General features: G+C 39.2%; 7 protein-coding genes and 1 long non-coding RNA gene across 12 annotated transcripts; 5 read left to right on the top strand and 3 right to left on the bottom strand.

Annotated features, from left to right (window-relative positions):
• Positions 1-45,268: 45,268 nt before the first annotated feature.
• On the top strand, positions 45,269-63,378 carry rap1b (RAP1B, member of RAS oncogene family; the record flags this gene model as incomplete). Its single annotated transcript, NM_001200585.1, is given in 7 exon segments — positions 45,269-45,348; positions 53,234-53,302; positions 54,406-54,462; positions 56,632-56,772; positions 59,221-59,364; positions 62,914-63,029; positions 63,266-63,378. Coding segments are annotated over 6 exon segments (558 nt in total). The 3' UTR covers positions 63,001-63,029; positions 63,266-63,378.
• Positions 63,379-71,660: 8,282 nt separating this feature from the next.
• mcat (malonyl CoA:ACP acyltransferase (mitochondrial)) lies at positions 71,661-76,119 on the top strand. The gene is made up of 4 exons (XM_017494758.3): positions 71,661-72,263; positions 74,994-75,081; positions 75,173-75,390; positions 75,495-76,119. Exons 1-4 carry the CDS (start codon positions 71,850-71,852, stop codon positions 75,906-75,908), a joined length of 1,134 nt encoding a protein of 377 aa, XP_017350247.1. The 5' UTR covers positions 71,661-71,849; the 3' UTR covers positions 75,909-76,119.
• Positions 76,120-76,160: 41 nt separating this feature from the next.
• Positions 76,161-79,682, bottom strand: bik (BCL2 interacting killer). Its single transcript, XM_047162235.2, has 6 exons — positions 79,578-79,682; positions 79,453-79,481; positions 77,341-77,443; positions 77,041-77,178; positions 76,802-76,916; positions 76,161-76,583 (listed from the first exon to the last, which is right to left on the bottom strand). The coding sequence occupies exons 3-6, from the start codon at positions 77,433-77,435 to the stop codon at positions 76,482-76,484; spliced, it is 450 nt and encodes a 149-aa protein (XP_047018191.1). The 5' UTR covers positions 77,436-77,443; positions 79,453-79,481; positions 79,578-79,682; the 3' UTR covers positions 76,161-76,481.
• A 2,561-nt stretch (positions 79,683-82,243) lies between these two features.
• Positions 82,244-85,161, bottom strand: LOC124629218 (uncharacterized). Its single transcript, XR_006984146.2, has 3 exons — positions 85,100-85,161; positions 82,602-82,654; positions 82,244-82,496 (listed from the first exon to the last, which is right to left on the bottom strand). It is a non-coding gene; the product is annotated as an uncharacterized LOC124629218 (long non-coding RNA).
• On the top strand, positions 85,001-87,931 carry LOC108280021 (uncharacterized). 2 transcript variants are annotated; one of them, XM_017494761.3, is made up of 3 exons: positions 85,001-85,342; positions 86,497-87,072; positions 87,170-87,931. In XM_017494761.3, the coding sequence occupies exons 1-2, from the start codon at positions 85,252-85,254 to the stop codon at positions 87,069-87,071; spliced, it is 666 nt and encodes a 221-aa protein (XP_017350250.1). In that variant the 5' UTR covers positions 85,001-85,251; the 3' UTR covers position 87,072; positions 87,170-87,931. The 2 variants fall into 2 exon arrangements, with proteins under 2 accessions (XP_017350250.1, XP_017350249.1); XM_017494760.3 differs by having other exon boundaries at positions 85,002-85,342; positions 86,497-87,931.
• A 1,501-nt stretch (positions 87,932-89,432) lies between these two features.
• LOC128635393 (cilia- and flagella-associated protein 54) lies at positions 89,433-98,090 on the top strand. Its single transcript, XM_053688234.1, has 17 exons — positions 89,433-89,697; positions 89,836-89,941; positions 91,595-91,738; positions 91,851-92,019; positions 92,109-92,167; positions 92,257-92,400; positions 93,542-93,655; positions 94,051-94,152; positions 94,319-94,511; positions 94,597-94,695; positions 94,783-94,895; positions 94,984-95,110; positions 95,926-96,017; positions 96,115-96,252; positions 97,381-97,531; positions 97,700-97,752; positions 97,880-98,090. Exons 1-17 carry the CDS (start codon positions 89,549-89,551, stop codon positions 98,039-98,041), a joined length of 2,115 nt encoding a protein of 704 aa, XP_053544209.1. The 5' UTR covers positions 89,433-89,548; the 3' UTR covers positions 98,042-98,090.
• Positions 98,091-98,495: 405 nt separating this feature from the next.
• On the top strand, positions 98,496-126,239 carry cfap54 (cilia and flagella associated protein 54). Of its 4 annotated transcripts, none has more exons than XM_053688230.1 (52): positions 98,496-98,642; positions 98,730-98,813; positions 98,928-99,049; positions 99,132-99,314; positions 100,092-100,184; positions 100,487-100,672; positions 100,744-100,889; positions 100,990-101,137; positions 101,309-101,464; positions 102,043-102,165; positions 103,851-103,952; positions 104,712-104,850; positions 105,222-105,317; positions 105,413-105,539; positions 105,620-105,716; positions 105,850-105,920; positions 106,006-106,200; positions 107,315-107,445; positions 107,778-107,962; positions 108,059-108,268; positions 108,371-108,549; positions 109,155-109,290; positions 109,389-109,497; positions 109,910-110,065; positions 111,297-111,497; positions 111,584-111,671; positions 111,793-111,963; positions 112,051-112,117; positions 112,853-113,041; positions 113,570-113,656; positions 114,109-114,228; positions 114,364-114,417; positions 114,506-114,653; positions 114,773-114,927; positions 115,360-115,511; positions 115,648-115,783; positions 116,203-116,359; positions 117,970-118,130; positions 118,247-118,393; positions 118,474-118,600; positions 119,020-119,184; positions 120,024-120,132; positions 120,309-120,423; positions 120,560-120,631; positions 120,723-120,849; positions 120,977-121,129; positions 121,714-121,883; positions 121,962-122,066; positions 122,204-122,298; positions 123,099-123,267; positions 124,065-124,148; positions 124,253-126,239. In XM_053688230.1, exons 1-52 carry the CDS (start codon positions 98,531-98,533, stop codon positions 124,370-124,372), a joined length of 6,930 nt encoding a protein of 2,309 aa, XP_053544205.1. In that variant the 5' UTR covers positions 98,496-98,530; the 3' UTR covers positions 124,373-126,239. The 4 variants fall into 4 exon arrangements, with proteins under 4 accessions (XP_053544205.1, XP_053544207.1, XP_053544206.1 ...); XM_053688232.1 differs by having other exon boundaries at positions 105,219-105,317; positions 121,720-121,883; XM_053688231.1 differs by having other exon boundaries at positions 105,219-105,317; positions 121,965-122,066.
• Positions 124,320-134,192, bottom strand: rint1 (RAD50 interactor 1). Its single transcript, XM_017494694.3, has 13 exons — positions 133,791-134,192; positions 132,900-133,141; positions 132,568-132,741; positions 130,557-130,697; positions 130,001-130,157; positions 129,398-129,508; positions 129,082-129,307; positions 128,827-128,964; positions 127,963-128,162; positions 127,643-127,860; positions 126,432-126,612; positions 125,420-125,538; positions 124,320-125,169 (listed from the first exon to the last, which is right to left on the bottom strand). The coding sequence occupies exons 1-13, from the start codon at positions 134,046-134,048 to the stop codon at positions 124,953-124,955; spliced, it is 2,382 nt and encodes a 793-aa protein (XP_017350183.1). The 5' UTR covers positions 134,049-134,192; the 3' UTR covers positions 124,320-124,952.
• Between the last annotated feature and the right edge of the window lie 9,987 nt (positions 134,193-144,179).

Below are 144,179 nucleotides of genomic sequence, written 5' to 3'. Positions count from 1 at the left end.
AATTCTCTGACACAACTGAACCTGGATAAATATGGACAACATAGAGCTGGGGTTAAAAAGTATTTATTTATTTTTTTTATCATGAGCATCAACAATGTGGGACCAGTGCTATTTCATGCATGTTATTATATGATTTCTTAAAGGAAAGCTATGGTAATGTGAGTAGGACAGTGGATCAGGTTTGCTTTCATAATCACAGAGTAAGTCAGAGCAACACTGAGCAGTTAGTACTCACTCCTGTTCGTGTGTGTGTGTGTGTGTGTGTGTGTGTGTGTGTGTGTGTGTGTGTGTGTGTGTACTGGGGTGTTGACTGATGTTTGTGCAGTAGGAGATTAAACAGCAGGGCTGTTACACCTGTTAAGCATGTTACTGTATGTTGTTCAGGGACTGTGTTTTCTCCAAACTGTAGTGGTCTAGATGGCAGGCGGTCATTGCTGGTGTAGTTACAATTGTGTTTAATAGGAGAAATAAATCCAACACATCGCAAAACATAAGGGCTAATGGTCAAATTTTGCTGTTAGCTCTTGAAACAAAAGCGCACAAGTTTTTTTTTCCTCACTTACAATTTTTCCATTATAAGAAACAATTTACGGCTAGTTAGTGTTATACGAGATGATGAACGTGATGCAGTTGACGATGATCTAATCTGTTTGAGAAGAGTGTACTGATTAAGGAGGTGAGAGAGCTGGACAGATTACAGGGCTAAAGCTCTGCTGCATCGCGCTCTTTAAGGTCCGTCTGGCACTGCTATCAGCAGATAGGTTTAGGGTTAGGGGAGACTGTGAACCAAAGTGAAAACAGACAAACATGTTAATGAAAAGTCTCAATTCTCAATTCAAATTTCCTTACAAAATAAACCTTAGATATCATTATAGATTCCTATGACAAAAGTGGGGGGCACAGTGTAGTTAACACGAGTAGTTAACACGTTTACCTCCAGAGGCAGGAATCGAACCCACAACCCTGGAGGCACTCTTCAGTTTACTGGATGACTATTCACGCTTGTTATTTATCTTCTTAATGGTGTGACATGATATTACAGAGCCGATTATTTGAAATGTCAACATGTGACAAAATAACATTTGAACAGTCAGTTGCCCACGTCTTTTGGGTAAGGAAGTAAAGTCAACTCCAGAATCAACACCCTTCAAGCAAATGGCAAAAATGGAAGTATATAATAAAGAAACTATTACGATGAACTGTAATAAAAACAATTGTCATAAGAATATCTAATTACCATGAAATGCTTTTGGACCTCAAGTCCACATGAGCATTCTTGCTGTGGTTGCTGGGACTACGGTTGCTTCTGTGGCCTTAGGACTGCAATCACCACATACAATTTTGCACTCAAGTCTCCTTTAGTGAACAGTGGACTAGTTCAACCAGACTTCATATAAAAACCATAATGAACTTTGCTTTACTTTCACACTATCCGTGCTTTACTTTCACACTATTCCTCAAAAGGTTTCTTCCTCATATCATCTTAAGGAGTTTTTCCTCGCCACTGGCTTGCTCAATATTGATAAATTCACACACTTAAAATCTGTATCCTGTGTTTATATGTTTCTGTAAAGCAGCTTTGAGACAATGTACATTGTTAAAAGCACTATACAAATAAAATTTGAATAAAACAATTTAATTGAATCAATTAATGGTATTTTCTCACAACATTGCAAGCATTGCAAAATTATTGACACTCATAAAGTTTCTAATGACTGCAAATTCATTCAAATTTTCGTTCATTCATTCATCTTCAGTAAACGATTGCAAGTACATACAACTCAAAGCAAAATTTATCAAAATTCTATCGTGTTTCTTTTTTTAGGATGCCTAAATAAGGTCTCTTGATGAAAACAGCATTTTACCTATTCAAAGGGACAGGGTGCAAACCCATCACAGGGCACAATCTCACATGCTATGGACAATTTGGAAATGTAGTGTCCATGGACTAGGGGAGGAAACCGGAGTACACGGAGGTACTCCACGCACACAGGAGGGAGGCAGGTTTTGAACCCCCAACCATGGGGTTGTGAGGCAAACATGATAACCACTAAGCCACCATGTCCCCCTTTGGACAACTTCTATTGATGATACAACTGTATACAATTATATTAGGTCATTTTATGGGTTGTGGCAGTGGGGGTGTAGTCAGGTGATGCTTGGAGAATCTATATTTTATATAGAACTTATAAAAGTACCTTCTATAAATAGAGGAATAAAAGTTAGAGAAACCTGAAGGACAGGTTGCTGTCTGACTACGCTGATGAATGGAAACAACTATTTCAAAACGGAAATCCGTCATAGCACTGAATGCATGAAGCGCATTTAATGAATGAGTGTACACTTGTGTGTGATTAACGGTGCTCTGTGTGTATGCTGTGTGTGTGTTTCAATGAGGAGGGACAGAACTGAATGGCAGAAAAAGAGCCGTGCATGTCAAAAGCCGACAACGTTGTGCCTTATAATTTTGTTTGAAACACCTGTGTTGAAATGCAAGGTGGGGAAAAAGAGAAAAAAATCATAGCACCGCTCTCTCTCTCTCTCTCTCTCTCTCTCACTCACACACACACACACACACACACACACACACACACACACACTCTCTCTCTCTCTCTCAATTCTGTCTCCAGCATCCTCACTTCTTTCGCATACACCAGGGTGTCACATTTATGTGTTCAATTATGACTGTGTGCCAAAAAAAAATGCCTCAAACTGGAACCAGTGCACCTGGAATTTTTTGGTAATGCAGCAACAGATGTTTTGCTCTGGATGTTATATTGTCACTAACACCTACAGTATGTATTCATGCATTGTGCAAGTAAATTAATGGATGGTTATAGTAAGTCCTGTTTTATTAGTACCTTATACCACAGTGCTGTTGAATTCTCAAATCTGATTGGTCAGAAGGTGTGGATTCATTTTCTATTACAGCAGCTTTGACATTTATTTAATTTTTATGGAAGGAGTCTCCAATGCCCAGCTTTGTTTTTACACCAGAGGAAGGTGTTTGAGTAACATGACAATCTGTGTTATTTGTGTATTCTTCAAGCGAGAGAAAAAAATCAAGGCTGGTGAGAGAACGACTGTTTATCGCTGCTATAAAGTAATATAAAAGAGGCACTAACTTTCCACAATATTAAATGTTCAATTATAAATTAAAAATTGCAATTGAATGTAAATTGTTGTGGTATAGGAGGAGTAAATACTTCTGGAAAATAGGAAGTGGCAATAGGAAATAATCACCGTTGGGGTGGTAACTGTAATGGGGCATATTTATTCCTTACTTATTGCAGAGCTAATGAAACATGCTGTACTGATTGACAAATGACACTGAGTGTGTGTGCATACATATACATTCCTCCATCCATCCATCCATCTATTTTCTATACCGCTTATCCTACAGAGTCACAGGAAGCCTGAAGCCTATCCCATATATGATATATACAATATATATAATATATACACACACAGACACACATTATATATAATATAGTAGATACATAGTATACAATATATAGAGAGTATAGTAGATTTTTACAATTGTCTCATACTGTAGTGTATTGCATTTTATGTAGTGTGCACAAGTTATAACGGTCAACTTCCAGATAATTTTTCTGCACCATGGCCTAAAGAAGTGACGTTTTTGTTTTACAGTGTATTCAAAACTGTATAGAGGAACAACAATAAAACCAGCTAGACCTAAAAAATTAAATAAATAATTCTCTTAAGTAAACAGATCATTTTGTGAACCAGAGACAACTACTAATTGATTTCTGCTGTTTCCCTTCAGTGGTTTCATGTACAGATTTTGGTGTTGTGTCAGTACTTTGGATGATGGAGTCTTCATCATATGGAAGATATTGCTTTCAGTTCAGCCAGCATAAGATGACAGACAATATGCACTCCCTCTCAAACCTACACTGACACAACCTGTAACCTTTCATTCTCTGAACAATACCTTAGCTATCATTTCCACTCCCTTCATCTATCCCACAGCTCTCTGCGTCACAAGGGTTTTGATATGGTAATTTATCAGGAAATGGTAATGTGAGCAGGACAATAGATCAGGTTTGCATTTATAATCACAGAATAAGTAAGTGCAGCAGGGGTGTTCACTGATGATTATACAGTGGGGGATTTAATAGCAGGGCCGAGTTAACAAAGCCTAAAGACACCTGTTAAGGGACTGTGTCTTCACATCTAAATGTGAGAGGTCCAAGGTTTTTTCATTCTCTATTATAGTGTTTCTGAATCGTTTATGTTCTTGTACTGGGTTATATCTTTAACGTAAAACTCCACCATGAAAGACATTAAATATGAAGATGTTAAATACATTTATACCGAAATGCTTCTTGATGTGCTTAGCGATTCTGTTGGTAATTTGTTGTTATTTTTGTTATTGCTGTAAGAAGTTGTAAGAAAGCTATTGTCAAAGATGGAAATGTTAGCTCAGTTACAATGGCATTTACTAAGGAAACATTTCCAGAGAATTATGTGATACCAATCAGGTTTCACTGACTGACCTAAAAACAAATGAGCAGAACTTCCTTTCTCACTCATCATTTCCCAATGACATTCAAAGTCATATTAATAAGAAATCCAACATGGAAGATGTGGAGACAGCAAACATCTTCCTCATGATCATGTCTGTGATACAATCACTCTGTTCTCTTCTGTTTAGTCATTCAACTAGAAATGACTAAAAGTTCCAAAAAGCAGACTAAAGGACTAAAGCAGTGCTGCATCGGTTTCTTTGCTGGTGATTCAGCGATCCATGTCCTGTGTAGAAAGCATTTTTGTGTATCTTTTAGCTATTCAAATTCTCACTATAACCACAGGATTATCTCTGTGTATGATCACTGTTAGCTGTAGATTTACATCTACAGGATGATAATGTTAATTATAAAGATTAATACGCAAGTAATTTTGTGTGGATTTCTCCTTTAACTTATCACACAGCAAGAATAGAGTCTGTGTGATTTGTCATCCATAGTCATTGCTTTTGTTAGCGTTACTAAAGCAGTTGTGCTGCTTGAGGATAATGTTACTATTAACTCGTATAAGCTTGGATCATGAATGGAGACTCAGGAAATGGAGAGGCATTGTTGTTGTTGTTGTTGTTGTTGTTGTTGTTGTTGTTATTGTTGTTGATGTTAAAAGCATATGAATTTTCAGTTTGGCTTTCAGAGCCTTTCAATGACAGATTTGCCCTCTGGTGCATTATTCTATTCTGCTGTTGCTGTGTCCTGCTAGCGGATATAATCCAAGGCAGATTTTAGCATGACCTTTACTTTTCTATGAGCTCTTGCTTTTTCATATAGACTATTCACTTTTACACAGGTTTTTTTTTTTTTTTAATTCTCTATAATGTGTATGATTTGTTTCATTTTCTTGCTACTACAATGCTTCTTACTGAAGCGTACCATCAGATCTGGATTGCATTTTGAATAGGGCACATCAAGCCAATGCATACGTAAACCAGTGTTTTTTCTTGTGATTCAGTGATTCATGTACTGTGTAGAAAGCATGTTTGTATGTCTTTTAGCTACTATTCTCACTATAACAACAGGATTATCTCTGTGTATGATCACTGTTAGCAGTAGATTTACATTACAGTATGACATTACTTGTTTACGTAAATTGTTCATTTACACAGCTGCTTTAGTGTTGGAAGATTAATGAAGAAAACTTTATATGGGTGGTACGATTCATTATCATTTGACCCTGTCATACTCTGTCTTCCTCATGATCATGTGTGTGATAAAATCACTCTGTTCTCTTCTGCTTAGTCATTCAACTAGAAATTAATATGAGCTCCTTTGTTTTCTTTACATGAATGACTTATCTAGAATTAGTCCCAAAAGTCTCCATACACAGGGGGAAATGAAGACTTTTCAGCAAAATGTCTTCCAAAATCTTAGTTATATTATTATTATTATTATTATTATTATTATTATTATTATTATTTTCCAAATAGCCTTTAAGAATGCCTTTGACAAAAGAAGAACGTGTTGAAATCATTTTCATAGCTGGATCAGGAAGCTTTCGCAAGATTGTGATGGACTTTAACAGGAAGCGTGGCAAGCATGTCACACACACGACACTGTTGCCAAACTTCTTAACAAATTCAAAAAGACTGAACATGTCGCAGACCAACCAATAGGGGACGTCCACGAACATCCACTGACGAAGCCACAACCGACGTGGTGCTGGCAAACGTGTATGTATGGAGACTTTTGGGACGCCCTGTAGGGTAGCCAAACCACATACTAGCATGTATTTAAGAGGTGGGAGGAAACTGAAGAACCCAGGGGGAGACCCAAGCAAACATGGGTAGAGCATGTAAAAAACTCCACACAGATAAAAAATAACCACAGTGCAGCACTTTTAATTCTCAACTTAAATAAATTCTATTCATCTTCTTCACCCCTGCTTCTCTTGCTCTTGCTTGCATGGGTTTGTGGGTGTGTGGATGTGTGTGTGTGTGTGTGTGTGTGTGTGTGTGTGTGTGTGTGTGTGTTGTGGGGGGGGGGGGGGGGGGGGGGTGAGAAGGTCCCTGACTCCCTGGAATTACGCCACACACTGTGTTTTTGAAGACAGAAACAAACTCTCTGTCATTTTATGAGTGTAATTAGTGCATGCCTCTCTCCAATCTGTCTATTAGAAGTATAACAATAATAGCCTTGTTGTCTCAGGTGCCTTCCTTTTTTCCTTGTGTTTAGCATTTAACTAAACTGTGTTTAAACTTAAACTTTTGGAAGAAGCCTTTCCCAATCTACAGGTACGGTAAATGTAGATTAAATGTGTTACTAGGCCTTCCTGCCATGTGTGAACATGTTGAAATGTGTGTGTAGAAACCTTGAATATATCCCTGAGACAAACAGCTCATGTGTCATCTTGTGTTTTTGCTGTTGGTTGGCAAAGTGGGCCGTATGATAATTCTTCATAAATACCATATGATAGATTAAACAGTCTATGACCCTGAATTCTCAAGCTTGCTTTTCTCTGATTTTTTTTCTGTTAAACATGGTTTAGGCCTTCGTGTACTATATATATTATTATTTTTTTGCTTTGTTCTATTTTTACAGGGGAAAACCCATGAGTCTAGAGGATTGTGCACAAACAAAACAAAAACACGATGACCTCTAACCACGTTTTTCTTATGAAATTCTACATAGTCATAATCATACTTTATGGAAAGATTTAATCTCTGCTTTGGTTGCCATGGAAGCTTGACTCCAGAAGCATTTGGCAGATGATTTTGGCAATGAGCTCTCCTCATTCATGAACTGCGCAAGTGGGTCAGTTGCAGTAGCTAATTAAACCAAGTGATCATTGCCCTGTATACGGCCCAGTAATGTATATGTGTGTGTGTGTGTGTCTGTGTATGCATGTATGTGTAAAAGTGAGAGCACTCCCAAAGCAGGTTCAGATCCTCCCATTAACCTAAATTATCTCTCGATTCATATGAGACGAGTGCTATCATGGAGAGCACTACAATCTATTTCTGTTGTTCCATGGTTAAAGACATGAAGATAAGGCTAATGTGCTCAAGTTACAACACACTTACCTGACACATTTGACAGGCTATTTCTGCCTAATAATGGGTTGGACCTGTAAATGAATCACTCTTGCTTTCCACTGGCTCTGCATCAGCAGTAAGATTCATTGTTAGTTTACCTCTGTGAAGGGTTCCCAAACTGTCATCTTTCTTTTGGCCTTTTTTGGTTGTGTTGACCCCATGTGAAATCTTGTGTGGGGAAACAATTGCTGGTGCGCAATCGTCATGAAGAAACTGTGAAACCCCACCCAGGCAGGAAAACATAGCTAAGAATAGCCCATGACTTTCCAGCCACCCTCACACACGGGAGTTCCTGTAGGCTCTATCTGATCAGGAGAAATAATGTAGCTTTCCTGGATTGGGACATAGAAATATGACACAGGCATCAGGAAGCATACAGTGTGCAATATTGAAAGTAGATTCTGGTGAAGGCTCTGGATAAATCAAAATTGTCTTAACTAACATAACACCTAAACACTATAAACACAGTTTAAAGGTGTGTGTCTTTGCTATGAACGTGGAGGTCTCTTTTAGAGTTGTACCCAGGCCCAGCATGGATATTGCTCAGGCCTGGGACAATGCACTTAAGAAAGCTCCCACACACTTACTATCCATGTGAGGACCTTCCATTGACATTAATGGGGCTAATTAATGCTTTGCCTACACCTAAATCTAACTCTAAACTTAACATCAGTAAGGGTGGGCATACACGGTGCGGGTTGTAAGCCCCCTGCACACGTTATGAGTCAGTTTATTTTAAAATCATACAGATACACCACAAGATTTTACGACCGAATTCTAATGCATTTGCCTGACTTTTGGCGCCATTTATCAATAGAGTGCTGCAGGGATGATGTATTGCTGTAGGCCAACCCGGAAGTTAGCATCACCCTGGTTCACTCGACAAAAATCCAATAAGATTTTTCTGTTGGCTTTTAGATTATTACAGAAAATAAGCTCTGTGACCAACAAAAGTCTATGATTCTTACACGACACTACAATTGGAAAATGCTATAAATTGATAAATCTACAAGTTGGAACGTTCCAGTTGGAATAGTTTGCAAGAGCGCGAGTAAAAACACAACGAGACTGTAGTAGATGTGTTTTCCTTTTTGGCATGATGGCGTTTAATAACCCCAACAACCTCTGTAGTACCATTTAGTCACTTTTTCAAGACATGTAAAAGCTTAACAAAATCATGAGTGGGGTATTACTGATGTATTTTATCTCTTAGAATAAAAACGTGAAAATATCTTGAGCTTGTGTTAGCCACAGACCTTATGTCAATCATTTTCTTTGCCTTGTCATTGGTCAACTTGATCACATGAGCACCAACGATTTCTCCTGACAGGAAATAATTTGGTCGGGAGCTCGCATGACAGGCAAAAATAACACCGTATACGCCCACCCTAACCAAAAGGAAATCTTTTGGTTCTTTTTTTTTTTAATAAAAAAATAGAGTTTTTATGTCTGTATTTAGCCACAAAAGTTTCAGCAGGTATGTAAGTTTTTGCCACAAAAAAACTGGAAGTAGTAACTTATGAGGGCGCACGGTGGCTTAGTGGTCAGCATATTCGCCTCAGACCGTGTATGGGTGTGTATGAATGTGTGTGTGAATGTGTATGTGATTGTGCCCTGCGATGGATTGGCACCCTGTCCAGGGTGTACCCTGCCCCGTACCCAATGCTCCCTGGGATAAGCTCCAGGTTTCCCCCTGAAAATGATAAGCGGTATAGAAGATGGACGGATGGTATTAACTTATGAGTTGCCAAAAAAAGAAAAAGCGTAAGTCTAGACCATCAGAGTTTTATCAAACAGACATGTTTCAGACAGTCCTATTCTGCATTTTAGTGGATTACTAAACCCTCCCTCCCCTCACCCAGCCAGCTTCCCCGTTTTTTTCAGTGGGGCTGGCTATACCTAGCATTTCTATGTTGAAAAGTCCTGTCAATATTTCTTGTCAATAACTTGTCTTGTTAACTTTGCTGTCATGGATAAACAATTATATATGGTGATGCTAAATGGCTGGATGGCGCTGTCTTTGCACAAAGTAATATATACTAGTTCCTAAAGATATGAAAATCAGTTAAATCAGCAATCTCAATGTTTTATACATTTGTGGTTGTGTGAATTCGATTCACAGGTTATGTCAGTTTTATGCTGAACATCAACTGGCATTTAAATAGGAATGTGCCATGGTTTGTGTAGCTATTGCCCAGTAAGTAAATCTTTTACTCAGTGAAGTAGCAGAAAAACACATTGGTGTAACTTACACCAATACTCCCATACATCTGAGTGTGCACAGCTGAGTGCCACATGATTGCTGAGAGCTGCGAGTGATGGTGGCCTACAGAAGGGAGCGGACTCACATTCCTGATGCTAAAGAGCATATTTGGCATTCTTGACTGCTTGCAGACCCTCTCAATGAGCTGCTTGATTTCTTCACTTGTTTTCCTCTAAGCCTGTAAGAGATGAGTAATGCGATCATCTAAGAACAGGAGACCATTCACACAGAAAACACAGCCAAAAAATGCCTTGCTTGAAACTATGTTTTGTAGTAGTTAGTGTTTTATGGGTTGCTATAAGTTAGATGTAATTTTTAAAGTAGAGTTCCTCAGCCCAGGTCCTTCACACATGTCTGAGCCACTCACAATGGACTTAGTAATTAGATGAGCTGATGAGCTGTGGTTAGCAGATTAGGTGTGTTGGGACTTGTGAGGCCTTGAAACTGTGCACGGCAGTTAGTTCCCTGGACTAGGGTTGAGAAACACTATACAGTAACTTGTATGGTATAGCCTGCACTTCAGTGTTTCTTTAACATTGTCTCATTATCCACTACATCTGTAGCATTCTGGCACAATTTCTCTCACACAGAAAACAGTAAGAATCCTGTTTATCTCAAACTTGTTTGCAAGAGAAGTCTTGGGGCAACTGTTAAATTCACTTAATAAATATTTAAAACATGCAAAAACAGAATTACAACTGTCTATTTTTGTATTAACATTTACTGTTTACTTTAACAACTGCACTTAGACTTCCATTAGTTGGAATCATTGGATTTCTGTTCTTTTTCCAGGGTAAAGGGACATGTATTAATTTTTCTTCATGTAACACTAAACATAAGGAGAATTCCTTTAAACTGTAATTAAGTTACTTTTTAAATGATGTAAAAAATAGGGGTCGCGTTTCCTTTCTGTATTCAAAAAATATTCTTAAAAGGTCATATATTAAATAGCAAAGGGTTACGCTGGGGGTTAGGAGGTACTACTTTCACTGCCAGCAATGTGGGAAAAGTTTGGTTTATGTGTTATTATAAAAGCAAATATTCATTCTAACTTTGTGCCCTAAGGGTTAATTAAAGCATACTTGGGCAGTTTAAATAACTTGTGTTCAGGATTCCTTGTTTTGTGTTTTTCACATTAAAATGACTCTTTTGTAGCATAAATCCATGATATTAATCAAGCCTCGTGATCTGAGGTAGGCTGCATACTCAGCAGTTATCTACTGCCGTGGTTCAAAGAAGACATTTTGCAATTTTGAAATGAAAACTTGAAATTATTCTTCATCATCTTCTTCTTATTATTATTAATAGGGCAGCATGGTGGTGCAGCAGGTAGATTTGCAGCCTCACAGCTCCAGTGGCCTGAGCTCTTGAACTCTGGTTACTGTCTGTGTGGATTTGTGCATGTTCTCCACATGTCCTTGTGTGTTTTCTCTCGGTTCTCGGGTTTCCTCCCACCTCCACTCACACCGCTTTGCGCCTAGTGATCCCGTTGTTAGTGGTTACTCAGAGCTGTTAATGAAGATGACTTATTTTTGAGAGCTGTGAGGAATCAGGGAGACCATGCTAAATAATAATAATAATAATAAGATGAAGAAGAAGAAGATGAAGCGGAATGTGCAAATACTAAGCTTTCTGTTTACATATACCAAATTTAATCACCGCGCAAATAAATAGCCAACGTTTTGTTCTGCTGTTGTGACATAAGATTAAGATTTTGAGACACCATTTAGTACACAATGTATTTAGTACCGTTAGTGCGCTTTTGTACTGAGTCCTAATTTCCCGCCACGCATCCAATAGCAGGCAAAGTGCGCGCGCGCGCGGGTGGGGGGACTAGACTCGAGAGGGACTGTGACGTCACGTCGAACTCCAACCCGTCAGACGGCTGAGTGAGCGAGAGAGCAAGAGAAAGAGAGAGAGAGAGAGAGAGACTGGCTTGGCTTGGCTGGCTGACTGACTGAGAGAGCGCAAACGGATTGGAGCTAATCTGTGAGTACCGGATTCGTCGGCTTTTCTAATGTGTCACTTTGTATTTTACCTAGAGGACCCGAACCGGGTCATTTTGTAGCGAGAGACGCGGATGTACCGAGTGGCCTTTTGTTTTCACTGCGTGCGTTAGAGGCTCGCGAGCTCGCAGCGCGAGACCGGCTCAGCAGCGCGCGGTTTGCGGAAGAGCAGGTCAAACGGCGAGAACATGGCGGAGCCTGAGTGAAACAATTCAACTCCTAACGCTTTCCTACACGCCGTTGTGTCAGTGTGGTGGATAAACCAGGGCGTTTAATCCCGTGAAGCGGTAGAGTTTAAACAGCGAGGCTGTGCTGGGGGAAGAAACAGGCTTTTTATTGTTTACGGTATTTTTCTCCGCCTCTGTGTGGAAGTTACAGCGGAAATGGAAAAGTTGTCCGAATGAGTACCGTGAGGGGAAACTGGGCGTGTGACGGCTCCCAGCGTTTAAATGTCAGCAAGCGAAATATCCTGTGTTAAACTACAGAAGCGTGTTTATTAACATTATAACCGTCTTTCTATCGCCGTGGCGTTAAAAGCGGGTTTATTTCATGCTTTGTGTCCTGTTCTGAGTGTGTCTGATTAGCGGCCCCACCTAGTTCAGCTCTCTCTCTCAGGCCAAGTCCAGTTTATTTTACACAGAAGAGAAAGAGAAATCGCGCAGTTCTGCTCCACAACTACGCATTAATACTGCTGGCTTTTACACTAAATGAATACGGCGTTTTAAGGTTTATTGCTTTCCAGGAATGCCTCAGATATACTGTAGTCGTTGTGAGTGAATTATGATGTTGCAGTCCACCCTAAAGGCAGCACAGTTTCTTTGCATGGCTGCTTGACAAATTAGATAAAAGGGTACTAAACAGTACCTTACCTTATTGCTGGGGTTGGACCTTTATCTTGTGTACGTTTTAATATGTATCTTCTACCACGTGGATATAATGTACCTTTTAAAATAAATAAAGGTTTAATCTAGGCTACATAATTGGCCCTTGATTACCTTCCAAGCTTTAAAGGTACACTACATACACTTTTTTTGGTAAAGGGTCAACCCTTGAAAGTACCACCTCGGTTACAAGGCATTGTACCTTTTCAAAGCTATTTTATACGCATTTGAACGTATCAGAGAAGCATTAAAAGTGTTTAAGGTGGTCAGGCGGATCCTGTTGCCTCCTCGTTTATTTTTAATGCCACCCTGCTTTATGGTGGCATTCTGTGAGTCTGTCAGGGTTGAAATTAAGTCTTTAGAGGTTGCAGGTCTCCTTTCTTTGAGATTTGACATGTTCGGTTTTTGTTTAATGTGTGCTAATATAGTACGGTAAAAAAAAAAAAAAAAATCAGCAACAATAGAGTGCTACTAATGTTACTTCTGCTGTTCATCATGGAACATGTCCTCATTTTTAACCAAGGAAGTATGAGAGATAATGTTATGTTCAGCATTCTAGTTAGATAGTTTCACACGAAACCCTTCCATTTCCTGAGATCTTGCGTACAGCTCACAGACTCGCCCTTTTTGTGCTTTTGATATCATGCTCTGTTTACGCAGCAGTGTCTAAAAGAGCTGTAGTATTCGATTCAGTATGGCCAATTAATCTATACACATGTCTTAAAGACCAACCCATGTTAGTGACGTGCTGATCATTGAGTAGTAGGGCCGGTGGGCCAGCCTCGCCCTGCCGTAGTTCGACCACAGTGCTGTCCCCCTTGGAGCGAGAGGAAGGAAATCCCTGTGATAGTAGGCCCTCTTGGGTACAGAGGAATGCCGCTTTAGAGGCTCCTTTGTAAAAACAAATTGAAGCATCGCTGACTTCCTTTTGGAAAGGGACAACCTTGATTTATGCACAAGGTGGATCCTGTGTCAGAGCTCAAAAGTTATTCTCTTTAGTTATGCTTGTCGATGTTGTCAGTCGTTTAGGGTTGAGGTATGGTGGAATGTAATTAATGTTTTCATCTTAATCAGTATTCAGATTTGTATGAGGAACATTACATGTTAACACATACCCAGTATATATGTTTGAAATTTTCCCAACTATAGACTTTGTCACACCAAAGATTAGACCAGCACAATGTCTGTGGCTTTTAAGACACACCTCACTGTATTCACGACATTCACTAAGAGTTGCTTGATGAGGACGTTTAGGAAAACCGAAGGAGGAAAGAAGACACTCAGGAGGAAAAGAGGGAAAATGGTGATTGTGGTGGGGGTTGGCTCACTTCCCCTTCAGGCCAAAGGGCCTTGTGAAACCTGGTGGCCTTGTCATTCTTTCCTTCCTTTATTTGGTCATGTTGCTTGCACTAAAGGGAGCCAGACATGTTTGAAGAGATGACTGACCTGTGATCCAGAGTTTAGTGTTTCATTCAGTAGCTTACATGTAGGCGACTAGGTGGCATCAGCTCTACAGTTTGTATCTGTTGCGTGCAAAAACACTACCATTTAAATAGCTAAGCAGTTCACACCCATCATTGTCTGCATTAATGCATGTATGCTGTGGCTGAGACAGAATGTGTAGCATTTACAAAAAAAGTAGTTATGAGGATTAGACTTGTTTATATGTTGCGTTACTTTTTCCCCATAGAGTAACAGCCTGTAGACTGTCATGTGCACTTGACTCCTTTACATTTCCAAGCCATAAGGCTTATTATTCAATAACTACACAGACAGCAATGCATGATCATGATGAGGAGTGTGGAAGCATTCATTTTTTTTTTCTCACCCCCTTTTTCTGAAAAAAAAAATGCCTGGGGTTATAGTTAAATCTTGTGAATTGCCCAATTATCAATTAGAATTCAAAATGATAATTGCTCCACTTAGCTGAGTTTGTTTTGTGGCTTGTTTTCTTTTACAGAGGGACATAAACTCATAAACACAGTTTTCTACATTATGCACAGTGGATTTGTGTTTTCAGCAGCCATTTTTTTTCTCCAGAAGTCTTCCAAACAAAACAGCCTGGAGAATTTCACTGGAGAAAAAATACTTTGTAAGAAAGCAGACAGTTCAGTTTAAAAAAATTTGTATCGTTCTCATATCGACATTTTTAGGTGAGTTTGTTCATGCTTGAGAGCACATTAAATGTCACACTTGTTTGCTGAAGTTGATGTGACTAAGGGCTCGATGCATTGGTGTGTGAAAAGGGGTACCTACAGCTTAAATTCTAGTTATGAAGCGAATATTTGTACAATGATAAAGCAAGTTACTTGACCAATAGATGGAGATGAATCATGGATTATATGCTGCCTTCGTGGAGGTTATGCATGTAGAAACTAATTTGTGCGATCCGTCTGTAGTAGGAGCTCGGATGCCCTGCCAGTTGACACACCGCGTAGTTTGTATTGATCCAATTCCCCGCTGCCCATTTTCCTCTTGTATTCTGCAGCCCAACCAGCTGTTTGTCACCAGGATTTTCACAGCGTCCAGTGCTGGACACCACGGCATTGTCTCAGCCTTGTACCTGGGAAATGCTGTGTAGCTGTGCGCTGATTGTGGTGGGGGTTGGTCAGTTTCAACAAGTTATATAATTGTCTTGGACATCACCAACCTGTAGGCGAGGAGAAGCAGGTCTGCTGTGGGTGGTGAGTAGGCGATGCGCTGTCACCATTACCGTGCCCTCATAATATATACGTTATCTCCTCCTTTATTTTTACTTCATATTTGACCTGTTTTCTGATATGAAAACAAGCAGCTGTGAAGAGTGTAAATAGCTTTCTGTTAACAGAAAACCAAAAAATATCTGGGATGGAAAAACATTTTCAGACATATGTGTGTTTAGTAACATTGCCAGAGGACGTCTGTAGTAATTATGATCGATTTGCATGAGATAAGCAGTCTCTATATAAATCAGAGATGGTTGCGTATTCACAAAATACATGGTTGTTACGCTTAAATATCTATGCGCAGTACAGACCTCATTTTAATACAATGTTGTTGTTTTTTTATCTTTATTCTAAGTGCTTGTTGGATTCTCTTAATGATCTGCGCAGTAGGTGACATGACCGAAACATATGTAGGCTGTACCTGTGCTAGGAAGTCAGAAGTGTTGCTTCGCTGACATCCTCTTTATTTTATTGTTCTGCTTTGTTAAACTGCTTTGGTTTCGGTGGGAGATGCTACAAAAGAGTGAACACTTCCTGGAGTGTCCTGAATGTGCTGAAGAAAAAGCACAAAAGCTCTTTTCCCCCCAGGATATAATGGAATCTTTGCTAACATGTCATTTCAGACAGGGCATTACCTGGAGTGTTTCTATGGGTCATTTTGTAGAAGGTAAAATATGGTGTAATCCTTCCACACACCGTCCATATAAATTACTGACATGACTGATTTGAACTGGATTAAAATCTCCAAACTGCTCAAGTAATAATTACCACACGCCTTCATGTAATACTAGTCCAATCCAGATAGGACTTTAGATGTGGGATGATTAAAAATGTGACTTTTTCCATTCAGCATGTGCATTTCATCTTACCGTGTCCTTTTAAAAGATACACATCAGCGGTAATACAAATTTAAATCTTACCCCAAATGAATGGCAGAGATTAACTCATCAGTTCCTCTAATCTAATTCTCAGTAAGAGATGACTAAATAGTATGTTTTCTCTTCCTATTAAAAAAAAATAAAAAAAATATTCTGGGTAATTCATGCACAGATTTTCATGCAGGTTTGGTATAAGATTCCTGCTGCAGAGGCTAAATCGATTCATTTTGATCATTTGCATTGTTTTGTGCCTAAACAGTTTGGGTGGAAATGTGAAACTAACTCACATTGCACCCTGAGCGTTGCTTTTATACGTGTTTTTCCATTTTCCATGAAACTTGTGACCTAGGTGAGGTGATTGACTTGCAAATGACATGCTGAGTTTGTGTTCTTTTGACCAGTTGGAAAAGTTTAAAGCATGTAATTTCAAAAAAGTTGGCTTTTTTTTCCCCAAGTTGGACTGGATGATGGACTTGGTCTTTTTGAAATTAATTAATAAATTATTATTATTATTATTATTATTATTATTATTATTATTATTATTATTATTTTAAGTGTACCAAATGGCATGCAACATCCCACAATTCAGCTTCCCAGTCTAGTTCATTTACATTTACGCCATTTGGCAAACGCCCTTATCCAGAGCGAGTTACATTTATCTCATGTATATACAGCTGAACAGTTGAGAGTTGAGGGCCTTGCTTAAGGGCCCAGCAGTGGCAGCTTGGTGCTGCTAGGATTTGAAATCGCAAGCTTCCAATCAGAAGTCCAACATTTTAAAATTTTACATATGTAATCGTAACGTGATATTTGCCAGTAAAATACATTAACTCCTATTGCTTGTATAACTTCTGCATCCTTTGTGATGATTATTCTCTGATGCATTTATTAATTTCCCTTGCAATAAATGTGTGTTTTGGCACTGGTGGTTTTTAAATGGGAGCTAATGAGTGTTGAGTGTTAAGAGGGGTATCTATATCTACGAGTGCGTTGACACAGAGCTGGAGTGGTCAAGGTGGGGCTGATGTCACTCCTACAGCTGCTCCAGTTGGCCTCTTTGTAGACATGTATATAAGACCCGGGTACATTAAATACATTATCTTGGAGAAAAGCAAATGATCTTCTAATGCTACTATTTAGTATACATGGTATCACAGTAGCTCTGTTTCCATCCACACGTTTTTATCTGAATCTCATTAAAAAAAAAAAAAAAACCCTGTATGGAAAAACTAGATGCGAATGAAATCTCCAAAATGTGCATTAAAAACTTGTGCTCAATCGTTGTGTAATTATTATTATTATTATTATTATTATTATTTTTATTTTTATTCGATAAGAAGACCTGCAGGTAAAATCTCATATTTTGTGTTAAAGTGACACTAAATATGATATTAAACTTTTTTCTGCAATGCTTGCTGTTTAAACACAAACGTTGGTCCTTTTCAAATCAAATTTGCATCACTTTGATATGTGCTTATATGGACCATGATAACACGCTTATCAGAAATGAGGTAATGAAGTCGGGCAGATTGGAATTCCCCACCCCCTCTTCAAATCATATTACCATAAATACAAATATCATTGCTGGTTCCTCTCATGTTTCTCTGTACAGTAATGCTAGTAATAGCTACACATCTGGTCTTTTTCCCCTTCTCGCCCTAATCATGACCAGCTGACATGTTGTCAGCCGCCCTCCAGAGAAAATAATCATTCGTTTCATTGCTCCTCCACGGACCTGGTTGTTTCGAGATGTGATGTTTGTTCTTCTTCATGACCCATGTAGCAAGCTGTCGTGATGTTACTGAGTTTCAAAATGTGCGTAAGTGACATTTTGCATCATACTTAAGGCAAATAAGTGTCCCTTGTACATACAAACCGCCACAAGGCAGACGGACCGGATGGGTTCAATAAGGCTTGTAATATGAACAGAGTCTCAGTTTTCACCTGGAGTCAAAAGAACTCTAAGCATACAAATGTTTTGTGACAGCTGCAGAATATAACCACTAAGAGTTCACAAGAGGAGTGAAAAACAAGTTCTGATAGGTGATAGACATGTCATTGTGCCTCTTATGAACAGTCTGCCTTTGATGTAATGGCGCTGGCATGTGTTACCTTGACATGATTGCATGGTCTCTTCTACACCTGAGCTAGAAATTGGCTCCAGAAAAGGCTTTTTTTTGGCAGTAAACCAGCTGTAGTTGTATTAAAAACAGGCAAATGCCATGTTTTATGCACTCATTACCACTAGTTTTCTTTGTCATGTAACTGTAAAGCTGGTAAAATGACCAGAATCACTGTGATGCCTGTAGTTGATTTGCTACACATTACTTCTTTCTTTTTTGGTTTCACAGGGTCAGTAGTTCCTCTTATTTATTATTCAGCACATTTCTTCTAAAATGTCTTGCCATTCAATGATTTAGTTTCATATACGCAATTTTAACCAAATGGCCTTTGGATGTATAGTGCCAGATCTGAAGTTTTTAAAATTGGTAGCCATCTCATTTTCCATGTTTAGATTGATCTTTCAGTGAAAATGCAGTGATTCAGGCCAATCGCCTCACTGACCCATTCATCAAAATTACTGTGTTCCCAAGTAGCCTAACAGAAAAGTGTTCTCCCTATCGTCTGGAGGTCGAGTACAAACCCTGACAATGCCAGAGCCATAACTGTAAGCCAAGGGAGCAGAATTGGCCATGCTGTCTTGTTGGGAGGGAGGGTATACTCTCTCTCTCCCCTGTCAATCATGGGCATCTGTGAGCTCATGCAAGCAGAAGAGGGTAGATCATGCTTTACACTGTCCTGGGATGCAGCACGGTCAACAATTCAGAAAGATGCAGTTGGCTGCCTTCACATGTCTTGGAGGAGGAATGTGTTAGCCCTCGCCCTCCCCAGTTGCTAGCTGTCGTATGATAGTAGAGAACTGGTTCCCGGGTGGGAATTGGCATGTGACAGAATCAGGGAGAAATTAACAAATACAAAGACCATATTCACCACTAAATGGCAAGGAAACGTCAGTGCTTCTAATTTGTCATAGATGGCTTGATGAGACGAGTGTCCGCTGCGGAGAAAAGGTGGTCTGGTATCATTTACATGAGGGAAGCTTCTGAAACAGTTTCCTGGGTATATGGGGTTCATGGTGATGTTTTTGGTTTCGTTCAGTTATTTTCTTCTCTCTTCATCCTTTCTGCTGTACTTACAATTCGCTGCAGTCTGGTCTTCAAGCAGAGGGAGGCTTAGCTTAACCATGAGGTTATTGATTGCTATCTGTAGAACTGGGGCAGAACTGGTTGAGAGATTGTTGCCACAACCTCATTAGAAAAAATATTCACTGACAAACTTTAAAAAAAAAAAAATAATTATGGTCATTGTGTTTCCCATTTAAGAGCTTTAGAGATTTGGAGGAATTTGAATGACTCCACCTTACTCACTGCAGTGTTGTTCCTAGGTGGAGATGATTGACTTACAAAAGCCACTCATCATCTCTGTAATGGTTTCTTGTGATTTACTAGCCAGATCATGTGCTTCTAATGTTGATATTTCTGCTTTTGGAATGTTTAACTTACTTTCTCTGACAGATTACGCAGAATCCGTGGTATTTATGGCTCTGTGGCAAGAGCTCTGCCATCCAACGAAAGATAAACACACTGTAATACTTGGTTCATACTTTTCATCTGGCCAGAGGTCTTTGGGAACATGTTTAACCGTGGGTCTCTAGGATTCCACGGTTAAAATATTAATCTTGACGTCTGGGAGGTCTCTCTGCTGAAGGTTTAGAAAAAGAGCATCTGGAATGAGGAGCTAAGCTGGTGTCGGAGAGCCAGGTACGAGTGAAAACCGACGACCCTGGGGACTTGTATACCGTGTCGTAGAAGCGTAGTCAGTTATCCTGTGAGGAAATCCAAAATGAAGAGATACGTATTTATACTACGAAGATACTTTTCATTAACCATTTTCTTGGTTGGTTTTTCATGCAATTTGAGAAATTGTCATTTGTACAAGCATTCTAAAAATATCCCACCAAGCTTCATGTCCTTTTATCGAGCCATACCATTGTGGCAAACAGTGTGTGCTTTTGCTGGCTGGCTTTATCGAGGTCTTTGTGTAATTGCCGCTGCTGTGTTTCCACTCTGCTAGAGAGGTATTCACTGTGACCTAAGGGATATGTAAACTTGAATATGAATGCTATTGATTCCACAGGATTGTAGTTTTCCATTGGATTTGTTGCTTCGGTGTCTCAGGTAGTCTAAGGTGTAAACCAGGTAAGATGTTCAGCATAGTTGTTAAATTGGCACTCAAAGGCACTTGAAGTTCCTAGATTTTATTTTTCCTTGTGGTTGTGCATGTTTTCTTATGTATCTTCCTCTTCCCAACTCTGAGAACATGGCCAATTTTTGCTTTCTTGGACACGGGCCACGGATGGCTTTGGCATCGTCTGGATATGAACTCGCAATCTCCAGACGATAGGGCGAACGCTTTACTGTTGTGACACTCCAGGAACCTTCTCCGCATTCTCTTAAAGGAGAAATCCATCGTTAGCAACTTGCATAGCACTATTTATAATCAGTGGTGCAAAAGATGTATTTAACATTTTAGATTCTGAGTTGACTTTTTGGTTTAAACATCTTTTGTGAACGGTTTGTCTATTTTCATTTCCTCCGTTACCCACAATGCTGTTCAACTGCCCGCTTATTGTGGGCACAGTCAGACTGCACCTTTTACCTAAAGGGAGCGATACAGCAGTGCTTTAATGTTTTAGTCTGTCTAGTTCTCTTACCTCTCACATCTATACACTCTACTCAAACACACATGCTTCCAAAGCTTTCATGCTAATCCTGCAAACAGTGCCATTATTGTGTAGCTGCATTGCATTCTGGGACTTTGAGTCCTGTGCTTGCTATCTCCACTACTTCTGCTTTTGATTTCTCCTTAATAGGATATTAACCATCATTGGAAAATAGTGAATGAGAACAGAAACTCTTGGTGTTTTTTTTATTTTTTATTTTTATTTTTTTTTTTTAAACCTGACCATTATTCCTTATCTTTGAAGATGTTCTTTCATGAGCCACTCTTGAAACTGCACTAGCAATGTCCCAATGAATAATGCAGGAATAATGAAAATACAGCACCAACTGACAAGTTTGTGCCAGAATCGCTAAGAACAAAACTTTTCAATATAAACTTGCATATATTGTGTTTCATGATGTTTTCCTTTAACAGCAGTTACTTTAAGGCTTGTGGGAGTTTTACTAGCTCCTAAGGCACACTATCCATTGGGGGGATTAACATGTCTGCTCACATTACACTGTGCGCCTATGTTTTAGCTCAAACGTCGTCTGACCTGTCGAAACATTTTGTCGAAACATTCAGTGACGTGTAGAGACTCCCACTGCTCACTCGGGAGAGATTGGAGGTTTACGAGAAGCTCTTCCAAGCAGTGAGCTAATCATTCCTCTATTCATGGGCGGGGGGCGGCATGCTGTATCTCCTCATTCAGGCACATTTATACAACTATCGTCACTGTTTGTTGTTGCTGATTTATTCAAATGCAAGGCAGTTTGCTGCTTAATTGCCTTATATTCTCCTAGATGTATAAATGGAATATGTTTGGAGTGGAATATATTTCTGCAATTTGCAAAAATATTGTTTTTTTTAATTACTTTTCTTTTAAACATGGTGAACCCGATTACAGCTCTCCCTTGCTATGGCTATTGCCCCTTAGTGTTTGGTAGGTTGCTGTTTTCTTAGTATTTCTTACTACTTCAGTGAACCTGCTTCTCTGTACTCCCACATTTAAATGTTGGCATTGTTTGGTCTAGAGTCAGGTCTGACTTTCAAAGTGTACCAGATGCTCAGTGTACTATTCTAATGGTTGTGCTGTTTCCAAAGTAAATAACGGCATATGCTTTATATTGGAACCAATAGCTTCAACATTGCCACCTATTCATGTTTGAAATCTTTTGGTTTCTCAGAAGCACATCACCATATAATTACACTTGGAAAGATCCACCAAATGTCAGTGCAGTGTTGTAGGTCTAATAGTTGTATCTGGGCCATACCCCTGCGTAGGCTTTTAGTTTTAGTGTATAAAGCAGGCTTAAATAAGGAATGAAATAAAGTTCTACACCTGTCTTCAGTTAACTCTCAACATCCACATTTCACTGTTTGGGAGTCTTTATAAGTGTTTGCTTTATGCTCACTATGCCAGGTTATGTAGTTTATATACATTTTCTGTTACCTGACTACTTATAAGCACTGTTCAGGAATATCTGGAACTACTTCGGGTGCCCTGTTTTTCAAAAACCTAAAAATGTGTGTTGAACCCAGTCCTCTAGTATGCAAAGAGTAAGGAGCTCCTTAGGTATTAAGATTTAATCAGCCCCTGCTGATTAAATCGGCTCCTCCTCATTTGTTTGTTTGCCAATTGATCTCCTCCTGATCACACTACCAATACCAACTGGGCAGGGTGAAGGCTAGCGAGTAATGTGCTTCCTCTGAAACACGTGAAGCCAGACACTGCTTCTTTTCAAACTGCTGCTACGTTACAGGGCAGCTGAACACTCACAACAAATAGCTAAATGCCCTCTTCCATGTACGTAAGCTCACATATTCCCATGATTGGCTATTTCCCTCTGATTGGCAGTAGCACTATCCCTCCACACCCAGAGATCATGGCTAAAATTATTTTCTTGCTCTCCTAGCTATAGAAGTCTGAAGCATCTATAGCAGTCTGGATTCAAAAGGCTGAATGCTTTCCCACTGTGCTGCTCAGGAGACCCGATTTTAGGATTTCAGCAGTGTTCAAGTATGATGCCATAGTTAGTTATTTCTGGAAGAGTAGATACACGTGCGACCATGTACAAGAGGATCCTCTGTGACCGCTATTTTAAAGTTTCAATATGGCTGCCCTTTAAGCAGAGTTGTACATTATTAATCCCAAGACCTCTCTAATGGCTTCAAACAGAATCTTTTCATTATCTTGCTCAGCAGAAGTCTAATGTAATCAGGGTGTGTGTGTAAATGCCACTCTAGAATGTCACTGTGAAGATGAGGTCCTCAAATCCCCCATTTAGTCAGACCAGATAACTGCAGCCGTTTCCCATAAGATATAACGTGCTTGCGGTGTAGTATCACTATTCACAGCTGTACATACTTTGTGCTATACTAATACTGCTCAAGCCGTGTTCCTCACCTGAGGACTTGGGGAGGAATAATACAATGCTTAATTAATTTAAAGTGGAATAAATGTTTCTCTATCTATCTATCCATCCATCTATCTATCTATCTATAATGTGTGTGTGTGTGTGTGTGTGTGTGTGTATTTATTTATTTATTTTGAGGACACAAAGACAATGAAGTGCTGGGATATGAGGTGAAATTAAACACTGCTAATGATATGTGTTGATGTATAAAGAAGTCCATGTAAAACACTGCATAATGAGTCTGGAACCCTTCATTACCTTGGGCACCACATTTTGAATTTTAAAGAGTCTAATTTAAATTCGCACTCATTAATGTGCCTTGGTTATTTTACCTCCTTTACCTCTTTACTCCTCTGTCCTTATCATGGTGTCTTCCTTTTCACAGTGATGCAGCGCACTGTAGGGCTATCGATTACCCAGCTCATCGCTTGTCTGAGTGGATTTGAGTTTCAGGGTTGGTGGGTGTGGGGGTGTGTGTGCGCGCTCTAACTTGGATCTGAAGCAGGATTAGCTTTTGAGCGAGGCACCCTGTGTCACTCATGTATGATCACGTTCCCTCTGATGACCTCATCTTAGAGATTTGTGTGTACATGCTCTGCTATGTTTGGAATGCTCTCACATGTGTGCGTGCACACACTCACACACGCGTACACACACACAGAGGTGTCAGCAGGATGCAGCAAGACAGAACAAAGTACACATAGACATGAGCTGTCCTGTTCTTCATTCTCCATCTCTCTGTTCCTTTTTCTTTCATTCATCTATGCTTCCCTCTCTCCTGCTCTCTGCCTGCCACACTCTTCAGGTCAGTGTGTCATGTGGCATGGCTAAGAGCCAGAGGTTTCTAGTGAGGTAAGGCCTGAGAGATTTCCCCTGCATACTCGGGTGAGGGGAGAAATAAACTGTACGGCTCTCCTGCTTTCACTTGCACTTTTTTGGGGCCTGAAGCCATTTGCATTGAAGGTTTGATATATTCGGTCGAGTAAGTAAATTGTTCACAGGAGTATTTACATGAGGAATGTGGTATGCGTGAAAGTCCAGTTAGTTCGGGGAAAAATCATATCTTACAAGAGCTTACGCATAAATTTACACATAAGGAGATTTACTGATATGAGCCTCGATTGATCATGTAATTGGATCAAGTTAGTGCAGTGCTATATATGGATTACTATAGCAAGACGAGCTGTTCAATTAGGACAAAAGAAATGGCGTCCCATAAAAGGAGGAGGAGTTAGCGTGTTTCTAGTGGTAGCTGATGGACTGCAATGGCTGAGCTGCATTACTGGAAGATTTAGCACACACCGCACCTAGACAGTGCTCTTTCAACCTTTTAATCGCCGTTTTGAACTCTGCGAGCACTGGCTTTTACGGGAGTCACTGAAAGCAAATCAGCTGTGCCGTGAACATGATTAGTAATTCATGGCTGCTTTAAGTACGAAGAAGAAAATTAGTGAAACTTGTGTAAATGTGACGGGAATTGCACGTTCGGTTTTCGTTGCTAAAATATTGATAAATGAAGGCCAGTGAGTGAGGTAATCCCAGAGCCAGGTGTCAAACTTGTATACTGTATTAAATATTGTGCTGTAAACGGTAGCCTTTCTCATGAGAACTAAAAATGCTGATAGTTCCTCTGAACCATATGTTTCGTTTTTCACAAAACTTCAAAGTAAAAAATAATAACCCAATTATCAAAATGTACACTAAGAGTAATATGCGGGTGTACCCGCCTATCTTCTCAAACCTTGCATAATATTTAAAAAGAAAAATTAGAGTTAGCATTGCACAATTGATCTGCGGTGAACTTTACGCGATGATGACGCCCTTCCTCGAATTTCAAGTATTTAAACCACATGTGAAAACGCCCTTAATGTATTTCTCTGTATTTCAGTGCTCACACATGGTAAGATCAGCCACACGAACACACTGTTCTGTAGAGTCCATTCCTTGTTTTCTGTGGTGTTTTGATAGAACTTATCTTTTTCCTTTTCCTTGAGTCAGCATAATTTTGAGACCAGGGAGCTGCCTGCTGGTTGCTGAGATGTCCCTGTGTTTGCTGTTTCCTCTGAAAGAGAGTAAAGGACTACATGCACACTCGCCATCAACTCCCTGCTGCATTACAGAGATGTAAACCGCCCGTATGACACTGGAGCTGATGTGTCAGAGGCGTTGGTTGAAGATTATTAGGCAGGCCTGTGTAGTTTCCGTTTCTGCAGGGTGGCCTAAGTCATGGAGAGTGCCTCAGGCCCTAATCTCTACCAGAACAAGCTTCCTGTGTCCGTGTGAGAAACAGACAGCAGATCCTTGTGTCAGAAGGCAGACCAGGCCCGGCCCCTCCACATGCCATGCATACATCATTTATCATCATGTTGGATGTAGTCTTAATATCCTGCCAAGTTTTTTAAGTTATTGATAATATTGTGATATTTTATTTTCTGGTGCAACTTTAATTCATCCGTCAAGCACAGGCGCCATTCAGTTTGCTGACTTTTTTTCATTTAAGAAAAAAAAAAAGAATAATAAGACATTGTCTAGAAGACACAGGTCAATCAAATTGAAGTAATGTTATTGTTGTTGTTGTTATTAATTAATTAATTAATTAATTAAATAATTAATTAAAAACATATTTTAATCTAAACAAAAGCCAAACTATTTTTAAATTACAGTGCAATCGAGAAAAAGACCATCCAAATTAACCTTAATGTAGTGCCTCTCCTCAGTTGTAAAATATTAAGAGGCTATATTCCTTCATGTCTTCTGATTGGAAATGAGCAAGCATTTTCACTAACAAGTATTTAGCTATTTTGTGATCGCAGAAATGAATGCAAAATCAAGCAAACTCTGCAATATTCTGAGGTTTTCCGCAGATTTGGGCCAAGATGTGCCACCTGACGTTATCACAACGCGCATTCAGCCAAAGCACTCTTCAGTTCACGTGCGTCAAATACGAGTACAGCTCATTTACCAACAGACATCATATCATAATTATATGGAATCTTATCTGATAGTTTGTAGAAATTGACATTAGTAGACTCTTACCTGACTCAGCATTGCTCAAAGTCATGATCCAGTGGTGGAGTAGCAGGTTTCCTGTATTAGATTTTCTTATTCATAGTTGCCTGCCCAGAGGACAAGTAGATTCAACCACCAGAAAAAGAAAAAAAAAAATCCTACTCCTTATTTTGTTTATACTTAATGTGTGATGCTGTAATGCACAGTGCTCCTCTTGAAGCCTGTTGCCTGCTACCCTACACACGGGATTAATTGGCATGCACAAATTGTATGTTGAAGCACTGATAAACCTGAGCAAAATAAAGTCCAGTGCAAACCTGTCACATAACTATAAGTCTCCTGCTATGAATAAATCAAGAGAAAATGACTATGCTAGCCAGTCTCAGGTAATACCTTTTAACATGCTGTTTGTAGAAGGAATACCAAATCCCATTGCCAAAACATTGTCAAAAATTATGCTAATTTTTTGTCAAGGAGGCAAACACAATGTTGTACGTGATCACGTTCGTTTCTCTTCGTCTGTATTAATGGATTTAACTAGCTACCTAGCTCACCTTTTTATTATTATTATTACTTTATTTTTGCAACCCTAAAATAAAGTAGTGTGACCTGACATCCTTTCTCTACATCTTTTCTCATTAATGTTTCATTTTGGTGATTTGTTTTAAGGAATGAGAACATGTTCACCAGTTCCCCCCATAACACGGTTATTCTACTGCATTTTCCTCATTGATTGAATATCGAAATAAACACACAGCAGAAAGACGTTCAACAATAGGTTATTGAAAATAAGGTTTGTTGCACAGCCCCAATGTTGTCCTCACCGTTGATGTTCCTATGAACACACACTGTTTGTGGTGTGCGTTATCTTGTCCCTGACCACAGCCTTCTATTGTGTCTTCCTGCACCTGGTTGTCACAAGACTGAGCTGATGTATGCTGTAAAAGAGGTGTGTGTGTGTGTGTGTGCGCACATGCATGTGTTGGCTAGTTCTCACATCTGGTCAACCCCTGCTTTACTTTTGAGGGATTGAAGTCTTAAAGTTGGGGCTGGGAGTTTGATTGCGCAAGTTCCTGTAGAGGGAAATCTGTGCTTTGTCAAGTCTGTAGGTTTTTAAAAAATGTATTATATAATGTTTTCCAAGTATTTCGGCTGTTCAAGTCCCATTGTAAAACCACACGCCTCATGTTGAAACCCAGTGTAGGATGATGTATTCCTTTCACTGTCTCTTTCTATGTCTCCTAGACAGCTGCTTGCTGGAGGCTAGAAAAGGTCAGTAAGGCTGGAGTTTGTGCAAAACTATAGTAGCAAAGAGTTCAATACATTTTGCTGCTGTGTTGAGTTTGCAGAAGTTTTTCTCTGTGCCCTGTACTCCTCGTTTGCCCAAACAAGTCAGTAGGTATCTGTTTTCACGAGCCTTGAACCGGGCGTGGCTTCAGATCCTAAAGCTTTCTCTCTGCAGGCTGTGATTTGTGCAGGAGGATGATTCTCCATCAGCGTGTAGAGACATGCATGTGGCCCCAAGCTGCTGCTGAAATATGAGCTATCAGCAACCTTTCCCGTTCATTTTCTCTCTTCTTACATGTACATGCATATTACTCGCATCTCTCTAAATCAAGCCAGTGTCATAATGGAAACATAGGCAGTGTCACTGGATGTCAGACGTGATGGAATATGACTTAATACTTATGCCCTTTTGTGGCTCTCTCAATGTAATTTCCCTGAAGTTAAAGTTCCCTGGATTTTCCAAAGCGGAAGACAGACAGAACTTTGTAAAGAAGAAGAAGAAGCCTGTCACAAATACATTACAGCACTGTGAAATGCTTTTCTTCGCATATCCCAGCCTGTTAGGAAGTTGGGGTCAGAGCACAGGGTTGACCATCATACAGCACCCCTGGAGCAGAGAGGGTTAAGGGCCTTGCTCAAGGGCCCAACAGCAGCAGCTCGGCTGTGCTGGTGCAACACAGGGCCTTAACCGTTGAGCCTCAACTGCCCTTAAATAAACCATGAATGTGAGGGAAACATCAGTGTTGCACTTGCAGGTATCCACAACGCATGCCACACCACCTGAGGATCAATAATCCCAATTCTTTATTATATAATATGCAGTATCTGCTAATGCTGGTATGGCTGCAATATTCCTACTTAGCAAGGCAATATTACTGGCCTGCATTTTCTGCTGTGAGTGGATTGATCTCATTTGCTTGAGGGTGTTATAATTTTGACATACAGGGACCCAGGACTTTTTCCAGGCAAAAGACTCCAACCTTAAAATAACCATGACCCCTATATGAACTATCCATGTATTGGTATTCTAGTCAGGCCAATGATTAGGTGTGCAGTTGTGAATTCTCCCATCATTTGACTGCTAACTGAATTTTACTGCTCAGGCAGAATTTCTTTGCCTGGCGTTGCTGTTCTCAAGCTAAAAAAAAGAAAAGAAAACGGTCACCTCCATAGTGTTGTCTGTGTGGGCTCGTCATTCTGGTTATACGCCCCAAGGTATTGGTTTGTAAAGACATGGATGTTTTGCTGTCAAAATGTCATTAAGTGGATCGCAGCCTACTGGTGACATGAGTTTTGAGTCAGGTGGAAAAGGAGTGAGAGAGGTAGAGGTGCTGATGGAAAAGGAAGGCAGAGAGCAGTTTTCCCCATTTATTAGTGCAATAAACTGTTTTTAATGTAGTCATGCAACACATTTCGAAGCGATAGATAAAGGCAATTCAGATGTTTCATGTTGCCAATAATGCGACGTGGCACTGTGAACGCTCTTTCAGCAGCCGCAGGCTGTTTATACGCAAGCTGTTTATACCTAGTGCCTGAGCACTTCGTGAGGAGCAGCTTGCTCTCGTCTTTATCAGGAACTGAAAACATTTGAAAAAGTGTTACTGATAAATCTGCAGTTTTGTTTCATCAGCAATTTTCACTCTTCTGTATAAATGCTTCCACCCCCACACACTTCTCAAAGTACATTTTCTTGCATGCATGTTAAGGATTTGACGGTGAGGAAATTTTCTTACCTTTTAATGGACATGTGACAACACTGGTAATACTGGTGTCACTGGGGGGTGCTTCCCCCCCTCGCCTCTGATTGCCTGTGCGGTAGTGCGCATTTCACGTTCGCCTTCGAGTTGGCGGCAGTTCGTGGGCAGCAGTTGCTTGAACGGTGAGTTCATAAATATTTTTACTGAAAAACACAACTACAAAACAGTACAATGACAAACTCGCTTATATTAAACGTAGAACTTTTGAAACCAAATCTTCCGCCATTGTCTTGTCAGTCAGCTCGCCTCGCTCTCGTCACGTGAGAAATGAAGTCTGACTCCTGCTGATCTGTGCTGAATTGAGTAGACTCGTTCAGTTTTTAATTGTAGCGTACGTTCTCTAACTGAACTCAACTATCGCAGCAAGCCTAATGCATGTTCATCAAGACCATTCAGAGCAAACCACCTGTAAGTGTGTAGAAGCTGCCTAGAGAAACATGGAGCATGGTTAACATATTAAACTGGAATAAACTCGATTATAGCAGAATAGCTTAGTAGTGATGATATTTCTCGAGTTGGTCATTAATAAACATAGTGCTTGTGTAGTGTGAGTTGTTTGAGACTGTTATGCATATAAGCAGCATCCTCTCAGCCAGGAAGATAAGCTCATTAATATTGGTGAGTGGATTCCTCTCATATTCTCTTCTCTTTTGCCTGTTCTTATTGTCCAAAGATGATCTAAGGCCAGACAATCTCAGGGCTAATACTGTTAAACATTGGGGGGGAAAAAAATGTTTCAAGCATGTCGTCATTCAGATTTCCTCTCGCCAAAGCGTGACCAACGCCCATGTTCTCATTCATGGAAGACCCTAAAGACAGCTCTATAGTAACATATTTTTCTTTTTGCAGTTCATGCATTAATAACTGGACAAAAGGAAATAAAAGAGGATGACTTCATTCCTTCAGCACAATACCATCCTCTCTGACACAAGAGCTAACCGGCCTAAGAAAAACAAAAGCATAGCCGGTATTGTTGATCTCCACTTCAGCGAATGTGTATTTTAGTGCATAGGAGGATATTGAGAAGCAGAGCTGGGATTTAAATCTCCATTGTACAAAAGTTTCTCAGTTCAGTGCAGACAAGTATTGGTGAGAAGTGCTTAGTTCCTAGCCGAAAGTGTGAATTTGACTTGTGCTGCTTGTCTCATGGGCATCTTTATTTGCATTTTTAACACTGTGTGGGAGAACTGCAACTGAGCTATTACATTCACACTAATATGGATAAGTGTAAATCCTGTACAAATGATATGTTGCCTTTTCCGAAGTTAAAATAATCCAACACAAGTCATAAAAATGTATTCAAACAGGTGGACTTGTGGGATCAGGGAATATGTATACGGGGAAACAAATGACTTTAGATAAATGAAAGTCTGTGTTATGAAGTGAACCTAAACAGCTCATGTTCAGATGTATAGTGGCATTTCATGTTGTGCCTCTGCTAGCTGCTTTGACGGGAGCTCGGAGGCCAGGCCCCATGTGCTTTCTTTGTGGGTGATGAAGTCAGGCCTCCGAGTGTCTGTCGAAAAGAAAATTTAGCTGCCCAGTGACTGTGAAATTCAAAGGTTTGCTATGGTGTGGGCTGGGCATACTCGGTCACCACCATTTTACCCATTTGTCATTACCAGTGTCCCAAATGCAACACAGTGAATCATTCAAAATCTGTTTCATTGTTTAAAGGTGACTTTTTTTTCTCTCCCCCTTATTGTGCATATTCTCTGATCAGGATGCATAAAAAAAAACATGCTGATTTGTAATAGTATATTTATCCGTGACAGCTATACTTTGTCTTACATTTATAATTGGAGAATGATAAATTGAGGTGTGGTGAACTGTGACCCAGGCCAGCATGCAGTCTTAGCCCTAATGTCACACTATTATAGAGTTGGATCCTGGGCTGTAATGGTTCTCCATTCCTGGTCTAAAATCATGACCTTTTGTAATGTCACACAATTTCTTTGGCTATTATCCATTTTCAAAAGCTGAAATGATAACTGAAAGCATGCCTTTTTTTTCTCCCACACTGTTCAGTATACATTTTCACAATTTGTTACAAATGTTCTCATTATCTGACATTGAGACTGCCTTGCCATGGGTGTTGGTATTCAGTGAATATGAATAATGCTGAATTATCATTATCTAATAATGATGATTATGATGTCAGTGTGATCATGTAGCTTATGAGCTATCTTGGTATCATTGCTCACAAACAGTTAAGTGCCGGGACTCGCATCCAGCTATTATGGTCTTAAAAGTCTTATTAATGGAAAATATGTTAAGGAACACTACTTTTTCGTATAGTTTACGTAATAAGTGGCAGGCTTGTCATTATCTAATTACTTTTTCTGCTGACTGCCATTTGTGTTTCCTGATCCAGTGTTTGTTTGCCTTGTCGTTGTTGGCCTAACTTGTGTATTACTTGAAATGGTATGTCTGCATTTTTTTCTTTTTTTTTTTTTTTTCTTTCATTTACTTGGAGCTAGACAACCCCTGTCTCTATGGACATGACAAATGGTTATGGGGTTAGGGAGCATCATTTCTCATTTGTGGCATGAGACTGAGCCCCTGGATAATGTGCATCATCTTTGCCCTTCTTTTATGGGCATTATATAGTGTTGCAATTGCAAAAGAAGAGTGTAGTAGAAGATACTGGATGCATTTCGGATGCAACTACTGCAAGTGGGTAATCATGGCGCATGTAAAAAGGAGACCGTGACACCGATGATAATGGTGGTAGGGAGAGTGCAATCCAGTTTGAGACATCCATCAGATTTGCCAAGCCCAAGGTGCATTGTGGAAAGCTCAGCTTTAAACACTCTTTTAATAGGTAGCGCATGAAGAGGAGCTAAGACAGAGGCTGGCAGCCTGGAGAGAACTTGATCTGTAGTCAGTGACTAAGGCATAACTTCAAACCCCCTTCCCTGCTGTGAGGTTACTACTTCTACTTTCCAGCCTCATCTCTGTCAAAACAGCTTACTGATCAGCTTCCTCCAATCCTGTTGCTCTTCCTGTTGCCTAGTGACCATGATCGTCTTGCATATTTATTACCACCCCACCTGGGCTGAGGCGGTGGTGGTTTAACAGCTGGCCCTCCCCATCCCTTATTTAAGAGGTGTTCTGCGACTCTGGCACTGTGAGTGAGAGGGTCAATAGCGCCAGAAAACACCACGGGGGTCTTTAAGACCATGTGGGATTTGGCCTCTGTTGACTTCCTAGCAGCAGGGTCCGCTCTCATCTCCCTGTGCCTGAAGCTTCCATCCTGGTGAGCATCCGCTTGTCTAATTGCTGCCTGGGATCCAGCAAGGACTGCGGGAATAGAGGCTGCTGGATGATAAAAATGTAATGGGCTCAGCTGTTGGCCAGTGTGAGAGTGACAGGGCATTATCGATTTGGAATTGGGCCTGTCTTGGATTTGTCGGTTGGCTAGAGCGAGGGCAGATTATGCAAAATGCTGTATGGATCCCTCTTTATTTTAGTCAGAGATGCACCAATATATCCAATCTCTATAAACGTATAGTAATGTCTAGTGGAGAGTATACTCAGTTTATTGTCACTAGTTATGTGGGAGGGAAGGAGGGGGAGGGAGGGAGAGAGAGAGCCTGCCATGTAGTTGAAGTTGTTCAGCACATTTTAGAGTTTTCCCTGCTCGAAGACATAAACTTCAACTCAGGAAGGGCTGTGAATTAACTGATTAGTTTAATCAGGTGTGTTGTAGCAGAGAAAACAATAAAAATGTGCACGATGGGATATTCCAGGACCAAGGTTGGTAACCTGTGCATTAGACTATTGCCTTTCCGTGTGCGAGCCCAAAACCGTTTATTCTTGTCTTCTACTTGCATCCTTAGATGAATTGGGCTCATAAAGGGAATAGTTTAAGGTCTGAAATGAGAATGGACCCCACCCTCCTTTCCCCCCCCCCGCAACAGCCTTCATTTCCTATCCTCTCCCAACAGCCCAATCCATCAATGACAGCTACTATCAGCTTCTTACAGCTTTAATATAACATGGTTGAATGAGGTCTCTGGTGTCAATTGACTTCCTGCACCACTCCTTGGTTGAGTTGAATTTCTAACCAAGCCTCTTTTGTGCAACAGAGATGATCTTTGCAAAATGTTGCAAATACAATCGCAGTAACAGACGTTTCTGCCTGTCTTATGTTGCACAGGGATGGACAAATCTGAAGTAGCTAGCCCACTGGGGAAGTGCAGTAAAGCCCAGTGCCATGACATGCTTGCCCGGAGGCCTAATTAACTATGACAAGCTAATTATGTACATTAATACACACTATGGAAAATAAGCGAGTACTTGAGTCACTGAAAGGGACGACTTTATGTAGCCATAGTATTTATCTTCTCCTGATAACGTCTGTAGTGATAAAGCGTATCGTGTTTTCACCCTTGACAACAAGGCAGAAAGTCTTCAGCTAACGTTATGCCTATGTGCTGCAGCATTATTTCGTTGCACGTCCACACATTATACGAGTCTGGCTCGTTTTCTTTTGAGAAAGTCAGTTGAAAGTAGAGTTTTTACGTTCAACGGTGTGCTGAACCTGCTTGTCCACCATGCGATTTGCGAATGAAAATCCGGAAATATAGTCTGTTTGGCCTGGACCCCCAGGTTAGAGATTTGTCCACCCCTGGTTGGACAACTAAGTCTGAGTCTTATGACCCAAATGTGGCTGTAGTTCCTCTCTAATACCAAAGTGACGATGAACCTCTCCCAGGTGAGTTCTCTCTCCCAGTAGCCAAGTATCATTAAGGAGAGGGCAAAGACCCAGGCAATCAGTTGAAAATTCAATTTAAGGCATCGTAAAATGTCAGGGCCAGAAGAGGTTGCAGACTTATCCACCTTATCTAATGTCTCAACCCGTCTAATTTGCATTCTCTCTCGCTCTTGCTTTGTGTCTGATGCCTGCCTGCATGTGGTCTTACAGCTGAGCTGCAGTCTGCTTTTAACTCTCTCGGCCTCTTCCCCGGAGCTCAGCTGACTACTGGCACGGTCAGCTGAGCAGCTTGCTTTGTGATCGCTCCATCTGAGGCTGCTGCTCTCTGGTTTTCAGTCAAATTTCAGGCTGGAATTATTTGCTGTCAGTTAGGTTGCCTGAGCTCTGCTTGTTCTGTTGCCTTATCAAGTGGGTGAGATTAGTCACACCGTGTCCTTCAGCCATTAAGAGTAATCAGTTATGTTCTTGATTGGGGGGGTTGTGGTAAGGTGATCATTCTTTCTTACACTTGTGTTAACTACTGAGAGAGTATAAATGTGTGTGCAGAGCAAATTCTAAATACTTTCATGTACACCACCCACTAAAATGTTCCCATTCTTTTAGTAGGTCATAAACATGAATGTAGCACAGCTGTTTAATTTACAGTTTTTGGTGCCTTGGGGCCCAAACAGCTGGGAGCGTTTTGTAAAAGGTTGAGAACACTTAAAATCTGTTTCTCAGTGATATAACCTGAAAATTAGTGTCAGCAGATCAATCATTTTAGTTTGAAGTGTTTCATAGGGACATCAATGTTTTTAAAAATTAGGCCTACCTAGAGAATTTTTCAAACTGTTACTACAGTATAGAAAGCAGCCCAGGTTTTACATCTTGGTCTTCTGAACATTTTGCAATCACTTTTAAAAAAAAAAAAAAAAAATGCTTTTCATGCATGACACTACTCAAGATTGGATTTTAGGTTGAAAATTAGGTTGCATTTTCCAATATATTACCACCGAGTCCACCCTATTACTTATACAAGCCATCAGTAGTCTCTAGTCCTTGAGTTTGAATGCTTACAGATAGCAAACATATGTTGCATCACTGCACCTTTTAGCTGTTTGCACATTTTAAGTTGTTCTCACATAAGAGCATCTGTAATGTGTCAAAATGCTTAATCTACGGTGACCATTTGCTCAAAGGTGCCAAAGTCTATGGTTTAGCCGTCGCATTTTTGACTCATTGCTATGGTTATACAGGAGACGTGAAAACTGTGCTTTTCTATTTTCTCAGCTAAAGCAGTGGTCGGACTACATGTGAATAGAACTTGACAGAGAAGCCAGTTTACTGAAGGCGTAAAGATGTAGGAAGTGTAAAACTTGCATGTTGCTCGTGTTAGAGGTCACTTTCACTTCATGATGACTACATGTAGGTCAACATTGACCTTTGACTTCAATAGAAAATAAGTGGGTGGAACTGTGGTCACTTTGGTCGGTAAAAAAATGGAGGAGCTGCTTTTTATTAAGTAGTAGTATTAGGTAGAAGTCACACCAGACGTTTGCTTTGCTGTTTTCTTAATATTGCTTGACGGCACATTTGAGAAAAACATACCCACATTCCACTGACATACACTAAAATTTTTTCTTTTTTTTTTTTATTTCTCTCTGCCTTCTTGGATTTTCCTGTTAGTAATGTTGTCGGTTGATGGTACCGCTTGAAGTACCATGGAAATGGTTTTGGACCTCAATTCCACATGGACATTCTTACTGTGGTTGCTGGGACTACGGTTGTAACTATATCCTTAGGACTGCAATCACCACATGCAGTTTTGCACTCAGGTCTCCTTTAGTGAACAGTGGACTAGTTCAACAAACAGACTTCTTATAAAAACCATAATGAACTTTCCTTTACTTTCACACTATCCGTTACCCAGATGAGGACTGGTTCCCTTCTGAGTCTGGTTCCTCTCAAGGATTCTTCCTCATATCATCTTAGGGAGTTTTTTCTTGACACCGTTTATATTTTAGGCTTTAATATTGCATTTCATTATTAGAAATAGTATTACTCAATGTGGGAAGCACAGTGGCACGGAAGGTCGTGTTGGTGCTGCATTGTTCCAGTACCCAGGATTCATTCCTGAGCTCAGATTACTGTCTGTGTGGAGTTTTGTATGTTCTCTTCAGTGGGACATGGTTTCCTTCCACCTACCAAAACTATGCCTGTTTGTCTGCTCTGAATGGCACCTAGTTGTGAATGAGTGTGAAACTATGCGTGTCCCATTGAGCCTGTATTCCTGCCTCACTCCCAGTTTTCCCAAGTTAGGCTCTCAATCCGCCTCATTCCTGAGCAGGATAAAGTGGTTACAGGACATGACTAACATGAATGTTGTTTAGCACTTGAAGACACTTTGGCACCGCATGACTGTAGATGTGATTATACTGTGAGTTTTCCACCTTCAAAAGATGGGTTTATTGTTTTCCTGAAGCAGCTTTTAAATGATTAGAGCCAAACGTTGTAGGTTGAGCTTTTAATGTGAAATTATGTTGAGAATATGTTGAAAAATTTCTGTATATCATCATCCAAGTTAAAGCTCTCATGGCTGTAGCCAAGCTTCTCTTTTCCATTATAAGCCTTCAGAGTATGCAGTAGCAAGAAACGTGCAGTAATGGACCACTCCACCTGGGTTTGGTAGCTTTTTGACCTGTTCAGTGTTTGACATGAATCAGTGTACAACACGAATCAAGTGCAACTACTTGAACAGACTGTAATGATAGCTGATCTACAGGATGCTCCTGCTTTCCAGATAACACACCTGAGACACTCTGGTCTCTTATGTCTATTGACCTACACTCTTCACTGAAGAAATGCTGTGGGCCATACAAGTGTTAATATAACTATTGAAGCTGTGTGAGCTTATGTCTCCTTTGTGTGCGTGCGTGTGTGTGTGGAGAAAAAGCTAGTTGGGGCTCAGTGACGTTTCCTGTAGCACTTAAGCTTAAATCATTTCCGAAGGATTTCCATCATTATCTTTTCATTCCCCTGTGGCTCCCTCAGAAATGTGATGGAAGGATAACGATGAGAGATCTTTGCCTGAGCTCTAGTCATATACTCTGTAATCAGCAGAGAAAATCATGGTATCAGGACAGAAAACAGTTCACTGGTTGAAATATGAACGGTACAGCATGTAACCCTCAATGTGACAATTGTACTGTGGGAAGTCCTGCTGGTCATAAAAAGTGGTGTAGCAAACTGGCCAGATCTATCATTTTCTTAATGATGCAGCAACTTTGGATTTTTGATTAATGCTGCAAAAGTTTTCGCGTCAGATTTTTAGATCAGATTGGATTGTGTCTGTGCCTAAGGCAGAAGGCCAACCTCATGGCAACATAATACACAGGAGATGTGGTTTATTGTGGAGTAACTACAAGGAAGTACAAGTGAAAACAGAGCAGCCAAGACGTCCAGCACAAGCTATTATATGTAGCTAATGCATTATCAGGGTTTTCCTTACCATAGAAAGGCTTGGGTGCAGCACCTAAGTGTTTTTGCGCAGCACCTTAAGCCGAACGAACGTAAAAAGGCGTTTTTAATTCAATCTCAAACGTATTATATGGTGAAATGAAATAGACTTTTGATTACAAGTATAACCGTGCCCCCGGAACCCAGACAGCACCTAAGCCCTTTTGAAAACCTAGAAAAACCCTGATTCTCTAATAAATAGGCTTATCAATAGCTGAACTAGCTATCTCTACAGTTAGCAAACATAGCTGCAGAGCTAATTCTAAATGGCTTTCCATTTTCTGTATAGTGCCGTATGAAGCATGTAGAATTCATAATGTTATATTCCATGCAGTGCACGTATGTATTTTGGAAGCCATTTTGGATTCTGCCGACCCTTTATATTGACGAGTATGTTACCATAGAAACAGGTAGAAGGTCAGTGTCCTCAACCCTCTTGTTATTCGTGTGTGTCTGTGAGAGAGGTAGTGCCTGGAACAAATTTTGGAAAGGGTAACGAAATCATTTATGCCATTTTTGTTTTGATTTTAACAGTGATTTTGACAGTAGACAAGAGTCATAATCAAGCCACGGATGATGGTGACAAGGAAAAGATGACCTTAGGAGGTAACCCATCGTCTTCTAGACGATACCACAAGGTTCAATTATAAATCATTAGAGGACACCGGTGTAAAGAGGAAAGGCAAGCAGTACTTGGTGTGTTGATGATGTCAGATTGGTTTGTTAAAACATTGGGGTGTTTTTTCTGATTGGTTTCAGGTTTCCTGGACTTTCCCCTTTCTACTAGACAACAGCCTGGTGTTGTAATTTTGGTAATGACAGTCTTGTGTGTAAGGACTTTGTATCGATTCCCATATGGATGCCTCTTCATTTGACCTTTACAAAACATGGAGTTATTAACAGGTCCTACTGCCCTGCTTTTTAGACGTTTGCAAATCTGCCTTTCGCATAGAAATGTCAAAATATTCAATAAAATCATTTGATTAATTTGAGTATAGCTCATCATCTTCCCGACGTAACCCTTGCCCCTGGATCTTGTGTTGTCCGTGCTGTTCTGGACATGTGGCCAGTGATAACAAGCGTGAGCGCTCTCACTCAGTGTGCCACGTGAGTTCCGAGGTTACCAAGGTGCAGTTCCTTTCTGAGTACATGACTCAAGCAAAATGTTGACAGAATGGAAACTTTAAGTGCAAAGGTTAATCAAGAAATGACAAATTCCTGTCAGAAAAAGTTATGTGCAACATAAGTTTGTGGTAATTTATTTATTTATTTATTTTTGCTATTATTCCAGCATTTTGTATAAGGTGCTGTAAAATAATCTGCGTGACAGTGAGCTGGAAAATAATCAAAGAAAAGGTGATGTGGCAGTCCGTTGTCCTCGACCTACCTGTGACTCAAAACCTGAAGATAGATTACGAGACGCATCCACCATGCAAGTCCCTGTATGTATTAGAACATTTAACATAAGATTTGAATTCAAACTGAAATTACTGCCAGAGCTGCTGTTTAAAAAATGAATCAGCAACTTCTGGTTCAAGAACTCAGCAGCTCTGTGTTATACACAAAGAGATGGGCGTTGAAAACAAACCCTTCCTCACTGCTCAAGCAAGAGTTTGTGCATGTGCCCACACCCACCCCTACATACTTCTTGCTTCTGCATAAACAAACTTTCCTTGATGCGCAAAACCACGTGTGACCGAGTGTTGTGTGTAACTTTAGCTCCAGTTCCCATAACCTGGGGCTGACCTGTATGAACGTACTGTAAATAAAATCTGATAAGCAGAGCTGTCAGAAGTGTACCCCAAACTTCCAGCATAAGATTATTATTATTATATTATTATTATTATTATTATTATTATTATTATTATTATTATTGTTGTTGGATTATTTGGGGTAATTACTTGATAAACAATATCGCAAGTGGTATATCATTCTCGGCTCATGCACAGTCTAAATTGTGCTCATGAATTTTTCAGTGAATAGAATGCACATTCGAGAGTGCTGATGATTTTCCAAATTGACTAAAACCTTCAGAGCCATCAGAGTTGTCTGTTGCAGCCCAAATAAGATAAGTCATGAGTGGTGTACAATTTATTTATTTATTTTTTTAATCTATGCACAGCCAACACCCCAGTGTCTCCGTTCTGAAGAATAGTCAGATTAAGGCTGTCTGGAAGGGTGTTTCAAGTGCTGACTAGCCCTAGATGCAGATCTTGTCTCATCAGTACTCTGTGACTTTGCTTGGGTCAGGAGGAGGGCATATAACATTTCATGTGTTATAAACTGCACACACTTGTTACTTGCTGGATTAGTCAGTGCAGTGTGCATGTTTCTGACTAAATCTTTCGATGATGAGTGATCTTTACTGCAGAGCCTGATACTGCTCACTTTATAGCCCACAAAAAAGTGGCGGTTTCGTACCACTTCCTGTCATAATCCGACCTATCGTCATTCGTAAGGTAAAATAGGCACAATTACTCAAAAATGAGAAATTCTCATTGCATTCTCATTACGTTTGCCAAAATTATTTGTAAGTTGGTTATGCAGCAAGACCATAAAGCCTTTGTGGGAGAAATATGTTCATTATTCAATGAACAGATTCTTATAATTAGAGGTACTTGAGAGCCTGGTTGGTGATTAAGAAAAACAACAAAAAAAAAAAAACCCCACTCAGTACCATGTAGTAACGCTCACTGCAGTTATGCCACTTTTACAATAAAAATTCTTTAAGCTGATTTCATGTCGTTCTGCATTCATCTCACAGCTGCAATAGAAAAACAGTCCCTTACCTGTGACAACTGTGTATAATATACACTGACTAAGCACTTTATTAGGAGCACTATACTAATTCTGGTAGGGCTTTGCTTTGCTCTGAAACCAGCCTCAATTCTTCATGGCATGGATTCCGCAAGATTTTGGAAACATTCTTTTGAGATTCTGGTCCTTGTTGACATGATTACATCATGCAGTTCCTGCAGATTTCGTGATGTGAATCTCCAGCTCTACCACATCCCAAAGGTGTACTATTGGCTTTAGAGCCAGTGCCTTGGAAGACCTCTGAAGAACAAGTTTCAGATGACACTTGCTTTGTGACATGGTGCATTATCATGCTGGAAGTAGCCATTAGAAGATGGTGAATTGTGGCTTTGAAGGGTTGCACATGGTCAGCAACAATAATCAAATAGGCCGTAGCATTCAAACGATGATTGATTGGTATTAACGGGCCAAAGGTGTGCCATGAAAACATTCCCCACACTATTACACCACCTCCACCAGCCTGGACTGTTGACACAAGGCAGGTCGGGTCCATGGATTTATGCTGTTGGTGCCATGTTCTGACCCTAACATCTGTGTGCCGCAGCAGAAATTGAGACTCTTCAGACAAAGCTATGTCTTCAATTGTCTAGTTTTGGTGAGCTTTGTTCTTGGCTGATAGAAGTGGAGCCTGACATGGTCTTCTGCTGTTGTAGCCCATCTGCCATGAGGTTTGTCATGTTGTGCATTCTGAGATGATTTTCTGCTCACCACAATTTTATAGAGTGGTTAACTGAGGTACTGTAGCCTTTCTGTCAGCTCGAACCAGTCTGGCCATTCTCCGTTGACCTCTCTCATCAACGAGGAGTTTCTGTCCAGAGAACCGCTGCTTACTGGATGCTTGTTCTTTACTGCACCATTCTGAGTAAACTCTGACTGTTGTATGTGAAGATTAGCAGTTGAAGAAATACTCAAACCAGTCCATCTGGCACCAATAGTCCCCCCATTCTCATGGTTGATGTGAAGATTAACTGAAGCTGCTGGCTTGTATCTGCATGATTTTATGTGTTGTACTGCTGCCACATGGTTGGCTGATTAGATAATTGAATGAATATGTTGGTGTACAGGTGTTCCCAATAAAGTGTGAATTGAGTGTATTCGCCAGTTAAACTGTCCGTGGCGTTGAATTCTCGATTCTGATTGGTCAGAAAGAATTGATGAACTTGCACAGGGACTTGTAAGGCTGGCGCTTCACATAACAGATTTAAGAAAATATGTCCTTGTTGATGGTGTGAAGTTTTCTGTCCTGACCTGTGTAAATTTTTTTGAAGGAGTCAGCATTTTAACATTCAGAAGTAATACTGTTCCTTTCAGTTTTCAGTCAAAGGAAAGTCTACAGGGCAGAGGGCTTTGCAGTTTCTCAGTAATAAGACATGCAGCATTTGTAACTTGCTGGTTATCCAAACAAAATAAACGTAGAGAGTCAGGTGAGGGAATGACTGTTTATTCCTGTTAAGTACTTTGTCTCCATCCACACTGTTAGTGTCTGAATCCAGGACCTTGTTTAATAAGAGTTTCTGCAGATTTCTGTGAATTAGTGTCACAGCTTTCATATGACCTGCCATATGGCTCTATCTAAAAGTATAGCACTATGCACAAACTTTGATATTGTTTAAATATAGTTTAAAGTAGTGTTTAAAGTAGTTTAACTTGATGGCAACTCTTTGTGCTTGAAATAATAACTTGTGTATAAAAAGTTGGGTATACGTATAGAAGTATATTGGTCTGAATGTGTTCTGCGTCACTTTGGATAAAGTTTCTTCTAAACACTGTTGTATTTGAAGCACTAGCGTAACAGAACTGAGCGCTATTGCGGTACTAAATGAGGTAATGAACAATAACCGCTTCGAACACTTGTTAAAGTCTATGCATTTAATGTAACAGACAAGCAGCACTTGCCAGCATTGCTCTGAATCTACAGGGAGTCTTGGAAGAAGTGGAATTATGTCCATCTCTCTCTCTCTCTGTCTCTCTCTCTCTCTCCATAAATATTTTAAAAGTAAATGTGTGAACAATAAAACTCTTAAACATTGTCAATTTAAGAACGTACCTTGATTTTGTCAACTACTTTATTTTATTTTTTTTGGTCAACTAGTGGTTTATATTTTTATGTATGTACTATACACCACATGGACTATTTCTCTCACAGTTACAGCCTCTAGCTTGTTACAGGACCATTTTGTTTTCCAGCGTTTTTATTGAGCTTGTCACAACAGAGGTTTTGTTCTTGTTCTCATTCTCTTTAACTCCCATTTTTCTCCCACTCCCATCTCTCACTTGCTGCCTTCCTCATGCCTATGTAAATGGAAAGCAGAACATTAGATGACAGCAGAAGATTTGTTTTTTTAGTAGGGAGCTATTTATGCTCAGCTTAAAGGGACTGGTCTCAGATGGAAGGGGGACTTACACAAATTGAATGTAATAGTAACGAGGCCATTTGAGTGCTGTGTGCATCCCTTTAATCACTCCTGTCTGAGTGTACTGTATCAGGCAATCTGGCACCAGACACCACACTGATGCCCACTAAAGACCACTCGTATCTGATGCAGGCCTCCTCTCATCTGATTCTCCTCTTACCCTCATGCACAATCAGCTGTGGAGTGGTTCAGACAAGCGGCAGGAGTTGAAGTTGTATTTGTTGCATTTATTCATGACGCCCAGTGCATCGTCAGCATAACCACAGCTGTTGCTAAATGGGGAATAACAGAAAGGAAGTAAGAACTAAGAACACAGCTGAGCACCAGATAGTCTGCATGTGGTTGTGTGTGTGTGTGTGTGTGTGTGTGTGTGTGTGTGTAAGCTAAGCTATTCTGTGCTCTAGCACACCATTATCAGAGGTGGTTGTGTTCCTCACGTGAAGTATTTAAGATCGGTTAGGTAAGTTGGTGCTGCCTTCCCATCTGATCAGTAACCCCAGAAGCCCTTACTTGAATTTCTGCAAGATCGGTGACCTGTAGAGCGAGGCCTGTCACGCCTTTTGCTAGCGAGCCCGCACGCTTGTAATGAAAGTCAGGAACCACCCAGTGTTAGCGGAAACTTCACACATCAGCTCTAGATGCGAGTAGATAAGTTAACACTTCAGCAAAAAAAAAAAAAGAAACCGAAGAATCCTCACGCCTATCTGATAGTTTTACATAATCAGTCATACCTGATACTTCTAACTGCAGCTTTAAGGGTAGCATTCTGTTCAAGAAACTTAAATAGGCTTATCAAATTGCGTGAAGGCTTTGATATATTTTAATGCATTGACGCTTATATTCATATTTGTATTCATCTATACATACGTTGAGATGTTCATAGTGTACATATTACCATTATTTTTCACTGCTATTTTTATTTTTCTATTCCTATAGAATATATAGATTTTTTAGACTTTTTAAAAAAAATTCTTTTCCTATTTAATGAGTTTTCTTTCCTATCTGTTTATTTTTGTGTGTGTAATTGAGCTGCTATAATGAGGGAATTTCCCCAGTGTGATCAATAAAGTTTTTCTTATCTCCATTTATTAATCTGTTAACACCTGGTCACGTCATGACTGTATCCTGATCTAAACTGACCTTTAAAACGTGTCTCCGGTAACGCCGACTGAAATCTGTTTTGCTGTATTCCTAATAATCAAATCGGCTAATAAGGCGCGACCGCCAACTTTGTATTGTTGTCAGTTTCCACTGTTATGCAAAAGATGGTTGCCGTGTCAATAATTCCTTTGGTTACCATGTGTTTTCTTGATTCGTGTTGGAACGTAAGAGAACGTAGATGCGTAGAAGTTGTGAAAACTGTTTACAGGCGCATTAGAGTTAATGCGGTTTTAAAGAACACAAAACAGACTGAAAATAAAATAGGTTTAATGTTGTGTCACACCGAGTAACATGGTGTTAAATGTTATGATGTTCCTCAGTATTTTGTTGTGCGTTATTTTAGGGGGGGTAACAAAATGATATATAAAATAATTGTTATACCCATTCTCATTTATATGCCATGTCTAAGCTGGTTAATCAATTGTAAACGAATTCACATGAGTAATGGAGTATTAAAATATTCATGTTCTGCAGCCTCAGTTATGGCATAATGAATTCAGAGGGGTTTTGTTTGCCATGTTATTTGGAGATGTTGTAGTCATCATCAATCAAAAATATGTCTCAGACCCTGTTTGCACCTGGTTGTTTCATGCAATTTGGGTAATATGATTATATTGGGATTGTATTGGGGTTTTCCCCATATTTACTTTTAGAAGCCTATTTAAACCCTTTCACTTCAACACCCACAACCCATAACTGCTGACTTTGACACTTTTATACAAAATTAAAACTGCCATGCAAAATCACACATTTTTGCATCTAACGACTTGAAATGGAAAAACGATCCAGTGTGTTGATGGCGAAATCTTCTTTGCGTAGTATGTGTGCTACCGCAATTGATTTATAAGTGTAAATGCTTGTGATGTTCAGTTTTCGATCCAGCTAGGGGAAGGATAAAATGACCAGGTGTAAACAGGGTGTGGAACTCCTTGCATTTGAATTGATGATCCATTAATAAGTACAGTCTGGATATAATCCTGATACTAAATGATAGATAATCATATCTCTATCTCCTATCTATCTATCTATCTATCTATCTATCTATCTATCTATTTATTTATTTATTTATTTATTTATTTATTTATTCATTTTAGGTGATTGACAGACACACTGCATGATGCGTGAATACAAGTTAGTAGTCCTCGGCTCTGGAGGTGTCGGCAAGTCTGCACTGGTAAGTGTGCCTTTTCTTGCTTTTTCAGGTATAGAATATAACATCAGGTATATAATTGGGTATATACCATACAAAAACCAGGCAAGACACGTCTTTAATGCATACGCACCGATGTAACCTGTTTCTATATCTAATAAGTCACTGTTATCTATCTAATATCTAATAAGTCACGTACACTGTTGTATTTTACCGGCAAATGTATTTTCCAATTTGTTTGTTAAATGCTATGCGTCACCTTCCACAAACAGAAGCTGCTTCGGATGTGACTGCATTCAGCTGGTCACTTAGCAGTTAGATTAGTATGAAATCAGTGCCATGGTGCAATTCTGTACCTTTCACATGAGATCCCAATTAAGAGCTGCATTCAGTGTCGAGTGCTGAGGAAATTTGACGGTCGCATAGAAATCAGCGTGTCCCTGGAGGACGCAAGTCCTCAGCCGGGTCACTAGTGGGCTGTGAGAACCGAGCTGGCTGATGTCTGGGTTCACCACGCTGAGCCAGAGATGCAGCAGAATGACTCTGCAAACACCTTATTGTAGACTTCATGAGTTATAGTAACAGCACAGCAGGCAGATATAGTACACTATCCTTCACTGAAATGCCAAAGCCAGCGTCTTCTCAGAGTCGTTTCAAAGAAGCACAACTAAAAAGGAAAAAATCCCGCACACTAACAGCACTTGCACACGTATCAAAGTAGCTTTATTCACAACGTTTCGGTCCCATGACCTTCATCATGCATGTAGAATCAATCTATTCAACATAATCTCATTTAAAATCAATACATAACTAATCACTGCAATGATCCATCATTACCAATCACGATCAGTGGCATAGCACATCATTGTAACCACAACATCACATAAAAGGGTTACATCAAAAATGTACAAATGGACATAAACAAATAAACATAACTCTATAGCATCACGTTAAACAATGTTTCATCATTCATGCCCATAGGTGATCAAGTCTGAAGAGTAACAATCCCAAATAACTCGTGTCCCTGTAACAGCATTACTGTATCACCCCCTCTCACAACTAAAAAGTGTTTCAGTGAAACGCAAACTTTTGACTGGAGACCACGCAGTACTAAAACACAGCTTTTTGCCAAAGCAACATTTGTACTCGGTGTTCTGGACGATATATGCAGGTGTCTCGTTCTATTGATCCTCATTTCCAAGCTGTGAGTCTTCCTTCACACTATTCCCTTTCCCAGCCATCCCTTGGTTGACTTAAAAATGGCTGGAGTTTCTTCATTTCAAAGAAGTTGGAATTAGTTCAAGTTCCCTATGCTGGAGTTTAGTCTGCTGTTCGGTCTTCTGTCTGCTGTTCTGTCTCAGACTGATCGAGAGCACGATTGCATCTTTCTAGACCATCAGGGCTTCTCCATTATAGATGCATCACATGACTCCAAAATTACACAGGTCAATTCAGTTCTAGTTTTATTTGTATAGCGCTTATAACAGCGGACGTTGTCACAAAGCAGCTTTACAGAAATGTATCGATTCCGGATATAAATTTTGCATTTATAAATTTATCCTAATGATTAAGCCAGTGGCGAAGGTGGTAAAGAAAAACTCTTAAGATGCTATGAAGAAGGAACCTCGAGAGGAACCAGACTCAGAAGGGAGCCCGTCCTCATCTGGGTGACACTTCATAGTGCAATTGTAAATAATTTCCCTTTAACAACTTCATATATACTTTATAATTTAATATCAACTTTATAATCAAAAAGTCCAATCATGTAACCAGGAACCAATGAGTGTACGAGCAACTTATGAATATAACCATCAGTTATTTCTGAACTCATTATAGTTTTAACTTGAAGTCATCAGCTGTTCAAAGATGGAGATTTGAGTCTAAAACTGTTCATAGCAGTTGCGGTCATAAGCCATCTTTTTGGTTTCCAAGTGGTAGCATCCATAGTATTGTCAGTGTCCAAGTTTACATGCACATCAATATTCCGATATTAATCAGAATTTGTCAATATTTTAATTAGTACTGAGTCATGTAAACACCGCAATCCCATTGCCCGATTCAGACTATATTCTGATTTCCCAAATTCTGATTCCCTCCCCTGGAATATGGCTGTTTTAAACGCAGATTTGTTGCATGTAAATACCTTATTCAGAAAATCCACTGACGGGAGATGTATGCGCATGCTCAGTCCACAAGGAATTGTGGGTGCTAACAGACGCTTAGTTGTAGGCTAGGTATTTAAGAATGGCCACTTGGGCATACTTACAACAATCATGTATACAGGAATATTCTGATTCCTGTATACACATAAACATCGTATTCGGAATACGTCTGCAACCCGAATATAGACCTTAAACAGAATTTAATGTGCATGTAAACGTAGTCATTGATGCACAGCATCCCGTCATCCAGGATATCGTCTTTGTTGACGTGGTCAGGTGAGGAGGAAGGCGGCGGTGAGAACTCAACAGTCTTTTGCTAAACTCTTTGCAGTTCCTCTTATTTAAGCAAGTCCAATAAACTAGCATCAACTTTGTATAGATTCAGCCGTGATATAGCGTACCTCGAGCACTATTGGTTGTTGTGTAAATCACTCAAGCATTGCAACACAGTCACTCTAACTTCCTGTTTCAAAAGGAAATGGGTCTGACTATAGCTCTCAAGCTTCATGCGGACTTTATCCTCTTCAAGCACTTTACCCAGTTATTTTTCTGACAAGCTGATTTTAAATAGAAGATTCCTGGAAAACTGCCACAGTGACTCAACCCAGTCACCTCCACCGAGAAGCGTGTGCGCATGTTAGTGTGTGTGTGTGCAGGGAGTGTTAATGACCATCCCTCTCTCCAGCGAAGGCAGAGCTCTCTCTGTGCACAGCACACAGACTTTTATTGTCCATTAGCTCTATTTGGAGCTCTGTGCAGCTCTGCGTGAAAAGCACTCACATTAATCCCCTTTCTGCTTCATGCTCAGTGGCTGAAGGCCGTCTGTAAAATTGGATTGTTACGTTGTCAAGTTAACCTCATGTCCTGTAACAGTGTAATGGTGCACTCTGGTGTGTGTGTGTGTGTGTGTGTGTGTGTGTAGCTTGACACTCTTCATGCTGGTTGTGTAAATGGAACAGCAGCATGTGGGTCTCAGTTAGGAGTGAGATGCTCCGGTGCTGTGTGGTGTACGGTGTGGATGTCTAGGATGCATCCCCTATAACCCCCACTAGCCAGTGCGAGTCCACATTTAGGGGGTGTGTATGTGTGTGAGAGAGAGAGATGCAGTTAGTGTGTGCAAGTGTGTGTGTATGTACTGTTTGTATGTATGTGTGATAGTTAGTGTGGAGTGCTGTGCGAGTGTGTGTGCACACGCTGTGATGGGTTGCGCTCTTGCTCTCTCAGTGAAACTTGTCTAGAATCACTTGGTTTATGGCTGAAGTGTTAACTGAAGTATTTCCTATGGACAGCTGAGAATGATGTCAATGTCATGTCAAAGTCTCGCTCCTCAGTGCTGAGACACACACACACACACACACACCGAGGCAATCAAAGAAAAGTGGCACAGAAAAGAATGTAGAGAGGCTTTGGGAGTTGGGAGCTATTATCCATTTCAATGAAACCTTTTTTCCAGTCCATGTTAGACGTTTGAGGACATTCGCCTTTTCTGCTTCATACGGCTCTGCCTCTGTGACTCAGTTTCAGTGGCTAGAGTTATAAATTAGATCAGTACTAACTGACAGTGTAAGGGCTTTAAACTGCAGAAGATTAAATTGATTTGTCTTAATTGTCACATAGGCGTTTGTAGATTAAAAGTCTGATTTCCTGTGACTCTGGTCTACGTGTGTGTGTGTGTGTGTGTGTGTGTGTGTGTGTGTGTGAGAGAGAGAGAGACACTGCCCATTGATGGATGTTGATACAGCAGGATTCTACAAGTTTTCCCGTTATGCTTTATGTAGTTCAGCATTTTTCATTTCACAAATAAACCTGACTCGAGTGCATGCAGCACGAATAATTACTAGGCTGCATATTAGAATATGGTGCTACGCCAGTCATAAGGCTTGAATGCAGAGGGTTTTGCGAGAGAGATATGTGTGCGTAAAAATCTGTTCTAATCTGTTTCCAGTTCACTGAGCTGTGAGAAAGGGTACGGTGCATTTTAAATGTGTCACCTGAATTCAATTGTAAAACCTGTCCATCTTTACACACTGTGTGGACGGAGAGGAACAGGATTCCCTTTTTAGCGTGGAATAGATTTAATGTGATCGCTGAGAGCTGAGCAATGTCCGTCACTAACACACACACAGCTTTCTTACTCAGTCTCCTTTATATTTCACATGCTGGTCGGTGTGTCTGTGTCTCTCTCTCTCTCTCTCTCTCTCTCTCTCTCTCTCTCTCTCTCTCTCTCTCTCTCTCTCTCTCTCTCTCTTTTTCTCTCTCTTTCTCTCTCTCTCTCTCACACTCACTCACTCACACACACATGCTGGCCATATATGGCACACTTTGACAGCTTGTCACTGTTTGTTTATTTAACAATTGTTGACCTTGGCTAAGTAGGTGATGACAGACTAGGGTGCTTGTGTGTGTGTGGCAGGTTGTGTAGTACAGTAAGGCACAAGTCACTCATGCACAGAGTATGGTCTTTCTCTGTTGGCCCCTTTTCATGCATCCATCAGCTAGATCCTGCTGCATCAGCATATCACCTCCATACACACACGCGCACACAAGCTGTGGATCAGGCAGACACACTACGTGATTTAAAACATATATATATACACACACATACATATACACACACACACACACACACACACACACACACACACAGTAGGACAATGTGTGTGTGTGTGTCCTGATTTCTTCCCTTTTTGTGTATATCTCTTACTAAATTGTTTCAGGAATTAAAACAAAATCGAAGATAAAACAAAGGCAACGTGAGTCAACACAAAATACAGTTTTTAAATGATAACTTTTTTGCTTCAATAAATAACATTATCAAATACCAATTGGGCCTGTGTGAAAATGTATTTGCCCCTGTATTTACTAATTCAGCAAATCTATGAAACTGCATTCATAATAGGGTTCGGCTGGACTAGACGCAACCAGGCCTGATTACTGCAAACCCTGTTCAATCAAATCAACACTTACATAGAACTTTTTCAACAGCATGAAGTAAAAAGGTCTTACCCAGTAACACACTATGCCAAAGTTGATAGAAATTCCAGAAATGATGAGGAAGGAGGTGACTGAAATACATCAGTCTGGGAAGGGTTACAAAGCTATTTCAAAGGCTCTGGGACTCCAAATAACCACAGTGAGAGCCATTATCTCCAAATGGAAAAACCCGGCACAGTAGTGAACTTCCCCGGAAGTGGCTTCCAAAATTCCTCGCAAGAGCACAGCACCTACTCATCCAGCAAGTCACAAAAGAGCCGAGGACAACATCAAAGGACCTACAGGCCTCTCTGCATCAATAAAGGTTCATGACTCCACTATCAGATCCATGGAAGAGTGGTGAGGTGAAAACCACTTCTAACCCAGAAGAAGATTAAAGCTCTGAATTTTGCCAAAACTCACCTTGATGATCCTCAACCCTTTTGAGAATGTTCTGTGGATTGATGAGTTGACAGTCGAACTGTTTGGAAGAGAGGGGTCCCGTTACATCTGGCGTAAACCAAACACAGAATTCCACAAAAAGAACATCATAAGGTCAAGCATGGTGGTGGAGGTGTGGTGATGTGGGGATACTTTGCTGCTTCATGGCCTGGGCAACTTGCAATAATTGAGGGAAACATGAATTCTGCTCTCTACCCGAAAATCCCAAAGGAGAATGTCCAGTCTTCGTTCTGTAACTTGAAACTTAAGCGAAACTGGATTGATGCAGCTAGACAATGATCCAATGCATAGGAGTAAGTCCTAGTGCTAGAAGTAAGTGAAAGACTGATCTCCAGTTATCAGAAGCGTTTGGTTGTAGTTATTGCTGATAAGGTGGCACAGCCAGATTTAAATTTAATATGGCAATTCTTTTTAGGTGTTGGGTAACTTTTTTTGCTTCAATAAAAAAACGGTATTGTGTGTTTACTCAGGTTGCCTTGGTTTTGTATTGTATTTCGTTTTAAGATGTAAAACTATTTAGCATGAGACACAAAAACGGACAATCAGGAAATCACTTTTTCACAGCACTGTATACTGTGTGTGGGTCGGTGGCTGTCTGGGTTTATACAGATTGGGCTCTGATAGAAAGACTAGAAAAGTGTGCTGTGAGCTGATGTAGCAGGTGGAACCACACTGACCTGAAGGTCCTGTGGTCATGTGGACACTGTGAGTTAGTGCAGCATTGATCAGATCAGTTGGAGGATTATGCTGGCAGTTGTGATTGTTTCATTAGGATTTCATTAGAGCATTGCATGTGACAGTGCTTCATAACACACATTTCTACTGGTAATCTGGACATCTGAAGGGTCTGTGTTCCCATCTGATACAGTACATATGTAATTTACACATTTTTGCCTAATCTTGGGATGTTTTGATTATTATCCGACATTTAAGGATGCCTTCACCCTGAAGCACATGATTATATTAGAATATGTATGATGTGCCTGGCTGTTTTGCTGGTAATTTTATTTATTTTTTTGTTGCTGTGTTAATGTTGCTTCTATATGTAGAAGTAGTGGAGACAACAAACGAGATTCAAAGATCCAGAATGCAATGCAGCTACACGACACAGAGTTGCGTCAGAGACTCAGTTTGGCTTGTTGGTGATCTATGAGATGTTTATACAAGTGTAGTCAAAAATAGTCACCTCAGAATTGCATTACTAAATACATCTTGAAGATCACGTTAATTATAAAGATTAATATGCAAGTCGCTCAGGGGGAGTTTCCTTTTAAATTTTCTTAGAATAGCAATTGCATATCTGTGTCTGTCTGTCTGTGTTTTGGCCTCCCACTAATTATCAGCATCTTAATTACTTTTCTATTATGTAAGCTTTAAATGTGTGAGTGGGGGAAGCTACTTATCAACGCACTGCAGTCATTAACAAGGCACTGCTGAGGTCTTCTGGGGCCGTTACGTGTTTGAGGGAATGATCAAAGGTCTCCCACGTCATCTCTGATCCTTCAGTCTGGAAGCTTCTGTGGAAACATTGAAGTACTCAGGCCTCATGTCACTGTATGTCGGTTATCAACACGTAAATTTGCGACAATATTTGTCCACCTACATTCTCCGTTTATCAACATTGGGGAAAATAAATGTTTTTTCATGCTATGCGAGTGATGCAGGTAACAACAATAATACATCAATATGGATTTGCTTCATAGCTGTGGTTTGCACATTGTGGTGAATTGTTCTCTCTTCTTTCATTCTTTGGCATTTAAAAAAAGTCAAAACAAAGGATCTTTCCTCATCAGAGCACACATTCTAGCTTTGACATGTCCAAATCCAAGTGCTTACCCCCTGCTATGTTATCAACTGTCCTCGCCCTCTGATTTGTAACAGTGGGTTTGTGCTGACTCCCCCTCCAGCTGTTTTGTCTGCATGTATTATACAAAAATCTAAAATTAGATTTTTAAAATCTAAACCCCCACCCCCCCGCCCTTATGTTGTTTGAGCAACAACGTTTAGTCGTTTAGGAACGTTTAGTCTTCTCGCACTTGATGTGCTTTTGCTGGCTGATGAATTATTACATGTCCCGATTATTGATTGAAGGAAATAAATGGGACCTACCTACCCTAAAATTTTATTCGTGGTTTGCCTAGCTAAGTAATGTTACAAGTGAAGTTCCCGGTGGGACGAGTGGAAAACCTGTGTTTTCGATGTCCCTTTTCTTGTGCAGCTCTATTCTAATTCATAGTAGTGTTGTGCCCCAAGTAATCTGAAATAATTCAATACTAACTTTCTCTCTCCCTCTTACTTTTCTGGCTTTACAGACTGTTCAGTTTGTTCAGGGGATCTTTGTGGAGAAGTATGACCCCACAATAGAAGACTCGTATAGAAAGGTGAGTAAACGTCTTTGTGTTTTAAGATTATTGATGTAATGCTGATCTAGTTTATAATGGGATGGCTCGCCAGTCATTTCTGATTGAAGTGAATTCTCTCTAAATATCACACTTTGCTGTGTTACTCTTGCACTCTGGGTGGTCACTTTTTTTCTTAACAAATGATTGACTGAATGTCTTCCTGGTTCTGCTTTAGGATTCACCTCTAGGGCAATTATATTATCAATGAACTCCCCAGCTGTCGGTCTGTTTTCTCCCCAGTGCTGCACAGACTTCCTTTTGTCCCTTTTGAATGTCTGCATGCACATGAACGTATCACCAGGCATTGTACTTGTAACGTGTCAGAAAGTGTGTGTGTATCTGTGTGCACATGCATCATGGGTCACATTCAGTGGACTGCAGTCGCATTTCCTGTGCAGTGATTTACCTGGGCTGCATGAGTAACGAGACCAAAGGAAAGACTGTGGCCATGCATGAATCTGCTGCCTGTCATGTTCACTGCCATTCGTGTTTATTAATGGTCATACCACAAGGACATGTGACGACAGCTGTGACTAAAAATGCAGCTTCTCTCAAATGCTAACAGGAAGTCCCATGTGGGTCACCACCCTTCTTCCTCACTGCGCTTCTCGCTGGTGCCTCAGGGGCACTTCCTGTGGGTGAGGTTTACCGGTGCTGACAGAATGCCGTACAGCGCTGGATATACACCAGTGTAGTACTGTCATCCGTCCAAGCTAAGAGGACATGGAAACCCCCAAACCAGAGCCAGGAATTTCCTTCATGCTTATATAATACATGCTATATAGTATGAGGTTTATCTCGATCCTCATGCGTGTGGATTGATAAAGCCAGATTACCCATCTGAACAATGCTGTGAGAGAATTAGTGGCCCCCCTGCAGGCTTTCTTTAAATTAGCAGTTAGCAGAGCCAGCTTGTTGCTCTGTGCATCACTTGTGTGCCAGCAGGAAGTTAGATAAGTGTTGCTGTGTTTTATGATAAGCATCATTATATAGTCTAAACAATCTGTCGAGAAATACATTGCCTATTTTGCATGTACTTGAGTCATTTCTTTCTGTTTTTGTTTTCTTCTTGTTCTTTGCAGCAAGTAGAGGTGGATGGCCAGCAGTGTATGTTGGAGATCCTGGACACTGCAGGAACGGTAAAGTACATGATACTGAAATTCTTACTCACCACTTCAGTCGTGTTGTCTAACACTCTAAATGCTGCATGATATTGCTTTACTGTAGATGGATTCCTGTCTGCCATGAGTTACTCCCACATTATTCATACTGTAATGCAGACACGCATTATTTATCTATCTATCTATCTATCTATCTATTTATTTATTTATTTATTTATTTATTTATTTATTTATCCTCCATAAGACAAATCATCATATTTGGATTAATATAAAAAGGTTCATCTTGTAAGGCGTTTGCTTCATTTATCCATTATGATGCTCTGAGGCAAATCACATGCGTGTTTTAGTATTTTTGTTGTTAACTCTGGTGGTCTGTAACACATCAATAAAGCAAAAATGCAAGCACAAATCCGAAAACGCAACAGCAAAACCAAAAACACAGTCAACATGTAGCATGTGCAAAAGAGGAAGGGGTAGGTCCTTATTTAACATCACTTGCTGATTGAATATAGTGTATGACTATCACATCGAAGAAGAATTGCCCTTTTCAGTGCGCTTTTATGCACAGCTGTGTTATTAATATGAGGAGTAATTCTTTCCTCTTAATAACCCGGCTTCCTTTAGGCAGGTTTTTGACCTTTGTACGCTCATTATTAATGCCATGCAAATTTGATAGCATTTCTAAAATAACATTTATTCTGATGATAAATATAAGCCTGAATAAAAGCATCAGTTGATTCATTTAGGCTCATATTTCCTACTGTAAACATCCTCCAGCTGTTGCTGTTGCGTTTTTGGTTTGTTATTGCATTTTTCACCTATGGGCCACCGTAGGTAACAGAGAATTCCTCCTTTCCTCACTCGGGTGCAGAAGTGTAGCTAGAGTAGAAAGGGCCTCTTCCCCTGAGGAAAGCAAGGCATGTATGCTGCTTACCACTCTTAGCATGCTTTAAAGCCCTAAAGCCCTGCTAACAGATGGCCAACACTGTCCTTGGGCTTTCTGCTCCAGAAAAGCTTCACAGTCAAACAGGGAAGAGCCAGAATGACTCAGAAGGCACCTGATGGAAGGCCCACATAGAGAGTCTCTGTCATGAGAACAGTGCAGCTCTCGCATTCAATTCAGTTTTACTTGAATAGTGCTTTTAACAATAGACATTGTCACAGAGCAGCTTTTAGAAATCCTGAAGTAGATTTACATCCCTTATGTGCAAGTGAGGGCGAAGGTGACAAAGAACAACTCCCTAAGACGACATCAGGAAGAAACCTAGAGAGAAACCAGACTTGTAAGAGAACCCATCGTTTTCTGGGTGACGTTCGGCAGTGGAATTATAAATCCATGAAATATACAGCTGGAGAACGGAAGGCAAACAGTACTAAGCGTGTTGAAATGATGTTCACTATCAGCAAACGTGAATAGGTCCTGGGAGGAGTTAGTTAGTTGATCATTACCAAGCTATGTGAGACCTATGCGATCACTTCGACTTGCAGACAGGTTTCCTCTATAATCCTTGTAAGAATAAACAAAGGTTATAATGGCAAAGAGGAGTTTTTGTGTATATAGTATTCTTTTATAACACACAACAAAGCTAGCGGAAGCATTACGAGTGTCACATTCGACCAGGATGGAGAGCTGGCTGTTTACCATGCAGTCTCAGTGATGTTTATATGTCAGGGCATGTGCACATATTATTTCTTCAGAGTAAATCACAAGGCACATTCAAGTACAATCCTGTCCTGTGGGCAAACAAGTAATTATATCCTCTGCGGCCTTCTCATACTTCATATTTTGTCCTTCGCAACCACCTACTGAGCATGAGAGGAATAGGACAATAGCTCAGTATGCAGGCAGAAGTAAACTTCAGTCTTGATGAAGGCTAAAGCCAAACTTGAGCTTTCTACTTGTCAGGACGTTAATAAATGGTGGCTACTCCCTGTTGTCCTTTTGAACTGACTCCCTTGCAGCATTCTGACCTAAAGAATTCATGTTAATTATTGTAATTCAGCCACGATTTTTGCCATTCAGATAGACAATAGTTTGAATGATTAGTGTGCAAAAAATTGTTACCAGAAGTTTTGAAACTTCACATTGTTTATTCCGCTTTGAAAATTGACCACAGTAGATATGCACCACTAGTGTCACTGTCTTTAAGATATTTCCATTCACACAATTTCTTTCCTTCTCAACAGGAACAATTCACAGCCATGAGGGACCTTTACATGAAGAACGGCCAGGGCTTCGCACTAGTATACTCCATAACTGCACAGTCCACATTCAATGACCTGCAGGACTTGAGAGAACAGATCCTGCGAGTTAAAGACACCGATGATGTGAGTTTTCTTGTCTTCCCCCATTCATCCAGCCATTCATTCATCATTTATAAAGCCCTGCTTTCTATCAGGAGCCCATCATGTTCTCCTCTTCCAGACAGTGTTCCTTTCTTGCTTTAATCCCACAGTGTTGTTTGATAGATTCAATCATTTGATACTCTTTTTATAGGCCATAGAGCCACCATCAAATCCAAAACGCCATTGTCCAAATGTGTTTTTTCTATTTTATTATCCATTTCAATTCAGCTTGATCTGTTTAGTGCTTTTAACAATAGATGAACATCCATAACCAGTGTTACAATCCACATGACTTTTTTTAATTGTCCATATTATCACTGTAGGTGGGGTTAGGGTTATAGCTTTGCTAACTTGCAGTCATATTCGGTCAAAGTCCAGTTTTGAGGTGTGTATACAAGGATGTGTGCATTCAGGAAACGAATCCCAGTGAAAGAGGCTTGTGCGTATGTGCATATCAGGCTTGCTCAGAATGTTTCCGAGAAGGAAGGCGGTGTCATGGCCCCCTCTGGCATGTGCTATTTCAGTCCTCTTCCTGCTTGTAGATGAATTAGAAAAAGCGCTTTGTACAGCCAGGTCTAAGTGCATCTTATAGTTTCACTTCTCCACAGAGTTTTGGTCGAGGCCGGGTTTCATCTAAGGTTTTTCATCTAAATTTTTCAGGCTTCCTCTTCCATTTCAACCCAGTCTGGCTCAGCACGGGGTTTCTAATCGCTTTCTCAGGCTTCCCAGCAGCTGTTTTGAATGACACAAATGAGACAGGAAATCTTACTGTCTCGTAAAAAAGTTTTTTGTTTTGTTTTGTTTGTTTTTTGAGACGTCTAGCTAATCAAAAATCCCTACATAATGTGCATGTATAAAGGTTTTAAGCAATACTCAGTAGGACAGGTTTTTTTTAGATCCTGTTTTATGTGTTAAAATATATTTTTGTTTCTAGTTCTATTCTCTTTATCTTTTGACCATGATCATACCAGCAACCATATTAGTACAATTACTAATAATTGTACTAATCTTAAAAGGCTATACTTGGTGTCATTCTAACCATGGGTTTGATCTGTTATGTTCAGTTTGACACTTGCTAACCCTGCTGTCAGAATTAAAATTAATGCCAGTTACCTTCTTAATACTGTGTTCAAAGTATTGGCCCCTGTCAGTCAGGGTGACCTTTTAAGGTGGTTCCAATATTTACAAATTTTGCATATATATGAATCACAAACTATGCACTACAAGTTACCACCATGACAATGGTGGCTGCTGGGTTCCCTTTTTTTTTTTTTTTTTTTTTTCTTTTTTTTTTTCTTTTTCCCCTTTCCTTAGATAGGGGAAGCACAGTTGTCTTGTCAGCAGATAAGGATGCCACCACATGAGCTTGGTCACAGCACTTACCAGTCAAGCCAACCAACTTGACTGTACCAAGAGAGATTAAAAGACCTATTATTGCTTCAGTTTTGGGTGTTGGTCTGCCCGCCTGTTTAATTCTCTTCATGAGTAAAAGAGCATGAAACGAGTTTACAAAAATCAAGTTCACAGCATGAGCGGTGTCTGACAAGTCACTGTAAAACGCAGCGAGGCTAGGTGAATTTCACTGAAGAACTTGGTGACTGTTAGCTAGCTAGAAATTTCCAAAATGACCACAAATAATCAAACTTTATACTTAAAATGTATTTATAAAATAAAATAACGGACTGTGTAAAAACTGTAAAAGTTGTGTATTTGTGTAGATGTGCTATGGATTAGGCTAATAAACTGACCGCTGCTGCAGCTCTGAGCCCTCTGGGTTGCTGATTGAATTACTGGCGCTGGTATGTTTAAATTTGAAATGCTGTCATGTTCATTATTGTTTCAATGATTGTCAGTTGGTTACGAAGTTCAGACCGTTTGAGAGATCTCCCAGTCATCCGGGTGGGACAAAAAAGCATTTAAGAAGACCATGTACTTGTCCAGTAGCCTTTGAGATTTTTTTTTCCCTGTGCAAAGCCACCTGTGATGCAATCATTGTTTCTTAGTTAAACCAATGCATTTGAGAGGGACCTAAAATGATGTATTAAAAGCACAGCGACCAATGAACCCTAATCTTTGGTCCATTACGGTACAGTGTACTCGGATCTGTCATAGTGTCCCATTTTCTCACAGGCAGTTCATTGAGTACAGTTTGTGTTCATTGACAGCACAATATTTCAATTAGATGTACATGATATTTTGATTCGATCAAGTATTGAATTTCACCAAGAGTGATGCGTGATGTCAGAAAATTGGTAAACTTTTCATTGCAGAATTTTAGTGAAACTTTAGGGGCAGCCTTGCTTCCTATGTAGTGTTAAATCAGTTGTCAGTTGACCATGCATACAACATGCATTTGGTTTTTAGTTTCATGAGTAAGACAGTAGGAGAAAGGCTTGGACTTTTTTTCCATTAACCACCACTTTCCTGCAGGTGCCGATGATCCTGGTGGGGAATAAGTGTGATCTGGAGGATGAGAGAGTGGTGGGAAAGGAGCAGGGACAGAACCTGGCCCGCCAGTGGAACAGCTGTGCCTTCCTCGAGTCCTCCGCAAAGTCCAAGATTAACGTCAATGAGGTGAGCCTTGTGCTCTTTTCAATTAGCACATTTTAACCTGCCTCTGACAAGCAGAGTATAAACAACACGGTGGACAAACATGTCTGTCCTTTGCCATGGCTACTGTATCTGTTGCTTTAGAATTAGTCTGAACAATGCAGCACACCCACTAAACAAGCTCTGTTTTACTTTTTGATATACTTTTGAATAAATGATAGATAATAGTAGATGTTGGATCAACCAAATAAAATCCTTGTGCTGGAGTGTCCCATGTTCTGCTGATCAGCTGATGGTGTTGAGGGTCGACCTGTGCCATCACTTGACGTATCCATAGTCACACAGCCACCATGTCAGGCAGTCAGCTGCAGTACACGAACACAGAGGAAGCTCTGTGCACGAGGGCCCTGGCTCTGCTGCTGCTGACTCGACAGCATAGTGCTGTTTTGTGTTCTGTCAGCATGAAGCCTTCATTTTGTCTGATCAGTCAGACAGTGCTGGTAGCCTTCATTTCCAGTACTAGATGATATGAAATCCCAACATTGCCCTAGAGTAGGTTTTACGCTTCATGGTGTTGGCTGAAAGAAATCATCTATAATCAGTTTTGGCATCTGTACTGTGAGCTTCATTTATTTTCGTCAAAGCAGCAGCATTAAAAAAAATAAAATAAATAAAGTCACCTGTCGCTTTTCGGAATTGAAATCCAGACACCGATTCCGTAAAGCTACATCTCAATCATGACTGCATTGAGGTCGTATTCTGAGCCACTTGCTGTCTTAGGAATGCAGAGCCATCAATCAAAGTCTGTAAGACTTTCAGCCAGGCTGCTTTTAATTAGAAGTAGAAAGGCGATGTGTACCTTTTCCCCAGCCTGAGAATTTGCACCAAACTGCTAAAGTATTTCTTTGGCCATGATCAACTGAAAACACACCTCTGTGCTTTTCTCTGGTGGTGTGTTATCATCATTTAGTCTCTTAAGCCAGAGGTGCACAACTGAGGCCCAGGATGGCAGATGTTCAGCAAGGATTAGTCACTTTTTTTCATTTACACAGACTTACTAAAGCTGGTAATTAGCTGGTGAATTGAATGAGGTGTGTTTGGGCAGGACATCGCCAAACGCTTAAGTCTGGTGTTCAGGTTGACAGTTGGTCTCTCTCTTGCTCTCTCTCTCTCTCTCTCTCTCTCTCTTTCAAAATTATACAAAAATATAATTGTGCCAACATATTAATTTCTTTCTGAAGAAAACTAACATTTTATTTACAAAGAATATTTTTTTTAAACGGATGACTTGGAGCGAAATATTTGCAGTAGCTGCATTACTGAGTGGATGATTTCTCTTTACTGTGAGTGTATGCATTTTGGTTACCTGGTCATGCTAGTCACACTGTCTGAGCAAATTCAGTCCCGTGACAATGACAGACTTATCTGATGCTGCTCGTTCACTTGCACTCCACTGCAGGGCTGGAGGGATAAAGATTTAGGAGATGTTGCGTTGTAAATGTGAACTGAAAGACGTTTTGAAGCTACATTTATTCATTTGGCATTCGATCACTTTAAAAAAAAATTTTTTTAAATAAAAATTTTATGTATATATGTGTGTGTGTGTGTGTGTGTGTGTGTGTGTATATAATATAATATAATATAATATAATATAATAAATTTTTTTTTTTTTTTTTTTTTTGTCCAAAGCGACTTGGAACTGAACTGAGAAAATGGGGGTTAAGGTTTTTGCTCAAGGGCCAACAGTGAACTCTTGGTGGCTTCTGATCAGTGGTCCAGAGCACTAACAGCTAAGCTACCACTGCACCTTTGTTTGTGGTGATCTGAAATGGTGTTCAGCTTAAAATTACTGAAAAGCCCATGAATTATATATTTGCAAAATCATTAGGGCTGCAACTAACGATTGTTTTCCTAATCGATTAATTTGCTGATTACTTTTTCAATTAATCAGATGGGGGGTAACTTTCAGTACCATTTTTTTCGTTTATTTAAAATAAAATCCACAAACTGAGTTACAAATATAAACTTTAGATTAAAACTTTACACAACTGTGTGTCCAATTATATAAGGCTGAAAAGAACCCAATACACACACACACACACACACACACACACACACACACACACACACACACACACACACACACACACACACACACACACACACACCAGAATATATATTATTAATTTAGGACTGTAGTTTAATTCAGTGCTTTTTGTGCATCCATAAAAATATTGCATAAATACTTTTATCTAATATAAACTAAAATATAAGTTTATATTATTATATAATAGTATTTATGCATTACCTTTTATAAAAGGTAACATTGCCATAAACAGTAAACTGAAGAAAGTAATTGTCGTTGACTCTGCGTATCTGCTAAAGCTAGCAGTAAAAAAGTGAAACAAACCCGCTAGTGTTCTATTTGAGACAATCTTACCTTTCTAAAATTTCTACACTAGACGGGAGAGTACATAGTGAATAGGGTAAGTGTAGAGTACGTCATTTGGGACACAACTTTAGTATTTACTCTCCGATGCGTGTTTTCGGAACGGAAGTAACGTAATGAGTAAATATACCCCTTGCCGCGCACGGATTAATTAATCGATAATGAGATTCGTTGGCCATGATTTTCAAAATCGATTATTATTGATTTAGTTGTTGCAGGTCTAAAAATTATTTATAAATAAAGCATCATAAAAAGTTGTGATTGTACAAGTATTCACCCGGTTTCTGTGGAAACCATTAAATTAATGCAATCATTTGCCATCAGAATTAGTTGCTCAACACATAATTAATTGAAAGAAGTTCGCCAGTGTGCAGTGTCGCATTCTGGAAGATCCCAGAGTTTGTTAGACAACATACCTAAAAGAGTGGTATGAAGATGAAGGAGCTACCAAAACGAGAGCGGGAAAAAGTTCTGGAAAAGGTTTAGTTATTAGGAAAAAAACATCCCTTGCACCATTAAATTAAAACACTGTTCATCAAAAGTCAATGACTGGGTAGAGAGGGGATTAGTCAGAGAAGAAGCCAAAACCCCCAGGGTAACTCTGAAGGGGCTGCAGAGATCCACAGCTCAGATGAGAGAAGCTGCTCACAGGACAGCCATAGACTGGATAACTTCACAAAGCTGGGCTTTATTGAAGGAAATATAACCTGGTCTACTTCCAATCTTCAACTGTCCAGTTTCAGTGAGCTTCTGTGCACTGTAGTCTGAGTTTCCTGTTCTTGGATGGAAAGAAGTGTGGTCAGTTGCTGTTGTAACTCATTCACCTCAAGGTTTGACATGTTGTGTGTTCCGAGTTGCTTTTCTGCTCAACACGATTGCAAAAAGCGGTTATTTTAGTTACCTATCAGCTTAAACCAGTCTGGCCATTCTCCTCTGCCTTCTTTAATCAATTTTTCTGACTGAGAAATCAACATTTCTGTCCACAGAGCTAGGGGTGAATACTAATGCTGTAACCGAATAGTAAATGCGAAATGAGCGCAAAATGAATCCAGTTTAGAGTGCATGTTGTTTTCAACCCGTTTAAGTGTTTGTGGCGTAATGGCCTGTGCTCTCTGCTTTTGTAGATCTTCTATGACCTGGTCCGGCAAATCAACAGGAAAACCCCGGTACCTGGGAAGGCACGCAAAAAGTCCAACTGTCAGCTGCTCTAATACACAGCTGTTCTGTTGCTCTGAGCCAGGTGAGAACTAGAGAACAGATTGTACTGAGTGGGTGTGTGAATTCATGCCCGATTCAGGATCAGTTCTGTCCGTCTATCGTTAAAATAAACCAAGTAATCAAGAGAGTACACATGATTAGGATATGTAAAGGCTTAGGTCTGATTATACTTTAATTCTCAGATGTGTTTTTCTGTTTGTGCTGTCTGTTTGCACTTTCTCTCTTTTTCCTCCTTTCCTTTTCCTCCTCTGTCTCTAGGTCTGATTTGCTGCTGTGTCTGTCAGCAGTGCCAGCATTCCGACGTTACTAAAACCTAACATCGAATGGACTTTCCTGTGTGGTGATGCCCCTTTAAAAACAAAAAAAAAAAATCAACAAAAAAAAAAAAACAACCGACAGATTCAAGGCTACAGTATAATATTTTTTGCACATAGATAACCATCAACACTTTCCAGAGTTGCAAGAAAGATTTTTACTTATAAATATATAAATATATATTCTAACTGTATGCAACTAAAATAGACCAATAATTGTGTGGATACATGAATAAAGTCCTAAAAGAATTTTAAAAACGCAGAGCCTACACACAGTGTTATTGCTAACGGAGTCAGCCACCGTTGGAAAAGTAAGGAGCGTGTGTTGAACCTGACTGTGCACGTTGCCATGGCAATTACAATGATGCGATATTTATAAGCACCACTATTTTAGCCAGAGATGAGAGGAAGTCCAAAGACACCTATATAGTCCATTTCGTACAGCTAACTTTGCTCCTTGATTTCTGTGCATTTCTTTCTGTAGATTTTGTCTTTTTGTAACATTTTTTTGTTTTGTTTTGGTTTTTTCATCCTAATTTTCCTCCTTCCTGCATTTTCTCTTTTTAAAAGTTATTAGTTTTTGCTCTGCCAAAATGGTATATCACATGAACTATTGATATGAGTTTTACTTTAGGAAAAACCTGTGGATACATGTATGTGTAAAAATTAAAAAATATAATGATTTCTGTCACTATTATGTTGTTCTTAGCCTCAAATGCCTTCAAATATGTATTTAGATCTTTTTTTTTTCTTTTCTTTTCTTTTCTTTTCCAGGTTAATCCAAGTTAAAAAACAACAAAAAAAATGTAATCCATTTCTCATACCAGGTTTCTTGTCTTGTTTACAGAGACATTTGTACAGCTTGGGGTGCTCACAAGGGGGCACTGTCGAAAGGGACATTCATGCTTCACCTTCAAAGTGTGAAATGTAATAAATCAGTTTCGCATCATGTGATGTCTCATTGATAGAATATAAACTGTCCAATCCCTTTCACAGAATTCCCCTTAACTGCTACAGGAAGTGTATTTTAAAGAATCAAGGGTAACACTTTCTCTGAAGCCCATATTCATAAATTATTATAACAGTGTTTTTAGTTCATTGTAAGATGATAATGATTTCTTGTAAGCCTTTTTTTTATAAACACTAACAATGCCTTATAAAGCTCTAATAATGTGCAATAAATAATTTCTTGATAACTTCTAAACATGTTGTAATGCAAGTGCCGCTATTCTTTTTAATGCCATGTGTTGTACTGCACAACCTTTATAACTAAAGATTCTCTGAATATTTAAAGCAACTGTAACATTTATTAACAACTTTTTTTGTTGTTGTTTTAACTGTCTTACAACTTATGAGGAATAATTTAACATCCAATTTATTGAAGCACTGAGTAATGGCATTTTTAAAATGTTTATAATGTTTTTATAATTGTTAATAAATATTAGTTATTCACAGGTCATTACCAGTTAAAAAGGTTGTGCGGAACACCACATGGTATTATAATTCTCAAGGAAGTACTTACAGAACATTATTAGAGCTTTATTGGGCGTTATTAGAGTTTATACAAATGCTTACAAGGCATCATTACCAACTTACAAGGATATAAGTACTGTTATAATTTATAAAAATGGGCTTTATCATGAATTGAGTTTATAATTAATAAAAAATAAAAAGTCCAGTAATTTCAGTGTCTGCACTGCGTTTACTGATGATCTCTAAATCCCTGACCTCCCTCTTGCCTGCGAATGCAACCGATCATGTTGGTTCCTGTCCGTACAGATTAAAAAAAGAAAAGAAAAAAAAAAAAAACTTGCCTGTTAGTAACACTTTCACTTTTGTAAAACTTGGTTTGAACTGTTTTTTCTGTCTGCGTTCCTGTGGGAATTACTGTAGTGAATGTTGGGGTGGGGACGCTATGTTTCTGAGCAGAGAGAAAAGGGAACTATAATTGAAAAAAAAAAAAATTTTTCTTAAAAAGACCATATTGTAATGAGGCATCCATAAAGCATTCATGAGATTTGTATGAACTGTGCAGACGTTTCTTTTAGTCTGCAGGAAACGTCCGTGTCTTTCCCAGCATTAAAATTCATGTTTTTTGACTTGGTATACTATAACGTGCACCATGGATGCTTTATGCATGCATTACGGAGGTTCACTCAGTAACATGATGATTAAAAAAAAAAACAACAACTATTAAGCAATCCTGAACCAGTGATGAAGGCTAACATTTGAGGTTCTGTTCTGCTGATTCTGTCAACAAATGTCTTGTTGGAATTCTGTTTAAAAAAAACAAACAAACCTCTGTTAGGATGAATCTGTGAGAGAGCGGCAGTATTTGAAATGAAACCTTGAATAACAGAGTTTGGGAAGAGGGTGGGTGGATGGGTGGCAAAATGTAAACTTAAAAGCCTTAATAGAAGTGGTGCAATTTTGTATAATCGAGCATCTGTAGTTCAATAAATTGGATTGCCATGCAAGGGCTCGCAAGAAGCCAGTTCTGCCACTTGATTGTGTATTGTTTCACAGTTCTTCTGTCAATAAAATCAGTTTAACATTTGCTTTAACGATATTTGTTTTAAGATTGTTTCTAGATATGCATGAACATGAAAATGACGAGTTCATTAAAGAACTAAGAAATTTAAGTGTTTTAATGAAGAAGTAATGTAGTGGGTTCTTCACAGCGATGGCTTCTTCACTATAATTTGCTGTGTGCACGAACATTCCCAATATTTGCCTATTAAGGCCACTTAAGCATGAAGGTAGTTCAACTCAGATTGTTGTTAATGCTACTTCATGCATGAATAACAGTCTGACTTATTGAATATAAATTTATGATTTAGCTTAATACATAATCATATATTCTGAGGAAAAAGAAATGCAATAGATGTTAAAGTGGTATTACAGGCTTCTCTGAATAGATAAACCAATGAAAGTAACAGGAAGGCAAGAACAGTTGTGGATAACGACAGTCATCCTGTAGCAGGATTTATTGGTTAGCTAGCTAGCTTTACACTAATGATGTTCTAGCCATGAATGACCTGAGAGTTCACATTTCACTGGGGCAGGGTACATAATCGGGGTACTTTCTGTGGATATAGGAGCACAAAAATCATGGTCAGCTCACAGAGCAGTCAGATGTATGGAATTTCTACAGAGGTAATTATATTTTCTCAGCTTTTAGTGATCTTTAAAACTATATTTATATGGAGTTTGCATGAATGTGTGTGTGTGTGTATATATATTATATTATATTATATTATATTATATTATATCTAGAACCATTAAGCTTTGTTTGGTAGGTCTCTTTGGAGGAACCTATATAAGTTCCATGTAGAAGAGAGTATCACTTTCTTAAAGCTAAGAACCTTTTAAGATTTTTTCCCCCCTAAGTGTGTATTGCTCTGTTTTTGTTTAATACGTAATAGATAATCCACAGCTAGGTACACTACGATGCAGAGTGTTAAAATCGTGTAATGCACACCTAGCCGTGGATGATCTCACTTATATCATGGTCACTTGCCAGCATTGACAAGTTCAAGCTGTCATTGATGTTCGCAGTGCAAAATTTGACTTAAAGGATAAAAGTAATGCTTAATTTTTTGTTAATTATTTTCTATACTGGTCGTTAGATCTAGAATTCTGCCCGCTCTGAATCATACACAGAGACACAATAGTGTGATAAGATTACATTTATTTGAATGAATTATAATCAATTATAAAAACATTTGAGACAGAGATTGTGTGTGTGACATAAGTGTGTCTGTGCCACGTCTCTACTACTAATGAAGCTGAGAGTATAACTACTGTATGAACCTGTATGTTACTATGGTTGCAGTTGTTTATAGGCAGCACATTCAGTTATAACGGTAATTAAACTGACTGGAACGACCTGTGCGTCATACAGTTTGAACACACACCTTCCAGCCAATCAGAATCAAGTATTCAGACAGACCATGTTATAAACATTTACATATACTCAGCAAAAAAAAGAAACATCCCGTTTTCAGGAGACTGTATTTTAAAGATAATTTTGTAAAATCCAAATAATCTTTACAGATCCTTATTGGAAAAGGTTTAAACATTGTTTTTCATGCTTGTTCAGTGAACCATAAACAATTATTGCACATCTACCTGTGGAACAGTCCTTAAGACACTAACAGTTTACAGATGGTAGGCAATTAAGGTCACAGTTACAATAAGTTATGACTCTAGAGAGACCTTTCTACTGATTCTGAAAAACAAGAGAGGAAAGATGCCTAGGGTTCCTGCTCACCTGCGCGAACATTCCATAGGCCTGCTGCAGGGAGGCATGAGGACTACAGACGTGGCCAGAGCAATAACCTGCCATGTCTGTAATGTAAAACGCCTAAGACAGTGCTACAGGAATCTGTTCCTCAAATGTCTGTGAAACCTGTTCAGTTTATGTCTCAGTTGTTGAATCTTTGTTAATACAATGATTTACACATGTTAAGAAATTTGCTGGAAATAAAATCAGTTGAATGAGAGAGGACGTTTCTATTTTTTGCTGAGTATACAATAGTATATGTTCTTCTGGGAAAGCTATTAACAAGGAAGTCATCAAACTCCTAAAATATTCTGGCACATCTGTTGTGTTTGACTGCAGGACACTCAAGTTCTTCCACTCCAACCTTGACAAACCATATATTCATGGAGCTCGCTTTGTGCACAGGGGCACTGTCATTCTGGAACAGGAAATGTGCGATTCCAACTTTGTAGCAATGGTTTGGGGAAGAACCACATACAGATATGATAGTCTGGTGTCCACAAACGTTTGGCCATATCTCCCAATACAATACATGACTTGGATCTCCTTCTGTCTGTTTCAGGGATAATTAAGTGGATCGTACTGAAACTCGCACCTGTATCTCAAACCATTTTCTATTCCAGAAGTTACATTTTACTTAAAGAGAAATCCTTTTTCTTGATAAAGTCCATAGCAATCAAAGCAGGAGATTCTGTCTGGCCACAGTATAATGTTAACACACCCAATTACCAATTAATGTCTTTAACAGAAACAAACTGATTCCATGATATTACTTTGTGATTAACATTAACATCAATTTTAAGGAAATATAAGTTCTTCTGTTGTTGCTTACTTCTTATCTCTCAAACATTGTCTGAAGCACAACCCTATGTAATGATTACAGGGTTCCCACAGGTCATGGAATTTCTGTAATGTCATGGAAAGTTAATAAAGTATATTCCAGTCATGGAAAGTCAGGGAATTTTATCATTTTGGGGTTGAAGTCAAGGAATGTCGGAATTTTGTTTGTAAATTTTTCAAATGTATTAGCTAAAATGTGATCTATATCTCTCAGCGTCAGACGAGTGCATCCCTAAAGAAAAGAGTGCGGAATATCATCAGACGTTCACTGTACAATATTTTGAATATTGTCACGTTAGTTTTGGTCAGAAGGTGTTGATTATTTTTAATATAACGGCAGCTCAGACATCATCACAGGTTTCATTCTACCTATTGTGCCTTTAATTCTACCCACTGTACACTTAATTGTACCCATTGTACCCTTCCTGCAGACAACCAAAATCTAACACACATGTTTTAGTTGATTAAGAGCTTCTTGAGGCAATGATTAGTACATCTCCAGGTACATCTCCAGAAACAGGGTTGGTGACTGCTGGCTTAAGAGAAGAAAGTTGACCCTAGCTGGAAGCTGATGACATGGGAATTAAAGGATTTAGAATCATTTTAGTGTGTACCCATGTTATCAGCCATAACATTAAACCCCCGACAGGTGAAGTCAATAACATTGATTATCTTGTTACAGTGACACCTGTCAAGGGGTGGGATATATTAGGCAGCAATTGAACAGCCAGTACTTGAAGTTATTGACAGCCCCTGCAAAACTTGTTCAGGAATGATTTGAGGAACATGACAAAGAGTTCAAGGTGTTGACTTGGCCTCCAAATTCCCCAGATCTCAATCCAATCGAGCATCTGTGGGATGTGCTGGACAAACAAGTCCGATCCATGGAGGCCCCACCTCGCTACTTACAGTACTTAAAGGATCTGCTGGTAATGTCTTGGTGCCAAATACCACACAGCACTTTTTCAGAGGTCTTGTGGAGTCCATACCTATACAGGTCAGAGCCGTTTTGATGGCACAAGGGGAACCTACACCATTTTAGGCAGGTGGTTTTAATGTTATGGATAATCGGTGTACAGCACCTTCCTGTTGTTCAGTTCTCTCATGGCCTTCATGGCTATCGCTGAAGACAAGAAGCACATGAACCCCTGAAGTGGCCATTCAACATTATCACCTAGCAGATAAATACCATCAGGAAAAACTAGCACTGAGTGTACAGTATTTTGTTAGCGTCACGCACTTGTTTTGTAGCTTCCCATAGTGTTTTTTTTTTTTTTTTTTATGGCAATGACAAGTTAACAATACCTGAAAAATGCAGTAGTTGAAAATCAACCTACCCCATTACACAGTCTATCTACACACTGGTTCAGTGTAGTACGCCAGTACGGGGATGTGGACACAGGTTATTAGAAAATGAATAAGATAGTAGTTGTAAATGACATTTGCACTGATGATGCAATGACACTTTACACAGGTGCTCATCCCACACAGAGATGTCCAGGTTCTCCACATACAGGTTCACACACTACAGAAAAGAATGCAAAGTCAACATCTACTGTGTATGTGTACATCTGCTTGAACTTATGTTCGAGTTTGGTCTGTCATTCAGGTTTTTGCTATAGACAGTGGTGAAGCCTTCGGGGTGGGAATCTGGCTCTGCCTCACTTTCCTGACAGGACTTAAGGTGTGCAATAATCCTATAACACAACTGAGACACTATTATTAGGGTCAAAAATGAAGTAGGTGTGGTATCAGTATCAGTCTCAATAAAGGAGGTGCTGTATTTTTCCTGTTAAATTCTAACTGTTTGCACCATACAGAATCATACTGTATCACAGATTGTTGGCTGCTTTAATGTATCCAACGATTTTGTTGTGTTTATAATGATCTTGTATTATGTATAACATACACTGGATAGGCACCAAAATGACAACGTCATGTTGACTGACACAAACCAAAAAACCAAAAGGTCAACATTCAATAGAACCCTAACCAGCTGGTAAATCGAAGTAATATGCACCTGGCTTACACACTGTGGCTTTCAGCAGCATGCCATTCAGCTTCTTGATGGATTTCTCTATGGCCTCGGGAGTCTGAAAGTACACATAACTGTGTCGTTTAGATCTATTTTCATCCCACACCACCTTCAGGAGAGGCACATCTGTCAATACACAGAATTCATGTCAACAAGGGTGAATAAAGACATGCTACACACATGCTATTTAGATTCAAGTAGCACAGAGCTCAAACCTTGCATCTTTCCAAAGTTGGAGAAGGTGTCATAAATGTATATGTTGTCGATGGACTTGTCCAAGTTCCTGATAAAAGTACTGTATTTGCCACACCAGTTCCTCAGGGATGGGTCCCTCTGGGACTACATAATGAGCATGGGTCATCCCATAAAGATGTCAAAGGTAAGCGTCTCCAAAGCTTGCTCAGCTAATGGAACAAAGTTAATACATCTTCTTAACAGTGAAGTTAAAGTTAATTTCTGTTAAGCTGTCGAGACAGTGAGATAGCATCCAGCAATCTTTTGACACTGTGTGAGAGCCAGTGAGATTCTGACTATGTATCATAGAGTAAGTGAATCTCTGAATCACAGAATCAGTGAATCTTTGAATCTGAATCATAGAGCAAATGAGCATCTGAATCTGTATTATACAGTCAGTGAGTCTCTAAATCTGAATCTGAGTCACACTGCCAACGAGTCTCTAAATCTGAATCTGAATCACAAAGAAAGTGAGTCTCTGAATCCCGATCATAGAGCCAACTGAATCTGAATCGTAGAGGCAATGAACTTGGAAATGCAAACCATAGAGCCAATCTGAACGTGTGGGGTTTTCTTGTATTCCTGTATCTTGCATCAACAATGTTTTTACCTGTATGGATGGGGTTTTTCTTAGTAAGCTGTAAATATTATAATTTGACCAATAGGGGGTGGCAGTATGCAGGTTTATACGCTTCACATCATCCACACACAACGCTTATTTTTATTTTATTTTATTTTTTATTTAGGTTTTGCAAACTGGGTGAAGTTACTGGTTTGACCTAACATCATACAAAATTAATCCAGGTATAATTTTATTAGGAATAAATATTAACGCTCAACACGGTTAAGCTAAGAACAAGAAGCAGCTCCAGGCCAGAAGAGGGCGCTATATGTGGTGTTTAGCGCACGCTGCTTACTATAGAATAAGAAATCAGACACATGGTGTGTAAATAATCCAAAAATGATACTTCTAGGCACAAGTACTTATCTCTAGTTTACAGTATGCATTAAAATATAGCATTTCTTTCTTTTTCTTAATAAATTATGACGCTTGATTTCTTGCCAAGAGAATAAAATTTAAAGGAAAGATAACCTCCAGAGATGACGTTTATCTGATGTACCAGGCGTGCTGACATGAGTTTGATGGCTCTAGTTAACTGTAGGAGGGCAGCAGCAGTCCGGTGTTTCTGCAGCAAGGCTGCTGTTCTTCACTACAGGACACTCAGTGATCATGTTCAGAAACCGGAGCAAACTCCAGAAGAGAAGCCGGTGGAGGAGAGACAAAGGGCGAGGAAACCCCCAGGTGAAGTGTCCGTGCTGCTGTTCCCCGGGCAGGGCAGTCAGTTTGTGGGCATGGGCAGAGGATTGCTCAAGTACGGCACCGTGAAGGACATGTTTACTGTGGCTGAGAAAGTGCTGGGCTATGACCTTCTCTCACTGTGCTTAAACGGACCCGAGGAGGATCTGGTGAAGACTGTACATTGCCAGCCCGCGGTGTTCGTCACTTCTTTAGCCGCTGTGGAAAGATTGAATCATGAAAACCCTGCTGTAAGTGTTCAAACACACCGCTGTAGCCAAAATGAACTGTTATATTTCCCCACCTGGCCTCCGTGCATCTGAAATCATAGTAGTCTATTATTCTCTTAGTTTACGTTCATTTTCCGGAAGTGACGGACTACAAAATACAGCGAGAATATCTCCAAAAACAAAGGGACAGGTACAAAAAGCACTGAATGGCCGGTTTTGATTGCAGGGGCACTTTAAGGAAGTCTGGAATTATTTTCATATAAACTTTGAACTTTAACTAGAACCTTTTATAAAGAGTGCTGAGAGCTAAAACGTTTATTATTATTATTATTATTATTATTATTATTATTATTATGTTCTGATAGTTATCCAAATTTCTCGTCTGTATAAAGTAAGCCAGACATAATGTGTAATAATCACGTGCTTTTGCTTACCACCCGACTGAAACATAACAAGCCACGCCCCTCTGGAATACGTAATAGTAGTATGACATCCGGGTACTTTACATTAGGGGTGGGCGATACTGCAAAATTTACTAAGTAAATACTCTTCCAGTATCACCGATACCGATACTTCCTACAAGCATGCACTTGAACTTACATGTACTTTCCTGTAGGGGAGAGCAGTGTGTCATGATGTATGAGGTGAATGCATCGTTAATATGCTAAATCTGAATACATTTTCATGACCATGAAAACATTTTGTGATTTGTGCTCTCAGTGTTCCTGTGTAAAGTCATGTGTATGTTAAAACCAGGACAGATTTTAAGCACTTTTTAAGCAAAAATAAAAATATTTTTATTACTGTAATGAACTGATGTAAATCTTTTCTGGGTGATTAAAATGCTTCAGCTTCAGCAGAAGTAAGATGTTTAGAGCATCAGGAGACCAAGAGCCAGGGTATAGTCAAAGAGATGGTTTACTATGCACGCAGAGACACCCTGGGAACTACAGCGTTTCGTAGTCTCAGTCTTAGTCCAAACATAAGTGGGATACAGTTGTCTTTTATACTCAGCTGTACGTGCAAGCAGCATACCTAAGGCTAGTTAAGGAAAACATAAGACAAAAAACATAATCATGGACAGAAACCCAAAAACTTAATAAGACCACGAGTAAGCAAAAATCACATTGAACTGATCTTAAATGATTGAATCATAATAATGGAAAATAAGGAAAACTATTTCACAGAACTGAATTTGCAAACATGAAATTTGCAGAAAATTATTACTGGAGAACAACGAATGTTTTAAAACTTAAATTTGTATTTTCTTCAGTCTGAGGTTTGTGTTCAGAAGCAATAAAATAATAATGAAACATAATTTAATATCTCTCACTCACGTGCAGCCAAAAGTGTCTGCCCTTGTGAAGTGCTTGGTTTGCGCTTGCTTGGTGCAGCTGAGTCACGTGATGGCAGCAACAAAACACAGCAGAGTAGGGGAGGCGGAGCAATGTGTGCTGTGCATGCGAGATAGGAAGGAGCGGTGTATTATTAGTTTCAAAGCTTATTTTAAACATTAAATTTCATGCTAAATTATTAAAATCACTGGGGGGAAAAACACGTTAGTATCGATATTTTTATGTGAGAATCGATCCTTTTGACACAACATCAGATACATCAGGATCGATCCACCCTCCCCTACTTTACATTGATGACACAGGTTCCTAACCTTCATGCTTGAGTACGCTCTGTCCTGTACTGTTTAGTGTTTCCCCTGCTCACAACATGCCTGAATCATCAGCTAATTCACATGTCGAGGTGTGTGTTTAAGAGCAGGGAAAAGACTTAAAACGTGCAGGACACGGGGTGCTTGCGGTTTGGGAACCTGTGATCTATAAATTGATGAAGACTGTGTTTGAAATGATGTGCATTTCTACTCAGTAATGCATACTGTGTACTATACCAGAGGCATCTATTATAAATGGACTGCCAGGACTCTCTCCAGCACACACACCCTTTTCTGTATTTTAAAGATAAAGATAAAACAATCATCAATATAAGGCATTTGTTTTAAACGAACTGATTATTTGCTGTTAGCAAATGTTTAAAAGTGGATTATTTTTGCAACAGCACAGCGAATGGTTTTAAGAAAAAAACACACACACAATAGTATGAAGAAGTGAGGCTGGGGCTGATTTCTTTCTAGCCCAGACTGTAGTTTAATGTAGCTAGGTGATTACACAGAGCAAAACCCCTTAGATTTGATCTTTCGTTGGGCTGATATATTTCAACCCGTGCTGACACACCCATAACACGTTAACACGAACCAGCAGTGAGAAGGCACATGAAATACAGTCCTGGGTGTGATTTTTGTGAACGAGGTGTCTTATTTACTTTTTGACTGAATCAAAAGTTGAATGTTTTTAGCTTTGAATGAAAGGGTTACAGTAGATATACGATACCACATTGTGGTAAGTAAAGCTCAGAGAAGAGTTTAAAGCAGTCAAAAACATTTGACTTAATGTTAGAGCAAGGTGCAATGTAAATACACCATTGGCACAGCTAATAAAAGAATTGCATTTTCTCTATCAGATCAAGAATTAATGAGCTTTTGGTGGAAAATATTCAAATGAAATATAGAATGAACTGCTAGAATAAAATGATGTGATTTTGGATGAAGTTCACTGTTGAATTGGTGGAAATTTTGGGAGTATGAATTAGGCCACTAGTCAGTCTTTTCTGAGGAGGTTGGGTTTATCTGAATACAGACAGAGAAAATGGCAGTCAGGTGTAACCACGTCTGTCCTTCCTCAGGCGATAGAGAACTGTGTTGCTGCTGCTGGTTTCAGTGTTGGGGAGTTTGCTGCTTTGGTATTCTCTGGTGCGATGGACTTTGCTGAAGGTAAGACACCATATGCTTGTTTATTCTCTAGATCCAGGAAAATAAAATCTTAATGTTAAATGTAAATCTGACCTGCATAAATTTTGTGTAGCCCTTTTTGCAGTGAAAGTTAGGGCAGAAGCCATGCAGAAAGCCTCTGATGCCACCCCGAGTGGAATGTTATCTGTAATCGGTAGACCTCAAACCAATTACAAATACGCCTGCCTTCAAGCTAGAGAGCACTGTCTCTCTCTGGGTATACAGAATCCTGTTTGCTCCATCGCAAATTACCTGTTTCCAGATGGGAGGGTTATCGCTGGACATCTTGCGGTAAGATCTAGTCCTTTATGAGCTGGAACAACTTTAGGTGGAGCATTACAATGCAATGGGATTCAAGTGTCTTCCACACAACTGACTGTTCCTGCTTTCCCCAGGCGCTGGACTTCCTCCAGAAAAACTCGAAGCAGCTGCAATTTGCTCGGACGAGGCTGCTGCCAGTAAGCGGGGCTTTCCATACTGAGTTGATGGAGCCGGCTGTGCAGCCTCTGCGCGACGTGCTGCTCCAGATAGAGGTGCGCCGGCCTGAGGTTGCTGTCCACTCCAACGTTGATGGGAAGCGTTACATGCAAGAAAAACACGTGCAGCGGCAGCTGGCCAAGCAGCTGGTGTCACCGGTGAAGTGGGAGCAGACGCTGCATGAGATATATGAGCGGACTCGGGGACAGGGGTTTCCTAACACTTATGAGGTGGGACCTGGGAGACAACTGGGTGCTACGCTGCACAAGTGCAACATGAAGGCATTTAAGAACTACACACACGTTGACGTGGCATTGCCACAAGACGATTGAGAAACATTTGGCAGTGTCTGTATTTTTCCAAATTACCACACTGTCTTAACGAGATATGATACTCAAGCTCCTACTGCTAGTTAGTTACACTTCTTGTAGTCTTATCAGATTACATTATGACATTAAATTTGATGGTTCTGCATTTGTGGCAAAATGGTGTGAAATGTTTAACATGGAGAACAACAAGAATAAATGGCAAGACATTGTTTTACATCCTGTTTTCCAAATGATGATAAAAAAAAACAGTGAATGTTCCATCCAACAGCTTTTATTATTATTTGCATTGAGGTGAAAACATCAAATTGAAAGTCCAGCTTCCTATAATAGTATAGCAATTTTTTTTTAGAGGAAGAGGTAAGAGAATGAATATGGCCCAATTAACCAGCAACAGACCTTACTGTAAACCAACAACGGCATCAAACAACTTACAAAAATCGTGTGAACCAGCACTCAAGTTGCAGTCAGGTAGAAAACAATCATATAAAATTATTAATAAAAAATGAACACAAATCCTTCTTGACCCACTCGAAGACCCGCCAAAGACCCGCTCTTGACCCTTTTCTGGATGGTGGCTTAAATCTTGGTTGCAGTAAAGACAGTTACAGCTACCAGCAGGGCAGCAGAAACTAGAAAACATTTTGTCTTGCAGGACCAATCCGGAAAGTGTGGCTTTACCTGGGTGAAGAGAAAATAAAATTCCAGTATTTACGAATCAGCAAAAAGCTGATGATGGAGTCTTGCACTCATTCTTAGGTATCCTATCTATGGTTTAGATGGAACTTATTTTCTTAAGATGTCATATTTAAAATTCATGTGCAGTACATTGACTTTAGACTATACATTCTTCCTTATCCCATTATTCTCTAAATAATTCGGAAATAATAATTTTTTACCCAGTTGATCCACTTCATAGTTGCTTGGAAAGCTTGTGTGTGCAGCTCTGGAACCAGCCTGGATCCTCTTATCATCGGCATGAACTTGGACCACTGAAGGATGCCAATAAGCCTCCTGTATGACATATTTAACACAAGAGTCAGTCTTATTTTTCTTCTCAATAGATGCACCACAAATATATTGCTTTGTGTTTCTCTTTCCTCACTAGGTAATGTATGTCTAAAAAAATGTCACTTACCTATTGACTCTCCAGATCAATATGTTTGGATAAACCTGCCAGTCTAGGTGTCGTTGCTGTGGGAGCTTCTCCTTCCACCTGCTGTTCAGTTCATCTCCGATCTGAGCCAGTTGACGGCCAATCAGTTGAGTAGCTCTCCTAGAACAAACATTTTTTTAAAAATCATAATAAGTGTGTAATTTCAATCTACACAATAATCTGCTCACTAAGATAATGCATCTGTTGAATTAAAGAAAGCACAATATTATCATGTTGGAATAACTGTGTAAAAGCTGGAGAAATGTGTTTTTTCCCCCCTACCTCATGTTGATATCGGAGAGAATGTGGTTTTCCACCTCGCCAGGTCCAGCCTGAGGGGAAATGGCACTGCTCGCTTCTAGTGCTTGTTCCACCATTTTGTATTCTGAACAAAAAGAGAATATTTTCTATTTTATTTGTATTTTAACATCATGCATGTATCCTACATCTACATCTCAGTCCAATAACTTTCCCTTGTTTTCTTTTTAACCTGCTTTAAGTGGTTATTTGATTAAGAGCCATGTTGTGTTTTACTGTGCCCTTTGTGGTTGCCTTTTTTATGGCTTTCAACGAACTCGTACTGCCATGTAAACACAGTCACATGACTCATCAGCATACTGGGTGTGTTCCATTGTGTTGCTAGTGGAGAGTGAAAAGATGAGCTCATCCACTGAAGGTTCCCCTTCCACACCTTATTAACTGTTGTTGTTATTATTATTACTTTCCCTTTTCCGATAAATAACTTTTCATGCTGTCTCATAACAGATCAGAAATACACCATTTATAAATAGTCAGATTTAGTCTGTCTACATGAGAATGGAATGATGAGGAGGTGGAACTAATACAAAACTCTACATTAAAAATAAATAAATAAATAAATAAATAAAATTCTGTTAATTTATAGTTCTAGGCAATATACACTCCCTGAGTTGTTTATTAGGAACACATCTAAACCTACTTATTCATGCAACTATCTCATCACTCCTTTAGAATGTGAAGCAAATGTGATCTTGGTCATTTTGCCTTTGACGTGATTGTTGGTGCCAGACGGGCTGGTTTGAGTATTGAGTATGAGTGCTGTTTTCTTGGAATTTTCACGCACAAAAGTCACAAGAGTTTAATCAGAATGGTGCAATTAAGAAAAAACATTCAGTGAGTGGCAGTTCTGTGCACAGAAACGTCTTGCTGTTGATGAGGTCAACAGAGAATACCCAGACTGGTTTGAGCTGACAGAAAGGCTACAATAACCAAGTTAACCACTCAATTGTAGTGAGTGGAAAAGCATCCCAGAATGCACAACACATCAAATCTTGAGACAGCTGGGTCTGATGAATCTCGATTTCTGCTGCAGCTGATGTTAGGGTCAGAATTTTAGCACCAACGGCATAAATCCATGGATCAAACCTGCCTTGTGTCAACAGTCCAGGCTGGTGGAGTTGGTGTAGGGAATATTTTCTTGGCACATTTTCACCCATTAATGCCAAATCAATCATAGCCTGAATGCCACATACTATTTGAGTATTGTTGCTGACCATGTCCATCACTTAATGGCAATTTACCATCTTCTAATGGCTACTTCCAGTATAATAATGCACCATGTCACAAAGCAAACGTCGTCTCAAAAAAGTTTCATAAACATGACGATGAGGTCAGTGTTCTTCAGTGGCCTTCACAGTCACCGGCTCTGAATCCAATAGAACACCTTTGAGATTCACAGCTTGAAAATGCAGATGAAAAATCTACAGGAATTGCATGATGCAATCATGTGAACATGGACCAGAATCATAAAGGAATTTTTCCAACATCTTGTAGATTCCATGCCACGAAGAACTGAGGCTGTTTTGAGCGCAAGGGGAGGCCCAACCCAGTATTAATATAGTATTCCTAATAATGTGTTCAGTGAGTGTAAATGCATTGAGGAATTATGTGTATGCAACCCCATTGTTCGTGTGTGTTCCTAGATAAAAGATTAATGCAAATATACATGCAAATCAGCCAAACTGCTCAGAGCTGAGCAAATGAAATAAACACATTTGTACAATACATGTTGTTTTTGCCACCTAATAGAGTAATGTGAAAATTGTCAAAATATGCCTTGTCCCATACACACTGTAATTTACAACTGGAATCGGTTTTCTGTTCGATTTACTTGTTTACCTACACACACAAGCTGCTGTAAACACTAAACAAAGACCATTTTAAAAATCTTCAAACAGTATTCAAAACTTTATATTGGTATTCCAGCTTCAAATTAAATACACAAATGTTATTCCAGCCTCATATTAAACATTCATTTTATGAATAGAATGTTTTAAATGGATGTGTGACAGCAGCCATGTTTGTCTTGTCTGACAAAGAACAGGTTACAAAGGCAGAAACAACATAAACACGTACCTCAATTGTAGATTAAAATGGACGCCGCCCTGTAACACAAGTATCCATTACAAAATGGAAGAGAAACTTTTATATTCATTTTAACATATTTCACAAAAAAAGTTAATATTTACGGAGTCACTTACAGCAGCGTCCTTTAATGGCTTTCGGGTACAGGTGTGTGTCTCAACAATGATAAAGCCACACCTTTAGGTGTTTTTCTTCCTGGAGGGACATGCAGTCATTTTGAACTGCATCCACTAGAGGACACTCTCCGTGTCCTCGCTGTGAACTTCTCCTGACGTACATAAACAAACACAGTGCATTCCTGACTCATGCTTATCTGTCCTTTCAGTAAAGCCAAAGTCTGGACAGTTTCTGTTTAGCAAAGCAGGCACTAACTCTTCATCTCACATTCATCTCGAAACATCAACCCTTCCATCTCACATTCTGGTTGATGATAAAACATGCAACATAATTGTTCCAATATATTTAGAGAAAATGTCTGAACTGACTATAGAATGTTCAACATACACTTTTAGATTAAAAAAAAAAGCTTTCCTAAACAGTCAATAGGTTTCCACATAGAGCCTCTTTAGAAAACAAGAACCATAACCCATCCAAAGAAATGTGGAGCCTATAAAGTGTGTGTATATATATATATATATATATATATATATATATATATATATATATATATATGTATATGCTTTATAAGTAAAAGAAACTTTCAAAGTTTGGTTGATTCTCAATAACTATTTTATATTTTGAATTTCTGCCATCGTAGCCTAGTTGGTTTTTAGGGTTTTACAGCTACACTGTTTGAGTTTTTTGCATTGGAGAGCCAGCAGCTTGTGTTTCCTGAACCTATTCACCTGCACTGAACTTCTAGGTACAGAAAAACAAAGCATGACTTTGTGTTATGTTTATGTCGTGCTGAAGACAATAAACCATCTGTCCTCAGTCTTCCCATGAGAGAGGGTCACCTGCCCTGCTGCAGGCAATCAGCAAGACCACGGATGTTTGACCACAAGGTTTTGGTAGGTAACCAGCATGGCAATACTGATTTACCAATTAAACCGACACTACACCAGCATTTTAACTTGACACTTTTGAATAGTTGCACAATTCAATTTCAAACGTCAAACCAATATATTATACCACTGATTAACACTAACGGAAGTTCAAATTACAGGCTCATATTAATGCTCTCATTCTAATACGTTACCATTTCTATATTAACAACTCATTCACAGGGATGTGTATGGCAGACACTCCACATAATCTAAGGCTAAAATAGATGGATTTCATTGATATGATGAAGGTTATGTTCAACAGAGGAGGTGGTGGTAGCTCAGTGGATAAGATATTGGACTTCTGTCTGGAGGCTCATGAGTTCAAATCCTAGCACCACCAAGCTGCCACCACTAAGTCCTTGCTCCCTTCAACTGCTCAGTTATATAAATAATCCTGCCCGTAGTCCTGACCTGTCTTTGATTGAGAATATGTGGTGCATTATGAAGCGCAAAATAAGGCAATGAAGGACCTGTCCAGTTGCGCAGCTGAAGGAATGCATAATGGATGAATGGGGTAAAATTCCGCTTGCTAAACTTAACCAGCTGGTGTCTTCACTCAATGCCCAAAGGCTTAATAAGTGTTATTAAAAGAAAAGGTAATGTTACACAGTGGTGAAAAGTCAACGGTCCCAACTTTTTTGGAGTGAACAGAATTTGCAAATGACTCTTTTTGGGTTTTTTTTCCATACTGTCCCAACTTTTTCAGAATTGGGGCTGTACTACATTATGGGCATGAATTAGCTATCTTGTTTGCAGGGGTGTCAAATTTAGTAGGGACTCTAGGGACCAATATTTAGCGACTACTGAACTGATCCTAGCAATAATTTTGATCAAGCAATTAAAATACATTTATATATAGCCAATGTTGTCCGTCAGTGTCTTGTGGTTTTTATTTATTTATTTTTTATTTAAGTTTTATTTAACCAGGAAAAGTTTCATTAAGATGAAGAATCTCTTTTACAAGAGCGTCCTGGCCAAGACAGGCAGCAGCACAATTTGTGGTACACAAACGTGGATGTTGTCTTTAAGAACTTCTATGTGGATGACTGTCTTGTGTCTGTTCCTGCAGATTCCGATGCAGGCCAGCTGTACCAAAGGCTCACAAAAATTTGTGCCAGAAGTGGATTTTGTTTAACAAAATGGATAAGTAACAGCCATGCTGTGTTGAGCACTACACTTGAGACTGACAGAGAAAGGAAGATCAAGGATCTAGACTTGGAGTGTAACACTTTACCATTGAAAAGAGCATTGGGTGCACAGTGGTGTGCTGAATCTGATGTCTTCAATTTCAAAGTGGCAGTCAAGGACAGACCCCTTACTAGAAGAGGAATTCTCTCGGTTGTCAGTTCCATGCCGGTGTACAGCCTAATAAAGTAGGCGGTGAGTGTAAGTGCGTGTATATGAGTGTGTCACCTGTATTATGTGTGTGATCCATTAACAGTGTCGTCTTGATCAAAAGTTCTCATGCTTGGTGTGTAAACTGCAGCATAATGGAACAGTGTGTGTACTTACAGACTCCAGATGTGTGCGTGTGCATCCACTTGGACGAAGCCCTGTGTCTTCAGCATCACACACACTTCATCCATACTGTGGAGTCACAAAGTGTGCATACATACATACACAACTTTTATATGTATGATGTCCAGACAGTATAGAAGAGAGAGTGTGTGTGTGTGTGTGTGTGTGTGTGTGTGTGTGTGTGTGTGTGTGTGTGTGTGTTGCTCTTGAGTGTGTTCACCAAGGCACAGGTGGGTAGTTTGTGTTTTTTCTGGTGTTTTTCCTTCACACTTTTCACACAAACACACACACACACGCACACACACACACGTGGTATTTGAGGAAAAAGCTACAAATAAATAATAAACTTAGGTAACACATTTTTGAATACTTTTTTGCATAAACCTGAAAAGGCTTTTTCTCCACCAGCATCATGTCATCAGGCTCCTCCCTTTCTCCTGTCATTGTCTCGCTGGGCTGGAACTTCCTGTCCTGCAAGCCATATAGCATGACCATCACCAGGGCCATGAGGTCATCAGGCTAAACATATAAACATATGATGATTATTAGCATTGTCCAAGAAAATTGCAAACTTACCAGTTGTTGAGCGGCCTGGAACCAGCTGTCAATCAGCACGTCCTCCAACAGCACTGGGATTGGGATCAGATAAAAAGTGTCATTAAGTATTCAATAAAATTAGAATACAGTAAAATACTGGCAGTTGAGTTGCCAGACACTTATTCTATTTTTACAGGACTACTTCTGTAATCAACGTTTACAGTATAGTACTGTTATTACCAAATGCAGAATCTTACTGTATTATCACATCATTTTACAATATTAAACTGTGTTGTCTACAGCTATACATTGTATTTTTACAGGGGAATACTCTAATTACTGCTTTTCATACTGTACTACTAGATTGACTTACTTTGTCATTAAATAATTACAAAAATACTTTTGCCATTTCCCATAACAGTAGTGGCAATAGGATGACAAACAACATATTCTGCATTTTAAAACATTTCTTTTTAAGAGCAGAAAATGTTTCTGAACACAAGGACTATAACACCTAAGCATGTAAATAAATGCCATCACAGTGTAGATGATAGATGGCGTGGACAGGAAGGTCAATACAGTTATGCGCTTTTACAAATGAAAGGACAATAACATTTCTTTCTGTGGTGCATTAGTGTTGATGTGCAGAATGATTTGATCAGACAATCAGTGCTGTAGAATTTCAGACTGTAGAAGGAAAAAATAGTCCAGACCTGCAATAGTACATTTTAGTATTTTTATATAAGGTTATAACTTAATGCTAGTTGCTAGATGCTAGTAATGGAAATGTTTTGGGATCAAACCCCAGGACTGAGAGAAAGCCACACTTGCACCCTGTCAGCTAACAAACGTAGGTTAGCAGAATATTTTCTGAGTGTTACAGTTCTAGTCACTTTTCTTGAAACCGTTTAATCTGTCGAGTTTCCTGGGCATCTCGTTTACAAACATTTATACTATATTGCTGCAACATTATTAGTTAGGTGTATAGGGACATTTTCGTGTGAATGTTGTGTGAGAAATGTTCCAAGAACATTTATGTTTGTAACGTTACAGTCTAACGCTACAAGGAAATTAAAACACTTTGGGATGTGCCATCGCACCACCTCATCTTTGATTATTTTCCTATAAAAGTGAGCTTTGTTCCTTACATAATCACATTCTCTGATATCTGATAGTTGGGTTTGAACTCAGCTTCAGCTTGGATTCTTTCTAATTAAGTCACGTTGCATAAAAGTAACCACCAAATCCACTAATGAGGGCTGAGAGAAAAATTAAAAAATGTCAAAGAAACAGGAATGAATCAGGCAGCAGCTTCCCAAATGTATCAATAATGCAGAAGGATGTGATGGAGAAGAGCAGGATGAAAGGATGAAGGAAGAGGAGAGGATGAAGTATTATTGAAAGATATGGCTTTGGAAAAGGGCGAACTCTAACCTGACACAAAACCCAGACTCCCAGAGTTCCTGTCTTTTTTCGAGGGCAGTTTGTTAAATTACAATAAAAACAACATGGACATGACAATGTTGCACACCGACAAAAGGCTCATGTGGTTTCACATTATATTATATTATATTATATTATATTATATCATATTATATTGCACTAAGACAGAAACTAACTGCTTGTAGATCAAGGATGTAGGCTAGTACTTCCTGTTTATGATGGATGCTGATGGTGAAATTCGTCCCTCTGCACGACAAAGTTTACGATCATGTTATTTAGGCATTGCTAATTACAAAGGTCTTTAAGAGACAGTGGTATGAAAATATTAAAAGATATTTAAAAAGCTAGTTTTAAACTAACTCCTCTCAATATATGGTTTAGGATCAACTTCACACCCTGATTTTGTATCAAAATAAAGTTGGGTTCAGCGTGTACAAACTTTTTATGTTTAACTGAACAAGTTATGATTACATAACCACATTATATAAACACATTGGATTATACTGATAACAAATATTGATGAGTATATGAAAAAAACAAAAAACAAAAACATTTGCATAAAAACAAGAAGAAAAAATCTCAAAAATTATTTATAAACATAACATTGTATATCTTGATCATAATTGTATATATATATTTTGCACTTTAATTAATAATTTAAATATATACACGTGTGTGATTAATTAAAGTACAAAAAACAATTTTTTTATTAATATTAATACAAATGAATATTAGTTTTTATTAGTTTGTTATAAATGGAAAACCAAAATATCACTACACACTGTTTATATGCATACATACAGTACTTATATATATGATTTACTATTGATATATTATTGAAATATAAATATTTAAATATACTATATTATGTGAATGAATTATGTATTTAAATATTAAACAAATGCAACAATACTCGAGGAAGCCATTCATAATACAAAATAATATCTATAAGAGCGCGTGTCACTATTGGATGTGACGTCACAGGCCAGTGCTTTTAGAGGGCTCGTCTTGCAATGCTTGTTTATATTCAAATGTTTAGAATGTTTATATTCAACGGTTTGCAATGTTTATTTTCAAAGGGTTAGGAAGTTTACCTAAAGCCAGTCAGAGCAGTCCGAGTTCTAAAGCTCTCAAATTCTGAATTCGCACGTGCGATTTTTACTCTGAGACCATTTTCTACACTACGATCATCTCCAAAACCGAGTCTTTCGACCATCATGCCTGCACCACTTGTGCCTTCTCAGTGATGATCTTTAGTTGGGACGAAGCGCCGCAGCTCCAGGAGGACGAGCCTGAGACCGGAGTGAACGGACTGCCTGATCTGCCTGACAGCAACGGTAAGTTACCCAGTTTCCCTTCAGCATCACACACACTTCATTTCGGTGTTCAGTTAAGCACAAGTGCTTTAAACACCGCGTTATCAAAACAAAACTAAACAGGACTCGCAATCAGTAATAGCGTTAAGAGGTTTTGATAAAAGCGATCAGCTCGTTGTTATTTAGCTAATGGCTCTACACGCGTGAACATAGCTATTACTGTAAGTAAGGGCGTGGCACTTCCTGTTACACATGCGCATTTGTGTTTTTCTATTTATCGACCGATCTGTCTGACATAAATTTTCATCTGGCTACAACACTGCAAACAGACACGAAAATATGAACGATGTTAAAACAGGCAGCTTAACGCGGCGATGCCACCTGCGCTCACACTACGCTTGGAGCATGCGGGTTTTTGTCGGACGCCGCTGCCAATATGGGCGGGAAGCGGATATGATATCATCATACTTAATTATGTCTTATAGCAGTAATATGTGAGATAATATTTTACGCGATTTTAAAGGTTTTTTTGTTTGTTTTTTGTTTTACAATCTTTCAAAGCTGTGTTGTAAAGTACAGGAGAGCTACAACCCGCTAACATTAGCGCTTCCGTTTATAAATTTCTTTCTTTCTTTAACTACACAGGTCACGCAGTCACATCGCGATCATCTATCACACGCGATCACACGTGTTCACGTGATATGATCACGTAGGTCAGAGTTAACCAAATTTGAATTTCATCACGCAGTAGCGTAGTACGGAAATTTCCGGTTAGCCGTTTCCGGTTAGCCGTTTCCGGTTAGCCGTTTCCGGTTAGCCGTTTCCGGTTAGCCGTTTCCGGTTAGCCGTTTCCGGTTAGCCGTTTCCGGTTAGCCGTTTCCGGTTAGCCGTTTCCGGTTAGCCGTTTCCGGTTATTTGAATGGTGGCGAGCTTGGTGTGACCGCGGTTACGTGTTAAACGTGTTAAACTCTTAACATACCAGCTGGCAGTGACAGGAGAAAATAGCGGACAGAAATGAAGCACTTGGCTAATGGTTTAAGATAGTGATAATTAGCCTAATGTTAGCTAACTTGTTAAAAAAAAGTTACATAGTTCACTAAAAGTTTGCTAATTTCTGATTCCTTTTTACTAAATGTGCAGATTTATCTCATTATCTCTTCACTCCTGTGACACAGGCACATGGAGGGAGGAAACTGTGGAGGATGAGCATGGGGAGAGGAGGAGACGGGGGGAGCAGGTGACTGATGAAGAGGATGACATTGAAGAGTCCCCTCCCAGAAGAAGACAGTGTGTGGAGCATGAGGATGCTGACGATGAGCCAATTGATTTCGCTAGTTTGGAGAGGAACTCGTCCCCTTTGTGGCGCTTATCCCCTACTTTGGTGTTCGTTCCATCTGCAGATGCTCCCTCCAGCAGTGAGCATTTCTGGTGGATGATGATGATGAGGGAGCAGATGAACGATGAAGAGGACAGTGATGAAGAGGCCCCTCCTAGAAGAAGGCAGCATGTGGAGCAGGAAGATGACGACTATGAGGTGTCTGAGCTCAGTAATTCGGAGAGTAGCTCACCCCCTTTGTGGAGCTTATTCCCAGCTTTGGAGTGTATCCACAACATGCAAGAGCACTCCAGCAGTGAGCATTTCTGTGGGAGGAGGAGACGGAGGGAGCAGATGACTGAAGAAGATGACAGTGATGAAGAGGCCCCTCCCAAAAGAAGACTGCGTGCGGAACGAGAGTATGATGAAGATTGAGGTGTCTGAGCACACTTATTTGGAGAGGAGCTCATAGTAAGCCATAACATTAAAACCACTGACAGTTGAAGTGAATAACATTGATTATCTTATTACAGTGGCAACTGTCAAGGGGTTCACTGATGCTCACATGCCCATTGTAGGCATTTTCGGTAGGTGACAGGGGTCAGCATGGACACGCTGACCGGTCTGCGGCTATATAGCTCTTCTGTGAATTTGGACCGGACGGCCTAGCCTTCGCTCCACAAGCATCCGTGAGCCTTGTCGATGGTTCACTAATTGTCTTTCCATGGACCACTTAACCACTGCATAACAGGAGCACCTGAGAAGACCTGCCATTTTGGAGATGCTCTGACCCAATCGTCTAGCCATTACAAGTTGGCCCTTTTCCTGCTTCCAACACATCAACTTGCTGTCTAATATATCCCATTGAATATCTCATTACAAAGTCAAACCACTGTAATGAGATATTCAATGTCCGTCCTGTCCCGTCCCGTCAACCAGTCTGTATGTTTGTATACACCTGATTTCAAATCCCAATTGTAAAATATAAAATCTGTAATGTCAAAATCTACATCATCAATTGCTACATAGGCTAAAGACTTAGCTCATACCTGTGTTAAATGCATAGGCTTTGTACAGTAGGATTTGTATTGTGTATTCAGAGTATATGCATTACTATAATGTATAGTTATTAAATGTATATATATTAAATGTGTAGGCTAGACATATTAGTGCTAAAGTGTGTGATGTATATTTTATGTTTATTAAATACAATACTTTTTATCAATTAATTGCTTTCTTGCATTTTGTTTAAATAAACATCCCAATAATCAGAAATAATCAATAAATGACAATTATTTTTTAGTGCAAAACAAATGTCTCAAGTGTCTCTTACTTATAACACTATAAGCACTTCTCATTGGTTTCTCATATAATTACAAGGTACAAATACATCTTCAGCTGAAAAAAATGGTGTTCAGAAGTAATTGCACTGTTTTCTCCCACAAGTATTTAACAGCATGGACACTGCTTAAATTCTAACAAGCAAAAAATATTCCAACCTGTCAAATCTACATAAATAATAAACTGGTATTATAACACAGAATAAACTGATAAAACCCAAGGTGCAAATTTTCTGTATAAACAACTGATTGTAGCATATTGGCCAATTTACTAGTTTACAGGTGAAACAGCAGATATCAGAGAGATGCAGATAGATCGGAGTGTGTGAATAACCAGGTTCCATTTGATTTCTACAATACCTAATAGGCTGTGAATATTATTTAACAGATACTGCAGGAAATCTGACTTTAAAAATTTTACTCTGAAATGAAATAAAGAAACAATTTCTGTCTATTCTGTCATACAGACCCAAACCTTTAACAGTTTGCCTTCCTAGATTTAAGCAATAAATAATAAGAAATTATATTTTCATGCCAGTGGTGCATTAGTTGATCAATTACTGGTTGATTTAAGGTGAAAAATTTGTGTGGGTCTTTCAATTAGAAAGGTATTTGATCTGTATAGCTCTTTTAACAATGGACATTTTCACAAAGCAGAAATCCAGGTATAGGTTTATATTTAGATCCCTAATCAACAACCTAATGTAAAGGTGTAAAGCACAGTTGAGTCTTTGAATGAGTCTTTATGATTATAGCAGCAAGGTGGCGACCTGGTCATGAACTATTTTTTGGTAGTGCAATACCTAGGGTATCTATGTAGGAACATCCATAAAACCTGTAGAAGTATTTTACTTAATATTTTGGGAAACATGCTTAAGTAAGTTCAAAAACTCAATCTATAGGCTGATAAACAAACAAACCAACAAATAGATGTAAAAAGTGTAATAGTACGCCCCGCCCCCAGCATCAAAATTGTACTAACACCCCGCCCCCAGCATCAAAAGTGTACTAGTACACCCCGCCCCCAGCATCAAAAGTGTAATTGTACGCCCTGCCCCCAGCATCAAAAGTATGATCGTACGCCCCGCCCCGTCAACAAAAGTGTACTAGTACGCTCCGCCCCCAGCATCAAAAGTGTAATAGCACTTAATTAGAGCATGAGAAAATGAAAGGTCTCCAGGCTACAGCGATACATAGTAAAACCGAAGTTAGCCATAATGTATCGTAGTAAAACCATGAAAAACCATAATGGTTTAAGGGTCACTCAGCCAACACATATAACCCTGCTAAAACACAGAGCTTTAACCTGTAAAAATGGAGTGATTCAGTGTTATCTTGTTTAGAATTTTTTTTATATATACTAGAATTTTTTTGTAGAACGTTAGCTATCCCTCCAAGTCAACCAAATTCTCTCTCAACCTGGAAGGTTGCCCCTCTAAGATGGCGGCGCGGTTGACGTATCTATCTACTTCTTTTGCCGGTGCTTTGCCACAGCACCGCGCCTCCTCGTCTCTATAGCAACATTAATAAACTTTTGCTCCTCGGTTAACTCGATGCTTACTCGGATACAAAATGGAGCCTTTAACAGCTTCATATTATGGAGCCTTAGATAAGACTAACCCTGTCATTTCTGCTTTTGAGAAGGATTTGAGAGAGTTTAAATCGTATATGAAAAGAATTGGTGATTCACTAACCTTCGACCACTTCTCTTATTCAAGAGGGTAAAAACATGGCGTCTAATTTCATGTAGTGTTTGTATAAAATATACACGTGTTAATGTTATCCTGATTTACCTTCGTTTAAACCTAACGTCATGACTTTAATTTAAATGTAATGTTCGTGAGCTTGGTTTTTGACAGGTCTTTGAAACTGTTTGACATCTGGAAGAAATATGAACCTCGTCTCCCGAGCCCTTATTACCAGGAGCATGTGTTGGACATCGCGGATTTTCTTTTCGAGAATAAAGTAAGAACATTTATTTTCTGTTTTCCATCATTTTATAGAGCACATATGCCTAATAAGGTAAACAACCGACAGTCTGATAACTGACTGTTTGACATCTGGAAGATGTACCTATTAGCAGGGAGGTTTACTTTAATAATGTATTCCGTTACAGTTACAAAGTACTTCATAGAAATATCATAAGTAATTTAATCCAAGTATCATAATGTGAAAGCAATGATTACTTTTTATTACTTCAAAGCCACCTATGTAAATAAAGTCAAGAGAAAAGCAATATGATCTAAAATACTTTCATTTAGAGCTTATATTAGCGCTTAAAAACATGTCCAATGTTTGGATTTGTTTTTAAATAAATAAATAAATGCATAAATGAAAGATCACTGTCACTGTTGGGGGTAACATTACATCACAAAATTTAGGGTGACCATATTCTGGTTTTCCAAAAAAGAGGACACCTCCCCCGCCACCCCCCACCTGCCGTCTTTATAGCGTTCAAAACAGTGTTACTATGAATTCAGACTTTAACACACTGAAAAAGACACACACTATATATATATATATATATATATATATATATATATATATATATATATATATATATATATATATATATATATATCCATCCATCTATACCACTTATCCTACTGGGTCGCGGGGGACGTGGAGCCTACTCCAGGGAGCATCGGGCACAAGGCGGGGTACCTGTACACCCTGTACAGGGTGCCAGTCCATCACAGGGCACAACATATGTGGGTATATACAGACGTAACTTATTGTTTACTGTTTGCTTACTGTAATCGATGCACATTGTCCATCAGTGGGAAGTGACCACTAAATTACCAATGCTGACCAAATATGAGTAGATGGTGGACCATTCTCATTCTTAACGCATTAATTGCACTAACAGTAGTGTGTGTGGTGCTGATAAGAGACTATCAAGATTAGCAACATTACTGGATTTTTAAAAGAATAGTTAGTGAGCATAAGGAAGGAATATATAGAATACCAGTCCATCACAGGGCACCATGTGCACACATTTACACACTCATTCACACCTTGGGGCAATTTAGAGTCAATAGTCCACTTATTGTCATGTTTTTGGGAAGTCTGAGGAAATCCACGCAGACATGAACAGAACATGCAGAGAAACAGTTACAGACAGTTACACTAGGTCCGGCTTAGAAGATAGAGGATGCTCAGTGCAAATTTTTTATACATTTTGATTTGCCTTACAAGTTGCATCAGTAGTGTACAGTGTTTAAAAATATTGGCAAAGCTCCTATATCTCATGCAGTGCACTCTACCATGTCAATGCTCTGTTGAAAATGGTCCTTCAGGAAAACAATATCTGGTTAGTGTGGGTCTCATGGTGGTGCCTTTCCATTCATAAACAAGGTAGAAGGGACTGATTTACTATTCCTATCAATAGATGGACTAGAGTCAATAACTGTGTATATAATGTAGATGTGCTTAGTAAAATGGCCAATTATATTAATATATATATTTTATATACTTATTTATGCAATATGTTGTTGATATATCTAATAAAGTGACCAGTGAGTGTATATTGTAAATATACGAGCGATGATGTGCATTCTTTATTAAGTATGTTTGGAATATAAAGGTCACTCCCTGTGTTGTAATTGTTGTGTGTAGTTTTACAGATTGGCACTGTGGCAGGGATACACACGCTACCTACACCGATTCTCTCCTGCTACCTTGGAGAACATCAGAGATGTGGAGCAGTTCAAGCAGACCTTCTTCTCACATGGCTTTCATGCTGCAGGCGCAAAGCTTACAGTTAGGCATATTTGAACTAGCCACGTGTTTGTAAAAGCTAGTCAGTAGCTTCTACTGCACCAAAGAGATGTGGTCTGTTAAGTCTGTTAACTTGTTGACTGTGTATTTTTAGCTCCGGGCTCTGTATGGGGAATGCTTGTGTGCTTTTTACTTGGTACGCGAGAGGTGCAAGCAGCCAGATTGCATCGGGGTGCAGAAACTGCTAAGCATTCTAGCGTTTTTGCGAATCATGATGCAGGCCATCCTGCCTCACGAGAGCCTGTCCTGGATGGTGTACAATGGTACGTAATGCAGAAGCAGTTCTCACTGAAGTTTAGTGATGTAAAATATTTCCATAATGTGGTTGTAAGTATTTCAGTTCTCTCCACAGGTTCTTTATACATCTACAACATATGTAGGTTCTTGATGTCCATGAGTCACTCTGCACAGGTAACCAACCATGCATGCTTTCAATCATAGTGCATGTCCTGCAGCATTGTGGATTCAAAACTGTTTTAAACAATCCATTGTGTTGCCAGGCTCTGGAGTATTTACTGTGGGCATGTATGTGTCTGGAGACATCCATCCCACTGCTAATTCCCAGTTTCCTGCCCTGGAGAGCAACACTGTACTGTAGTGTTTGTGAATGTTACTATGATGGCCAGGCTGCTGTGCAGGCAGAGGTCAGTTTTCCACATCAATGATTAAAACTTCTCTCTCTGTAAGGCTAAAATACTGAGGATTCTTTCCTGATTATGTTCTAAAGCTGATGGAAGGGCATGGTGCTATGGTTCCCCTCTTAACGTTTTCAATCCCTTATATTTTTATATAACTTATATTTCTCAGTTTCATATCTACATAACTTTTTTTATTCACTGTAGTTTTACTGTAGCTACTGAATATTTTATAGCAGTTAATAAGTCAAATGCCTTCACACAAATATGTGAATCCATGATTAGGTTGGCATTTGTGTCCCACTGATAATACATACACAAATAAGTATGTAAAGCAAAGGGAAATACATTTTAAACATAGGTAAAATGTACTTCACAATAAACTGTGTACTTTTTCAGATACATAACTTAAAATCATTAATAAAACTTGTCAATAGCCCCTTTTACCTGTTCCAGCCCGCTATAATTACACTTTACCCTCAAATATAATAATTAAAATGCTGTTATATTTTGTGTTATTGTGTGAATCTTAATTGTGTCCAATAACATTGATTCAACACATTCACTCCTATGATATATCTGAAATATTCCACAAGTCACATGTTTAACAGGAAGGTATGTCATTCAGATTTCATAAAGATCATAGGAAGGAGAAAAAAAGTCTAATTCTGTTAGTCTAATTATAGATTAAAAATATTAATTAAAAATAAAGTTTAAGTAAATAATTTGAATGTTTAATGTTGTCTTTCTATTTGCATGCTCATTAACCACTTTTTGTATTTGCTAATTCCATGCTAAAAACAACAGTAACAAAAAACCTTGTTACTGATTTAAGAGCAAAATGCAGCCACAGTCAGCAAAGAAAAATGGAAAAATGTTGCCCGAGAGGGTTTTTTTTCCCTTCATATTTTGTAAATGGTTAAATGAATGCTTTCTTAGATTCAATGTTGAAAAATGATTAAAAAAATGCTTAATTTTTAAGAGATGTTAGAGCTAAATGACCCCAATCATGGAATCACCCAAGTAACTGGATAATATAGCTACAAAGAGATATATGAGGTATCAGGATGTGTAACCATCATAATCTAATAGATATAGGCTTAGTTTCGAATTTTCCCTTATTCGCTGCATTGTGTCTTTTCTTGGCCAGATGTTTGCTAGGCGAGCTCTTGGTAAAATAGATGAACTAGGGAAGCTGGAGAAGTTGAGTGGGTTCCCATCATCACCGGAGACAAAGCGAGCCTTTAAAGATGCCACCATCAAAGTATGGATGAAATTCATATTTGAAAAATATTTCTGTTAAAAACAGGATCAGCCATTTCAACCCAACCCCCGCCCCCCCTTTTTTGTCGTAAATGTCAGTAATCTGGTCTCTGTAATGCCCTAGTCTCTATACATGGAAGAAAAATCAACAGTCAGTCATAACAAAGAGGCATTTGCTTGTCAGTTCTGTAAGGCCCCCATCGTATACCAATATGTATCACTTATTACCTCATGTTTTTAGGGAATTCTGAAGGGAGGAACTAAATTTGTTTGAGTTCAGCTAACTTCCACCAATATGGCTGACTATACTTTAAGATATAAAACTGGATTCTTTATGGTGCCTGTTTTATTGCTATGTTATGGAGAGTGTGTGTTTGCTGCTGTGTTGGTGTGCAGGTTGCAGTCATGGTGTTTAAACGCTCAGTGTATGAATCTCGGAGGAAACGTAAAGGATTAATCAGGTTAAAACAGAAGGGCAATGTCAGGGATGGCCAGAATGTGAGTGTCTTTTTTTTCTGCCATGCGTTCACCCTCTAATGTGTATGTATGACAAGGACTCTATACTTATTTAAATACTAATTGATACTACAAACTGCTGACAGGAAGGTTTTTACCTAACTCCAGTTTTTTATTTTTTATTTTAATTATTCATGTTTCACGCCAGAATCCATGGCCACGTACAACAACTGAGCGCATCCTGATGGAGCTATTTGAAGGAAATGCTGCTCAGTTCCTGGCAGTGTTGGAGGCTCTGTGGGACAGTTCCCGCAGACCCCTGCAGACTGGCACACCGGATGACCCTGATTTACAGGAGGTGGCATTTGAGCTTATGTCAGCTGGCATGAGCATACTATCCGGTATCCCTCCTGTCCGATCTACCTTGTATACAAATAAACCACTGTTTGATTTAGCTTGTGGTTTTAACTTTCTTTTGTGGTTTAGGAAATGGTGGCTCCTCCGATCGAGTCCGCAATGACAGCTTGCCTTTATCTTTGAATGCCCTCACTCCTACTTGCACCCTCATGGAGATGGCAATAGCTGGTGAATCTTAAACTCTTTATTTCTTTATGTTGTATGTTTTAACAAGATATGATGCTTAGGTCATGGTTACTATGACTTTTACCACAGGGGAGAATCAGATTTCAGTGGATGCTGCAGTGAAGTTTGTGAAGCTGTTGTTTAGATATGAACAGTGGGATCTGTTTTGCAGCCTTTCAGACAACCTTGTGACAGTACTCTCTGTAAGTCACCTTATGAAATGATAAACATATGTTTCAAAATGAATTGCTTTGCATTTAGCAGTGTATTAAGTGTATACATTTTTGGTAGAGCCTGGAGGGACGTCTCTTCCGGAAGGCTGAGCTGGAGCTTACTCTGCTGGAGGCCATGGAGCGTCTTGTGTCCACTCAAAGACTCCGGCTGGGGACCAGAGACCATATGTCTGAGATTCAAACTGGTATCAACAACTATTAAAGTGTTTAAATTTTCTGTGAGGAGGCCATTATTTAACATTTATGGTATCAGTCTCCAGTGACAGCACTTTATAACAGATATTAGGTTTTCTGAGTCTTCAGGAAGGAAGGCTTTGGTTTTGCAGTTTCTTGGAAACATGACAAGCTGCATTTTTTGTCTTATTAACATAAAAAAAGAGAGAAAAAATAGAGTTTGCTGAGGGGATGACAGTTTATACTTTAGCTTCTACACTATATGAGCAAAAGGTTGTGGACACCTTACCAGCATACCCATATGTTTGTCTTCCCTTCTTCCATCACATATGAGATGAGTTTTTTGCTCAGGTGTCCACAAACCTTTACTCATATAGTGTGTAATGCAAGTGATAACAGGAAGTATCTTGTTTCACGGATGTTAAACTATATTAAATGCAACTGAAATCTGATAAAAGTATGACTTCTTGTTCTTTAAGAACTTTAAATTGTTCTTATTGGTAAGAAGAGGAATACAATATAATGGGAAATGCTGATTTAGCCAAATAATCAACCGCTTCATGTCAGGCTGCATCATGCTACCTGGTTGCTGATTAATTTTGTGTACCAGCACAGTTTGTTGAGTTTTTATCCTTATGTTTTATATATACATAAAGTAAAACTATGCTGTGATCATAAGAGTGTTCATGGGAATGTTTATACACTTTAAGACTACAGTTAGCAAGTTTTAATTACAATCTTTTCATATTTTACTGTGGATGTTTTCTACATTCTTTTGTGCTACCATTTTCCAACCAAAGCCACTTTCTGTATTTTTCACCCACAGATAAAGACCAATCTTTGGGGCTAATTAGCATGACAGATGAGCTCCTAAATCTGGTCCAGACTCTGCATGTATGTGTGTGTGAGGCAGCTCAGGTCAGCTCTCTTATACACACATCTCTGCCATTTTGTGTAACTTGTAATTCCAGACTGCTCACTGTGCTCGTGTATACTATATGCATCTGTCTTTCAGGACATCAGACCGGATGAGGATCTGGTGCTGGATTTTGTACTGTTCCTCTGGGCGAAATGTAAGATTGTGTTTCAGAGAGCTCAGACCAGACACTATGACCCAGTATGCTACATGGCCAAAATGGCCTTTCCGGACAAGGTAGTTATATGTCAGATTGATGTGCAGTTTTGACTTAATGACAGTATCTTTTAAGTAAACTTTCTCACCTTTCAGTCTTGTTGCCTAGTCAGAATTAGACTAAAATTGCCTGAGAACATCCTGAACTTTTCATTCATTGGTCGGAAATATGTTGATGTAAGAAACCAAATGCAACTAGAAATCACAGAAATAAGCATTAGTATATTATTGTGAACTTTATCTAGTTTTTTTGTGTTCTTTGGTCCAGATATCCAGAATACATCATACTGTACATTGTACCCTGCTGTAGTTGATCAGTCGAATCAGGGTTGAACTGTACTCTCTCTAATTGAATCATAAGTTTGAACTAGGGTTCATATGGAAGGGACACAAAACTAACAATTACGATCTTAGACTGGTCATTTTGGTGCTCATTTAAGTGGGCTGTTTTAGAACCTGCTTAAGCAAACAGGACTAAGGGAGTTAACACACCAGCGTTCAATTCAAACACATTGAATACTGCATATGTGGAAATGTGTTATTGTAAATGGTAAAATGGAAATAGGATCAAAACACTAGTCTAAGCTTAACAATAAGAAACAGCTCTTTTGTCTCCCAAAAATAGTTCAGTGAATTCAGCTTCCTTTCCATTCATCCTGATATATAGCTCTCCCATACATTACACTACATATATTATTCTTGCAAGCAGTTGCACAGGGATGAAAGCCGAGCAAATCACGCATTGATACGTCACTGTCTGTAAATCACAGGTGCACTTTAAATGGTAAAATCCTCACATATAATAGAGCCACAGTTAACTCATGCAAGGTGCTAGCTTGCCATCTTGGGGTTCAGTGTCTTGTCCAAGGACACTTCAGCATGTGGATTAATAGACAACCTGCTCTACCACCTGAGCCACAGCCACCCCTTTGTACTGTATATAAAGCTATTAGATAATTGTGAATACAGAAAGTTGATACATTTTCAACAAGAGATCTATTTGTCTTATCTTCATATAAAATGCACCTCTTCAGAAATAAAGTTTGCTGCCAATATTCACCTAAATCCAAAGAGAACTCGTTTGTTCTCAGTAATGACCCATCCCTAGTGTTATTAATGAATGCGGTTAATTGTGGCTCTATTATGCAGTGGGTCCAGACTCTGTTCCTTCTGTGTGAGGTGGCCTATACGTGTCAGCTGGCTGATATAGACCCGGTGGCAGTGGCTGAGATGACTCTTAGACTGGCCTCAGTGCTGGAGGGCCTTGAAGACTTGCCTCCACTGACCATTCTAACTAAAGGTGTGCACTTACAATAGTTTGCTTGTTTAATTGACACTTGTATATCAATTAAATTGACATACTTGTATTGACACTTTCTAAATTTCTGACCAAATCATTTGCATTGTTTATACATAAACTATGTGTAATTACATTATGCTGCTTTTGTCTGTGTGGACTCAAATGAAGCCAGCAGTCTACGGTCCACCCCTGTAAAGAAATCTACAGCCACACCTAGTATGGTACGCTCATGCACCACTCATTTATGTGTTAATTAAATGCATGTAAAGGTGCTAATTGAATGGTCTGATATTGTGTAATATGATTTAGTATGACTTAATTACAATTAGTATCTGTACATGCTTCCAGAACTCTCAAGCAGAGCATCTTGAGGTGGTGTGGACTGTGCTGGAGAAAGGCCTGGAGTGTGTGTCAAGAGGCAGGACTGTATGTCTCCCTCGTGATGCGTCTGCCATCTGTGACACTGTTTACTTACAGGTAGTACTGAACCACACAGTCCACTGTAGCTAGCATCTCCAATTAGTGTAGAGTTCACATGAGAACAAGAACGAAATAAATAGCTGTCACATGTATCCAACAATGCAGTAAACAACTTGCTTTGAAGTTAAATTTTTTTAAAGAAATAATAAATTGTTCAACATGGTGGTTCCTAAAAATAAATAATCAACAAGAAACCTACAGAAATGCCTACACTTCATCACCCTCATAAAGATCATATGAGGATGCAGATTAACACTTAAAACTTACTCACGCAATGCTTTCCCCATATTTTGAATTTTATGATGCAATAACTGTTACATATCTGTTACATGTTCAACTCTGATTTTCCAATACCTGTGGCAATTTTAAACTGCAGTTAAGAGCAATCTGTGCACTGTAATGAAGTCCCCAAAAAGGCATGTTTTGTAAAATAAAGTGTGTATACTAATCGTTTAACTGCGTATTTTGATTTTTACTCAGTTTAGTGGAGAACATTTGAGATCTTCTGGGGATGGACAGATGGAGAGTACTAGCAGTTCATCATGCATGAGATCTCTCTTAATGGATATGCATATGGAACTACTGGCTTTCCAGCACAGAGTATCCCTCAAACTCCTAGATACCTACTCAGGTGTGTGACACCCCATCACTACAAAAAACCCCAATAATGATGTTTATATGTTGAATATCACTTGACAGCTGTGTTTCTCCAACTCAGATGATGAGAAGCCTGAGAGGAGAAAGAAGCCACTTACGCAAAGTGCACAGTCTACTGCTGTAAATTTAAAGCGAGCCAGAGCAGGTAAACTCATCTAGCTCTCACTCACTGTCATTTAAACATATTTGAGAGGCAACTGTCTTTTCCCGAAAAGTCTTAAAGGTATCTTGCTGCAATGTCCTTGGTTATTTGTAACAGAATGTGCACTGCAAGAAAAGATTAAGAAGAATAAAGTCTCCAAAGTTTTGTTTCTGGAGCAGAAAGCCTTACTTTCCTACAAGAAAGATGCTACTAACAGAGGCACCAAAAAGCTTCTTGAGGTCAGTATGTAAAATTACTATTTAAATCCTTTACAAGTAAAAAACATTGTAAAAGTTGACTTGTTGTGCTGTCCTTGTTCAGGAGGCTTTGGCATTACTGGAGAAAGCAGGTGTTGATGAGAAGCGGCTGGTCAGTGCTGCTACTTCTGCAGAGATGGGATCAGGAGTGGAAAAAGAGTGTAGACCTCCTCCGCCTCCTGTGCTGCTGTCACGTAGCAACCGATCTTTATCTTTCACACCAGCGCCATATGTGCTAGAGGAGCAGGTGATCTCACCACACCACTACTCTGTGAATTTTTTCCTTTGCTTTTACTTAAGTACAGTGTCATGCAAAACTATTCCCCCCTTACACTTTTCCATATTTTATAGTGTTACAACTGGATTTAATCAGGATTTTTACTGTTCGAGTTACCCCGTATGTCTTTGTGACAAAATTGCTCAAGCTCTGTCAGATTGGATGGAGACCATTGTTGAATAGCGATTTTCAAGTCTTGTCACAGATTCTTGGTTGGATTGAGGCCTGAGCTTTGACTGGGCCATTAGAACACATTTGTGTTCTTGGTTTTGAACCACTTCAGTGTAGCTTTGGCAGTTGTTGGCCTTAGAACGTGAACCCCCTTTCTTGGTCACAAGTCTCTTGCAGACTGAAACATGTTTTCTTCTATGATTTGGTTTAATCCATTTTACTCTCCACCCTGACCAGTTTACTAGTCCTTTGCTGATAAAAAAAAGCAGGTTAATTTTAGTGTACAAACACTCCTCACTGGGACAGTACTCTCAACTATATGCCTTTTTATCTTCTGCATGTATTGTTTGAAAGTAAATGTAGTTTACTTTCAAAAGTCATTTGAAGTATGTATTTTGATGTTAGGTACAACAGGAGCACTATTGTGCATGTGTATGTTTACATGTTTGCACCTTGGAAAACAAATTTACTTTTATTCCGACAATTTTTGTTGCATTAGGGTAGTAGAGTCAACGGTTGCAAAATATCTAAAAAAAAAAAAAAAAAAAAAAAAAAAAAGATTTTGGTTTGGCGCAGGTTTGCTGGTATCGTATTTATGGACGAGAAGTCAAAGGTGTCAACCTGAAAGTGAGGATTGGAGACTGCCACCTGGTTGGCACTGGTGAAACGGTAGGCTGTATGCTCCTCTATGAAAAATATTGTAAATTCAAAACATACCCACTGAACCAATTTATAAAATGTAAATATAAAATAATCAAATAAGTAAAAAAAAACAAAATGCTGATGTACATGAAACTATTTTTTTGTTGTTGTTGCTGCAGTAACTATAGTATTTGTACCAGGCTGTTTGGATTGCACTGCACTTCAACTCTGTTTTGAGTCATTCATGTACAACATATCAGAATGCACTTGTGATTCTCTTCTATGCAGAATAGTACAGAGTAATGTAGTCAATCTGCTAATCCAATTAGATTCCTTCTAGAGGAGAACGCTTGTTTTGCATAAGTGGCCTGGAGCCCAACCAGAAGTATATCTTTGCTGTGGCAGCCTACGATGCTCAGGGCAACCTGATTGGAAGCAGTATTGGAGATACCACCAGGCCAGTGCTGGCCTCCCTCCCCCTGCCTCTGTTGACAGCCTGGACACATCTGGCTCGGGTAAGTGCATATAGACCTGAGGTATCAGGCAGAAGGCTTACACCAATAATATTTCAATCTCTCTGCTCCAGGTGGCCTACCAAACAGGCCAATATGCACTAGCCAAGAAAGCCTGCAGTGAGATTTGGAGCCACTTTACCCTGCCGTCAGTCACAGATTCTGGAGCCTCTCAGGAACCAGTGGATGAGGAAGCTCCTCAGGGGCTTGTCCAAACAAAGTTAGACAACCATATCAATGGATATTATCTACCTAATGTTGTTCCGAATACACCCTTGGAGACCTTACATGTGTTATTTGTTTTATATTTATCCCTGAAGATTGTGCCCAGAGACATTGCAGCTCTCCTCTCCTCTACTACAGCAGCTTTTCCTCACCTCAATCTTTATGCAGACTGAAATCCACATCCAGGAGAGAGCACTATATTGTGACGCCCTCAGTGATGGAAGCCCTTTGATCTGGGGACAGGTTAGAGCCGCATAACCTGTATCTCAAGCGTGTTGAATGTCTACTCTGAAGTGATTTTGTACAGTACTGGCCTAAGGACCTTTCATCTATCAGAATACAAAAGTGATTGAACACTTTGTGGTCCAAAAATTCAAATTCTCTTTAACACTGTTCTCATAAACTTTGCTACAGGAGGCTAGACTTGCAGAGTGTGAAAGGATGCTTGTGGCCATAGATCTGTCTCTACATCTCAATGATAGCAGTGCTGCTTTGCAGGCTGTAGTGAGTTGCTATGGCCTCCTGGTACCTTTTATCTTCTATCAGATCCCATCACACCCTGTGATTCAGGTGGGTTGATAAAGGAGTTTGTACCACAATGCTGTTGAAAGCTTGAATCTGATTGGTCAGAAGGTATTGATTCATTTTATATAACATTTTCATTTAAAATGTTAGTGTTTCCATAGTAATGTTGCTGATGTTTTCTCTAAGGGGATGTTTATTTGAGTCTCCAGTGTCATCACGTTGTAACAGTCAAAAGTAAAGCTGATTTTAAGTTTACAACACAGGAAAGGGCTTTTTTCGGTTTCTTTGTTAACATGACAAGCTGCATTTCTTTGTCTTATTAACTTCAAGTGAGATTAAAAAAAAGAGTGATGCTGGTGAATATTTGCTATAGAAAAAGAGGGATAAAATGCTTTGGGGTGTTCTTTTATTTGATATTTTCCTATAACAGCACTCTTCTTTGTGTTTTATTTCTTGCATATCATATGTTTGTTTCTCTATCTGTTCCATAGCACATTCCAACTATACTAATAAATCTTTTACTATAGTAATAGTGTTGCCACATGTGGCTGCTGATAAAAAGTCTTTTCTTTTTTACTATTTAATTATGAAACCATATGAGCCATCCTTTTTGCTTGTTTCAGGTGTTGTTGAAGTGTCTGAAGGTGCTGCAAGAGATTCCAGCTGCACTCAAACAGAAAAGGCGTGTAACTACTACTGAATCACTATATCATATGGTGGCCTGCATCACACACTATGTGGCCAAGGTAATAAGTGTTCTTGTAACATGTGGTATTATCAGCACATCAGGTGAGTTTTGTACACTACATAGCCTTGCATTTCAGATAACCAATTTTATCAAATGAATTTTACGAAATGAATTCATTTCTGCCAAACGAATCCCAAAGACATCAGGATGTTAATGCATGTAATCACTTATTCTCCTTAGTTCCATTGTTTACGTTTTCAAATAAAGCTTTATTGAAAAAAAATTTGTACAACGTTACAGAGACATTATTAACATTTGCCTGTCACAGGTAATTCAATACAGATATTTTTACATTTTTCAAAAAAATATTTACACTTGCATTCCCATAAACTGATGCCATATTTTACAGAAACATTATTAACATTTGTTTGTCACAGGTATATTTACATTTTCAGAAAATATTTACACTTGTATTCTCATAAACTCATGCCATATTTTACATCATTTACTACGCATTTACATAGTATCGCTCTTAAAAGTCTCAATAAAGTCCATGGGTATTTATTTTGTGTCCTTCTCTCTTTTTTCTTTTGTCTTAATAATTCTTCTACAATCTGTTTAAATACTTTCTCAGCTAGATATGGCACTGATTAATCATGATTTTACACTTTGTCTTCCAAATTTTGTAATTGAACATGCGTATGACAAACCAGTAGAAATCGTTAACCTTTTTTGCAATCTCTTGATTGAATATCCCGTATTTTATGGTCTCGCATATTTCAATATCCAGCCCAATGTTTCTCATTCTTTGCCATATCTCTGCCGAACATGAACAGTGTATTAACAAGTGGTCAATAGTTTCTTCATCATTACAATTATTAATCGGACATTCTTTGGTATTTACAAAGCAACTCCATTTAACTATACATCGTACTGCTAACCTGTTAACAATAATTAGCCATACAACATCGCGGACATTTCCTGTAATATTCTTTGTACTTACATTTTTAATACACTGTTCACTCTCAGGTATTGTAAGATGTTTATATTGTACCACACCTCCATATTCATACTCGGTTATTTTTTGTAAATCTTTTTGTTAGGTAAATAAACGCAGTCCAAGTTTAGATGTTCATACTTATATATAACGTCTCCATACATTAATTTCTAATATGGTATGTTTTGTCTCGCCCTACCTCTTTTTTTCTTACATACTTTTTGATCACCTATCCAATCGGCCCCTCTATTTATAGCTTGTGACACGTTTCTACACATCAATATTTTTAATTTGATACTAAGATCAATTGCTCCAAGTTCCCCTAGTTCTTTCGGGTTTAAATAATAATGCTCTTTTTGTTACCTCTATGTTGTTACCCCATATAAAACAGACACACATTTTATTCGATTTAACCAAACATTTGTTATCCGGAGGAAAAATAGTAGCTAAAAATAATAATTTAGAGAGCACATACATTTTGGTTATTTGAATTCTGATTTTATAATTAGCAACTTTCCAAGTGTTCATTTCCACTTTAATTCCTTGTTCCTTTTTTCCCCAGTTTCATTCGGCACACTTTGTATTCGTAATTGTCAGTCCCAGTAGATTAATTTCGTCGTTTATTTTGATATTTAGTGGAGGGGCAGCCATTGGTAAACCATTGTTTACCAAATCCAGGAATATAGTAAACTGAGACTGCATTGCTAAGACAAAATACAAAGTTTTGTGTATTTTTATGTGTGTAGGGCTTGCAGGCCTTGAAGGAGGACTGCATGGCATCTTCAGTGATGGATCAGGGCAAACAGCTCCTACTGGAGATGAGTGAGAGTCTCCAGCAGCATGATGGGGTGAATGCTCCTTATAAAATGTATAAACCTTACTGCCTCATGTCAAGTGTTCCTAGGATAATCTCCATTTCCACTGTCACCTTGGCCAGGATAACGTAGTTACTGAGTGAATGAATGAATGAATGAATGCATTGCAATTAAAATGGTTATACAGTTACTTCAGTTTGTTCGTGCTGTACTGATACCACAATCACTAATTGTGCTTGTCTGGTTTTAGAAACCAGACAAAAGTAGTTGTTTATGCAGGGTAAGGATTAAATTAACATTTTGTTGCTGTGGATGGCAGAAACATCCTGTATGGATTAAGTTTTCTTATATATTTAGCAGTGAACAGTGCATCTAGAAAGAAAGCCTTTATTGTCACATACACAATTAGGTACTGTATATATTTTATTCACATATCCCAACTTGTTAGGAAGCTAGAACATGGGAACAGCCATGATATGTCCCCCAGGAGCAGTTGAGGGTTAAGCGCCTTGTTCGAGGACCCAACAGTGTTAACTTCCTGGGATTCAAACTCACTAGCTTCTTATCAGTAACCTAGAACCTTAATCACTGACCCGCCACTGCCCTAGTTGCATCCTTGAGTATCATTGGTTCATATTGCTACCAGTCTTGAACAGATACAACAAAAAAACATACAGCAGACTTAAAGTAAAATATTTAGTTGCTAGCATTGTAAGCACAGGAAAATAGGGTTTAAGACTTTATAGTGATAATTATAGTGCAAACTATAGTGGATGTGTTTTGTGTCTTCAGGTACCCGAAAAGAAGGCAGTGGCTGCACAGGAGGGTGAACCTAGTGAGGAGTTGAAGGCTTTGGCATGTAGTGCTTTGAAGCAGCAGGAAAAAATGGGAACACTTGTAAACTGTGATAATCCAACCTGGAACGGAGAAGGTAGAAATCCCAGAGAGAACAGTCATTCTGTCTCAAATTAGGCCAGGTCTTAACCATTTTTTAAACTCTATAGGATTAAAAAATGGAACATAATTAACACTGAGGTGGTAACAGTAACTCTGTTTTGTGTCGGGCTGCGTCACACCACCCCGTCATTGATTATTTTCTATACCGGCATGTCTTGAAGTTATTTACTGTACTTGTAATGCTCTGTATTATTTTGCAAAATCTGGTAATATCTTAAGGTAAAAATAGTGGAAGTCTTTGTGATGTGGCCTTTTAACTGCCTTTTAGACAGAATACAACCTGTGATCTCCATGATAAAAATGTTTAAATCAGTTTTCTAGTGTCAGTGCCTTTTCTTTAAGCAGCAGACTATTTTGATCATGACCTCAGTGGAGAAGAGGACCCCAAAATTCTGTACAAGGTTATTGGTTCCAGCTCCCTCAGAAATGCTTTCAAAAACGGTAAGCTAGACACCATTATACAGCACTGAACACTTTTTTTTGGTCACAGATACAGTTATTGTAATGTATATATGTATGTGTATTTTCCCCAATAGTAATGAAGTTTAAACGAGTGTCTTGCTTCATGGAGTATGCTGCACTCCTGTTGCAGAAAGCTTTGCAAGAGGATCAGTTGGATCTGCTAATACAGTGGGGACAAGAAATCTTCAGCTGGATTAAGAGGTCTGAATGTGTTTGTGTTTGTGTGCACATATCTATGTGATTGGTTGCATGGCTGAAATGTATGCTTTATGTTTTACTAGCCGAGATCAAAGTTTGATGTTGCCAAAGAAGCCTAATGGGAAATTAAGGAAAGATCAGAAGACGTTCACGATATCTATCATACAGTATTGTAATAAAGTAAATGAAGAGGACAAACACAATTACACATACACATACACATACACACTGACACTCCTTACACTTTAAGAACCCTTCAGGTTCCTACTGTTTATGTCTGTTAGATAAACAGATTTGTCTGTAATGTCTGTAGATAAACAGATTTTACAAAAAGAAGAATGAGTTGCAGAAGAAATCAATTTCAAGCTCAGAAGACTGTGAGAGGTAAGCTCTAATAGGATTCCTATGGTCTGTTTATTTGATTTCATATGTATTGTATGCTGATGTATTGTACTATATGGTGCGACAGAGAGTTCAAGGCGGTGGAGACAATGATGAAACAGGTGGGTTCAGTGAGAAGGCACCAGAAGCAGAGGCTGATGAGGAAGGTCTGCTCAGACGAGTTGCCCTGGCGATGCCGCGCCAACCTGACGCTGGCTCAAGCACACCTGGGTCTGCTGAGAAAGCACTTACACCATCACCCTGTAACACCTATCCAGCACTGGTATGCCCATACTGTCACGAGACACATTTTTACAATTGAACTTTTCTACATTTGTATCCTACGAGAGCTCCTGAGTTTAGAAATGTACATATAAGGAGACTCACTAAAGTGAACCTTGATTGATACGCTTCAAATTGTATCGTGGTGTGAGTTACTGCAATTTTATATACAGCACAAATAACATTTTATAATTGTATATATGCTGTATAGTTTAAATAGCTTATTTATTTCAGTTGCATGCATGCATTTATGAATTTATGAATCAAATCCATAACTTAAGACCACCGTATAAAAGGAGGAAGCGTGAATGTGTGTCTATGGTAGCCGAGTTAGGAGGCACTCTTTCATGGGTTCATCATCATTTTGTCATTTTCACCTCTGTGAACTTTGACTTTTATGGAGTTTTTGGAGGCATCAAAAATAAATGAGCTGTGCTGTGAACATGCTTGGTAATTTACAGTGATTGACATCAGTCTTCAGTCTTACGGTGACTGACTGAATGGCCTGCTGGAGTCTAACATTAGCTTGTTAGCTTATATATTGTACTGAATGTCCACTTTTTTTTAGTAGCTGTTTTTTATTTTATTTACTATGCTACCTCCTGTAGGCCTGATAATATATAAATTCGCTTATGACATAATTTCTTTAGATTATTTAGATAGATAGAAAAAGAAAAAAAGAAAGAGTACTTTATTAATTGATTGATTGATCCCTGAGGGAATATATCACAGCAGTATAATACACAACAAATTACAAGAACACAGAACAAGGATGATGCATGGAAGACACAGATTACAATACACATAAAACAACAACTGAGTAAATTATAATATAAATAAACAGTGAAAGAATAAATAAAGTCAAGGTCAGTAGATTGCGTAAATGGCCCCTATGAATATAAAGCAGTTGATGAATAAATAAATGAATGAATAAGTAAATAAATAAACAGAGCACAGGAATGAGGAGGTGTTGAGTTTTTGCACAGTTATGTGGCAAATAGTATGATGTGTTTTATGTAAAATGATTGATATGGAGACATGTAGACTTTTTTTCCCCCTCATCCTTACAGTTACCACCATTGTGACTTCTTTCTCATTCTGCCTAAAAACTACAGTTACAGCAAGTTACCTCTGCACTTCTTCTCCTTGGCACATACTGGAACACTAGTGAAATGGAAAAATATTTCCCTACACACCAAACCTCCTGAGTTGAGACCTTCAATCCTCAAACCCACCATTCACAAAGGTAGGTGGGTATCCTTGTTGAGGAATGGTACAGGATTGATCATTGGACCTGTGTATCATGGATCAAATCTTATCACGTTAAAATCTAACATTTGACTAATCAAACTCTTTGCAAAAATCTGAATGTTAGTGTCACATGTTAAATGTTGCAATGTTTTCTCTGCTATGTTTCTAAAAACAGTTTGAACCTGGTTTCACTAATTTAATATAAAATTCTGAAGTATATTTCTCTGGACTATTGGGATTCTTGGGATTACATGTATTGTTATCAGTCTTTTAGACATTATTCATACTCATAGCTAATATGTACTAATATGCCACATATCTTGTTAGGAGCACCAAACATCAGTGGAGAGGGATCTGGGGAAAGTGAAGTGGAGAGTGAGTTGGACACTCCACGTACACAACTGACCATTGATTCAGAAAGCAGTGAAACAGCTGAAACTTCTACATGCCACGTCCTCTTTAAGCAACTGAACACAATCTACAAGGCCTCACTACACCTCAGGAGAGCCATGGTGCACACAAGCCCACGCTTAATCCAAGAACAGCATACTTTTTTTTTTTGGCTTGGCCATTAGTGATATTATTGTGCTTTTTAAATATTTATGCAGGTTCTGGCCTATCGTGGAAGTCTTTGGACATCTCTGCAGTGGGTGTGTGAGATCCTCTGGGACCAGTTCAGCACTATTGCATTTCTGGTGGAATGTAGACAGAGCTCTGAGACTCCCAGCACACTGACACTAGATCAGTTCTACACAGAGTTCACACCCCTGCTGGCTCTGGCTTCAGAGCTGCTCATGGACATGATGGAGAAACTGCAGGTCATTTTAGACAGTATACACTCCTCCATCATACGCTTCTCACTGTAGACTTTAAGCCAGTAATTTGTTCGGTGTTTGATGCCGAGAGCTCTCTTTGTGTAGCAGTGGAAAGCATATGATGAGGAAGGTGAAGAGCTGGAGGCCAGGCCTCTGAATGATGGAGTGCTGGTAGATCTGAAGTGGATGAAGAATTTGGTGTTGCACACACTGGAGCTCCTCTTCTACCAGGGCAAATGGGAAACTCTTGCCCATCTTGCTTTGCTATACAACTGTTATACACGGTGAGTCGTGTCACTGAGAAATGTAAAGGAAAGGTAATAGCTCGGATGAAAAAGGACAATGAGAGGACATTTTCACATTTTAAACACATTGATCTCTACCTGCCATATAGGATGCATCAGTCCAATGCTGAGTATCGGTATCAAGTCCAATATTGGACTGAAATTCTGGTTTGCTATGAGTTAGCTGGTGGGTGGGAATTGGCAAATGACCAAATCGGGGAGAACATGGGGGAATAAGTGCATAAATTAACATACGTTTCAGAAGGTCGACATTTCTGTATTATAAATTCTTTATTTTAATATTTTGAGATACTGGATTTTTGATGTCCATGAGCTGTAAGCCAAAATCATTAAGATTAAAACAAAAAAAAGGCTTGAAATATTTCACTTTATGTGAAATTTTAAATCTAGAACATATGAAAGTTCCACTTTTTGAATTAAATTACGGAAAAAAACGAACTTTTCCACGATATTCTACTTTTGAAGATGCACCTGCCCTTCTTTGCGCTGTCTCTATTTTTGCAGCATATGAAAATTTTTATAGAAGGTCAGCAGAAAATGAAAACGTAAAAAAGGAAACTAATGTCTTGTGTCCTGTATTCCAGGGAACACTACACTCATATGATAACGCCAGTACTGGTATATGCTCAGAGAAGACTGCTGGAAAGAATAAGCTACTTTGGAGGCCCTTCAGTCCCTCAGCCACACTTCACCTACACAGAGTCCGTTACTGGAGAAAAGGTGAACCAAATGCTGCAGGCATTTTAAATTGTGAAATATAACATTTATTTTCTGTGCACTAGAGTAATCCTGTGTAAATTAAATTCATTCACCCATAGGTGACCTGTAGGAACTATTCAGGCAAGCAGCTGCTCTTACGTTCCAGTGTGGAGGATTGGCGTGAGAATACTGCAAGCAGTGCTGCCTCAGAACCTCTGGAGGTGGCAGGTAAAGACTGACATGGATCAGAGCTTTCTTACTCCTCATATACTTGTTGCAATGTATGGGTCACACTATAAGAAAGACACATAAGATGTTAGTTGTATACAGAATAGATTTTCTGTGCAGATTCAGAGGATTGAGAATAAATTAGTTGTTTTTTTTTTTTTTTTTTTTTTTTTTTTTACAGTTTTTACGCTAGTATTTTAGGAAAATTTCTATTCTGCGTTAACTGTCTGAGCAGTGCTTCAGTCCATAGTAAATTATGACGCCTGAATAACAATGTACTCTATTTTGTTATTGACTTTGAATATGGCCCCATGTGTAATCTATGTGCAAAATGCTGTTAATCACTTGTAGAGTCTAACTTATTCAAGATGTGCAAAATGTGTGTTTTTTAAATTTTTTTTTATCTCTGCAGAGAGGGAAAGGGCTATGTGTGTGGTTTCTGTACCGCTGGACATTGATGACACCCTGCGCTGTTTCAGAGAGTCCCTGGCCAAGAGACGTTACACACTTCGTGCCTTCCAGCACAGCCGCACACTGCTCATGCTTCTGCTAGCTGATGCACAGCACTGTGAGTCCCACTCACTGTCATCTGTTTTAGAACTAGGCTTAGAGTCCACTGGGCACCAGCCTTCTGATAGCATCAGTGTACAGCTCAGCATAAGTTACATTTCATTCGATTTGTATAGCACTTTTAACATTAGACATTGTCACAAAGCAGGTTTACAGAAATCTGGATATAGGTTTAGATCTCTGCTGAGCAAACCAGAGGCAACAATGGCAAACAAGAAATCCCTGAGATGACATGCGGATGAAACGTTGAGAGAAACCAGCCGTTTAAGGGAACACAAACTCTTCTGGGTGACACCTAATAGAGGGATTATGGATATGCACGACCAGTCAAAAGTTTCAACACACTCTATCTTTATTTTTATTCTTTCCCCCATATTTTAGAATAATAATAAAGTCATCAATACTGTGGAATAACACAAATAGAACTATGGGAAGTATGTTGTGAAAAAATAAATAAATAAATAAATAATTTTTTTTTGCATCTTCAAAGTAGACCCCCTTTTTGCCTAGAATTTCCAGAAATGTATTCTTGGCATTTTCTCAACCAATTTCTTGAGGAATCTCCCTGAGATGCTTTTTAAAAAGTATTAAAGGAGTTCCCACCTACGCTGGACACTTACTGGCTGCTTTTCGGAATACTTCACTCCCAAGTTATCCGTTTAAAAATATATATATTTTGTAAATAAAATGTTAGTTTTCTAATGAAAGAAATGAATGTGTTGGCACAATTATATTTTTTGTCTACGACAACGATTTCAAACATTTAATCATACACCTTCACATCAAAAGGTTTTTAAGATCATGAGAAACATTTCAGTCGAGTGTCTCCAAACTTTTGACCGGTAGCGTACATCATTACAGTATATTGGTGTTGAAGAGTAAAGGTCAACAGTATTATGTGTATTGAAAGGATGTTCAATATGAACAAAGGGAGCACAGGACAGTCTTTATAAATACTGCAGCAGTTCTTTGAAAGTACAAATCTATCCATGTGAGTATCCATTGAATAAAGGGAGACTTGGGTATAAATTGTCATTCCTGTACCTTTAAGAGCCCTCTGTTGCTGATGAGGCACATTGAGATTACAATGAACACATTGACCTGCCTTCTTCTTCACCCTGACTGACCCCACCATTTTGTTGAAACTATGCATGTCTGATTTGGACAGTGGGTCTTATTGTGTCATATTTATTGTGTAATGTGCTCTCTTCTATGTATTAACTCTTTAGCAATAGAGGTGCCATTCTGTAAGGAGTCCTATCCTGGCTCAGAGGGCAGAGTGGAGTTTAACATAGCAGCCAGCAGTGCCCCGTCCATCGGTCCTCCAGACCTGTCCAATGAAGACTACAACTCTGTGGGCTCTGTGTACAGCTTGCCCCTGTCTCCCTCACACATCCAGACCATCCTGTCCTCCTATAACAGCTCTATGAGTGAGAATTTCTATCTGAAAATCATATCATTATTAACACATACAATGTTGATCTTGAAGCTAAACACTTCTTGTCCACTAATGTAGAATACCTTCAGGCAAATAAATATAACTCACTGCAAATTCAAGCTCTGCGTGACCTTGGGAATCTGCACTTCTACAACGGAAATCCAAAGTATGTACTATCATAGTTATAAGTTATATGTAGTTAGCTGTATGTCTAATTAATAGAGTTAATGAAAAATTTGTTGATAAATGTTGATTATGGTGCATATGTTTGTATAATCTGTGCTCAGGGCTGCTCACTCAAATTGGAGCAAGGCTCTGGACTGCTCCCTGCAGACCACTAATGTGCTAGAATCCTGGGATGGTGATTCATGGGGCCATAACTCCTCTGAACAGCCCCTGAGGCATGCTGGGATATGGGGCTGTCTCCAGGGTGCATTGCTGTCTGCAAAAATTGCTCAGTATGTGAAATGATAAATGACAATATTTGTCTTTTCTTTCACTTTAATAAAGTTTTGATCACGTAATGGTTTTACTTTTGTCCACAGGTATATCTTAACATCTAACATAAGCCAACGAACAAATTGCTGCCTTCTCTCTGCTAAGCTCTTTAAGGTAAAAAAAAAAAACCCATTGCCTATTTAATGAATGCTTGCACAGTAAGAAGGATCTGTAAAAATCATTTCAGGACATGCTGTTATATGAAAATAATCAGGTAGGGGTGAGATGCAAAATCCCTAAGCTGTCCCCCCGATTAAGACCACAAGTGTAAGGCTTATTATATATTTTTCATTCATACTAACTAAAAAGACCACATTCGTTCCTGTTGTTACTTGCATTCTAGCAGTTATAAATGGTCATTCCTACAATTTCTCTTGTAATTAATAATACAAAACAAATACATCTTTTACGAGAAACTACAAAGCACCTGCATCCCAAGTGCCAAAAAGGACAGCTTTTCAACGATTAGATATATTTCTTTGTTAAATAACAACACATTCTTTAATCTGTTTAATTATTACTTTTAGATTATGTAGATCAAGCCTGTGAATGAATTGTTACTATAGAAACAAACATGTTAGAACAAGTGCATGAAAATAAGCCTGTGATTTGAATATCAGCCAGCACTGGTCTCAGAGCTGCTGTTATAGAAAATGAATCAACACCTTCTGACTAATCAGATTTGAGAAGTGCTATGGTGTAGAGTATTAATATTCACCTTTAATTTGTTCTATTTTAGAGTGCCATTCTTGTATCTGAAGAAGAAGGCATGTAAGACTTGTATAATGTATGTAAATCAGTATTTGCTTGTGTTTGGTTATGTGATTAGTTTATTTGTGTGTTGCACAGTGTCTGTTGAGGGCGTCCCTGCCTCATCCTCATAACGATTTGGAATACTCTTCTTACATGCTGAATACGGCGCTCATCCCTGGGGTGAATGTGTTCTGGTCAGAGTCGGACCAGACTCTCATTGGCAGCACTGTGGCCAGCCTGGGCTTTGTGTGTCACTGGCTCTACACCTCAGGACATCACCTCTCAGTACTGAAGCAACACAACCACATACTACGCTTAAGTCACCCTATAACGTATCACATGTTTTTTTTCACGATTAAGTCTTTTTAGACTAATTAATTTGAGTGCGCAGACAGGTCAGAATCTTATAATAACGGCGTCATTTTCCCATCGTTTTTTGTTGATAAAGCCTACCATTTTCCAATATTTATGTGACCTTAAATAGCAGACATGGACAATTAATTTACCGATGCAAGTTAGTGATATTCATCAAATGTATATTCATTTGTATACATGCCGATTACGCATGTCCGTATTTTACATATGTTTCATATTTTACAAAGTGTACATTATCTTAGTTGGAGTTCACTGTAAATCTGTAAAATGTCACAGGTCATTGGAATTAGTTATAGTACAGTTATATAATAGTTATTTTATTTGAGTACTAAACTTTTTGGATCTGTAATGTTACTGTAATTAGTTAACACTATTCATTACTTCTTGACATTCCTTAATATGCCAGTAAGTTCATTTTATATGTCTGTCTACTGGCAGGCACTTCCTCTTCTGGTTCTCTACCAATATGTAGCCAGCAAAGTGTGTCAGCAGCCCCATCTCACTGCAGGATGCAGAATAATGAAGGTGTGTAAGTGTGGATACTGATATAGAACCCTGGTAGGCACTGAGGGGATTGAGGACTCTGGAGGTAGGCTTTGGAGAAAGCGATGCTGTCTTTGTCTTACTTTTTTTTGTTGCACTTTTCATTCTTTCTATTGATTAGTATGGTATAGTCAGCAATATTGGATTAATATAGCTTTGCCACCGCCAAGGTCTCTGGTTCAATCCTGAACTTGAGTTACTGTCTGTGAGGAGCCCCAATGAATGTTTGCTAGTGTGTGTATAGCATGGGTCCTTGCAATGGACTGGCATTCCATTCAAAGTGTATTCTATCCTCACATTTGAGCAGGTTGAAGCATTTACTGATGAATGAATAAATAAATGAATGAATGAATGAATGAATGAAAAATGTGGGTGCTGCCAGTAATGGAATTGTCAGCCTGGTTATATATCATGCTCTGTTTCTTTTTGTACAGGTAAAGACGCTGACTGAGCTGTGCCTGTTTGCTGAGGCAGTGAAAGAGATACACAGTCTAGGTGATGGAGAGGAAGTCCCCCTGCCTCACAACAGCTACACTAGAGCAGAGAAAGCTTCGGTATAACACAATACACTAGTGCATATTTACAGGCCAAATCACGTAGCTTGTGTGTACAGTAATAACTATGATAGTATACATATAGCTGTAGGATATATTAAGAATATTCTCTTCTCTTGTGTACTGTGTTCACAGACATGGAAGAAGTTCAGTAATTATAAACCTCTTATGGATCCTTGTAATCTTGAGGTAACAAGCTTTTGTTTTGTTTTTAAAAAGTGGAGGAAGAAACAGGCCTTTTCTGTATATAAGCAACATGCTATTTTGTTGTCTGCAGGTTCTGGAGGAGCTGGTGAACAAGAAACTCAGTGAAGATATTGTGGCTTTGTACGGCACCAAATTGACCTGCCGACTGCACCTGGCCAGGCTTCAGCTCATCTTGGCCATGTGTAGTACGATTCATGACCTAGCTGAGCCAATTACAGGTATTTAATCTTTTTTAATCATGCTTTTTGAGTGCAGGTTAGTAGTTTTCCAGTTTACTCTAATATACAAAGGACAGGTACATTCAAACATATATGTACATATGCGTGTTGAAACACAGAGGTTTTGGAGACCCAGGTGAGGAGCTCCAGTACTCCTAGCCTGCACGAGTCCATCAGTGACGAGTCTCCCAGCGGCCCCTCCTTGAAGAGTGTGAAGCCCAAAGGCCTGCAGTTCCGGCTCCAAAAAGACACACTTACTCCAGGACAAGTCAAGGTCAACACTTATTATGTTCTCAAAATAGTTTTAAAATTTGTAACAAGATATCAATCACATGATTATTTGGGATTATGACTATGGCCCAACCAATATATCATCTGACTGAAAACATTGGCTGATATTAAGCTTTCACAAACTTATTCGTATAATTTGAAATCATAGCAAACCTGTATATTATGTGATGCATATCAGGTATTGTAGAAATGTCTTCAGGTATCATGATATGATATTTTTGTCATATCACTCAGTTATCTTTGGTCGCTGAGATTTATCGCATGTATATTGCTGTTTCTCCTGTCATATAAAACTATTGGTGATCATACACATCAGTCAGGTCATGAATTATGTCAATCTTATTACATTTCTTAACTGCTTAAGCCTTTATTTGATTAGTTAAGTATATTTTTATGACTCTGTCTACTCCTGCAGGCTTTGCTACTAAAAGAGAGCTTCAACCAGCTCAACTCTGAGCTGTTTGCACTTCAGCACATCCACACAGACCCTGAGGAGCTGGAGCTGGCTGTGGAGATCAGATTGATGCTGTCCAGTGTCAACCTGCAGCAGGGCAAAGCTGCCTCCAGGTAAAACATATGGTTCATTGTGTGTATGTGCCTGTATATAGTGCTGCTTGAAATTTTGTGAAAGTTAGAGTTTTCTATATGTCTGAAAGTTTTCTGTATGTTTGTATATAACCATCATGTGGTTCCTCTGCTGCAGTGCAGATCAGGCGGCATCTGCTCTCAGGTTACTGCAGGACTCGCCATTGCTCCAGACTGACAGTCTCCAACAGCTGCCCCCCAGACGCCCATCTTCTGTGCTTAAGCAGTCCAGTACCAGAGCCGAACATGAGCAGGTACTCTGTAATACATATATAGTATTAGATATGTTGTGGTAAATTGCTGCACCCTCATAATCTTGGTCTGGGCCGAGTTTCCCAAAAGCATTGTAAAGTTATCTTAAATGGCTGAGAAATTGTTCGGTGTGACCTTTGCTCTAACATTTCATGATAATTGTTTTTACAATTTTCAGAAAAAAAAAATGTGTCTTTACCACATTTGCATTTTCTTACACTGAATTTGCCATTTTAGAGTTTTTGTGAACCAAAAACTTTCTGTTTTCTTTTCTTTATTTTTTTTTTTCAACTACAAGGATGTTGTAGTTGACACTCCAACCTGACACTAACCTGACAGTCCTCATACAGCAGTGTTGTCATTTCAAACTTTTCAAGGAAAAGTGTAACCTGTTCTTAATGTTTTTGTTGTTCCTGTTCAGCTGTATGAGCCAGAGGCAGATACCGGACCTCAGCTAGGAGACATGCCAGTAGCAGTGGAAGCTTTAGAGCACATGGGTCGCTCACTATGGCTCCGCTGCACACTGGCTGTGGTCCAGAGCCTCACTGCACACATCCCTGGCACTGCCATCTACCCAGGTCAGCAGGAAATCTGCAGGAAAACAATATTTACCAGTATATTATGACTAAATTCTATGTGAGTGTAGAGTGATCATGCAGTGCTGTAATCCCCCCCCCCTCCCATCCCTTTTTTTTGCAGATTTGATGATGCCTTAAATAGATGATTTTAAACTTATAAAAGTTTCAGTGTTTGGCTATAGGGCATCATCAAACACACAGTTCTGTAGTGACTGTGATGAATGTGTTGGATATGGAGGTTTAAGACAGGTGTTCAAATGATACTCTGTAATTTTACGGCAGTGGTAGCTCAGTGGTTAAGATGTTGGCCTACTGATTGGTCATGAGTTCACTGACAAGCTGCCACTGTTGAGCCCTTGAGCAAGGACCTTAACCCTCAACTACTCAGATGTATAAATATGAATAAGGGTCTGAATAAGGGTGCATGCCAAATGCTGTAAATATAATTTTCTTTTTCAGTGTTTCATGGCTTTGCTATATCCATAAATCCTTGAGCATGCATTGTTTTCATTACTGTCAAAACATGTGAACACAGTTTCCAATTTTGAACAATATGAAGCGCTGTAACCCCTGAGGTATAGTTATTCACGAGTAGTCTCCCTTAAACGCCAGGACCCGTCCAGACATGTCTCATACTTGTAACTTTTCTGTTTCACTCTAATTACTTTATCGTTCAAATAGTTACTGATTAAGATGCTTTAAGGGCAATAACTATGACAGGGGAATTCAACTAACATTTGTAAAGGCCCAGTTACATTAAAAATTCCTTACTTACAAAGGTCCAGGTAGGTAGCCAAGGTCACTGCATGGTGACAAGACCTACTGTATATTTTAATCCTTAACCATTAGTGGTTTAGTTTATGCCTATGAATAAGACAATTACCAGCATGGTTATGCTTTGTTTCAGAGCAAATAAACTGGGAAAAGAAAATATGAAAGTCTGAGAAAACATCAATTTGTGAGCGAATGTCTCTAGCCCTGTAGTTAGTCTCTGATCTGATGGGCTGCCTTTTGCTAAATTATTGACATAAATGCATGTGTTTAGAAAAGCCACAACAGATGATCTGATATAGAAACTGGCTCATGTTTAGAAAACAAGAGTTGCTTAACTAGAGTTATTTTCCATATGTTTATCAGCGTGGCTACAGTATATATTCATGTACACACTTCAGTCCACTTAAATAGTTTGCTGCCAGGTGATGACCGCTGGTCTGTTAGGTCATGTGTACAGAAAAGGGGAGTTAGCACTCTAGTTGTTTAGCTGCCATGTGACATTACAGGAGCAGCAGTTTAAAGAAATGTGACTGGCTTCATGTTTCTAAGCATGTGTTAGCCCCTACCGTCCCAAAATCATAACTGTGACATGACGGGTGAGAGCTGTAAATGAATGTAACTTGTGACAGCTCTAGTAATATGCATCATAATGCTCTTGTTTGCAGGGCAGTGTTTAGCATGTGATGCCCACATTTTCTTCTCGAACCCATAACAATAACTTCCAAGCAAACATGGTTAATTATTTAGTCCCAAAACAGTAGTGCAATAAGTGCAAACACACAAGTCACTTCACACTTCACTCGTCTGTGTGTTTATGTGTGTGTGTGTGTGTGTAGGTGTGGACAGCAGTGTGGAGGCGGACAGGTTGATAAAACAAGGCCTAGCTGAGGCTGAAGCCTGGGGAGACCCAGACACACAGGCTCTGCTGCTCCTACAGGGGGTCACGTTGAACACACACTGTGGTAGAGTGCCGGAGGAGAGCGTCTCCATGCTGCAGGCTTGTCACCCATCCACAATATCTTACTGATTAATGAAGTCCCTATGTATATTCATTATAAATTGTTTTGACTAGCAGTTAAGTGATATATTTTGTGTGTGTGTGTATGAGTTTAGGAGACAGTAAGTCTGCTGTCTGGACGTAGTACCCTTTCCATGCATTCTGGTCTGTCACTTGCTAAGGCCACTCTGCTGCTGAGTGAACTGAGGGGCTCAGATGGTCAGCCGCTTTACCTGCTCACTCAGAAACTACTACAGCAGCAGGTCAGTCTTCACTTACTGACCCTTGTGCAGAGTTCAACATCAGCAACCTCTGGAGTGTCCACCTTTGTCTTTTTTTACAGCTGAAGACACTGGGGGAGTGTGTTGTGCAGAAGGCAGGGGGAGGACTGCGGCTGCTCTCCAGTACAGCTTGGAGGAATATTTACCACCCACAGCTCCCTCTACTGGCCAAGACAACCATGCTTTTGGGTAAGCTCCATCCATCAGTTTTCTCTACCACTTATTCCTACTGGGAACCTGGGGCCTATCCCAAGGAGCATGGGGCACAAGGCTGGGTAAGCTCTTGTATATTATATTCTCCTGAGACCTGAGCTGTAGCATATTCCCTATTTTCTTTTATTTTGAAAATAGTTGCAAATACTGTATATGCAAACTCAAGAAACTTCCTGTTTAAAGGGGGAAAAAAAATAAAGTTCCTCATGAGGATAGCAGGTGCTTGTTTCAAATACCAGTATGTAATGATTGCTGAGATCTCCAAGGGATATATAGAAATATAAATTCCAACAGCAAAATATTCATTTGAGTACATTTACATATGCTACATGTGCATTTTTTTTTTTACCTGTATAATCCATCATGGTGATTTCTGGAATGCTCCTGTATTCCAGGTCAGTGTTTGGCCCTGCAGGCCATGGTGAGCTCATCAGAAAAAGATGAACAACACTCAAATCTGTGGTTATTGGCTCAGGAGGAGCTCCACTCTGCACTCATCATCTCACGAGCCTTGGCTAGCAGGGACCCCCAGCTTGAGGCTGATATCCTGTACCTCAAAGGTAAGCACAGTCAGATTAGATCTTGTAGACTGTGCATTCGTGTAAGGAACTAAACAACTGGATGTGCAATTATAGGAAAATAATCAATGATGGGGTGGTGTGATGCAGCCTAACACAAAGCAAAAACTTTTTTAAACACAAAAGTGTTTATTCCTCTCATACCTCAGCAGTTTGCCAATGCTTACATGTTTAATTAATTAAAGAGTGACTCATTATATTATCCCCTAACCTTATTGTGCAACATAAGTTAAACAAGTTTGTTCCTGTTATCATAACATTATAACTGCTAGAAACAGTTGTTCTGTCACCAGTCTCTCTTTATTACTCTTGCAATGTTAACAAGAAACCACAAAGCCCTCTGTCATTTCCTGGAACATGTCATAAAACGTAAAGGAACAGCTCTGTATGTATACATGACTGCTACAAAGTGCTAGTAATGGAGACTCCTTCAAAAAAAAATGTAATTAACCTCTCCACACAAAAACATCCCCATATCAACAACTGCACATGCTGTCAGGTCCATAAGTATTTGGGGAGTGACGCAATTTTTATCATTTTGCCTCTGAATTTGAATTTAAGCAGTCAAGATGTGATTGAAGTGTAGGCTATCAGCTTTAATTCAACGGGTTTAACAAAAATATTGCATTAACTATTTATGAATTACAGCCTTTTTAAAAAAAATTTTTTAACAAAAGTAATGGGACAATTGACTGATAAGCAGTTTTATAGCCAGGTGTGGCCTGTTTCCTCATTACAAAACTTGTCACTGTCCAAAAACTAATGTACCTGACTGTAACTGTGGTATAAGTCTGTCTTTAATTATGGCGGTGTTCCTTTAGGAACTGTGGAGAGGACCCTGATGTCACTAGGCACACTCAGACATCAGACAGTGGTAGAAACCTTCCTGGAGAGCATCAGACTGGCTCGTTCTCACAGCCACAGTCTGCAGTGAGTAACCAGTGTGTGTCACTAAACTTTAGTGAGGCTTTTGAGTTTCACCCATTATTATTCAGTACTATGCAGGATGTATTACTTCTATTCAATGACAGTAATTACACGAGCTGCAGTACATTTCATGTAGTTGTGCATTGTGCACCAGTGTGTGTTGGTGTGTTTTCTCTCAGGTTAATCCACATGTGCTATATGGAGATAGCGCTAATATACCTGCAGCAGTGGCAAAATACCACCACTGACCTTGCCGAATCTCCACTACCTACAGAACCTGCTGAATCAGATGAGGTGGTGATGATGATGATGATGATGATGCAGGAGCTCATGTCTTTGCTTTTGGTCTTTAAATTTCAAAGTGACCTTAATGTAAGAAATGTGTTATATTATTATGAGTATTGCAACTATTTATGTTTATTGTCCCTAGTGCTTAGACTGGACTCATGTGACACAGAGTCACTTACTTCTTTTCTGGGTTTGTCTGAGAGCTGCTGCAAGGGTGAGACACATAAGCATGTAACTGACTTTGTTGTAATGACACTGTGTTCATTGTTATATTTAGGTCTATGATTATTATATGTGTTTTATAGACAATGGAAGTGCTCACAAGCCATGGCCAGTTGTGTGGCATCACTACAGCAACAGAAGGCCCAATTCCTCTTCTATCTCTCAAAGCTCTCGCTGATTTTGCCTCCAATGATCTACTCAGTCCTTGCGGTAAGTGCTCATAATTCAATCAGCTGATGAACGGTAGTTTAGCTGAGCCAGCTGTTGAAAAATGTATGAATCTGGAGTTGCTGTTCATTTGTGGATGTGTGTTTTGTGTGGTTTTGGTGAACATCAGGTGGCATGGAGGAGCCCATGTTAGTTCACCACGGTTCTGCTCCAGATATGGACATTGAGCTGAAAGTCAAGAGATGCTCTGAGATCACCTGGGTGCACCTCTCCCGCTACTATACACACCTGCTCAATCTGAGACACATCTCCACACAACCAAGTACAGTACAGCAGTCTACATGTCCCAACCTCATGTCTTCTAGTTTCTGACTGTCTACTGGAACACTACTCTAAACTGATGATTGTGACCCACCATCGAGATTTTATTTATTTTTTTTTTGCTTTTCACTAAAAGCAAGAGCTTATATATATTTCATTTTTAAGCCCATACAACTAGGCATATAGTTTATGAAGATTTTGCTGGTGAAATTAGTTTTTGGGAGAATTGGGAGCTTGTGATGGTAGCCTACTGATGAACATCCCTTAGTAAATTAACAGATAAATTAATTGATTCTTTACAATTCTAATTTCTGTGACTGTAACAATCTACTGTAAAAATCACCATGATCAAGAATCTTTAACCAAACCAGTTTTCTCCCCACCCTTTACATACACAGATTTCAGCATCATCTTTTTTGCTTCTGAGTCTTCAAGATATGTTGTTTTCCCCAAAAAAACATATAGTCGCATTGTAATTCAGTATGAGTGTTCAGTATGCAAGTTGATGTGTTGGAGCACTGTTCTATAGTATGTGTGTGTGTGTGTGTGTGTGTGTGTGTGTGTGTGTGTGTGTGTCTTGTCCAGTGGCAGGGCAGAGTGTGGAGGAGTTTATGTCTCCAACTGCTGATTCAAATTTAACTCTCAAACTCACTCAGTTACACACCTTCTTCAGTGATCACCTAGCAACTTACAAAGAGCAGTGTGTTATACCTGATCCTCCATATGCCTTCATTCTGGGGCCTCAGACTATACAGGTATACACACACAGAAATCATACACTGGACAATATGAACTAAATCTAACCCTTAATCACACACGTTTGTCATCCCCAGCAGACGGTGTCAGACCTGTGTCCATGGGCCATGCTGAACACACACCGGCTCTGCATTCAGTGGCATCGACCCAGACTGGCAAGCAGTGGACTAGCAACCAAAACGGTACTATACCATAATCCCTCTCTCTAGAGTATAGCGAGTACCTAACCCACATATAGTAAAATCCACATATAAAAAATAAAAGAAATTCATAAAGCATAACAGAGGCATTATGAAAAACTCATGCTCTTTGTCTGTAGATAATGCTGGTCTTTGCGCTGAATAAAGCACCGATGTCTGACACACAGCCTGCCGCTGACATAAAGGCTGGACACAGGCTTATCTCTACAGACAGGTTAGTTTACAGTCCCCTCCAAAAGTATTGGAACAGCGAAGCCAGTTCTTTTGTTTTTGCTATACACTAGACATTTGGGTTTGAGATCTAAAGATGAATATGAGACGATAAATAGATATATACAATAGATCGAAATTTCAGCTTTTAGAAAAAGGTGATTTTTTTCAAATGTCACAAGTAACACAAACTCTCGTATTTCCGGTTGCATGCAAAAATAAAATAGTGCTGATATTTAATATAAGTATATTTTCTAAAATTACTTATTTATTTTAATTTTATTATAAAACCTACATGAATTAATCGTTCTTTTAGTAAAATGACAAGGGGGGGGGGGGGGGGGGGGGGGGGGGCAGGGGGTTTAATGGTTGAGGCCATTTTGGCCAGGACTCTCTTGCAAAAGAGATTAGCAATATCTCAAAAGATTTCCTACTTAAATAAAGGTTATATGCATTAAAACATTTTTATTAGCATGAGGTTTCTAATAAAAGCACTGTAAAGCACTTTTGTAAGTTGCTTGGGATAAGGGTGTCTGCTAAATGCTATAAATGTAAACTACATGCCTTTCCCATTATTTTCAGTGTAGTTACTGAATAATATGCTTTAGGACTTGAAAATCAAATCATCATCTTCCAACCTCCCCTTACCTAGCACTGAGTTAAAGGCTGAGTCTGTTTCACTTGGAAATCATGGAAGAATCTGTAAATGTGTTATGATTTTTGTTGTATTTAAAACTCATCCATTCCAAGCTTTGAGTATATAGTATTGTCTACTTGTCCACTCTCTCGTTCCCCCACTCGCAGTTTGAAAGCTCTGCATGTCCAGCTGATCTCAGTGTGTGTGGCGGCCAAGATGGATTCGAGTGTGTCTGTCTCTTCTACACCCAGCATGACCACCTCTGTCAGCTGCATACAGGAGAGTGAGCATGGCAGCAGGACCCCTGTTAAAGCCAGCACCAGCAGACAGCCACAGGTGAATAACATCATTCCAGACATACGCTACAGTATGTTCTTAATAAGTACATTTACCAGACCATTCTACCTATTCAAATAGGAGCCATGGCTAATAGTGGGTGTGAAGACAAAGAACATTTAATTAAATAAGTGGGATCAAGTCTAGCTTCTGCTTGCCTTGTGTAGAAACCCCCATACAGATCATTGTGGATAAGATTGAAGAAACCTGGGTTAAACAGTTACAGACCTACCAACCCCAAAGAGGAATAATGAGTAGTCCCTGAAGGGGGAGTTTAAATAAAAATGCAGTAAACAATAAAAAAAACAAAAAACGATATACGTACATATTTCTTTCACAAATTACTTGCTTTTGTCCCTCTTAGAAAGCATGAAATGGCTCCACATGACCGATATTTTTTTTCCACTGTTTTTTTTCTTCTTTTGGCCCAAATTTTGATGCCTTCTAATAAATATGGTTAGCTGATTGTTAAAAAACTCAAAGTATACACACATTGATAGATTTTATTTAACATTAATGAACTCAAACGTGACGTGGGGGAAGTGCGTGAGGCCTCCACAGGGTGTCCGATAATATCAAAACACTTACGCAACTTTCAGCCATTCAAGATTCATGTGTCGATTGGATCTGTAGTTTTTATTGGGGAGAAAAATGAGGACTGCCTTTTTGGCACATTTTAGAGTAATAACTCGTACCAGCTTACTCCAATGTTAAAATATGAAGCTCTTCCTTAACTAACATGACAACACCTTTTTGTTTGCAGTCAGTAACATGGTTGAGGCTGTTTCTGTTATCAGATGCTGCTGGAGAAAACCAGGCATATCTGTACTGAGATAAGAAATCTTCTGAAGCCTGATTTAAAAGCAAATCCCATCACAAAGGTAGACAGCATCAGGATCTTCCACATACTATCAGAAAATCTCACACATTACCGGACTCAGCGGCGTGTGCCTCTGCTCTGACAAGTGCGTTTGTGTTTTGGCAGGTACCTTTTGAGCCAAGTGTTCAGATCTTGTGCGACCTGGAGTGCTGCTTTAACCCTTCATCAGGAGCCACTTTGGAGGACAGCGCACTAAGTGACTGGCTCTTCTCTCTTCTCACCTGACACTACAACAACTCAAAGACACCAAAGAGGCAGCTGTCTTAAGGGAATGCTCTAGTGTTTTTCAAACTTATCTCTATCTACTGGATCAAAACTCGCAACTCATTTTATCTACTGGATCAAAACTCATCTATAAATGTTAAACAGCTTTTCTGTTAACTCCTTTTCTCGGTACAGAGGAACATCAAAGTTTTTGTATGTGGTAGTCATCTGTATTCTGGAGTATTCCTTTAAGAAAATCTTACATAATATGCTCTGAAATTTTAGGTTCAGTTTTTAATGCAAAGTATATAGGGCATTATTCACAACCACTGTGAATTTATTCAAGTTTCAAAAGACACTCATTACACAGCTATACAGATTATTTGGATCACTTAAAACAGCAATCTCAACATGTCGAGACTTTTTAATGATGGAAAGATGTGTTTTTTGTCAAACATTGGTCACCCCATTCATATTAGAACTGCTTCATTTCATACTGTAGTTTATGTAAACTCTGCACCATCGGAAGTAGAGAGCGTGTTAGGATGTTGTTTGGCCAGCTGCATGCCTTAGCGTTGATGGGTCAGTGATGCTGATTTAGTCAGTGGTTAAGCCAGGCAGAACGCAGATTCAGGAGGATCTGTGCATCACTCGGGGCCAGCTTATACACCCCCAGCTCATTCAGAGCTGACTCAGGCGTGGGCTGCTGGGGTCTCAGAGAGGCCTCATCCTCTTCTGGTTCCTCCTGCTTCAGCACGTCACACAGCAACAGAGCCGGGCCGACCTTCAGATTCAGGATAATGCAGGCCTCCTTCACACTGGCATGTTGACAGACAGCAAGATATTTGTTACTGTATGTGAGGAGCCTTCAGTAAAACCACTCACTTTGTGCACTTTAAGAAAAACTAAAATGGGCAATCAATTACTCGCATCTGAAACATAATTAAACTTGCTCCTTTGCTTGAACTACAAAGGCAGTTTGAAAAGGCCGGGCTTATTATTTCTCATTAAAGAGAATGTGAATCTGGCTGTAATCCCCCACGCCCCTACGTGTTCTTCCATACTCACTGTTTGAAGAAGTTCTCGGGTCTCTTGCAGTAGTGTCCAAACAATGGAAACAAGTTTCTAGTCATGTCAAACTGGAGCTGTGCAGCACCACCTTCATTGAAGTGGTTGTACAGGATCACCTGTGAATACAGAGAAACAGTTATTGCATCATTAAGCGGTAACGATAGCTTCTGCACTATTTAGCTATACAATGGAACAGCCCTCCAGGGTCAGAGTTTTTAAGCAATGGCTTGGCTAATCACGAAATTGACACAATTTCCCCTACTCCACATTTTAAGACATGGCTGGTGTTTTAAAGTTTTCTTCTTTAGTTATAAGACTGATCAGCTAGAAGACTGATGTACCAGTATTGCTAACAAGAAAACCCAAACAGGCAGAGAGAAAAACAAACAAACAGAATATTACCACAGAAAGTCTAGTTTATTTCAGAGGACAAAATGGATCATTTCTTTTCAGTGTGCCAAGCAACAGTACGAAATACTTTCAAAGTGAAAGTAATCACTACCAGAAACAAATGTGTGTCTTTAATGTTCTGCTCCCTTGATCCTTCAGAAAACCATAGCAGATGCAGAAAACTGGAATTTTCAGGTGTCTTCTGTATTGCACTAGCAAATACAGTAGATGTTGGCACCTCTGATGTTGTTAGGAAGTAAGGGGAAGCTTATAGCTACTGCTTCAGCAAACAGCATGCCTATACCACACACACACAGTATTTCCTGAACTGAATCAAGTTTTTAAATAATTTCATAACTTGATTATGTGGTTCTGACACTGTATGATACACTATCATTGGAAAAAAAAGAGACAAAAGCACAAATCATAACTAAAACAGCCATAGCAACCATTTCAAAATCATCTTAAAGCCAGAATCCCACAGAGTACTACTAGACCTCAGACTCTGATATTTTTCATTTTTGCATTTGAGATAATTAGGTCTATGTCATTAAACTATTATTTTTTTAAAAAACAACATGCTGATTTAGACGATGAAGTATTGTAGAGTGAGACTGACATCCTGATAGAGGAAGAGGTCCAGCCTCTCGGCCAGGCCCTGCCAAAACATCTGGAACAGAGGCAGGCAGAGCAGCTGCTGCAGCTGGAGCAGGTGATCCCTCAGGCACAGCAACATGGGACACGCAGAGCTGGACAGTGACATGGTAGCCTGGTCACACTGTGACGGCAAAGAGATCCACCTGCAGCACACACACACATTAAATTTTAGGGACATCTGTTAGACATTTATATAGAGACTTGGCAGTTATCACTTTGTGTGCTCCCAGGCCTCCACAGCTAGATATAGCATTCTTTTCCCAATACAATACAAACAGTTTTTCAGTCATGAACTTTTCACACTCAGTTCTAGGACCTGACAACACAACAGAACTGAATCTGCATTATGAAAAGGCTTAAAAAGAATAGTTGACTGTGCCACCTTGTGGTCAAAAACTGGAACAACTTAATTTTTTTCCCTTATATCTTTATATATCTATATATTTGAAGAGTTTGTGCTAAATTCAGAATTTTTTTTCCCCTATAATTCTCTGGGGTTTGCTGAAGTGAACGCACACCAACATCTGAAAATTCAAGCGCATCTGAAATTAAGTGGATTTTGTCAACAAAAAAAAAAAAGTTTTTTCGCTGCTACTACTCCTACAAATTTTGTTAAATCATCAACAAATTTCAGAGTAAACCTCACAAAAGTTATCAAAAGAATGTTGATATTCCAAATGGTTTGCCCGTAATGTGCCAAACAGGAAGTGAGGCTGTATCTCAGCAATGACCTTGCACACTGACACAAATCTTGGTAGGCATTTGCTCACATCTTCTTGAGATCTGTCAAAATAAAAGCTATCAAAGGAACTCTAATAGTCAAAACTTTTCTCCCATAACAGACTGGCAAAAGCTTGAAATGACAAATCATTCATGAATCTCTTTGCCTATAGTTATGGCTCTGCTTTCCTGTGATTGTTTATGCAACAACTGCAGTGCTTCTGTGAACGTGCGGCTCACCATGTCTGGGTACTCAGCCATGAAATTACTGCTTGCAGCTTTAATTATTATTATTTTTATTATTATTAATGTTATTATTATATCCTTTTGTAGTGAATGGTCACTACTGTACATGTGATTTGGTTTTCAGTTATTTATATATTACATAATTATAATTATTCATATTCAGCCAAAGCCCCCATGCTCATTCTTCAGCTGTATATTGTACAGTACCTGTCCCTGCAATAAGGCTGTGCTTTCTCCTTCACGTCTCTCATAACTGCATCCAGGAGACGGCCCAACATGTCTCCTCTCAGTCTCTCAAGCAATGCGAGCAGTCCTTCAAACAGGGAGCCTTCCAGTGAGGCCAGGCGCCCACTCTCTGTGGCCCCGAGAGGCCCCAGCACCTCATCCCCGACTGACACGGCTGCCTGCTGCAACTGCAAGAAGAACTGTGGAAAAACGAGAAATGGACAGACGTTTTACTTTCCTATTTCTTATTCCATTACAGAGATTTATTTCATTTGTCACAAATGGGTATGATGAACACTAACCACATTGTCGCCCCAGTCACTCAGAACTGTAGATATGTAGTTGGCAGCATTCAGGATGGCACAATAGCGGGCACCCAGTGGCTGTCGGGATTCTTCCTTCATCACTTGGGTGAGACGGATGCGGAAATCGTCCACCAGCTCTCTTTGTAGAGCAAGGAAGCTGAGCTGAGCTCGAGGGCATGGCAAGGAACGATATCGATCTGAAAAGGAGAGGAGTGTGTAGGAGTTAGAGATACTGAATCTGCATGATAAGCTGGATCGGATTTAATGTATTTCCTGATCCAATTCAGTAACATATCAGTATTGTATCAAAAATGGAAAAAAGTGGGGTGTGCATGAGAACCTAATGATAAAACAAGGACAGATAATGAGACAGAGACACGTGTACTATTTGATTACTAGCCCTCAATGCATTTTTTTGGGTTTAAATATTTTTAGGGTGTCACGGGTGGTAGCGTTACTTCATCACAGCTCCTGTCTGTGCAGAGTTTTGCATGCTCTCCCTGTGTCTGCATGGGTTTCGTCTGGGTTCTCCAGTTTTCTCTGATCTCCCAAAAACATGCCAGTAATTTTAAAGGCTATATAAAACTATATACCTCTAAGGGTAATGGAGTGCCCTTTGATGGACTGGCATCCCATCCAGGGTGAATTCCCACTTCAAATGCTCCCAGGACACACTACAACACTGTATTTCCCTTTTACAAAGGTTCCAAGCAGAATCTTTTTAGTAAGGGGCCCTTTTTTGATGCATGATGGCATAAAACTGTAATCAAAGGCAAAGGTATTTTAATGTATTCTAAATTTATAAAACATCCAAAAACCAGAACAAAGATATTAATGTTAATAAAATGACATGGCTTGTACCTGTGATGACCAGCAGTAAAGTCATAAATGTCTCTGCACAGTCTGGTGCTTTCAGCTCATCCATATCAGTGATGTCTTTGTACTGAGAGCTCCAGGCCCCTTCTGCAGACAACATGGCATCCACCTTCTCTAGTGCCACTAAATATCAACACACACGTACACACAAACACACACACACACACAGACAGAGGGTTACCTTTTTTTTAATTACTCCAGTACACTTCCTCAGTTAAACCTGGCTATTAGAGGACTCACTCTTTCTCTCCACACTGAGCCACTTCTGAAAGACGTTGTCCTCCAGCAGTATGTGCAGGGCTCCAGGGTAGCTGCTGGGGTAGGCTTGTGTGGAGCACAGCTCCTTCTCAAACTGCAGTACCTCGTCCACCAGGTGGCAGAAGAGAGCATCATCATAGAGCAGCCGAGGGGCATCCTGGGCCAGTTTCTCATGCACCAGAGTAAGAAGCCCTCTGCACAGCTCCACCTAATGAACACAGCAGGGACTCCACATGTATCTGACCCTCACAGAGTACCATGCTGGTGGGTGAAACATAATGTATTTGACTTTTCTTACCTTTGCATTGACTTTGGCTCCAGCACGGTCAAAAATGGGCTGAATCTTCTCTTCCATGAAGGTGGAATTATGGCCCATCCACATGAGGACCTGAGTCAGATACCACTCAGGCTGGAAGGGGATAGAGGACTAGAGTTAGTATTTTAGACTGTAATTATGATCATTTTACCTCTCCCTGTGTGCAATTTTAAATCATAATTAAAATATTGTTTTATTTTAACCTTATGAAGAAAGATACAATCTACAAATTTGAAATAAAGCTAGAAGTTGCACTGGAATATTCTCAGCAATTTATGTACCAGTAGACAATCTGTTAAAAATATGCAATTACAACCATGATTTAGCTCTTGGTTCCTCTCTAATCCCTAATTTAACCGGTCACTGATTTATTATTATTTTTTGGTGGTTGGCCTCCTCTAGACAGAGCTTGGGTTTGTGTCATATAACCAAATCCTGATAGATACTTTTCCAGAACTTTACCTCAGACCGACTAGTCAGCTTAGTGCACAGATTCTGCAGGTACCATGTCATCCTTTAATAATTCATATATCAGATACATTATAATAATTTAAATACATTAAGAATCATAACACATGTTCTGACCTTGTTTAGCGAGTTGGTCTGCCGATTCCCAGTGAAGTGATACTTAAACCTTTTACTGAGAGGCTGCAGCATGATCTGAACAGGAAGTGAAAGTGGGGGGGTCTGAGTCAGGCCAGGGCGGGTGGGCACCTCCTTCTTCTCTGATATAAGGTCATCCCTGTGATGGGTTAAAGGCAATAATGCCGACACCACTTTCTAATTCGTTGTTTCTAATTCAATTCTGGTTTTACGCTGCCTTCACAATTACTTATATATCTTTTGATTTCTAAGAGACAAACATTTGAATTATTCCTCATTGTTCTTCAATGATGCACAAATTCAGAGTGTCAAATTGTCTAGGGCAGCTGTTCTCAGAGTGAGATATTTTTATTTTTGATATAGTGGTAAAAATCACAACCCACCATCATCAAAGTTATTTTACTGAGTTCTTAAAGGTATTAGATGTTTGATTGGTGGCATCGGTGTGTTGAGAGAGTGAGAGAAAGTGAGTGAGTGTGTGTGTGTGTGTGTGTGTGTGTGTGTGTGTGTGTGTGTGTGTGTGTGGCACAGAGGATACGACGTCTGCAGGGAGATGAGCTGAGACACGAGCAGCTCCAGTTGGTTGTTGAGCTCCTGAGCGTTGGACAGTGGAGAAAGAGACTGCGTCGGGGGAGACACTATTGGCCAGTGCAGCTGCGTCAGAACCTCCTCAAAATCACTGAAATGAAGGGAAACAGAAAGTTGGGACATCCAGTGCAAAAAACCCCCAACAAAAACAAGAACTGGCCCACACAAATCTAAGAAATCTTATTGTTCTAGTTATATAACTATTAAACACAGTAACTCAAGTAAAACTGACTGCAGCCTCATGGAACACAATAACACTGTTCAGTTCAACAGTTAAGCCCTTTGTTTGACCGGTTCATCTCGGATACAACAAAATACTAACAAAAAAGATCCATTCACAGAGTTTTGAAAGTTTATCAGCAATACCAACCAGACAAAAATTCACACTGTGAGGAAATTAACATGATTCCTGTCTTGTCGCCATCAACTTACTAAAAACCTAAAAGAACTTGAACAGAAATCTGTTCATTTGCATTGTGTTTGTACTGTAAAGATCATTGTTTGGCCTGATACATTTTTATATAATCAAGTAACTCTCGACATTTGTGCAGGCTGAGAAATAAAATGCCATAATGTTGCTTTGGATGAGACAAACATTGCAGCTGTGACTCCAGGTGTGCACAGATTATACATTTATTAGCTTGGCCACCTGGCAAGTTAAAGCTCCAAAGTGCTGCCCAATTCATTTGTTTGGTTGCCCAGAAATTGTCTAGGCTAAAAAATGTATACAGTGCCCTCCACTAATATTGGCACCTTTGGTAAATATGAGCAAAGAAGGATGTGAAAAATGGTCTTTATTGTTTAACTTTTTGATCTTTTGTTAAAAAAAAAACAAAAACACAATAATGCTCTGCTCTCATGGATATCAAATAACTGCAATCACAACACAGGATTATCAAAAAATATATCTTTGTTAAATATATGTGTTTTAACCCTATGAATTCATATGAGAAAAATATATTTGAAGTATACTCCCATTGATATTTAATTTTTTTAGTACACCTGGGTGACTAGGAACAGGAAATTGTTCAACCATGACCATGAATGGGTAAGATCAAGGAATATAGTTGTGATGTGTGGCAAAAGGTTGTTGAGCTGTTGTTAAGATCAATGGATATTAAATGAAAACCTGACTGCCTCTGCCAGAAAGCTTAAAAGGGACCGTGGTTGGATCTTCCAGCAGGACAATGATCCAAAACATACATCAAAATCAACACAAAAATGGTTTACTGACCACAAAATCAAAGTCATGCCATGGTCATCCCAATCCTCAGATGAGAAACCCATAGAAAACCTGTGGGGTGAACTGAATAGGAGAGTCCACCAGCATGAAACTCAATATTTGAAGAACATGGAGAGATTCTGTATGGAGGAATGTTCTCAGATCCCTTGCCATTTATTCTCCAACCTCATCAGGTGTTATAGGAGAAGACTCAGAGCTGCTATCTTGGCAATGGGGGGTAGCACAAAGTACTGACTAAAAGGGTGCCAAAAATTGTTCCACACCTATATTAAACAAAGATATTTTTTAATAAACCCGTGTTTTGTTTGCAATTGTTTGATATCTATGAAAACAGAATATTTTTTTGTGAATTCTTTGAACAAAAGATCAAAAGGTTAAACAATTAAGACAAATTTTCACAGCCTTCTTTGCTCATATTTACCAACGGTGCCAATATTAGAGGAGGCCACTGTAGTAAAAATAATATAATAGCACATAGCATAACACACTTGGCTAGTAAACTGCATAAATATAGGCTAAGGAAAATGAAGAGGTACATGATCCTTGTCTGGCACTAATAAAGTTTTTAACGTAGCACGTCATGTTTGTGTCCCCAACAAAAAGTCGGCAAGTTTTGTATTTGGCTATGAGCACTGATGTTTTCTTTTCTTTTTTTCCCCTTATAAACCAATTCTGCTATAAAAACGAATCCGTGTTCATTATTAAAAATGATTCATACCTTTTGAGTTTGTCTTTCAGGATCTTATGCCAGAAGTGCAATGTTTCTCTGAGGAATGCTTGGAGGTGGGTGCAGCCTGACTCTTTAAGACCCATGTCCAGAGTGGCCATGTTGCCTACTACACCAATTGCCTCCCAGACACTGTTAGTCATCAGGAACTGCTGAATGCTGTCACTGTTTTAAACACAAATAAAGATAACAAAAGATCACATAACTGTGCAATTCAGACACCAAACGTGTGAAAAGTATATATACATACATACATACATACATGAGATTTAAAACAGCATAGCATGTGTAGACCAATTTTGAGAAACATACAAGCTTCTTACCTGAGCTCTTCAATGTGAGACAAGCACTGGAGGTACTTCATGTGTCTCTCAAGTATGTCAAGCTCTCCCAGACTTTGTCCGAGGCTGTCAGCCCAGCTCTGTGCTCCCTGGAGATGCTGCTGCAGCGTGTTGGAAAGGACTCTCTCTTTCTGAAGTAAAGTCTCCAGTTTGGACCGGGACTCCTCTGCAGCAGCGAGTGCAGCTGACACACGCAAAGGCACCGAGCTCGATACAGTCACCACCTACAGATGAGCATTACCAATGTTAAAGATGCATTATTATGATATCACAGACTTAAGAGTCAGTCGATGAGATACTAATCCAAAACTGGCACCCTTTTAATGACCGAACTGTAACAAGTTGGACCCTTTCCCCCAGGAGTGTATGTGAAAGTGTGTGCATCGTGTGCTGCCAGTCAATTGCAGGACTGGCATCCCAACCATGGTGTATTCCCTCACACCCAGTGTTCCTGGGATAGGCTCCAGATGTACTGTTACCCTAACCAGGATAAAGCAGTTACTGATAATGAACAAATTATTACATATTGTGATTGTGATATGGTTTGCAGTCAAATGATGAATAATTGATTGTTAAATAATAATCAGATCAGGTTACTGCAATTCATCTAAACAGTCTCACCACTGTCTATGGGTAATTGTTTATTGAACAGTCCTAGCACAATAGTTATAAATAATGCTGTATAAAGCCTACTTAGTGCACTATATATTAGTATGGAATAAATACCATACCAGTATTAGTAAATGCTAAGCTCCTCTGGCTTCAGTTTTTTAAATGAAACTTCTAAAACACATACACAACCTATACTACACATATATACATATATATTTCACTATAAGTGTGTTCTAGTAGAACTATATCCGCCTGTCTTACCTGCTCCTCTAACACTTTGTTCTCTGCTGTCAGTTTCTCAAGAAGCCCCTTGACTTTTCTCATTGATTTCAGATCTCCACCAATTTCTCTCTCCACCACCTCACACACATAGTCCATACAGCTTCTGTTCTCTGATGCATGTTTGGTATCGGAATCATTATCATTTATTATCCTGGGCTTAAAAACATCAATATTATTACAGTTATCGTGCTCGTTTGCGGGCGCCGCCATGTTTTCCCACTTAACGTTCCACGTCATCAGCTGACAGTGAGTCCACGCGCGCCCTCTGCTGGTCACCAGGCTGTAGTGTATTACTGCTCCAAATTAAGCGCAGTTTTGCAGTTTTCACTCGTTTTCTTATATCATTTAATCAATAAATATTTGAGATTGACTCAGCCTGGTGAGTTTCCTCTTGGTTCTCCTCCAATCTCACAAAACCATGCCAGTAGATAGACTACCTACTGTAAATTGCCCCTAAGTGTGAACACGTGTGTGCATGATGCCCTGTGATTGATTGGTGTTTCATTCGGAATGTATTCCTGCCTCAGACCCAGTGATCCTGGGATAGACTCTGTATTCACTGAAAAGCAGGTACTGAAGATGAATGAATGAATTCAGAAACTGTTTCCATTTACCAGTAAGTACCAACTGCCAAAGATGGTTTACCAGCTTGACCAGCTCGGCCTCTGTTTTGGAAGCTGGTAGCTGGTCCAACCGCACAGGCTTTTTTTTCTTTTTCTTTTTTCTTCTTCTTCTTTTTTTTTATTTTTAGCAGGGATACTGAAATAAATCAATACCATAAAAAGAGCCACAGTGAATGTTCTCAGTCAGAGAGGTACCAACAGCACAGTGTGTACAGGAATTTCTGGCAGTGATGCATTACAGTACAGAGTGCCTAATTTCATTTTTGGATGATCTCTATGGAAGGCTTGAGTCTGTAAGGAAACAGGTAAGAAAACATGCATGAATGAAACCATATTGCATTTTACTGTCTGAATACTCATTATGCACTGATTTGCAGTTACAGTTTCTGTTACAGTTTGAGTTTGGTTTTGGTTTCTTGCACCCCCCCCATAGTACCATTGTATATCGTATACAGTATTCTGTACATTCAAGATGTCCTTTCTGCTTTTAATAAATTTGTATTTATTTTTTAAATAATTGCTTACACTACCAAGCAAGAGGAATTGCATTTTGGCCATAGACTTGAACTTGGAAGTGACTAATGCATGTGAGCAATTATTTAAAAAAATAAAAAAATTAAAAAAAAAGGGGGGGGGGGGGGGGTTATTAAGACAGAGTCCTTCATTTGTACTAATTCAAGGTGGTGAATCAGGTGATTTAGAGCAGAGAAATCACTCAACTTTGCTGGACTCTGGTCTTCTTGGTCTGGAACTCATGACACCTGAATTAGACACTACTCATAGCCTACATACTTTCAAAAGTCATTACTAAACTTCCCTGAAGCCCTAACCAGTAGACCACACTGAGTAAATCTACTGCAGTTACACATAATTACAGTCAAAACATATAAAATGTATGAATAATTAGTCTTTTTGACACATGCAGCTTCTTCGGTGCTTACTTCTGCTACAGTATACTAAAAAAAAATACTTATTTTTAAAACTGGTGTGGACTGATGCATAGTATAGGTGCATAGTATAGGTGTAATTACTGACTGTGTCCCAGTTTTGCTATATAAAATGTCAGGGTTATGCCGAACTGAACTATGTTTCCCATCAGCTACTGCACCTCACCATGTCACATGACTGCTTTCACCTGTTTCAAGTTTTGGGTTTAATGAGCACTAGTATTTAAGTCACATCTTGCACCTCACCCATTGTTTAGCTTTTGTCTTACGTTGCTGTTCATTGCTCTTGCTATATTCTTTAGTCCATGTGTGTTTTTGCCTTGATATCCTAGTTCAAGTTTTTGTGTGTGTAAGCTACATTATTTGTATTGATTGTTTTTTCATTAAACTACAATCTGCACTTGCATCTGTCTCCACCTCTGTTAAGTGACATACAATTTTGAAAAGGACAATGCAGAATAGACAGAAGACATACACTGTGACCTTAAGGGGGAAGGTAGAATAGCATGTGCAATGTGCAGTATAGAATGTGTAAATGATAAATTATCTAATAGTGCAGTACAATAACAGTGTTTAAAGTGTTCCTAATGAGGTTGTTGAGACACTTAATGGCTTTGGGGTTCAAACTGTCCCTGAATCATGAGTGCCGATAGTTCTGTACCTTCCTTCTGAGGGGAAAAAGGGAGAACAGTGGATGTGCAACTCACAAATATACATTTAAGAGTTTAGGAGATTTTTTTCTAAGTAAGTGAGTTCATTACTTGCTGTGATTTCTTCCTTTCCTTCCTACCTGCTCTGTGGACTACCTAACAGATTTCAGGTTGGCTGATGTGCATATTACCAGGCTCTGCTTGCTTTGGATGGCATGCAGAAGAACATAAGTCCTGGAGGATGTTTGGCTTACAGCGTATGTGCCAAAGTAAACCTAGCCTGCAGCAACAGCTGTACAGACATCCATAAGCTGTCACACCATAATACTCCCACCCTTTGGGTCCAGAGCAGAAGCAAAATGGTACATTACAGGCTCTCTCGTCTTGTACACAAATTCAGGGAGGGATTTATTTCCTGTTGCTTTAGCAGTACCTACTGATGGCTTGATTTTACGAACAGGCTGCCATTTGGGCTGCATCATTTATCATCAGCTTCTCTGCCTTTCTCATCTGCTTGCACCATAAAACTGTCAGAACAGTGAATAATGAATCTGTTATACAACAGCCACTGAATGATGATGGCCTTGATCTTACACTATTTTCCTCTCCCAGGGTGAGTGCGTGAGCGATGATAAGGATTTTTTCAGAGAACTATTGACATTATGCTGTGTATTCAGAGCGGTAGCAGACAGGAGAGCATGTATGTGGGCGTAGAGCTGGTCCTTCACATGAGTGGCTGTGAAAACCACATTAGCACAAAATTCCCCATCATCAGATAACTTTCTGCAGTGAAGTGTCACAAGAAATGTGCACAAGGCCTTGCAGCAATACTGCTTTATATGTGTCAACAGCATGCCAAAAAATTTCTAAATAACTACCTTGCTTCTCAAAAGATCGTTCCATTTGATAAACCTTTTGAAAACGGGCTATAATGTCTGTGAAGCTGTAAAAACCACAGTTTTTTTTCTTATAAACTCTCTGTATCTATCAGTGTATTATGTCCAAATTCATAATGCATCCACATATGATAAATGAATCATATTTCATATCCTTAATTTAAATGTTTTTTTTTTTTTTTTGCCAGATTAGCTGTTACCCATTATCAATCATCAGGTTTACAGAAACACACATATAACAGTATATTATTATCTAATATATTAACCATTACACTCATTATTATAGAAACATTAAAATATTTAAAAAATAATATTTTGTGTCAACGTCCATTACATACGGATAGTATTAATATAATATTCCTCATTTGTAAGTCGCTTTCGATAAAATGAGTAAATATAATATAATATATTATAATATAATATAATATTATACAATATAAAATAAATGTATGGGAAAAGACCAGGTGACATTTTTCCGATCTTCAAATGTCAGGTTTCAAGGAGAGAAGCACACTGTAGCTACAGGTTTCTGTTCTTAGCTGACATGAGGGGAACCCAATGTGGTCTTCTGCTGTTTGGTGTATTGTGCAATCTGCAATGCTTTCCTGCTCAACATGGTTGTAAAGTGTGGTTTTTTGAGTTATTTGAGCATTTATTGGATACCAAAAATAAAACTGGAGTGCTAAACAAAAAAGCACAGAAGATATGCATTACGAAATAAATACAAATTCAGTTAAGAGTATTTGAGCACTTGGAGCCAGATAGTTCACAACCTTTTAGATAAAGATAAAGCTCTTAATGAAATCAAGTTTAAAGACACAATTTTTTAAAAAACACACACTGATTTTAAAATGATTTTTTATGAATATAAAGCTCATTCTGGACCTGCTCCACAGTACATTACTGAACTTCTTCACCCTTACTCTCCAACCAGAACACCAAGATCCTGTAATCAACTTATTTTATCTGTCCCCCGTTATTGTACTAAGACAAACGGTGATCAAACCTTTTCTATGGTTTGTCCCAAACTCTCCATTTTTACGTGAGGTCAGCTCTGTCTTTAGCTATATTTAAATCCTCTCTTTAAACTTATTTTTATTCTTTGTCTTATGATGTTATTTAATGCGCTGTTACGCATACGATGCAGCACTTTGGACCAACTACAGCTGTCTTTAAATGTGCTTTATAAATAAAAGTTGACTTCACTTTGACATGATACACTGTGAACTTATTTTGCTGAATATTGCAGTGTATTTCTGCTACATAAGGGAAAGCACTCCATTTCTCCAAAGTGGCACGTTGCAGTCAAGCCGCAATGTGAGGAAAGTAGGACTTAGTGCCGTGGCGTGCTTGGCAGCACTGTTCCAAATGCTGGGAATGTATTTCCCCCACATTCTTTACCCAGCTGTTTGCATGTGATTGAGAATAAGCATTAATTTGTGTGCATGTGTGAGGTTTTCCCCCCCTAATGGCAGTACGGCTGTGTCACAGCTTGTTAACTCGGCATGCAAAAACATAGCCCTATTACTAAGGTATGTTTTTATTTTTTTTTATATATATATAGACAGTGTGAGTATTGCATCATGGAAGGTAACAGGTTATGAGTACAAGCTCCTCTATGGGCTTCTGTCTCTGGAGTATCTCTAAATGCCAGTGAAAGCATTAAAGCCTGTGAGCAAATGCCAGTGCTTAGGCACATAGTACAGACCTCTTGTAGCGTGGCCTTTTGATCCAGTGCTGTTTTGAGTTTCCAGTTCAGTTAATTAAACAGCCTAGTCCAACAAGCCCTCTCATAATGAAAAGCAGACGCATTCACCCACAGCCACCGTCACTAAAACCAACAATAAACCCTGCTCCCTCTGATCTTTAGCTGAAAGGTACTTGCCGGACCTTTCTGCAGTAAAGTGTCACTTTAATTAAAGCTTTTAGCAGCTGGATGACAACGTTTTTATTGTGGTGGGTCATAAAGGTTGAGGAGGCTCTGATGCCCATCCCAGCATGACACTGAGCCGTTCCAGCTAATATAAAACAAGTAAGGGTCCTTGTCCTGTTGCCGGCTTTGTTCCTTCTTTGTAGAATTGCTTGAGACTTGTAAAGCACAGAAAGTTTGAGCTACTCTTGTGTTTACAGAACTCAGTTGAGCCTGTAATGGTGGGTGGGGAAGCATGTGTGTGTGTATCTCTGTGTGTATGTCCGTGTGTGTGTGTGTGTGAGAGAGAGAGAGGTTGGGTCTGTTTGTCTTTGCATGTGCCTGGCAGCTTGTTTTTCCCACTCTGCTTCTGCTGCAGGTGCAGCCTGCAGCTGCAGCTCTGCCACGTACCCGGCAGCATGAATCATTTCCCCCCCTTTCAGAGCAGCATAATAAAAGCATATGGATGACATGAAAGCAAAGAGTGGGGGCCATGTTTTATCTGGATCCTTACCATGGCCCTCATAAGCTGGGTCCTTAGAAGAAGAAAAAAAGCAACAGTACTGTATGTGATGTGCTGTAAGGGAGGAGAGGGCAGCTAAAATCACACTCTTACTGCTGAGTTCACAACACTTAGGTAAATGTTTTTGTAGTCCTGACTCATCTCTGGCTGTCACTGCTGTCATATTGTCCATGTGCGCTGAGGCACATGGCCCACACAGAACCAAACTGATAAAAGAAAATATAAAAAGGAAGCAAAAATAGACAGCTAGACACGGGCCACACAAGTAGAGCAAAAGAATGAGTTAGCGCTGCGCATACAGTTCTGGATTGTTTTTTTGTCAGCTATGCCGATACACATCAAACCCTACACAGATCTTATTTATTTATTTATTATTATTATTTTAAAAGCTAGAAGTGAGGTTTGTCTTTTGGCTTACCCCTCCCAAAGCAAATGTTAACCGGAGCTGCAAAAACATAATCAAAATATGAGTAAAGTGTCATCTGAAGATGGACAAGATGTAGAGAACATAATTTAGACAGTAGTATATGTATGTGTGTGTCTGCATGCAGTTGGGCTTGTATCTGCATTTCTAACCTCATATTTCCATTTTCACACACACACACACACACACACACACACACACACACACACACACACACACACACACACACACCTGACTATTTATGTATACAAGGATATCCTGTCACTCAAAGACATTTGAACAAGATAAGTCTGTGAAAGCGCTCTTTGCCTGTCTGTGTGATTTACAGCATGAGTGTGCACCAAATAATATAGCCTACTTACAGTTACACATAAAGAGGAATATGACAATAATTGCATGTTTTCCTGTTCAACAGAATTCTGTGGTTTACCTGCTAAGATGGTGCTTGTTTTCTCAATACCCATGCTTGATCAACAGGGCTACAGCAAAAATCACCATATAAATTGTATACAGTACACAAGTATTTGCTTTAGATTATCAACATACAGACATATTAGCTTGTTAAATCTATAACACTGACTCCTGACAGTTCACTGTTTTGAGGAGGAAATCCCAGTTAGCTGTCTAGGTTGTTGCAAACAAAAGACAAACATGGAGGCATTCATGTTTTTTCCCCACGTTGTAGGAAATTAAACGGAAATGAAAAATGATGTAATGCCGAGCTTCATCTTCCCAATTTTGAGCAAATTCGAATGCAGCATACATTTTCAGAATAAGACACAAAAAAAGAGATGGGAATAGAAGTGGTGATGTAAGAGCAGAAGATGCAGTGCTCTCTCATTGCATGTGTTCTTTATTTTACATATTTATTTCTGTCATTAGTGCCAATAGATCTAGAGTTGGCACAGAGTGCTAGGTCCTGCATCGCAATACCAGATTAGTATCCATGAATGCTAATACTGCATTAGCTAATTTGAGCCTGGAATGATGAAATGATGCAATGCTAGTGAATTGCCTGACTATGAAGCATTTTCAAGTGTGTAATCTGTGTGTACTATAGCGAGGTATAAGCTAGCTAACTGGAACCAGACGCTGAAGACCTTGCGGGCAGTACGCTTAAGAAAACACTGAGCTTTATCAGGGATATCAGTCACTCATTACTCCTATTTCTCTGTCAGAGTGCAGACCATATCCCTTAGCGGCCATGTTTGCTTTCTCTTGTTACAAGTTCCACATGTGTTTCATCCATCTGTGTTGCTATAGGAGTGAAGAGAGATTGGTTTTCCACAGTGTCTAAAGCTTTCTGTGATTGCTAGCACTGATTTTAGTTAGAATTATCCTCATTTTCATTTCAGCACTGGACCATGGTACCAGTAACAGAGTTATACCATGACGTCTGGTGAACATCTGAATGAAATATATTGGTATATAATTGATTGCTAGGGCCCCTGTTGGACCTTTGTCAACAGAAATCCCTGACAAATGTTTAGGACTGCCTGCAAAGTCCATACCTCACACAGAATAAGCCATTTACCACATGACTACTAGCACCTTGCTTTTGTATTATGTTCTTAGTTAATGGGTCTCAATAAAATAAAAGTTGAGGATGCATCAGTACTGATACTGCCATCGGTTCCATACCATGCTCATTTACTCTTGTATTTAAATAAAATGAACTGTTACCAACATGATATCATGTGATGTAAGCCTAGTGTATGTTATTCCACTAATGAACAGATGACATGAAATACCAGTGATCTACATGTATTTCACAATTAATGAAAGCAATTAAAGCAAACTGTGCTCTGAGAAAATATCAGGTACTACAGCTACTATATCTTCCTACACTACAAGTAACCTGATAAAACATCTCATGGCGTTAAAACTGGAAAGTAAAAAGTGGATTTAATAGAGAGCATAAGTGTGGCCAAACAGAGTGTGTAGAGAAGTATCACCAAGCGTGGTCATGAAGGATGGGTGCAAGGTTCCATGAATTGTGTGCAAACAAAGGTATTCACAAGCAAGGAGCAGTGAATTGAGTGTACAGAGTAACTGTCACAGGTGAAGGACAGAAATTCTGAGAATTGCCTTTCCCCTTGCTTGCCAGGATCTACAGTTTGCAAGTCAAGATGCAAATAAGGACACCTTGTTCTCATTTTTAACGACCACACTCTCCACAGACTGATACTTCTCTCCACATTCAGGTCAGCTGCCCTTGCGGTCTCTATAAAAGATACTGTTTAAACAGCATAACATCTTAAAAATAAAAGTCAGCACAAGGAGTGCATTGGTAGCAGCATATGGCAGTGACCTACAGTATATAAACTGAGCTAAATAAAATGTTCCATCTTGAATACTTAATACTAAGTAGGTTATTCATTACAGAATAAGTATGAGTAACAATATTGGTGCGAACCAAAAAATTAGTCATGCTTGACCTGAGAAAAAGAAAGGTATTGATGCGTCTCTAATAAAATTGATCACGTCCATTGGGAAGGATGACTAATTTTACTGTGGATGGTCTATGGCATAATTGTGTTGCCTGGAGTTTGAAGTTAGCTTCATATCTCAGTGCACTGTTATCCCTACTGCTAATAGCCAACAGCACATACCAAAGTAGAGCTGTTTATTTTGTGTGAGCTGTTGTGTCTGCTGCTCACCCATTCATAGTCTGGCATGTGATAACACTGCAGTTACTCAAATATAAGTGTTTACTGAGATGGCTGTAACTGAGGTAACTCTGGTAGCAAGACCTAATACCTCTCATTCCTCCAAATACTGCTCACCTCCTCCCAAGTTAAACACAGCAGGCCTGCTAGGTGAATGTTGTTTGAACCTAATGTCATTTCTGGTAAGTCTAAAAATAAATGGCAAGTTGCTCATTTCTTGTCATTTTTTATTGCCAAGTCATAAAGTAACATGGAGGAAAATTGGACTGAGCAGAGATTACGACAAAAGGAGAATCTTGAAGAGATTTGTTTTTGTTTTTGATTTTTACAGCAGATGTCCAATCTTGGCCACTCTTACTTTTACCTAATGGCTAATTCAACATGTGATAGCCTAATGAAACACTTCTTCCTATTGTCATTGAAGTCATCACTATGACTGTTACAGTGGTTGTTCTTGTACTTTAAGCTGGCTTTGTTATGGAAAAATTTAAAATATCTATTTACCCAAAATATTGCATACTACAGATACCTGGAAATAGTCTCTGGCTTATTTGCATTCTCTGTGTATTAAAAAAATGAAATCAAATTTTAGAAAATGCTGCAAGCGTGCTAATCACTATACACATGACTGATTTGCTTGGTTTAAAACAACTTTTCATCATTTGTGGAAAATCCCTTGCTTTGTCAGTCAGTCTTCTAGCAAGGTCAGTATAGTCAGTGGTTTCACAAGTCCCTCCTATGCTGCAACCAGCAATATTCTGCCAGGTCTGCTCCATCAAAAGCAACACCAAGTTAAAAAACATAATGATCTCTGCCAGAAGAAAAGACAGGGTCATGCTCCCGTAGTTTTAACCAGCTACATTCTGTAGAGAAGAGACTGCAGTAAAGCATGAATTATGATGGTAATGAAACAATGATTCTCCACAGAGCTGCATCTGGTGAAATATTATGTTTAAAGTACCCTGGGTGATGTCATGCACCAAATTCTCTGTAGATTAAAAATCCATCAACCCCTGGATAAAAAAAAAAAGATGGGGTGAAAGAAAATAGCATGTGTTCAATATGTTTTCCGTTATGAGCACTGACAGGTTTGACGAAAGGAGAGGGGGAATGGGATAAAGTGTGGGCAGATCAAACCGCAGGCACGTGGCAAAAACATACATGTGCAGGTCGAGAAGGGTGGTTGGGTTTGAACCCAAGCCACTGATCACATTAACCCCTAATTAATTATTTATCCACAGGTTGTTATTCCAGAATACTGGGAGCATGTCACAAAACATTAGACTTATTTCATTTGTTTATTAATAATTAATGTTATGACCATGACTGGTTCCACTACATGCAGCACAAGGACAGATTATTTTATTCTTAATAGTAGCAGTAGCAGAAGTGTGCATTGTAATAGGCAGTATGTGAGAATGATCTTTTGGTATACTGTGCATATGTGTAATGTATGGTAGCAGGAGGCATAAAATCATTGTGCACTTTATTATATGGAGTCAGGAATTTAATCATGGTCACGAACCATACCAGGGTTCAAGGTACATGCAGACAAGTCTAATACAGGCATATTTTCATCCATAGGATAAATAAACAGGCACAATAATGAACAATGTGAACTTTAACACAAAACACTATGGCTTGGTAACATATGAAGCGTTCAACAACCACAATGACACAAAGAACACAATAAATAGACAAATAATTTAGGACTAAACACAGAACAG

The sequence above is a fragment of the Ictalurus punctatus genome, chromosome 19 (genome assembly GCF_001660625.3).
Source record: "Ictalurus punctatus breed USDA103 chromosome 19, Coco_2.0, whole genome shotgun sequence".
NCBI classification, from domain to species: domain Eukaryota; kingdom Metazoa; phylum Chordata; class Actinopteri; order Siluriformes; family Ictaluridae; genus Ictalurus; species Ictalurus punctatus.
The sequence above is the reverse complement of the archived record's forward strand: the minus strand, read 5'-3'. Positions and strand labels throughout refer to the sequence as shown.

Excerpts from the sequence above, each read along its gene's own strand:
- mcat (XM_017494758.3), top strand. The coding sequence starts at position 71,850 with ATGAGTTTGATGGCTCTAGTTAACTGTAGGAGGGCAGCAGCAGTCCGG. Across the intron at positions 75,082-75,172 it reads TGCGATGGACTTTGCTGAAG|CCCTTTTTGCAGTGAAAGTT; the intron begins GTAAGACACCAT and ends AATTTTGTGTAG. Across the intron at positions 75,391-75,494 it reads TTATCGCTGGACATCTTGCG|GCGCTGGACTTCCTCCAGAA; the intron begins GTAAGATCTAGT and ends TGCTTTCCCCAG.
- bik (XM_047162235.2), bottom strand. The coding sequence starts at position 77,435 with ATGGTGGAACAAGCACTAGAAGCGAGCAGTGCCATTTCCCCTCAGGCT. Across the intron at positions 77,179-77,340 it reads CTCTCCGATATCAACATGAG|GAGAGCTACTCAACTGATTG; the intron begins GTAGGGGGGAAA and ends TGTTTGTTCTAG. Across the intron at positions 76,917-77,040 it reads TTGATCTGGAGAGTCAATAG|GAGGCTTATTGGCATCCTTC; the intron begins GTAAGTGACATT and ends TATGTCATACAG.
- LOC108280021 (XM_017494761.3), top strand. The coding sequence starts at position 85,252 with ATGATCTTTAGTTGGGACGAAGCGCCGCAGCTCCAGGAGGACGAGCCT. Across the intron at positions 85,343-86,496 it reads TGATCTGCCTGACAGCAACG|GCACATGGAGGGAGGAAACT; the intron begins GTAAGTTACCCA and ends CCTGTGACACAG.
- LOC128635393 (XM_053688234.1), top strand. The coding sequence starts at position 89,549 with ATGGAGCCTTTAACAGCTTCATATTATGGAGCCTTAGATAAGACTAAC. Across the intron at positions 94,512-94,596 it reads TGGCATGAGCATACTATCCG|GAAATGGTGGCTCCTCCGAT; the intron begins GTATCCCTCCTG and ends TTTGTGGTTTAG. Across the intron at positions 96,253-97,380 it reads AAATGGCCTTTCCGGACAAG|TGGGTCCAGACTCTGTTCCT; the intron begins GTAGTTATATGT and ends TCTATTATGCAG.
- cfap54 (XM_053688229.1), top strand. The coding sequence starts at position 98,531 with ATGGAGAGTACTAGCAGTTCATCATGCATGAGATCTCTCTTAATGGAT. Across the intron at positions 100,185-100,486 it reads TGGTTGGCACTGGTGAAACG|ATTCCTTCTAGAGGAGAACG; the intron begins GTAGGCTGTATG and ends TAATCCAATTAG. Across the intron at positions 120,133-120,308 it reads TCTCACAGCCACAGTCTGCA|GTTAATCCACATGTGCTATA; the intron begins GTGAGTAACCAG and ends GTTTTCTCTCAG.
- rint1 (XM_017494694.3), bottom strand. The coding sequence starts at position 134,048 with ATGACGTGGAACGTTAAGTGGGAAAACATGGCGGCGCCCGCAAACGAG. Across the intron at positions 133,142-133,790 it reads ACAAAGTGTTAGAGGAGCAG|GTGGTGACTGTATCGAGCTC; the intron begins GTAAGACAGGCG and ends GCTCATCTGTAG. Across the intron at positions 125,170-125,419 it reads CCCGAGAACTTCTTCAAACA|TGTGAAGGAGGCCTGCATTA; the intron begins GTGAGTATGGAA and ends TCAACATGCCAG.